The 144,179-nt window shown below is 45.1% G+C and overlaps 3 protein-coding genes and 3 non-coding genes across 6 annotated transcripts; 2 read left to right on the top strand and 4 right to left on the bottom strand.

Moving 5' to 3' along the window:
- Positions 1–18,814: 18,814 nt before the first annotated feature.
- LOC135366560 (speckle-type POZ protein-like) lies at positions 18,815–19,801 on the bottom strand. The gene has a single exon (XM_064599349.1). It carries the CDS (start codon positions 19,799–19,801, stop codon positions 18,815–18,817), a length of 987 nt encoding a protein of 328 aa, XP_064455419.1.
- A 6,469-nt stretch (positions 19,802–26,270) lies between these two features.
- Positions 26,271–27,257, bottom strand: LOC135366487 (speckle-type POZ protein-like). The gene has a single exon (XM_064599233.1). It carries the CDS (start codon positions 27,255–27,257, stop codon positions 26,271–26,273), a length of 987 nt encoding a protein of 328 aa, XP_064455303.1.
- A 43,035-nt stretch (positions 27,258–70,292) lies between these two features.
- LOC135366410 (uncharacterized) lies at positions 70,293–115,421 on the bottom strand. Its single transcript, XM_064599132.1, has 17 exons — positions 115,253–115,421; positions 113,354–113,424; positions 113,069–113,177; positions 108,383–108,471; positions 98,243–98,368; positions 95,549–95,602; positions 93,439–93,492; positions 88,295–88,339; positions 84,758–84,790; positions 83,746–83,775; positions 80,069–80,122; positions 79,344–79,465; positions 72,565–72,600; positions 72,450–72,482; positions 72,340–72,375; positions 72,217–72,252; positions 70,293–70,479 (listed from the first exon to the last, which is right to left on the bottom strand). Exons 1-17 carry the CDS (start codon positions 115,419–115,421, stop codon positions 70,443–70,445), a joined length of 1,134 nt encoding a protein of 377 aa, XP_064455202.1. The 3' UTR covers positions 70,293–70,442.
- Positions 71,159–71,231, top strand: Trnat-agu (transfer RNA threonine (anticodon AGU)). The gene has a single exon. It is a non-coding gene; the product is annotated as a tRNA-Thr (tRNA).
- Trnat-ggu (transfer RNA threonine (anticodon GGU)) lies at positions 71,494–71,566 on the top strand. Its single transcript has one exon. It is a non-coding gene; the product is annotated as a tRNA-Thr (tRNA).
- An 8,833-nt stretch (positions 115,422–124,254) lies between the features above and the next one.
- On the bottom strand, positions 124,255–124,327 carry Trnag-acc (transfer RNA glycine (anticodon ACC)). The gene has a single exon. It is a non-coding gene; the product is annotated as a tRNA-Gly (tRNA).
- Between the last annotated feature and the right edge of the window lie 19,852 nt (positions 124,328–144,179).

Raw genomic sequence — 144,179 nt, 5'->3', positions numbered from 1 at the left:
AGAAGCCATTTTAATCTGTAAGTTTGAGTTTCAAACACGTCTAGCATCATTTACTTATTTTTTTTTTAATGGCTTTTCCCCCTCTTTATAATTCACTGGCTTGCACTGTGGCATTGAGGAGTGCTCAGTCACCCTCCCAGGTGTATATCGCTCGCTGAGTGACCCCTGGTTTGCCAATCCCGAACGATGCGCAGCTACCCAGGGCCGATGAGCCGCAAACACGGCGAAACACGTGTCCTCTGGTGCTGTCGCATCGTTCAATGAGTATCTGTTTCTCTACGTGCAGCCATAGAAGCCATTTTAATCTGTAAGTTTGAGTTTCAAACACGTCTAGCATCATTTACTTATTTTTTTTTAATGGCTTTTCCCCCTCTTTATAATTCACTGGCTTGCACTGTGGCATTGAGGAGTGCTCAGTCACCCTCCCAGGTGTATATCGCTCGCTGAGTGACCCCTGGTTTGCCAATCCCGAACGATGCGCAGCTACCCAGGGCCGATGAGCCGCAAACACGGCGAAACACGTGTCCTCTGGTGCTGTCGCATCGTTCAATGAGTATCTGTTTCTCTACGTGCAGCCATAGAAGCCATTTTAATCTGTAAGTTTGAGTTTCAAACACGTCTAGCATCATTTACTTATTTTTTTAATGGCTTTTCCCCCTCTTTATAATTCACTGGCTTGCACTGTGGCATTGAGGAGTGCTCAGTCACCCTCCCAGGTGTATATCGCTCGCTGAGTGACCCCTGGTTTGCCAATCCCGAACGATGCGCAGCTACCCAGGGCCGATGAGCCGCAAACACGGCGAAACACGTGTCCTCTGGTGCTGTCGCATCGTTCAATGAGTATCTGTTTCTCTACGTGCAGCCATAGAAGCCATTTTAATCTGTAAGTTTGAGTTTCAAACACGTCTAGCATCATTTACTTATTTTTTTTTAATGGCTTTTCCCCCTCTTTATAATTCACTGGCTTGCACTGTGGCATTGAGGAGTGCTCAGTCACCCTCCCAGGTGTATATCGCTCGCTGAGTGACCCCTGGTTTGCCAATCCCGAACGATGCGCAGCTACCCAGGGCCGATGAGCCGCAAACACGGCGAAACACGTGTCCTCTGGTGCTGTCGCATCGTTCAATGAGTATCTGTTTCTCTACGTGCAGCCATAGAAGCCATTTTAATCTGTAAGTTTGAGTTTCAAACACGTCTAGCATCATTTACTTATTTTTTTTAATGGCTTTTCCCCCTCTTTATAATTCACTGGCTTGCACTGTGGCATTGAGGAGTGCTCAGTCACCCTCCCAGGTGTATATCGCTCGCTGAGTGACCCCTGGTTTGCCAATCCCGAACGATGCGCAGCTACCCAGGGCCGATGAGCCGCAAACACGGCGAAACACGTGTCCTCTGGTGCTGTCGCATCGTTCAATGAGTATCTGTTTCTCTACGTGCAGCCATAGAAGCCATTTTAATCTGTAAGTTTGAGTTTCAAACACGTCTAGCATCATTTACTTATTTTTTTTAATGGCTTTTCCCCCTCTTTATAATTCACTGGCTTGCACTGTGGCATTGAGGAGTGCTCAGTCACCCTCCCAGGTGTATATCGCTCGCTGAGTGACCCCTGGTTTGCCAATCCCGAACGATGCGCAGCTACCCAGGGCCGATGAGCCGCAAACACGGCGAAACACGTGTCCTCTGGTGCTGTCGCATCGTTCAATGAGTATCTGTTTCTCTACGTGCAGCCATAGAAGCCATTTTAATCTGTAAGTTTGAGTTTCAAACACGTCTAGCATCATTTACTTATTTTTTTTAATGGCTTTTCCCCCTCTTTATAATTCACTGGCTTGCACTGTGGCATTGAGGAGTGTTCAGTCACCCTCCCAGGTGTATATCGCTCGCTGAGTGACCCCTGGTTTGCCAATCCCGAACGATGCGCAGCTACCCAGGGCCGATGAGCCGCAAACACGGCGAAACACGTGTCCTCTGGTGCTGTCGCATCGTTCAATGAGTATCTGTTTCTCTACGTGCAGCCATAGAAGCCATTTTAATCTGTAAGTTTGAGTTTCAAACACGTCTAGCATCATTTACTTTTTTTTTTTAATGGCTTTTCCCCCTCTTTATAATTCACTGGCTTGCACTGTGGCATTGAGGAGTGCTCAGTCACCCTCCCAGGTGTATATCGCTCGCTGAGTGACCCCTGGTTTGCCAATCCCGAACGATGCGCAGCTACCCAGGGCCGATGAGCCGCAAACACGGCGAAACACGTGTCCTCTGGTGCTGTCGCATCGTTCAATGAGTATCTGTTTCTCTACGTGCAGCCATAGAAGCCATTTTAATCTGTAAGTTTGAGTTTCAAACACGTCTAGCATCATTTACTTATTTTTTTTAATGGCTTTTCCCCCTCTTTATAATTCACTGGCTTGCACTGTGGCATTGAGGAGTGCTCAGTCACCCTCCCAGGTGTATATCGCTCGCTGAGTGACCCCTGGTTTGCCAATCCCGAACGATGCGCAGCTACCCAGGGCCGATGAGCCGCAAACACGGCGAAACACGTGTCCTCTGGTGCTGTCGCATCGTTCAATGAGTATCTGTTTCTCTACGTGCAGCCATAGAAGCCATTTTAATCTGTAAGTTTGAGTTTCAAACACGTCTAGCATCATTTACTTATTTTTTTTTAATGGCTTTTCCCCCTCTTTATAATTCACTGGCTTGCACTGTGGCATTGAGGAGTGCTCAGTCACCCTCCCAGGTGTATATCGCTCGCTGAGTGACCCCTGGTTTGCCAATCCCGAACGATGCGCAGCTACCCAGGGCCGATGAGCCGCAAACACGGCGAAACACGTGTCCTCTGGTGCTGTCGCATCGTTCAATGAGTATCTGTTTCTCTACGTGCAGCCATAGAAGCCATTTTAATCTGTAAGTTTGAGTTTCAAACACGTCTAGCATCATTTACTTATTTTTTTTAATGGCTTTTCCCCCTCTTTATAATTCACTGGCTTGCACTGTGGCATTGAGGAGTGCTCAGTCACCCTCCCAGGTGTATATCGCTCGCTGAGTGACCCCTGGTTTGCCAATCCCGAACGATGCGCAGCTACCCAGGGCCGATGAGCCGCAAACACGGCGAAACACGTGTCCTCTGGTGCTGTCGCATCGTTCAATGAGTATCTGTTTCTCTACGTGCAGCCATAGAAGCCATTTTAATCTGTAAGTTTGAGTTTCAAACACGTCTAGCATCATTTACTTATTTTTTTTTAATGGCTTTTCCCCCTCTTTATATATATACTATATATATACTGACTACTATATACGACTGGCTTTATTAGCTCACTAGAAAACTAGGATTAAGCGACAATGTTGGGATTACAAATAATAAGCGCCAGGATAGCACAAAAGCGGGGAAATTGATAAGTGCTTGTCAACTAATACTAGTTGACAAGCACTTATCAATTGACTCGCTTTTGCGCTAGTTGACAACTAATAACACTGCCAAACGATAAGGCGTTCAATAACAAGGGACAATACTGTGGTCAGGAAAAAGGTTAGTTCCTTTTAGTACAAGTAGTCCGTTCCGGCATCTCACATGTCACCATAGGTGGGCATTTTCCTGCGGCCTCACTCATCCTCACCTCACGAAGCACGGACTTTATCAGCCTCACTCACCCTCACCAAATTTTCCTCACCAGTAACTTAACCTCAGTCGCCCTCACCCTCACATTCCATTTCAAATTTTTCCCTCACGAACCTCACTTCAGGGCATCGGGATCCCGAAAGGCCTCATCATCCTCATCCTCACATGCCTTCACCTCATGAGGCTATTCACAACCCTCACGGCCTCACGTATCTTCACCTCATGAGGGTCCTCATCCTCACTTGTCCTCACTTCATGAGGGCTCTCATGGCCTCAGGAGTCCTCATCCTCACGTGCCCTCACCTCATGAGGGCCCTCATGGCCTCACGTACCTTCACCTCATGAGGACCCACATGGCCTCATGTGTCTTCAAGTCACTAGGAGACACGTACGTGAGCCTCAACTTTCCGTCATGTTCACATGAGACGTCGGCGTTTATCGTCGGCGTTGGTACTAATGATACTGCGCGGCATTAAACTGTTTACAGGGTTTCGTGCTGTGCTTGGATAAATGTGCTGACAGTTGTTACTGTCACAGTGAGGTTTAGCGTTAGTGTTTGGGCTAAGCTAACACGCCTTCCAGCGACTTCCAGGGTGCGTCATCTGAAGGGTCAAACCAGTCACTCTCTCTCACTCATCCTCCTTTCACTCTTACATTTTTGCTCACTTATACGCACATTCATACGACGGGATCGACGCAGGCGGCAACTGTTGAACATGAAAGAACTGATGTTCTGAGGCTGGAACAACATAGAAGGGAACATAGAATTGAGGCCTTGTACGTATCTCTCCCTTCTATGTTGTTCCAGCCTCAGAACATCAGTTCTTTCATGCTCAATTTCAACGTCTGTTTTTCGTCTCTTCCCCAGTCTCGGGTTTTTCATCATAGATCTTTTTGATTGTTATTTGTTTGTTCTGCTTTGTTAGTTCCTTCCTTAGTACTTCCTTCATTATTGCTGTCGCACAGACTTTGGGGAGCCCGGTAAAGGCTGCTTTACATTGAGCTTTATGCTGTTAAGAACAAGAGAAGTCAAAATAAAAAGAAAGCCTCGTTACATTCCCAGCAGCGGTAACATTTGTTTAAAAAGAAAATACAAAAACACCGCACATGGCACCTTTGGCACGACACAGCACGCGTGTGTCCAGTTGCAATCATTCGAAATTAGCGGGGGAAAGCAGCTGCACGGGCTTTCGAAAACGCGGTACAGGGCCTCTCCAAACGAGGCTGCTATTCCAGTAAACAGGCAGAAAAACGAATCCACAAGAGGTAGTGTGGCGCTCAAAACACAACTTCGAAATCGTGTTCCCTATTCTCGGGGTTTTATCTTATGCAACAACATAACGTGACCGCCTAAGAGAGTAATGACTTATCTGTAAGGTCACTAATGAAAAAGTCGCATGCCCCTTTGAAGTGAGATTCTTCATGGTAGCCTTCATACAGGGTGGTCCACCAACCCTGATAGAAATTCATAGTAAAAAACGTAGGCCCTGGAGAGACATGCGGTGAAGGGATTCTTTTCTGCCAGTAACTTTTGTCACATATTCGTAATATTTTTATTGCATTTCAATTGACGGAAAGTTAATTTCTTGAATTGAACTCCGAAATTTCCCAAGGCAATCTAACGTATTCTTTGCGGAAATGGGTTCCCCGTCGTCATTTTACTCGGTACAGGGCATAACCCCACTCGTAATGCAATGGCAACTGCCGAAATAAATTCGCCGAAAATCGTGGAAATGAGAGCCCTTCGCAGCGCCTCTTTTTTGACGGCTCTAAGTTTGAGCACAAAGCTGCGAAGAAAGGAGGTTACATTGACACGCCACACGAGGGGGAAAGGGTGACAAACCCAACCCGCAGCCGCAGAAGAGTTCCGCTGCCAGGTATCAGCTTTGGCCACGTCAGTTTCAGGGTCGCGCTCTTTTTCCTTTATTCGTGTTTTGCTCAGTGTGTTTGTTTGCTTTTGTGTGCGTACGCGGCAGTTTTCACTATGACCGCTGATAGCGGTCTCGTAGTTTTTCTGCACCACCTTATTGTCATGAACCTGTGTATGTGAGAGAGAGAGAGACTTGCGTGCGCGAACGCCTGTCAGCTCTCTTCTTTTTTCAATTCGTTTGTTTCAACATGCTACGGATTTCTTCACATTCAACACACTTCCTGTGTACTTTGATTAGGTTATCATCTGTTCGAAGCGTTCGCCATCTGCTGCAGTGCACAGGTGGGCTCTCCGAATTGTTTAATTAATAATTGGGTTTTTACGTCGCGAGACAACTGAGATCATGAGCGACGCCACAGCGGTCGGTCTGTGGATTGCTTTTGCCCACCTGAGGGTTCTTTAACGTGCAATGAAAGCACATTACACGGCACCCCGTATTTAACGTCCCTCGCGGAAGACGGCGTGTCTAAGCAACTTGTACCCTGCCACCAAGTTGCTGGCGTCCTCGGCCGGGTTCGAACCCGCGATCTCGGGATCAGAAGGCGAACACGCTACCGACTGAGCCACCGAGGCCGGTCTCTCCGAATTGTATCTTCCACGGCCCTTTTTATTTCGGATCTGGAAAGCGACGAGCAGAAAGCAGTGATTTTCCCCTGCTGGTCAGCCGGCCATCGTGGTTCGCTTTTGTATAGTTCGTCTTTGATGCGACCCCAGAGGTAAAAGTCCATCGGTGTTAAGTCGGGAGACCTGGCGGGCCATGACACTGGACGAAATCGGCCAGCCCACTTCTCCCGGAACATGTGACGGAGCAGCTGTACTGCACGCCGCGCGCTGTGAGGGGTAGCCCCATCGTGCTGAAACAACACGCGGGTCTGTTCAGCAAGAGGCAGGTCATCAATAAAGCTGAACACGGCATCTAAAATTTCGCTACAGTAGCGGTTGGCATTTAGGGGTCCCGTGAAAAAGATTGGCCCAATAATGGCTCCGTTATAAATCCCGGCCCATACATTCAATCCCCACTCGTACTGATGCTTGCAGTCCCGTAGCCAGTGTGGGTTTGTTTGGCTCCAATAATGCGCGTTGTGTCGATTCACTTGAGCGCTATGGCAGAAGTGGGCCTCATCAGCCAAAATGACTCTGTTCACAAAGTTTCTGCTTTCCTGGGGGGGGGGGGGCAAATTGTCCCCCCGGAGGCGAAAAGTAGATGCCCGTACTGTGCTCAAGGCCCAATCATTTTACGACTGAAGGTCGACCGACATCGAGCATCACGATGAATTTCACTGCGTGTCACGCACTTGAACGTACACGTACAGGACCGGTTGCACTTGCAACAGGACGCCAAAAGGGTCTTGAATTTCACGCAGCGCATAAGAGTCGGGAATGTGCAGCAGCCAATCGGAACAAAGAACAGCCGCGTTTTCGTTTCCTGCCAGCCTCGATGCTTCCTGGACAAGATAAGGGGAATATCCCCTGTTTAAATTTTGGAAACAGTCGCATCAACAGACGAATGACGTGACGTTGCGGCCCTACCTGTCCCTAACCCCTATACATAAACACACATCAGTCACTTCTTCGGCACCTACTTAAAAAGCCAGCACAAAAAAAGAAAAAAGAACAACTACAAAAGACAAGGTGAAGCGGAAGGAGGGATATGTAAACAAAGGGTGCGTAGAGAGGTTGGTTGCCAACAACGGCATTCCTTTGGTAGGCATCACCATTTGAACGTTGGCTTCACCTAACACTTCAGTGTACTGTGGGCAAGCCCACTTCAACGAACGCTTATTGTTGCGGAATTGTACGTTTGCAAATTTTGCGGAACGTTTCGATTCATTTATTTGTGTTGCGGGAAAGCCAACTTCAACCTGCCATCATAGACATTGTTTAGTAATAAATTAGGTTAGATTAGTGCGGCTGTGGCAGCTTGAATCTCCCCCCCCCCCCACAACCTCATCATCGAAGCAACTTTGGGGGCAAAGCAAGCTGTCATGGCCCTATTAATCTAACCTAACTTCACTAAACTAACCTAAGACATCATGGACGTTGTTTAGTGATCAGTTAGGTTAGATTAGTGCGGCTATGGCAGCTTGCCTCGCCCTCCCAACTGCATTATCGAAGCGGCTTTGGGGGCAAACCAAGCTGCCATGGCCCTATTAAGCTAACCTAACTTCACTAAGCTAACCCAAGACATCATCAACTTGGTTAGTAGCAAAAAATGGAGAAAAATCAGCAAAATCACGGTAAACAGCCAGGATACGAGAAGTTCAGCAACGCTCAGCGTTCCTTGAAGTGAGCTTGCCCGCAATACACGGAAGTGTTAGATGAAACCAACTTTCAAATAGTGACGCCTACCAAAGGAATGCCCAAATGGCTATAGTCGTGTTCAACTTAAGAACGAAAAGAAATCTAGTAGTCCATCAGTTCTCAAAATATTACCGCGCCGCAGATAGAGGGTCTGAAGGGAGTGAGGAGACTCCTTTTTGAGAGTAATTGTACTCTCCAAATGAGGAGTGATATATGTGGCAAGGAAGGGAGTTAAAGTACACCCTCTTTTTTTTTTTTTAGGAGTGTAGCCGAACGTCCCTATAGTATAGGGTGTATATGACGGTATATGGGTGCACGAACGGGCCGTGTGTTTGGGGGGTGCGATACTCGTTTCGCCCCCGGGCTCTGGGAACCCACGTTACGCCGCTGCACAATTTCCATTCGGTAACACTGAATCAATCGACTCGGTAACACTGAAATTCGAAAAAAGTTCTTCACACTCTTAAAAAAAGGGTATACTTTCCTCCTTTCCTTTCCTTGCCACATATATCACTCCCTTTTGGAGAGTAGAATTACTCTCAAAAAGTAGTCTCCTCACTTCCTTTAGGGAGTGGCGTTACGCACTAACTCCCTACTGGAGAGTACTAGTACTATCCGGTAGGGAGTAAGGGAGTAATGTTACTAGATTGTCGAAGTGAGAAGACGCTTTTTTGAGAGTAATTGTACTCTCCAAATGGGGAGTGATATATGTGGCAAGAAAAAGGAAAGGAGGAAAGTACACCCTTTTCTTTAAGAGTGCAGGACAAGGTAGGTTAAGGTAGGTTACCATGCTCCTAATATTCGGCGCTGCGTAGGTGTACATGAATCCAACATTTCTTGAAAGCAGCTTGCAACATGCAGCTTGCTTGGTGTTTCGCGATGCTGATGTATTTGCATGAGGAAGTGTGCATGGTTCTATAGACTTTTTATTTTTGATCGCGTAATCGGAATATCGGCACCTCTCGCGTTGTGACTTACATGTGACCAAACATGGTGCTGTGCCCCTACTAGCGCTTCCTACAAAGACAAAATCAAACACGTGGGAAGGTATAGCGGTATGTTTTTGATTACTCATATACAACGAGAAAATGTATCGTTTTCAGGTTGCTGGCACTGCTCCATGTCCCATGTGCCCGGCAATTATACTGCGTGCATGATTAAACCAACGACGTTGTTCACCACAGCGGAAGTGTTTGGTGCACACATGTTTCACTGCATGAAGCCTGCAGGTAACTTCTGCTGCTTACCCTTCTGACATATTGATTCTGAATTTACGTATTGTAGCTTAGAATAATTCAGAATGCCCAGGATGACACGCGCTTCCAACATTGTGACATCAGTGCAGTGGCATAACCACTAATGTAGTGCCCCAAAAAAAAACGAACGAGGGGGATTCCTCCACCCCACGTAGAGGCCTCATCAAACACCTCCTGAATTATTTTTCTGGCTATGCCAATGCATCATTATTGTCATTGTCACTGTACATAATTTATGTCTTCAATATAAGAAAAAGATATCTGGTTGACAACATATGTCTTATGGTCATCGTCAAACAAGAGCATATATCGTTTTGTACAGCACCTTATGTACTTTTTTTTTTTCAGGTGGACGTAAATTGTGCAACGCAGCTAGTGAGAGAAAATATCATGGTCATAATAGGTCATGTGGGTCCTGGTACACGCCTCTGTGGAGTAACCTTTTCAGGACAGACACAAACAGTTCGCTCACAGAACGAATTAATATAGGACGTTACTCGAACGCCGAGAGAAAATGGCGTAACAAATACAAATATCGTATGACACAGTATGAAAAAAAAAACATTTTTCACGAGGGATGCATAAAACACTGTCGCAGTATTGTGTGCATGAACGATTGTGTGTGACACAAGCAGTGGGCGTACGCCCGCCTCGGAGACACTTTGGGAAGCATAAAACACTGCGTTTGCTAAGATGGTGTATGCTTTTTTTTTTGTTCTTCTTTTTGGCCGTGATGAAACATCTTCTGCCGAAATGAGACTACCTCGGCCGTGATGAGACATTTGGGGATTAAAGGATTTTTGGCAGCAATGAGACTTTGGGAAGCACATACGACACAGCGATTGCTAATATGGTGGATGCTTCTTTTCTTTCTTTTTGGCCGCGTGATCAAACATCTTAGTCCGAAATGAGATTACCTCTAGCCGTAATGAGACGTTTGGAGATGAAAGGATTTTCGGCCGTAATCAAACTTCGGTCGTATTGAGATGTTACCGTAAGGTAAGCCGGAGTGGAGGTCACATCCCAGTTTTGGCGTGGGAGAAGGTAAGACCTGATGGAAAACACGCTTATTTGTGTTGAGAGGCTATCGAATTCGTGAAGAAAAACGATTCCTCCGCTCGGCTAATTTTCGAGTCCAATTATCGAAATGCGTGACACGTGTGCTAACCACCGCAACGTGCGGCAATAAAATGTAGCAGGATTAAATACCGCTGACCGCATATGCTAACGCTGCATACTTTTGTGGTCGGAATTGTGTCAAAGCGTCAGGTTTCTGATCGCAGTGCAGCACACGTGCGACCGGGACTATATGACTAGAGGGTAGACAGGCAATGCCAAACCATAGTGTAATCCGTGATGAAACCCGCTATAACAAAACGTCGTTCAACAAGGGGGTTCTCCAACAGGACAATGCTACGTCTCGTACTGGAATTGGACCATTTCGGTGATCCTCGATTTCTTTGCCTCTCCATAACCTCATATTCACTTTGCGCCGTTGGACTCTACCACATCTTTGCCCCCATCAAGGAGGTGATGATGATGATGATTGGAGTTTTAATGGCGCATTAACTACATAGGTCATAATGCGCCAACACTGTGATTAAAATAACACAAGTAAGAAGTAGGTGCAGTACTTAAAAAGGGAGAAGTAACATCTAAAATACAAGACTAAAACTACACAAGACTTACGATTCCAATGTCTCTTAAAAAATTAAAAATTCTACTGAAAGGGATAGCAGCCTCATCGCCAAGCAAGAGCGCTGGATGAAGAGGCAAAAAATACGTATAAAACTCTGTGAAATGATGTTGACGATGGGTTTCGTGGTGTGGGCAGGTGATAAGAATGTGAATGACAGAGAGGAGTTCGCCACAGTGCTCACACAGTGGCGGCTCTTCTCCACAGAGTAAAAATTTGTGCGTGAGGAAGGTGTGGCCTATCCGCAACCTCGTTCGCAGAACACTCAAGAGACGATTTTCCTGGCGGTCTCCATAACTTTGGATGTGTTGTTTAATCAAGTGTAGCTTGTTTTGTGTCTGAGTGTTCCAGAAGCTCTGCCATTTTGTGTACAGTGATTTCATAAGTGCTGCCCTAATATCTTGCATGGGTATCTCGAAAGGACTGACGTCTTTTGAAGCTGCAGCAGCAGCAGCCCGGTCGACAAACTCATTTCCTTGTATGCTTGTGTGGCTAGGCACCCAGCATAAAATAACCGAATATCCCCTCTTCTGTGCCATACTGATTAAGGACTGTGCACGCTGTATCAAGAAATTCTTTGGTTTGCGTGTGCTACAAATAGCATTAACAGAGCTCAAAGAATCTGTATATATTACTGCTGACCGGATGCAACCTTGAAGAATGTGGTTAAGTGCAAGGATGATGGCATAGATTTCTGCAGTTAAGATAGATGCTATACTGTTTAGACGATATGACCTCACGCATGTGCCACAAGTCATGGCACAGGTCACTCCTGCGCTAGACTTTGATCCGTCCGTGTAAATTTCTGTGTGAGTCCCAAAACTTTCCCTCACGTGTTCAAATTCTTGCTGTAGTACTTGTGTAGAGGTGTTGTGTTTGCTGTACTTAGTCAATGTAGTATCATACCTTGGCGGTGGTTGCCAAGGTGGGACTATTTTACCATATTCTACAACTTGGCAATCATAGGAAGAAAAATTGTGATCCTCAATATCTCGTTCAATTCTCATTGAAAGAGGGGGAACTACTGAAGGTCTGTTAATAAACAGCTGTTTGAAGCGTGTACTTTTAACACAAGTCAGTGCAGGGTGTTGTGGATAACTCCTTATTCTTAGTGCATATGACACCCCAAGATAAAATCGTCTTCTATTCAACGAATATTCATGTGATTCTACATACAGACTTTCAACTGGAGAGGTGCGGAACGCACCAAGGATAAGCCTGAGCCCTTGGTGATGTACAGTGTCCAGGAACTTCAATAGGGATTGGCGGCCTGAGCCGTAGACGATAGAGCCATAATCTATCTTGGACCGAATGCAGGCAGTGTATACACGGCGAAGTGTCTCCTGGTCTGCACCCCAAGATCTGTGAGACAGGATTTTCAGTAGATTCAATGACTTAATACATTTTGCCTTCAGGTTTTGAATATGGGGCTTGAAAGTAAGCTTTGAATCGAACGTGATGCCAAGAAACTTTCATTCGGATTTTACAATGATATCTTGTTTATTAAGTTCCAGCTTAGGAGGCAGAAACATTCCTCTGATTCTCGAGAAATGAACACAGATTGTTTTTTCAGTGGAGAATTTAAACCCGTTACGTGAGGACCATTTTGCCATTTTATTTATACAGAGTTGCATCTGTCGTTCACATCTGGGTAAGTTCGCAGAACAACAAGATATCTGGATGTCATCCACATACAAAGAAAAATATATAGAGGGTGGGATGACACTGGCTATAGAGTTGATTTTGATAAGGAATAACGTGACGCTGAGAACAGATACCTGCGGGACACCATTCTCCTGCTCATACAAATGTGATAAGGTTGTTCCCAGCTGAACTCTAAATGTTCTGTGTTGTAGGAAGTCAGCAATACATTTCAAAAGACGACCCCGTATACCGAACGAATGGAGATCCTGTAGGATACTGTATCGCCACGCAGTGTCATATACTTTTTCCAAGTCGAAGAAAACTGACAAGCAGTGTTGCCTCCTGACAAAAGCTTCACGAATGGTTGTTTCTAGACGAACGAGGTGATCCATTGTGGAGCACCCCGTTCGAAAACCACATTGAAATTCTGATAGACACTTATTCATTTCAAGAAAATCAACCAAACGGTTATTCACCATTCGCTCAAACGTTTTGCCCATGCAGCTTGTGAGAGCGATGGGACGATAACTGGCAGGACAAGAGGCTTCCTTCCCAGGTTTCAGGAGGGGGATTATGGTGGCAATTTTCCACGCAGACGGTAGTGTCCCCTGTATCCAAACATGGTTGAAGAACTGAAGTAACTATTTTTTTGATATGTCAGACAGGTTTTCAAGCATTGAATATGTAATACGGTCTGGGCCTGGCGCAGTCGCTTTTGCTGACAACAAGGAGCGTGACAATTCTACCATGGTGAAGGCCTGGTTATATCTAAAACCGTCTCCACCATTTACTGGAATCTTTTGTTTTTCAGCCCTTTGTTTAATTTTAAGGAATTCACTGCTATAATGGGCAGAACTTGAAATGCTTTGGAAGTGTTCCCCGAGTGCGTTAGCCTGTTCTTCGAGGCTTTCGCATACATGACCGTTACTTCTAAAATAGGGACTGAATGACTGATATGCTCTCCTCTGATTTTACGAAGTCTGTCCCATACGATTTTTGGACGGGGTATTACAAGATAGAGAAGATACAAAAGTTTGCCAAGAGGATCGTTTAGCCTGTTTTCGTGTCCACCTGGCCTTTGCTCTTGCCTTTTTGAAAAGTAAAAGATTTTCTGAGGTGGGGTATCTCCGAAATGTACCCCATGCACGATTTTGAAGTTTGCGAGTTTCCTCGCATTCATTATTCCACCAGGGTTTCGGTCGCTTTGGGAAGCGACCAGAAGTCTGGGGAATGTATTCTGTTGCTGCATCAAGTATGATGTTGCTGAGAAGACAACTAGCTTCTTCTATCGTTATGCTATTAATGGGAATTAAAGACAGGTCACTTCTTTCTGAAAACTGCTTCCAGTCGGCTAGATGGAGTTTCCATCTAGGAGGGCGTGTTGTCAGAGTGTTCACTGGCGTAAGATATTTTAACACCACTGGGAAGTGGTCACTCCCAAGCGGGTTTTCTTCTACAATCCATTCTATCTCCTGAAACAAGGATGGACTGCAAAAAGACAGGTCTAAGGCTGAGAGAGACTGACTTGAAGAATGTATGTATGTAGGTGCCCCTGTGTTCAAAAGACAGATGGATGATGATAATAAAAATTTCTCTAACATTTTCCCTCGAGTGTCAGTTCTTGTACTACCCCAAAGTGGATTGTGAGCATTAAAGTCACCTAGAAGTATAAAAGGACTAGGAAGTTGGCTGCACAAGTTTTCTAATTGTTTTTGTGTAATTGTGCCGGATGGTGGCAAACAGACTGAGCAAATGGTGACTATCCTGTCTAGACACATCTGCACAGCTACAGCTTCCAAGTCTGTAACTAGGTGTACTGCTTTGGTTGGGAGAGATCCTCGCGTGACGATCGCAACACCACCAGATGCTCGGGTGGCGTCAGTTCGATCTCTTCGAAAAATATTGTGTCTACGCAGTGGGTTCTGTGTTTGTGTGTTCAGATATGTTTCTTGAAGACAAAAGCATATGATGTGTTATACTTTTCGAAAAGATCGTTGACATCATCTAAATTTGAGAGTAAGCCACGGCAATTCCATTGGAGCATCGTGTGCTGCATAATGATTGCAGTAAGAAGGAAAACGTGCGTCAGGAACTTTGGCCGACTAGGAAGGGCTTCCATTATCTATTTTTTGTTGGGGGTGTAACCCGTGGCCTTGTGGGTTTTTTCCGCGCAGCTGCAAGCTCCTTGTCAGATATGTCAGGGAGTGATTCACTCCCCGACAGATTAGATCTGTTCTTTTGGGGGGCTTGGGAGCTCGTGCTCGCAAAAGAGCGCTCAGAGCTCGTCTCGTCCTCGCAATCCATGGATGTGACCTCCGTGAACTGTGAGGACAGAAGTGGCGTCGGTGTTAGTGACGCCACTGGAGTTTCGGGGACTGGAGGTGGATGTGCACCTCGTTGAACTTCATTTGTGGTTGTCTCTGTCAGTAATGATTGCTCGGTCTGTGTGTACTGTGTTACTAGTTTCACTTTCTGTTTTACGGCTGTGGCAAAAGATTTTTCGAAAAAGATAGGAGCTACTTTTTTTCTTGCTTGTGGGTAACTGATGTTCTGTGTAACCTTAACGTGCAGGACTTCTTTTTAATATTTCCACTTTGTACAGGACCTCGAGTAGGATGGGTGGTTGGAAGAACAGTTGACACAGCAGTCTGGCCCTTTGCATTCTTTAGTCTCATGGTCAGACTTTCCACATCGTGCACAACAAGCAGAGCCGCGGCACCCGTCTGCAGCATGTCCAAACCTGTTGCACCGAAAACAGCGCAACGGGTTCGGTATGTAAGGTCGGACATCTGCTGACAGGTAGCCTACTTTTAGTTTTGTTGGAAGTGTGGGCCTGTCAAAAGGGTCTGTCTACTATATTTCGTGTGGTGATGTACTCCCCATTTTTACGGATTTTTATTTTGCGTACATCAATGACGTCCTGGTCCCTGAGCTCCATCAAGATTTCTTCAGGTGGCACGTCAACCAACTCAAAAACTGAGATTACGCCCCTGCAAGTGTTTAGTGTTTTATGCATCGAAGCTGCAATCTTCACTCCCATCATTTCATGAGCGTTCAATATACGGTTGCAGTCTTTCTCATTCGTGCATTTTATGAGCAAGTCCCCAGATCTGATACGTTTTATTTCCGTAATATTTTTAGACAGGGACGCCACCGCTTTTTCAATAAAAAATGGTGACATCTTTCCCAGTGGTACGTTTTTCTCTTTTTCGGAGTCTGCACTAGACAGTACTATGTATTTGGAAATGTACTGTTTAGACGTACTTTGTAAAACTTCGGTCCGTGGTCGCTTCGCGGCCACGATCTCAAGAGAAGAAAATTTACCCATACAAGTTTGTTGAAACGAGTATTCCAAGAAGTAGCCCGTACTTCATACTCATACATACGGGAAGGTCCCGGAGTTTTGAAAACCCATCGGTCGGAGCTCAACCAATGCCCCGACCGCCACCGTTCAAGATTTCTACGCTTCGCCTTACATCCCCTCGGCACGGTACGGATAACACCTTGGGACTGGGGGCTGGGGTCCGTGGTGGCGCCACTCACTAAACACCAGCCGAAGCCGGTGCCCCCTGCGGGGCCATCAAGGAGGATCTTGGCGGTCGTAAGCACGCGTTCGACGAACATGTGAAAGAAGCGGTGCACGAACGGCCCGAGAGACTTCTCTGCAGGCACTTCCCAAAGGACGGCGCACCTGCTTCCAAAAGCGGGGGGGTTCTGCGCAGACAACAACTTTATTGTGAGATGATGAATGGGGAGTTTCATTGCCACGGTCAATACACTACACCCATTACTGGTGATGATGCGGGGAGTGAAACAATGAGCCCCTTCACAAAAGGGATCCAAGTCCTATGGTATCCAGAAAGGTAAAGAGGGCTTTGAGGGCAGAGCGTTGGTGTGCTGGATGCGGCCAGGGCTTATGCGCAGAAAAAATAATATTCTTTCTCAGAATACCCATTTTCATATTTTGTCAGCCAATAAGAAGTTGCTTATTGAACCACCGTTCTAATATTATGCAATGTCCATTCGGTAACACAATCAAACTGTGTGAGCAACGACTTGCTGCCCATTTATTTTCGTTTATGGCACGTTCTGACATTGCAGCATGAGGCAGTGTAATAGCTCCAGCTTGTAGCAAAGGTTATAGTTCCATGAAACACAGATATGCTATGGCGAGCTGTTAATCATTTCCCCTTGGAGAGCACAGTAGATACGTTCCAGTTGTGGTTCCTCCTAAACCATCACTTTCCAGCTATCCGTCTTCCTTACGTCGCTACTGTTCAAATTGATGTACCGCACAGCAGCATCTGCCAAATGTGCCCGATTCAACTTGTCGGCCCACCGGAGCACATCGACGACGCTATCCACACTGAAATTCGAAGAAAGTTCTCGCTCGCACAACAGCCTGAGTCTCCCAAAGTCGTACTTGTCCGCCATCAGGATAAGGTGTACATGAATGTCAACATCTCTTCTACGAGTGCGGCATCTGTATCTTCCAGATTCACTTCACTCCCGCGCTTTTCTTTCATATCGTTGGCGAACATGGCCCGAAAGACGGATGACGCGTGAATCTTCTTCCCGCCATGAGCAACGAGAACAACGTCAGAGGACTCATTAGATATTTTCAGTTGACGAAGGTCGTCTTGTATCGTCGGCCCTTCATGCTCAATAGAAGAGCATAAGGTGGTCCGATACGTCTTGTATGTGGTTAATTCGAAACATAGCGTGAGGACGTCATCAGATAAATACCGGTTAAATGCATCGGCTACCGTAGTCTCCATCCGCATGTTGTATGAAGAGGATGATGAATTGCGACGAATTTCGATACTCCTCGTTTCTTCGTCGTTTAAGAACCGAAAGTCGCACTTGGCTTCAATGGGATCATTTCCAAGACGTAATAGGTCGATGGCAGCATCAGAATGTCGCGTAATATTATCGTGATTATCATGAATGTTAAAGGTACTGTAAAGCAGCAGAGATCCAATTTAATTTAGCGTGGCTATTCGATAGTCCAAGCCATCAGTATGAAAACGGCGCAAATTTCATTCCAATAGGCGGTGCAGTTAATTAGAAAATTAAAATTAAAGATTACGGGCAACACTGTAATAGTATTCGGAAGGGATCCGTACTCTCTGCCGAGTACGGCGGCAACCACATTGCATGCGTATAACACTGGGCCCGACCAAACAATCCACCACAGAATCCGCCCCTGCAATCCACACAACGAGCCACATCTGCGGATGAACAAACTTCGTGTTGTGTCTGTCCCTTCGTGTTCCCTAGTCTCGGGATTTTACAAATACTTGTTTCTGCACTCCTACGGAAATATGATACGAAATAATATAGCCACCAAAAGAACAAAATCGTGACAAAATAATGCTGCATACATAATACATATTGGACAGTGTTGCCCGCTGCAAAGGGGGTTGTTCGACACCAGGCGTCGCACCGCTGTACTACGCCAGATTTTTCATGACAAATTAAAAATATTTAGAGAGCGTTGTCGGTCGTATGGTTCCACATATGGGATTTACAGGCAACAGAGTCTCAAGACACGTCGCCAACATATCTTGCTTCTCTACTGCTTTACAGTACCTTTAAAGCACCACTCACTGTCACCAACCTGAAACTAGGGGAGTACATTGCAATTGTAATATTAAAGCCTGGTCTTCACACGATGCCCTTGAACCACTGACGAAGCACGAAAGTAATCGCAGCGCGCGCCACAGACCTAATTATTTTAGCTCTGCCGTCTGTTGCGCACCTTAAGTGATCGCCAAAACAGCGACGGTGACGTCGATTTTGACGATCACTTTCTGTTTACAGCGAGCGGCCGAAGTGAAATACGTAGGTATAGCACGCACTGAGCGCTCCATCAGTGGTTCGAGCGGATCATGTGGTGATCAGGCTTTAATATTGCAATTGCAATGTGCTCCCTAAAGTCAATAAAGAAAGAGTTGATTAAAATATCTGTTAATTAGTCCCCTAATTGAGAAAAAAATTGGTTTCCTAGTAGAAGCCCCGTCGAATAATCCAATGACAAAAGTAGAACCGCCCTAAGGCAACTCCCCTTTTTACGAAAATTTGTTTCAGATTAAAAGGAAACATCCTGTATATGACAGTACATAGGGTACAGTATATGGATGCACGAACGGGCCGTGTGTTTGGGGGTGCGATACTCGTTCCGCCCCCAGGGACCCACGCACGTTACGCCGTTGAAAAATATCCATTCGATAACATTAAATCAATCGTGTGAGCAACGGCTTGCTGCCCATTTATTTTCGTTCACATTCGACATTACAGCACGGGGTAATGTAACAGTTCCATGAGGTACGTACATGACAGCCATTTCCCCTTATTGAGCACGGTGAACACAGTTAACAGAATATACGTTCCAAGAGCCGTGGTTCCTCCTGAACCATCGCTTTCCAGCCATTGGTCTTCCTTACGTCGCTACTGTGCAAATTGATGTACATCACAGCAGCATTTGGCAAATATGTTAGGTTTAACTTGTCAGCCAAACGGAGCACATCGACGACGGTATCCACGCTGAAATTCGAAGAAAGTTCTCGTTCGCACAACAGCCTGAGTCTCCCCAGGTCGTACTTGTCCGCCATCAGGATAAGGTCTGTTGCCATGCTCTTAATATTCGGCGCTGAGTCGGTGTACATGAATGTCAACATCTCTTCTACGAGTGCGGCATCTGTATCTTCCAGAGTCACTTCACTCTCGCGCTTTTCTTTCATATCGTTGGCGAACATGGCCCGAAAGACGGATGACCGCATTGCTAGGACTAGCTTGTGCGCGTGAATCTTCTTCCCGCCATGAGCAACGAGAACAACGTCAGAGGACTCATTAGATATCTTCAGTTGACGAAGGTCGTCTTGTATCGTCGGCCCTTCATGCTCAATAGAAGAGCATAAGGTGGTCCGATACGTCTCGTATGTGGTTAATTCGAAACATAGCGTGAGGACGTCATCAGATAAATACCGGTTAAATGCATCGGCTACCGTAGTCTCCATCCCCATTTTGTATGAAGAGGATGATGAATTGCGACGAATTTCGATACTCCTCGTTTCTTCATCGTTTAAGAACCGAAAGTCGCACTTGGCTTCAATAGGATCATTTCCAAGACGTAATAGGTCGGTGGTAGCATGAGAATGTCGCGTAATATTATCGTGATTATCATGAATTTTAAAGCACCACTCACTGTCACCAACCTGCAACTTTGCACTTTCAATACATTCGTGGCATTGAACACTGAAGTTCTCAATGACCCACGTACCCTTGCACGTTGCTTTTGTCACCTTATTGCCCATGTAATACTCAGTATGATGGCTGCTGTTATTCTCGAAGCTTGCCATTTTCGAATGTTGATCAGTCGTACGAAACCACAGAAACCTACGCACCACACTGTAACTTTCCGAACGCCAACGAGGCTGCTGACTGAACAGCGATCGTAACTACCTCTTTCGTTCGGGACCGTAGCCCTGTCACGTGACGCTGTCGAAGGCGGTGGCGGCGCCACGATGGCGTGGTATCAGATATGATATGATGATATCGCGGAGAGAGCCACGAATGTAATGGTTCCGACGGTGTCAATGCGCTGTAACGCACTTTTGGGACCCTAGTAAGGCCAGAAGGTTATCACAGGATTTTCGTCTCTTTATTTCTTCTTCTTTTTTTTTTTTTTTTTGAGGGGGCGGGGGTCTCGTTGGGGAGGGGCGCCGCCCACATCTGCTGCTTTTGTGCCGTTTTTGGCCTTTCTGACCGGTATTCTTAAGGGTTATAGCGAGAGTTTCTTGACCCCATTATGACCCCAGCAGCGCTCTCGGACATTCCCACCATCACGATCACGTTCAGCATCGCCATCGCCGCTCCGATCATTCCCGTCATGTCTCATCGTCATCACTCATCATTGTCACCACTCATATTAGACCCCCTAGCTACGGGGTATAGCGTTCCACTCCTAGAGTGGAAAACCTCCCCACTTCATCATCATAATATATATGTTGTTGTTCTTGGGCATTAGGGGGTTGCGGGGTGGGTGCTGGGAAAATCCCTGGCCTCGGTGTCTGCGTCGCCGCCGTTCAATTGGGAGATGTAACAGGTTTGGGAAAGATCTAGCAGATTGGAAGGTCACGATAACGGTTCCGAGAATAATGATAACCCAAGCACAATGTTTTTTTGAAGTGACTGACACCACGCAGCTGGTCTTGGATTTGACAGGCTTCATTTGTAGTATAGTGTTCGTCGAGCGCTTCCGAGGTGCTTCTCTTTGATTCCCTGTTAGCGCCACGAAGCAACCATGGGTATATGAGCGACGTATAGACGTGGTCGTGGAGAGGGGGACAATGGGGAGGGGGGGTTGGTGTGCGTCCTGGACCGGCTTCAGGGGGAACTGTAGCCGAGATTTGCCTGGAAAACCTGCCGGAAAACCCAGTGAAACCCTTGGGCAGGATTGGAATCAACCACCTCCTCATCATCTTCCGCACGACCTTGGCTACCAGCACCGAGCGGTTACCCAGTCGGCGATGCCGTCTGCGTGTCACGTGATGTCGTCCACGTCGTCGGGCAATACGAACGCCACGGAGCAAGGACCGACAAAATACGCTAGCACTGCGGACCGGGCTGGGCCCACAAACATGTTTCCCAGTGTCTGGCTCGGCGCCGGGTCACGCAGCTAATTCCACACAATGGAGGACTATTAGTTCGTATCATCACGTGCTTGCGTCATTCCTGTGCACGCAAAAACAAGCAAAGGACACTCTAGGATTCTACCATCTAGAACATTCAAAAACCACGTCACGATGCTCCGGACTCATCACATATATTTCACAACGACGTTCGCAAAGTACGGTGAAAGGGGTAGGGATTGGGAGAAGGAGTTTGTCGACAGCATCCTCTACCTCTGCAAGAACTTTGTAACGATAACGCGCTTGCCCTCGTGCGTTCTGGATTTAATTTGGTCTCGTGCCGTTGCAGTGTTAAACCGACAGTTCTTGTATGTTTGTGGCCGTGTCTTCTCTTATAAATTTACTCATAAATTCGTTCGATAAGCGCTAGAAACGCGTAGGTCACGGCTGTAAATGGTAGGCCGGGCTGTATTCGCTGAGTCAACGGCCCGGGCCGGCCGCATAAAACAGGAAGGCGCGGGCCCAGGTCTGGTCTGCCATTTTTCGATGCGCCTAGGCCGGGTGGGGCCCGGAAACGTCGTCCCGTGTAGAGCTCTTACGGCCACCATAGTCACTCCTGAAGAAGGAGCCGAAGTGGCTCCGAAACATCGGGTGACCCCTCCCTGTCCTGTACCTTGGTTGGAGATTGTGTTCACTATACAGGGTGTCCCAGCTAAATGTGAACATATTTTTTTAAAAATATATATCACTTTTTCCGAGATCAAATCAATCGCAATATAGACTATGCTGAAGGGCACTCCTTAGGAGGGCATGCAGTGATGGCCAGTAGTTAACTACATGTAGTTAAACTATTAGTTAAACTACCTGATTGTAGTTAAAAAGTAGTTATCAACTACTTGCAGAAATGTAGTGGCAACTACTAGTTAAACTACTATTTTAAGTAGTTAACTACAGTAGTTAGGTTACTGAAGGCGCCAACTGCTTCCGATTTTGCCGTAACCTTTACGGCACGATTGTGCTTCCGACTTTTACCTTGAGCTACTTGTTTGATGAGAACGGAGGTGCAGAGCAATTGTGTCGTGCATGTGTACTAAATCTTCACTTTTAATGCTTTAAAACTGGTTGCTTTAAAACAATGTTTAAAACAGGTTGTTGAACGTACACCATAGCTGATCTGTTCTGTTTCCCACCACGGTACTACCGCACATGCTTTATCTGTTGTTTTTTTGTAACGTCCGCAGTTTGATTCCAAAGCGTAAGGATTTGTGTAGTTTGTTGCAATCCTGTGAATGTGACCCTGTTGCACTTACTGAAACTTGGTTAACGCCAGATATAAGAGACAGTGAGCTGTTACCAGAGTGTCCTGGCTTTACCTTCTATCGCTGTGATCGCGTAATTAGACGAGAAGGTGGTGTTTGACTCGCCGTTAAAAACTGTTTTAAATCATATGCTGTTCATTGTACACTTCCTATCGAAGTAACGTGGGTATTGATTGACTGCGTCACGTGTAGATTAGTAGTTGGTGCATGCTATCGACCTCCCTCAAGCAATGCATTCATCCCAGAATTACACAAATCACTACATCATATATTTCCCAAATTCCCAAATTCAAAGGTTATTATTCTTGGTGATTTCAACTACCCCTCATGGCGCATTATGGCCTTCGTTGCTTATGCGCCAAGAAAACCTGAATCATCATCATCATCAACTACCCCTCAATTAATTGGAGATCCACCTCAGCCTCTGGCAGTGAAGAACGTTCTTTCATTGATTTGTGTCACGTGTTTGACCTTCATCAGGTGGTTCATGAACCCACCCGTGTAACCCCACCTCATCAAACATCCTAGACCTAATCCTCATTAACGACCCAGATATAGTAGGTTCTGTATTTTCTCCATGCGCCTTGAGTGATCACAAAGTACTACACTTTACAATACCTGTCCCCAGCGTGCCCCGTCGTTCCTCGTGCAAACGCATAAGATCGATAAGGGTAACTACGACCAAATAAATTCTGAATTATCCAATTACTTGGCTAACTTTCTCGCTAATTTTGAAGTACGGACAGTTGAGGAAAACTGGTATTTATACAAATCCGAGATTAATGCACTTATTGAAGTCTATATACCCTCCATTATCATCAAGACACATTGTCATGCTCCATGGTACAATCATGAAATCAAACTGCTCGCCCGTAAAAAGAAACGTCTGTACAGGCTTGCTAAGCGCTGTAAGTCTGCATCATCACTGCTAATATCAAGAGTGCACCCGGAAATACATCTCATTGGTGACTTCTTCAAAACGCAGGTTCTATAGCGAGGGCCTCGTTAACCTCTTGAAGCACAACCCCAAAGCATTCTACAAAGTTATAAACCCAAAATCTCCATCGCTAAACATCCAACTGAAAGATCGTGATGGTAATTTTGTTAGAGATAACCAATGTTCTCTTATCTTCAATAACGCATTTGCAAGCGTGTTCACCAACGAAGACACAACTCTCCCTGCCGCGCCCCCCACATCCATCTTCAATACATGTCACCGATAGCGATATCTCCTGCTGGCATTGAAAAGATTATCTCTTCCATCAAGGTTTCCTCCTCTGCTGGGTTCGATGGAATAAACAGCAAAATTCTTAAAAGCACAAAGGCTCACTCGAGCAGATTTCTGGCTGCAATATTCCAACAATCACTTAATAGTTCATAGATGGGTAGAAATCCAGCGAACCGGTAGAGATGTAGGAAGGGAGTTGCCTCAGGAGAGAAGCCGCCGATATTTCGAACAGAGACTGTTCTTCTTCTGGGCACCGTCCTCATCATTGGCATGATTTAAAGGGACAATTCGCATGAACCTTTGAATACGTCACACGTAACCCTTTATATACCATGCCAATGATGAGGACGGTGCCCAGAAAAAGAACAGTCTCTGTTCGAAATATCGGCGGCTTCTCTCCTGAGGCAACTCCCTTCCTACTTAATAGTTCAGTTCTGCCAGAAGACTGGCGTCGGGGAATGATAATACCAGTGCATAAAAGTGGTGTCACTCATTCACCGTTGAACTATAGACCAATCTCCATTACCCGTGTCCCCTGCAAAATCATGGAACACATTATATATTCGCAGGTAATCAACTTCCTAGAGTCAAATGCTTACTTTTCCCCCTGCCAGCATGGCTTCCGTAAAAATTTCTCACAACTATATAGCTGGTTTTATCCACGACCTCCACTCAAATATGGACAGTTCTACTCAAACAGATGCCGTGTTCCTGGACTTTGCTAAAGCCTTTGATTCTGTACCGCACGCTAGATTAATGGTTAAACTCTCACAACTAGGCCTTGATGCACATGTTCTCTCCTGGATTAATATGTTCTTAACTGACCGCCTCCAGTCCACTTTCGTGAACAACCATTCCTCGTCCTTTTGTCACGTATCAACTGGTGTCCCCCAGGGTATGGCCTTTGGGGTATGTGAATAAATAAATAAATAATGCTTGTCTAGTGAAGCCTCATTTGCTGTGAAATAATTCTGCAATTTAGTTTATCGCGTAGGCACAAAAAGAATTTCGCCGCAAGCTTTGTGTTTGACGATCGTAGCAATGGCTTGAGCCAAAGTTTATCATTGCTTGTGATTCATATTTAGGTGTCCAAGAACACTACAAGGGATTGGTGAGGATGGACAACGTAAAGTAGTTACAGATGTAGTTAAACTACATTGCAGTAGTTAAAGGAGTAGTTTTAACTACTCCACTGAAAAGTAGTTGAACTACTAGTTAAACTACTCAATCGCAAAGTAGTTAGTAGTTATAGTTAAACTACTGTAGAAGTAGTTAGTGGCCATCACTGGAACTCCTAAGACAATGTCTAAATTAACTTTCAATAATTAACTTTTCAATTATACGAGCTACGAAGTTGTCCCAATGAGAACATCTGTTCCTTTCGGTCACCTGATATCGTAGCCGTTTTCAGAACAGAAATCCGTTCGGTAGATCGTCCGCAAAAAAATTCGTGAAGGAACGCCATTTTTTTCTTTTCCATTTTGTTCATTGCGCATCTTCGGGGACGCGTCTTTCTTTCAGCCCCCAATGTGAGAGGGTGAAGGAGCACAGTGCCGTCTCATGCGTCGAAGATGAGCTTTCTCTTGCGGAAACAAAACAAAAGCACATGTATCGGGTGACGCTATCGGGCTACGCTATGCCCTTATCTTGGGTTGCATTTTCTGTTTTCTTTAAATATTTTTCCAGGACGCAAGAGGCGACAGTGTGCTCTTTCATCCTCTCACATTATTCAGGGAGTCTCCTTTTATCTGCAACCAATTTTCATAAAAAGGAGAGTTCCCTTAGGGCGGTGTTACTTTCGCCATTCGATTACTCGACGTGGCTGCTACTAGGAAACCGTATTTATTCTCATTTAGGGGACTAATTAACAGAGATATTCTAATCAACTTTCTAATTATTGACTTTGGGGAGTACATTGCAATTGTAATATTAAAGCCTGGTCTTCACACGATGCCCTTGAACCACTGGCGAAGCACGAAAGTAATCGCAGCGCGCGCCACAGACCTAATTATTTTAGCTCTGTCGTCTGTTGCGCACCTTAAGTGATCGCCAAAACAGCGACGGTGACGTCGATTTTGACGATCACTTTCTGTTTACAGCGAGCGGCCGAAGTGAAATACGTAGGTATAGCACGCACTGAGCGCTCCATCAGTGGTTCGAGCGGATCATGTGGTGATCAGGCTTTAATATTGCAATTGCAATGTGCTCCCTAAAGTCAATAAAGAAAGAGTTGATTGAAATATCTGTTAATTAGTCCCCTAATTGAGAAAAAAAATTGGTTTTTAGCAGCCCCGTCGAATAATCCAATGACAAAAGTAGAACCGCCCTAAGGCAACTCCTCTTTTTATGAAAATTTGTTTCAGATTAAAAGGAAACATCCTGTATATGACAGTACATAGGGTACAGTATATGGATGCACGAACGGGCCGTGTGTTTGGGGGTGCGATACTCGTTCCGCCCCCAGGGACCCACGCACGTTACGCCGTTGAAAAATATCCATTCGGTAACATTAAATCAATCGTGTGAGCAACGGCTTGCTGCCCATTTATTTTCGTTTGTCACATTCGACATTACAGCACGGGGTAATGTAACAGTTCCATGAGGTACGTACATGATAGCCATTTCCCCTTACTGAGCACGGTGAACACAGTTAACAGAAGATACGTTCCAAGAGCCGTGGTTCCTCCTGAACCATCGCTTTCCAGCCATTGGTCTTCCTTACGTAGCTACTGTGCAAATTGATGTACATCACAGCAGCATTTCGCAAATACGTTAGGTTCAACTTGTCAGCCAAACGGAGCACATCGACGACGGTATCCACGCTGAAATTCGAAGAAAGTTCTCGTTCGCACAACAGCCTGAGTCTTCCCAGGTCGTACTTGTCCGCCATCAGGATAAGGTCTGTTGCCATGCTCTTAATATTCGGCGCTGAGTCGGTGTACATGAATGTCAACATCTCTTCTACGAGTGCGGCATCTGTATCTTCCAGAGTCACTTCACTCTCGCGCTTTTCTTTCATATCGTTGGCGAACATGGCACGAAAGACGGATGACCGCATTGCTAGGACTAGCTTGTGCGCGTGAATCTTCTTCCCGCCATGAGCAACGAGAACAACGTCAGAGGACTCATTAGATATCTTCAGTTGACGAAGGTCGTCTTGTATCGTCGGCCCTTCATGCTCAATAGAAGAGCATAAGGTGGTCCGATACATCTTGTATGTGGTTAATTCGAAACATAGCGTCAGGACATCACCAGATAGATACCGCTTGAATGCATCGGCTACCCTAGTGCCATACCCCATGATGTATGAAGAGGATGATGAATTGCGACTAATTTTGATACTTCTCCTTGCTTCATCGTTTAAGAACCGAAAGTCGCACTTGGCTTCAATGGGATCATTTCCAAGACGCAATAGCTCGGTGCTAGCATAATAATTTCCCGCAGGAACATCGTACGTATAATATATTTTAAAGCACCACTCGCTATCACCAACCTGAAACTTTGCACTTTCAATGCATTCTTCGAATTGAACACTGAAGTTCTCAATCACCCACGTACCCTTGCACGTTGCTTTCGTCACCTTATTGTTCATGTAGTACTCTGTATCAAGGCTGCTATTCTTCAGGAAGCTTGCCATTTTCGAATGTTGATCAGTGGTAAGGAACCACACAAACGCTACGCACCACACCGTAACTTTCCAAACGCCAACGAGGCTGCTGACCACAGGGGTGGCATCCAATGTATTGCTCCCCGTATGCCCCGTAGCCGTAGACTAAAGCGTGCTGGGCAAACACAATGCCTCCTGGACAAGTCCTGGTCGCACGTCACAGCAAGACACACGTGACCTTAAAGATGGCGGGCGGCGCCCGCGGCGCCACAGTTGTTCACAGGCATTCACATTTTTTGTTGTTGTTGTCGTTGTTCGGGGGGGGGGGGGGGGGGCTCGTTGGGGGAACGTTCACATCTGCTGCTTTTGTGGCGTTTTTGGCCTTTCTGGCCGGTATTTTGGGGGGCATTGGGGGGTTGCGGGGTGGGTGCCGGGAAAATCCCTGGCCTTGATGTCCGCGTCGCCGCGGGTTCAGAAGTTGATGTAGAAGGTTTGGGAGAGATTTGCCAGATTGGAAGGCCACGGTAACGGTTCTGAGAATATGATAAGCCAAGCGCCATGTTCTTTTGAAGTGGCTGACACCACGCTGCTGGTCATGGATTTGACAGCTTCATTTGTAGTATAGTTGTCGTAGAGCGCTTCCGATGTGCTTCTCTTGTTCCTATTCAGGTCGGTGACGTACAAATTCTAGACTCTTCCAGAGTGTGCTGTGGCTTTCTCCCATATCTCTTAGGGTCATTTGACAAAACCGGCGAATGGGCATTGAACTTTATAAAAGGTTAATGATGCTGCTTAAGGATGCTACTCAGCAGTCAATAATCTTGAATTCATTTCAGAAGAATGGCGTGATTGAGAAGGGACGTGAAACGGAAAGCAGAGAGGAGACTGAAGTATACTATGACAGCGACGTGTGTTTCACAACACGAAATGTGTTTCAAATACAGCACGTGGACATATGATGCACCACTTTGGTTTAATGTGTATACTGGTGGCAGTACAAAAGCTTGAAGCACCATTGCCGTGCGCTTTATACATCGAACATTTTTAAAATTCGGCCCGTTTTTAGGGGTGCGCGTTATACACCGGAAAGTATGGTAATTCCACACAATGGGGTACTACTACACTCTCAGAAACGAAACGGATAAATTTACGCTTACGTCCAATCTTACCCTTACTAAGCGTAAAGTTCGACAAAATCGCAGACGCCGTATCCGTCAAGCTCTGTTTTATTCCTAGTACCCGTAAACGCGCTCGCTGTAAGCGTAAAGGGCGGAGTTTTATGCGTAAATGGGACGAAGGACATGATTTACTCTATATCCTGACACATACGATTTCGTCTTGACGGATAAACTGAGGCTCTGCGTTGGAGTATTAGGTCTTTACGCCTATATTGACGCTTATTGTTTTTCAATTTTTATACGGGCCCTGCCTTCTGAGAACACGTGCATGGTTCCGTGTGCAAAGCGTCTTTTCTTTCGCTTCGTTAACGGTCACTCTGGCTTCTGGCGTCTCACGGTCTCACATCATGCACGGTCTAGCAAACGTAAGTTCTCACATTTTGCGCTGGGTGTCTGTAGTTTTTTTAATTTCATATTTCATTTGTGTCAAACGAATCACAGGAAGACTATGGCATCGAACGCGACAACGTCGCACGACATAGTGGGCAAGGCACGCGGACGCTGCTTGAACAGTTGTGATTCTCCAAGCTCTATCCGCGCTACAAATTCGTATGCGTACGCCCATTGTCCATCATGCTGGTGCCTTATGCGTGATGGTCATCTACGAGCAGATCATTTTGTTATAGGTGAGACTCTTTTCGTTCTCGTTTTTCTCGGATGTGCGTTTCTCCCCGTTGAAGCATCTGTGTTAACGATTCCTCAATCCGTTCTTCTAATAGAAGTTCGGATGATTATTGCTGATTATAGCGCAGCACGATGTGTTGACATGGAGCAAATCGATTCTCTGACGGTCACGATTTTCGATAACGTGGTGCAGGTGGTAGTTGTGGTGGTGCTGCAAAACACGTGTGGAACGCCACTTCTTAGACAGCTGAAATGAGTTACGCGTCTAACATTATTCAGTTAACTGTTATCATAAAGGACTAGAGTGTTTCCAGTTATAGTAAGTGGTTTTTGAAGTCCATGTTACGTTTATGACTATTTCATGTAAGCGGCCTCTGAGGGGATGGACTCAGGTCTGACAAAGAGCACCTTATCGGCATGATTTATTTCGGCGTTACCATATTTACGATATTAGCTTTTCCATTTAAACGCTAGAAATAGTATCAATTCCGCGATATATACTGCTGCACAGACACGTGCACCCATTTGACAGTACCACAGATCACATCAATGACATGATAAAATGATTTACGGGTCTAACAAAATTCAGTTGAATGCTACTTAAAGGACGAGAAAGATTTCAGAATGCTATGTTTGGCAGCCTGTGACCATTTCATGTGGGAGGTCTCTAGGGATGACCCAGGTCTGGCGAAGAAGACCTTATTTGCATCACGTATTATGACGCTAGCACATTTTCGAGATTTGCTTTCTCATTGAAATGCAATACCATATCTTTGGAATCTACTGTTGAACGGACATGCATAGCCATTTGACAATATCAGCAAGCACATTATTTTGCGCTCATGACAATAAACTTCTATGTCCAGCATCCCAAGGAACAGGACACGACACGCTCTTCGTAGCCATGCTGGACTGCATAATACCACGCATGCACCCTCAGCTGCATTAGGTGGTGCTCCTAAAATTTCTACTGTGCGACACATTCTGGGAAGAAGTACACAAGACTCTACTCCCTCACGCATGTACAACCAGTACAACTCACCTGTAAAGATGACTTGTAAGTTGTGACTGCTTCATGAGTAATGATGCGTTGCTCGATAAATGCAACGTCTGCAATACACTGAATTATATACTTCAGTTATTATACGGTGATTTCATGCCGGATCATGCACGGTGGTTAATTTTTTTCTTTAAAACATATATTAAAACCTCGTCCTTAGGAGGCATATTGGCGCTGAAAGTAGCTGAAAATAATCGGTGGTTCTATTTTAATGAATTATCATTCTGATGTGGACATTTCGACCATTGCGTTTCCTACGCAGTTTGACGCCACGTATCTTCATAACTATTTAACACTTTTTTTACATATTGTCTGGGGTGGGTAGCATTGCATCGTAAGTTGTGAAGATCCTAAGGTTTCCCTTCGAGGAGATAAAAAATCGCAAATTTGCCTCATTTGTAAAATATGGTACGTTTTGGGAACCTCACAACTCGGCTCCCAGTTGAGATACCTGATCTGATACCCGATATCTAAATGACATAATTAACATTGATGTCAATTGTGAATTTATTTCGTATGCGGACGATGCAAGCGTGTTTTCCAGTGGCTCTCATATTGATGTAATAGCCACTACTGCTAACGAGATGCTTTGCAACTTGGAAAAATGGGTTAATTTAAACTCTTCACGCATTAATAGTAGTAAAACTGAAGCAATCATACTTCGACCAAAAACAGGAGTGTTAGTCTAAATAAAGAGATAGTATATCTTAATAGTCCTGTTGATATTGTAAAATGCATCAAATGTTTGAGTGTCATCTTTAACGAACAGTTGCTATGGGATGAACACATTGAATACGTTCGTTACTATAGATAGGCAGGTTGATACATGATCCTTCGATGCATCGAAACAGGAACGAGGACAAACACGAGAGACACGCTACGTTCACATTGAATACGTTCAGAATAAACTGTGCAAAATATTAGGCATGACCGCTAGGCATATAGACACATGTTTCCTTTTCGAATTAAGCTACTACTATACCGTTCACTGTTCATGTCTCACCTAAACTATTGCCATTTAGTCTGGGGTATGACAACTAAGAATAGTCATGATGAATGCTTGCGAGCAAAGTGAACGATGTTACGAGTAGGAATATATGGGATGCGCGGTGTCGAATTTACGCATTTTCCGTAGATATCCCTCACAAAAAGCCTATTGGGGGCGTTGCCCCAATTCACAATACGACGTACTCACTATGCGAAGAAAGGCCATTTCGAGACGAACACAATGATGTAGATTACTTTCGGGTATCACAACTGGGGGACGAGTTGTGAGGTTCCCAAAACGTACCATATTTTACAAATCAGGCAAATTTGCGATTTTTTATCTCCTCGAAGGCAAATCTTAGGATCTTCACAACTTAGGATTCAGTGCTACCCAATAGACGAATAGAATAGTAGACAATACGTGAAAAAAAGAAAAGAAAAAGTAATAAGCTGAGTATGTCAAATAGTTTGAAGATGCGTGGTGTCAAGCTGCGTAGGAAGCTCACATCTGAAAGATAATTCATTAAAATACCCACCAATTATTTTCAACTACTTTCAGCGCCAATATGCCTCCTAGGGCCAAGGCTTTAATATGTGTTTGAAACAAAAAAATTGAAGAGGTCGACCGGACCGCCCTGCCTGATCCGGCGTGGAATCACCCTATATATAATTAGTTTATGACCTGTCTGCTATTGATTTCTTTTTGTATATGTCTGATATTCTGTGTACCTGGATGCCTCATCCTGTGATATAACGCTCATTAAATGTTGTTCCATTATAAACGTAATTTAATCCAATTACTAGCTCATATAGCTAGTCTACAATTTGTGTTTTGTTGTGTTGAAGTGTTGTGAAGATGCACAAATGTCATTTCATAATTCTCTAAAATATTGGAGGCGTTGTAATCTGTTGGTTTATAGCTAGCATGTTGTTCCCATTTTTTTTAAATGTTTGGTCACGTGCGCCTTATGCTACATCATTTTCAGGCCATAGGTGCAATATTCTATAGACACATGCATGTATCTATTATTCTGGGCTCTTTCCTGCAATAAAGTGGATTTATTTGGCGAATTTTTGTTGCATTACAGTTTAGATGCGTGCTACTAACGCTGTGGGAAATACTTCCATGTATTCAGATGTTCTGATTTAAATGAGATAGCAGCGTACGCGGGCTATAGTGAGACGATGAACCCAGTTCAAGTGATGCACTCGTGCTTCTTATTTTTCTTTTGACTGTCGCGAGAACTCTTGTACAGTCGACCCGCGTTTATCCGGACGGCTTCGTTTCCTGTGAAAATGTCCGGATAGCGGGGGATCCGGATAAGTGAAACACGAAAATCGAGACTGATCCTAAAAGGACATCCTTATTGACCATTACACAGATAACTATACATTGTCATCTGTTTCATTCTAATACATGCATCCGGTTCTTGCAAACCTTTGCCAATGGCATTGATTTGCAAAATATTGTTCTGTTGCTCGAAAAATAATAGCGCTGTTCTCAGTGCCGCCCGCGCATTTTCTACCGTCACACCAGGTGCGTCCACGCTTTCATCATCAGATTCTTCTTGAACACTATCGGAAGCGACGACACTGACGATGTCGTCATCTGTGAAAGCAGCGCAGGGGTCGTCGTTGCGGACCTTCTCAGTCTGAAATGGTAACATCTCATTACGGCCGAAGTCTCATTACGGCCGAAAATCCTTTAATCCCCAAGTGTCTCGTTACGGCCAAAGTCTCAATACGGCCGAAGATGTCTCATAACGGCCAAAAAGAAGCATCAACCATATTAGCTCTGTATATACTGTGTTTTATGCTTCCCAAAATGTGTCCGAGGCAGTGTGCCCCCAAGGCTTGTGTCACACACAATGGTTCATGCACACAATATTGCGACAGTGTTTCATGCATCCCTCGCGAAAAATGTTTTTATTGTCATGTGTGTCACACGATATTTGTATGTGTTACGCCATTTTCTCTCAGTATTCAAGCAACATCCTACTTGTTGGTTCTGTGAGCAAACTCTATGTGTGTGTGTGTGTTCTGAAAAGTACTCCGCAAGGGAGCCCACTGGGAGCTCCAGGAGCCACATGACCTATGACCACGATCTTCTCCCCCACTAGCTGCCTTCTACAATTTACGTCCACCTGAAATTTAAAAAAAGTACATAAGGCACTGAACAAAATGACATATGTTCTTGTTTGATGATGACCATAAGACATATGCTGTCAAGCAGACTTTTTTCCATATATTCAAAGCATATTGAAGAATTATGGAGAACAATGACAATTACGTCATAATGATGCAGCTGCATAGCCAGGAGAATATTTCAGGAGATGTTTTATGAGGCTTGACATGGGGTGGAGGAGTCCCCCTCGTCAGTGCTTTATCCAGACCCCCCTAACTTTTTGCCTGTGCACCCCCTATAGGGGGTGCCCTTGCGATTTCAGCTTCAGATACGTCTGTAATGATATGTTAAGCTGTAATGACGTAACTATAATGATGACCTCCCCCCACAATTTTTTCCAACACCCCTCTCGTGCTTGGGATTCTGAATAAACCACTGCCCCTTGTTCATTTTCGTGGGGCACTACATTAGAGCTTATGCCACTGCACTGATGTCACGATGTGATAAGTGTGTGTCACTCTGGGCATTCGGAATTCCTCTAAGCTACAATATGTAAATTCAGAATACCCGAAGGGTAAGCATCATATGTTACCTGCAGGCTTCATGCTGAAACGCGTGTACGCAAAACACTTCCGCCGTGGTCGGCGACGTCGTTAGTGTAATCATACACGCAAGACAATTGCGGGCACATGGAGTAGTGGCAGCAACCTGAAAACGATACATTTTCTTGTTATATATGAGTTATCAAAAATATACATTCCCATATGTTTCGTTTTGTCGTTTGTAGGAAGCGCTAGTAAGGGAACAGCACTTTGTTGGTCACATGCAAGCCACAATGCGAGAGGTGCCGATATTTCGATTACGCGATCAAAAATTAAAAGTCTAGAACCATGCACACTTCCCCATGCAACTACTTCCCCAGCATCGTGAGACATGACACCCATGACATGACACCATGTATTCACGTATAGTGTAATGTGAAATGATATGCAGGAATGAAAAAGATGCCAACATACCTGTAATCCAGTGTCTTATAAGTTTGCTTCGTTTCCTGCAGCTACCATGAAGTGCAATGCACGATTTAAAACATGATTTAAAAGTTTCGTTTCGCCATGATGCTCACAGCACATTGCTGAATATTTCGCAGACGTCACGCAATCCCACGTGACCTCTTTTTGATCAGTGAAAATAACTCGCGTCATGGACACGCATGTTCATCTCAGCGCTAATCACGTTTTGCATGCTATTCGCCTCGAGATCGAACTGTAGGTGGCGCTGCGACGGATGCCCTAGTGGGGATACGGCATGATCGGACGCAGCAGGCTCTGGCTTTTCTACGCAGATATCGCAGTGTTTCTGGATGAAATGTCAACGTCTGCAAATGTTGTACTTATGTGCCTTCGCGCACCATACAAGGCACAAAAGCATATCTGATTAGAATAAATATTTCAAGAGGAAGTAATTCAAATACATTGTTATTTATATAGCTGTTTTTCCATTCCAGGCATGGTATGTGGCTGCACGGAGGATTCCGAAAAAGAAAAACAACAACATGGCTCATAGGATGTTGCTGCCCAGGGAGTCCTGGCCGAAGAGGTGAGCTGTTAAGATCATCATAAGGTTCTGTTGTGAAGTGAGAAATTTTGTAGTAGTGCACGAATGTTAATTCGTGCACTACATTTATAAAAAAGAAACCAGAAATGGAAAGTTATGCATGCATCTTTTCATGAATTGTAATGTATCACTATTTGATATTCACATGTTTCCATTAAGGGAATGAACTACTGAACCTATATTCATATCATGGTCATGCTCTGTGTTTACCTGGAAGTCACATTTTTAAGGCTTGTCATTCTTTTGTCTAGATGAAGATTTATGTTAACCTTGTATGAAATAACAGACACGTATCAACGCGTGTGAAGCTTGTGCACATTAAAACCAGCCATGTAGAGACAAATGCTTGTTTTTTTTTTGTTTTTTTAAGTATTCTAGCCTATTCATGGTTGCTCTTCGCCTCTTGCAGGTTTACTCATTCCAGAAGCAAGAATTGTACCATTGTAAGGCGAATGGAAATAAACTGACATCGACTGAGATAGGTGTTCCTTCTTGGCCAGTGACTGTAGGATGGCTCCAAAAGCATCACAACAAAGCCAATATTCATCTAGCTCTCTACAAGTAGCTAACTCCACATAGTAGCCTGCTTCACAGCAACATCAACACTACCTTGTGGGAGTACACATTACACAATATGTTGCATTGTGCTGTGGTATGATAACATACCGTTTGTCTCTCAATATGAGTATATAAATATGATAAGGGCCCTAAGGGCACAGTGCATGGCTTATACCCTGCTGAATATATATCCATACCTGGCTGCGACATTGCATATCAATGCAGGTTACAATACACATTTTCACATTTGGCCGTTATGAGACATCTTCGGCCGTATTGAGACTTTGGCCGTAATGAGACACTTGGGGATTAAAGGATTATCGGCCGTATTGAGACTTTCGGCCGTATTGAGACATTGGCCGTAATGAGACTTCGGCCGTAATGAGATACAATCGTCTGAAATGACCAGACTGCTCAGTGGATTACTTTTGTGTAACGTGCAAAGTCGGAAAGGGAGAAAAGTCTTCCTAGCAACACCGTCTTTTGTGACAGTAAAAAGGAGGCCATGACCAGGGATCTCGACCTCGCTTGACTAGGTGTGGGCCAAGTGTCATTCCTGGACAATGACCGGATAACTGAAGCCGATTGTTGGGTATTAGTCACTTCTGTTCCATGGAATTCTCGTCCGAGTCCGGAAGCTGAAGTCCGACCAGCTCCGGTGGCGCAGCGGTATAACGCGTGCGCTTGGAGACTGGGAGGTCCGCGGTTCGAATCCGCGGGCCGGCTGTGCCGTCTGGGGTTTTTCCTGGGTTTCCCTCAGATGTGTAATAGGCGTATGCCGGCACAGTTCCCCTGAAGTCGGCCCATGGACGCAGCTATCCTCCTTCCACTTCACCCTTTCCTCTCTTCCTCTCCACCACCTTTCCCTTCCCGAGAAACATGCCGCCTAATCAGGCAGGCAGACCTCTCGGGTTCCTCCCAACGACACTCCTCCTCCTCCTCGCTGAAGTCCGGATAAACGAGGGCGAAATACACGGGGAGGAATCCGTTCCCATGCTTTTTGGTCCGGATAGCAGAGGATCCGGATAAATGAAGTCCGGATAAACGCGGGTCGACTGTATATTGCTTGCCTTGCGCAAGAACGTGCCTTTTATATATGTTATTCACGTGATGGATGCGTTTGTCTGTGTCATAAGATTTTGCAGTGCAGTGAGCCTAGCTATTGCGGCGTACTGTCAATTGCCAAGTCTTTTGGATGAGCAACAAGCTATGCCTATACCATGGATATCTTTTAAGCGATAGCATATAAAAGTGAACGGGCTTCCGTCCGTATACATGCTTCGTGCACCTATGTGGTACTGCTGACTAGTCTCGGATGATAGGAACTGTTTTTTCATGCCCTGTGAGATTCGTATCATCGAGATCCTGTTGTAGCAGCTGTTCTTTTTTTTCCTATGAAACAATTTCGCATGGTATGCCGTCTTTGCACAGAGAATTGCACCGCCAGAATGCCGCACAGTACGCATCATATCTGGGAACCTTAGGCGCCGCGTGATGTCAGCGTCCCTAGGGCACGCAATAGCTGCAATGCAAAATTGACAGGCAATCCGATTTTCCGTCTACTGCTCGGGAAACTTCTTTCTGATGCTTTTGGCAATCGGGAACCACATACCCTTTTCCAGAACAGCCGCCGGAAAACCGCATTGCGGGTCATTTCAGAATTGCAGCCGTTGCCTGTACAAGGACCGTGAGGTCACGTAACGTCTACGGTGCTCAGGTTTGACGCATACTATGTGGTATTTTTAGGTGCAGTAAGCGGTATCACAAGGGTAGCCAAACAGCCCATAGAATAACCGGCATCGAACACCGCTTAAAATATGGGTAAAAAATTTGACGATTTTTTACGCTTACTATCCGTCATACTTTTATGCGTAAGGTGTTGATCCTTAGAATATGGGTCAAAAATTTGACGATTTTTGACCCTTACTATCCGGTTTCTTTGTGAGAGTGTAGTTCATATCATCACGTGCTTGCGTTCATAGGCGCCGACTGCGGGGGGGAGGGGGGGGCCTTGCCCCTCCGGAACATGAACTAGGGGGGGGGGGGCGCCGCCTCCCCCGGGAAGTCCTGCTAAGAGACTGACACCAACCTTTGGGGCTTGGCGCGCCCGGTTCAAAAGAGCGAAGAGGCACCAACCCCCAAAATGCATCTTGCAATTTGTAAAATATGTATCCTCCCACCATACTCATTATCACAGTAGAAGGTGAAGAAACACAGAGGATGACACAACACATAGCCTGAATTTCGCCCAAAGCAATCAGATCAATGCAACGCAGCAGTCGAAAAGGTACCAGCAGCTGCCAGTGAGGTGTTAACGGAACGCATATCCGTTGGGTGCGGGTTCAACTCCCGCTGCTGCATTTCATTGACCATATTCATTATATTACGCGCAGTTCGGGTCAAACACCAAGGATTCAATGCATTTTGTTCCTTTTGCACTCAGTTTTCAAAGGCGTAATGCCTTCAGTTGTGCACATGTTCACTGTTTACGTTCTCCCTGTTTTTTCTTTTTTTTTCTGTTCTTCCTTCCTCTTATTTCTATACCAGTTCTGCATACAACATAGGATCCCGCCAGAGTGTGTGATTCTTCAGCTTTAGTTTTGTGTTCTTCATATTTCTTTTCCTTTTCTTTCCTTCTTTTTGTTTTCTTTTCCTTTCTTCTTTTCTTTGCCTTTTTTGTCTTCCCCCTTTCACTTTTTTTTCAATAACAAGCCGACATCCACCTGGCTTACCTTTCCTTTTTTTTTCTTAATAAACATATCCCCCACCCCCGCCAGAGTACTTACTTCGCGGTGCGCCCTGCACTTTGCGCGAGGCCTATGGCGGGATGGCGGGATGACGCCGAAATAAATCATGTAAAAATTAAACGTTAAAAAATAAATCTCTTAAATATCAAACTTTCAAAATAAACTCTTCAATATAAATCAGAAAATTTTAGAAAGTTTTAGTTTAGTTTATTTCAGAAAATGGATTTTGAAAGGTGGAATTTTAAGCGTGGATTTTTAAATGTTTTATTTTAGAAGATTTATTTCGGCGTACAGCCCCGATGGCAACATATGGTCGGGTGTGTCCTTGCGCCGCACGCAAAGCGTGTACGGTCGCTTCTTCACAGCGTACTTCTACCATTATTTGACAAGGTTACTGAAACACTCTTATGTGGAAGCGAACGAATGACATACAATGTATGACATTCAATTTCACGTGTGACAGGGTTCTTCCCCCATATCCGTATAAAACCCATATTACTACACGCGTTTCCCCGACAGCTTGACATATTTTCGCTCTTTCGCCTACTCTTTCCCTCTGCCATTCGTGGGTGGAACGACTTCCTGGCTACTGCAGTTCGAACGCGGTCGTAATACATTATTATACAATCATGTTCCATTTTGTAACACTGAATCGTGTGAGCAGCGAGTTCCTGTACATTTATTTTCGTTTGTCACATTCTGACATTACAACACAAGGCAATGTAATAGTTCCAGGCTGTTGTGGTTCTTCCTGAACCATCACTTTCCAGCCATCAGTCTTCCTTACGTCGCTACACTGTCGCTTACACTGTAATAGTTCCAGGTTACAGTGAAGGTTATAATTCCGTGAGACACATGCATACTATGGCAAGCTGTTAACCATTTCCCCTTGGAGAGCACAGTAGATACGTTCCAGGAGTTGTGGTTCCTCCTGAACCATCGCTTTCCAGCTATCCGTCTTCCTTACTTCGCTACTGTTCCAATTGATGGACCGCACAGCAGAATCTGCCAAGTCAGTCAGGTTCAACTTGTCAGCCAAACGGAGCACATCGACAACGGTATCCACGCTGAAATTCGATAAAAGTTCTCGTTGGCACATGGACTTGAGTCTCTCCAGTCGTACTTGTCCGCCATCAGGATAAGGTCGGCTGCCATGCTCTTAATATTCGGCGCTGAGTCGGTGTACATAAATGTCAACATCTCTTCTACGAGCATCTGTATCTTCCAGAGTCACTTCACTCTCGCGCTTCTCTTTCATATCGTTGACGAACATGGCCCGAAAGACGGATGAACCCATTGCTAGGACTAGCTTGTGCGCGTGCATCTTCTTCCCGCCAGCAACGAGAACTACGTCCGAGGACTCACTCGATACCTTCAGCTGTCGAAGGTCTTCTTGTATCGTCGACCCTGTAAGCTGGCCCTCTGTGGAACGGCATGAGGTGGGCTTACGGGGCTTGTACACGGTTAATTCAAAACATAGTGTAAGGACGTCAGAAGATAAATATGGCTTAAATCCGGATAGCTTTCCCACGTCATATGAAGCGACCAAAGTCGCACTTGGTTCTGACTGTATCGGACCGCACACACATTAGGTACATTTTGCTTCCACCGCAAATTTCCCAACGCCAATCACTATCACCGACCTCATGCCCAAGAATTAGGGACAAAACGTAAAGCAGGCTTCACCTAAAACGGCTCCCATAGAGCCTGTGTATTCTGGAACGAAAAGCGCGTGCTACATATTCTGCTGACTGCGCTTTGCATTCGTTCTCTAATGGCATCTTGCTCTGCGAGGACAAAACTTTTGAGCAATTTTTTGGGCATGAATAGTGGCATCTTCAAGGTTCCATTCGAGTTCCAAATTTTGAACCTGTAAAGGAGCCTTCAATCGCCCCACGAACGCGTAGCGGCGAAGCCTACGTCCAAGGCCACGCGCAACCACAGCTTTGGGAAATGGCTCGCCGCAGAAGAGACTACAACAGATAAAGAAGACAAACGAGAAATAACAATACGAGGAGCAAAGTTGTGTGTTACTTCACGTGGTAAGGGTACAGGACAAAAAAAAACGAAAAACTTCACAGCTGTTAGGAGAACTAACATCGTTGAGGTTGTAATAAAGAGCAAACGTGTGTACATTATGGCTGTTACGAAGTCTGTTGGTATCTGCTAAACAGTGAGCAATCAAACAAAACATAAAGGTGTGGTCGGAGTGAACGGCACAACAAAAACAACAATAAATGATGACGATGAGATGGGCTGTTTCACTGCGGAGGTGCGTACCCTACCCCATTGCACGTGCAAGATTATGTGAAGATGATGAAGGAAGGATGAAAACACAAGAACGAAAATGAACGGCAGAAAATTGACCAACGACAGCTTAAGACGACATGTACTGCTTTGCACATGAAAATGTGATAACTGAGGTTCTACGATGTGCTAGGGTTGTAAAACCAAGTTTATCGAGGATAGGTTCATAATTATAGACACCACTGTGGCGGTCATAAAGAATGAACACTGACTCCAAGGAATTCAATGTTGTCATTCGGTCAATCTCTTATCTTTGAAAATTAGTGAAGCTAATTCAGTATACCATTTTAGTTAGCCATCGAACACTGATGCGACTGGCTAGGAAAGATATCCGACAGGCCAGTTATGTTAGGTGCCCAAACGGCACGTCCGGGACTCTCATAAGTTTATAATAACTGTGGCACCTAACAAAGGACAGCCTGTATATCCTCATGCGTTTCCATACTGACTCCCGGAAGAATTCGAAGCTCGTTCGAGTAGACCGAATGTACAATCGTATTTATAAAAGAGCGCACAAAAACACAAAAAAACAAAAACAAAATTGACATGGTTGCAAAATTTGAGACATACACAAATAAAAGATTTGACTAAAATTGGCGGGCTAAAGTGTGCCTAGCGAACCAACATTCAGTTTGCTCGTAGAAACAAGGTATTTTGAGGCACGATAGATCTATAAGTTGAGTGAATGTTGGCTTGGATATGTCGCGGTGACGTAGATGGTGTCGTCTAGACGAAAAAAAATGCTGAAGGCTGAAGGCTCGGCAGTGCAGAGAACCTACGGATACGCAAGTAAGATGAGGGAAGTAGGACAACCATGCACGCACGCGCTACTGAACTATAAAACCGATCTATATATTCCGAAACTCCGAGTGGCTGAACACCGTTTGTATAGACTGCGGTTTCGTTTCTTTCTCGCCCTCTCCTTTTTCCTTTTTTTTTTGTGTGTGTGTGGGGGGGGCTTATTAATACCTGAAGACAATTTAGGATACAGCTATAGGATGTCACGCTTCCTCGCTAACGCAGGAGCCTCTCTAGCGAGGAAAGCGCAATTGTAAACGGCGGTCACGTGGTCGGTTTGTATAATAACACATTACTCTGCTCTCTTTTGACCACAATAATGCTCGTTGCCGTGTCAATGTCATCTACATTTTTTAGTTACTGTAGATATGTCGTTCACCTCGAAACTACAAAAAAAGTTAAGAAATCACCACTTTCTGTTGTTTTTGTTTGATTTGCCATTATCTGGCGACTTTCTGTTGTCGTCATCTCTCAAAATCTATCAAAATAAGCACAACTTCAGACAACGAAAAAAAAAGAAAATATCGTTCTGCGTTCCTGTCTTTTATTTTCCATACTCAATACAGCTAACGCCGTAGTGGCTCAAATCTATCCCTACTACAGTTTAATGCCGCGTGCTTTTCGACAGCCGTACTCCTGGCTTTTCTTTTCGTCAGTGGAGAGGGTGCTATCAGGTGTGATGTCTTATCAGCGCAGTTCTTCTGAAGATTTACAATCTTGATCCAGATGTACATGCTCGCGCTTTCAGCAGACTGCTTGGGACTGTGTTGTTCGCTATCGCGTCTTTTTGCATTCGTTCATCTTTGTTTCTGTAGGTGTGAAGAAAAGATTATTGACGGGTTGATAAGCAACTGCGTGCACCACGTAAAAGTCAGTTGTGTAGCATCGATTGCTAGTACGTATGAGTTGAATAAATATGAATTAAGCACGATGAACATTTGATTTACACATGAGAGTTAGTGACGTCTTCATAGTGGGAAAAACTTCGCATGTCTGCATATGCGATCACAATGTCCTCTTTTTAACGTTGAAGCCAAAATAATCGGGGGCACTTCAAACCACTTTACTCGAGTTGTGACGCAACATTTGCCTCAGCTTGCCGTCATCTGGATCTTTGGACGTCGTTCCCGATTTCCGTTCTTAGCTCACCTCGCGTCATAGAGTCCACATCTAACATGCGTGACACGCGCTGGTTGAGTTCGACACTTAAACGTGGCCTCTTTCCTCTTGGATGCCACCTTCTTCCCAGTACGTGACGTCACGTTTCTGATATCTCCTAGCCTGTAGCGCGGATGAATTTTCTTCTATCCTTTAACATATTTTAGCCCATCCCATGCTGCGTCCCATTTGTTTGTTCGCCGATGATGTAGGTTCTCTAAGACACAATTTTTCTTTACTAGTCCTTGGCTAGAACGCCATCCTAATCAGCGCTGCTGCATCTGGCTCACCGCGGCGTGATGCGAAAAAACATGTATATACGGGGTTACGCTCTACTGTCCGTACCCCTTGCATTTGTTTCCTAGATCTAGAAACATAGTTAGGACGTTTAACGTCTCCTGACGCAGATCTTTCCCTGTAGTATCTTGCTCAAAATTTTTTTACCACACGTCTGAAAAGATCCCATAAGTGTACTAGTTTATCTCTGGTGTATGAGGAAAGGACTGGAGTCACAAGGTGTGGTAGATTATCAAGAAGTAAATCGACAACCTTTCCTGTTAATGATGTGAATTTAGCAACTTCCGTTTTGCTGTCAGTGAGCAGTATGACGTTCGCGCCAGTATCCTTTACAATGTCTACCAGTTTTCTCACGGACGTGTTCATATTTGTTTGATTATATTTGTTTGATCATATTTGTTTGAGATTTGTGTGTAAAATAATAATTCCGCGCTTGATGCCCCGGTACGAGTACGTCATGAGCCGTGCAGCAGTGGCCGGTCTGCAACCGCTGTAAGAAAAAAAAAAAAAAAAACAGAGAGAGAGAGAGAGATATGAGAGAAACTTCAGTAGTCGAGTGGCATCGGCGAGTCCCGCAAAAGAAGCTGATTATCGCTCTTATCGCTCTCAAAGCATGTACGCGGAAGGTGGACGGTTGTTTTGCTGTGAGACCTACAGACTCATTTATTTATTTCCCCTGGCGCGGAATTATTATTTTATCTGTATCTTGTTGAGTTGCCCGCTTCATCACGGCTTCTGCATTAACCACATGACAGACAGAAAGGCGAGGGCGATTAAAGCAGCTATCAACGAAACCCGTGCACAAAAGTAACGACCGACTTATTGTTTTGTTTGATTTTAGTGTCTTTTTTTTTTTCTTCCATACTTCATCCAATGAAATCATTCCTTGTTCATCAAGATATCTACTGGACCTGATAGCACTGCGGTCTTGTCTTGAGTAGGAAGTATGCTAGGACTTTGCCAAAGCTTATTCGCTCTGCGCGCGTTCTTGCTATTGTTCTTGTATGCAAGAGCTTTTGTGCCCGTATTTTCTGCGGCTGAGAATTCTGGGAGTCTGCGACGGGAGTGCGAACAGATGGGCCTTCCTATATGTCTTCAGACTGCCTGTACGCCATAGAACGAATAATTGCTAAAACGGTATTCGATAATCTGTATGGGAATATGCAAGGAATATATTACACGTCCATGAGAAAACTGGTGGACATTGTAAAGCAACTTCTTTTGTAACTTCTTTTGACATTGTAAAGGATACTAGCGCGAACGTCATACTGCTCACCGACAGCAAAACGGAAGTTGCTAAATTCACATCATTAACAGGAAAGGATGTCGATTTACTTTTTGATAATCTACCACGCCTTCTGACTCCAGTCCTTTCCTCAGACACCAGAGATAAACTAGTACACTTATGGGATCTTTTCAGACGTGTGGTAAAAGCATTTTGAGCAAGATACTGCAGGGAAAGATCTGCGTCAGGAGACGTTAAACGGTCTAACTATGTTTCTAGATCTGGGAAACAAATGCAAGGGGTACGGACAGTAGAGCGTGACCCCGTTTATACATGTTTTTTCGCACCACGCCGCGGTGAGCCACATGCAGCAGCGCTGACTAGGATGGCCTTCTAGCCAAGGACTAGAAAAGAAAAATTCTGCCTTAGAGAACCTACATCATCGGCGAACAAACAAATGGGACGCAACATTGGATGGGCTAAAATATGTTAAAGCATAGAAGCAAATTCATCTGCGCTACAGGCTAGGGCTAGGAGATATCAGAAACGTGACGTCACGTACTGGGAAGAAGGTGGCATCCAAGAGGCAGTGGCATCCGTGTCACGCATGTTAGATGTGGACTCTATGACGCGAGGTGAGCTAAGAACGGAAATCGGGAACGACGTCCAAAGATCCAGACGACGGCAAACTGAGGCAAATGTTGCGTCACAACTCGAGTAAAGTGGTTTGAAGTGTCCCCGATTATTTTGGCTTCAACGTTAAAAGGAGGACATTGTGATCGCATATGCAGCCATGCAAAGTTTTTCCCAACATGAAGACGTCACTCACTCTTATGTGTAAATCAAATGTTCGTCGTGCTTCATTCATATTTATTCAACTCATACGTACTAGCAATCGATGCTACACAACTGTCTTGTACGTGGTGCACGCAGTTGCTTATCAACTAGTCAATAAACTTTTCTTCACACCTACAGAAACAAAGATGAACGAATGAAAAAAGACGCGATAGCGAACAACACAGTCCCAATCAGTCTGCTGAAAGCACGAGCATGTACGACGGCTGGATCAAGATAGTAAATCTTCAGAAGAAATACGCTGATAAGGCAGCACACCTGCTAGATCCCTCTCCACTGACGAAAAGAAAAGCCAGGAGTACGGCTGTCGAAAAGCACGCGGCATTAGGCTGCAATAGGGATAGATTTGAGCCACTACGGCGTTAGCTGTATTAAGTATGGAAAATAAAGACAGGAACCCAGCATGATATGTTCTTTTTTTTCCGTTGTCTGAAATTGTGCATAAACTTTGATAGATAGATTTTGAGAGATGACGACAACAGAAAGTCGCCACAAAATCGCAAATCAAACTCAAACAATAGAAAGTCGTGACTTCTGAACTTTTTTTGCAGTTTCGACATATCTACAGTATCTAAAAAATGCAGATGACATTGACAAGGCAACGAGCATTATTGCGATCAAAAGAGAGCAGAGTAATGTGTTATAATACAAACGGAACACGTGACCGCCTTTTACAATTGCGCTTTCCTCCCTAGAGAGGCTCCTGCGTTCGCGAGGAAGCCTGACATCCTATAGCTGTATCATAAATTGTCTTCAGGTATCAATAGGCTCCCCACCCCCCACAAAAAAAAAGAAAAAAGAAAAGGAAAAGGAAAAAGGAGAGCGCGAGAAAGAAGAAAGAAAACCGCACTCTATACAAACGGTGTGTTCAGCCACTCGGAGTTTCGGAATATATAGATCGGTTTTATAGTTCAGCGTCATGCGCGCGTGCGTGCATGGTTGTCCTACTTCCCTCATCTTACATGCGTATCCATAGGATCTCTGCACTGCAGAGCCTTCAAGCCTTCAGCATTTTTTTCGTCTAGACGGCACCATCTACGTCACCGCGACATATCCACGCCAACATTCACTCAACTTATAGATCTACCGTGCCTCAGAATACTTTGTTTCTACAAGGAAACTGAATGTTGGTTAATGAGGCACACTTTAGCCCGCCAATTTTAGTCAAATCATTTAGTCATTTGTGTATGTCTCAAATTTTGCAACCATGTCCAATTTTTTTAGTTCTTTTTTTTTTTTTGCGCTATTTCATAAATCCGATTGTACATTCGGTCTACTCGAACGAGCCTCGAATTTTTCCGGGAGTCAGTATGGAAACACATGAGGATATACAGGTTGTCCTTTGTTAGGTGCCACAGTTGCTATTAAAAATTTATGAGAGCCCCGGACGTGCCGTTTGGGCGCCTAACATACTTGTCCTCTCGGATATCTTTCCTAGCCATCGCATCAGTGTTCGATGGCTAACTAAAATGGTATACTTAATTAGCTTCACTAATTTTCAAAGATAAGAGATTGACCGAATGACAGCATCGAATCCATTGGAGTCATTGTACATTCTCTATGACCCACACATTGGTTTCTATAATTATGAACCTATCCTCGATAAACTTGGTTTGACAACCCTAGCACATCGTAGAACCTCAGATATCACATTTTCCTATGCAAAGTAGTACATGTCTTCCTTCATCATCTTCACATAATGTTCCACATGCAATGGGGTAGGGTACGCACCTCCGCAGTGAAACAGCCCATCTCATCGTCATCATTTATTGTTGTTTTTGTTGTGCCGTTCACTCCGACCACACCTTTATGTTTTGTTTGATTGCTCACTGTTTAGCAGATACCAACAGACTTCGTAACAGCCATAATGTACACACGTTTGCTCTTTATTACAACCTCAACGATGTTAGTTCTCCTAACAGCTGTGAAGTTTTTCGTTTTTTTTTTGTCCTGTACCCTTACCACGTGAAGTAACACACAACTTTGCTCCTCGTATTGTTATTTCTTGTTTGTCTTCTTTATCTGTTGTAGTCTCTTCTGCGGCGAGCCATTTCCCAAAGCTGTGGTTGCGCGTGGCCTTGGACGTAGGCTTCGCCGCTACGCGTTCGTGGGGCGATTGAAGGCTCCTTTACAGGTTCAAAATTTGGAACTCGAATGGAACCTTGAAGATGCCACTATTCATGCCCAAAAAATTGCTCAAAAGTTTTGTCCTCGCAGAGCAAGATGCCATTAGAGAACGAATGCAAAGCGCAGTCAGCAGAATATGTAGCACGCGCTTTTCGTTCCAGAATACACAGGCTCTATGGGAGCCGTTTTAGGTGAAGCCTGCTTTACGTTTTGTCCCTAATTCTTGGGCATGTGAAACGTCGCATTCCAAATCGGTTCTCTGATCTGAACGCTGAAGTGTTCAGTCACCCACTTGTTAAAAGTTGTTAACGTGAGCAGTGTAGACTTGCACGTGATTTCAGTCATCTCATTCTTCATGTAGTATTGTGTATGGAAGTTTCTTGCCATTCTGGGATGTCAGTCAACCTTATGAAACCACACAGAAACGCACTACACGGTACAGGACGACGGAACTACGAATCCGAAGATTTCGGTTTGTCTGTTCGTCTAAACAGCGATACAACTCCCTCTTTCTTTAGAGGACTTACTTTTCATGGCCCCACGTGACGCTGCTTGAAGTCGGTGACGTATCGGCGGTACCACATATGGTAGAGCTGCCAATAAACACGTGATCTCTGTGGGCCAGCGGAGCGTCGAAAGTGCTCTGTGACCTTGAGGTCGCAGCAGCAGCATGGCTCTCTGAACAGGTTCCCTACAAAATCCGTACTCCCAAAATAGCCATTCGGACTTGCGTTTCCCCACAAGCCTATTATCCTATCACAAAGGCGAAGGTCAAGTGTTTTCAGGAGGGATGAATTTCTCCGAGGCGGGGGGGGGGGGGGGGTTCGAGATCTATGCAGTGCGAAGGATCAGGGTGCTGCACAGTGAGTCAGTATCACGCCACGCAAAACCAGTAATTTTATCAATTTCTAAAAATAAATTGATAACTGATCTCGACGGATCAGTGATAGGTGCCAAGCAACACGTGATCTCACTGGGCGAGCCCGCTCTGACCTTGAGATGAACGACGCCACAGTGGTCGGTTTTTCACTATATGGTTTTTCAGGCATTCATATGTCAGCAGCTGAGATAATGAAACAATGGAATGGGTGCAGGCTAGCTGGTATAGATCCATGAAGCAGACCGAGAGACACGGACACAGAAGACGACACACGTAGGTTCTCAGACACAGCAATAATTTATTGATGAAAGATGAAAGTCACTGAAAAGGTTAGCCAGCTGTAGGGATCGAACCCACATCTTCTGGATTACCGGTTTAATTTATTGGTTCATCTCAACTTAAAAGCTAAAAATCTTCGAAGGGGTGCGAGAGGGATAAAAGATGTATTACTAACTACGTTTTCCCTAGTGGCAATCTCCAAGGGTTCCCGAAACAGCCTTCCGTGTGCGTAGCGTTCCCACGCAGGCACTGTAGTGTCCTTGAAGCAAGGCTGGCAACCTTTACAATCCCGTAAATGATCTACCAGTTCCGAAGACCCGGCCATTCTTTCAACGTTTGCTGCATGGTAGCGCATGTGGAAGAAAGATCCAACGGGAAAAAAGATCCATCGGGAAAGAACATCCAACGGGGTCACGTGACAGATGGAAAAAAGATCCAAACGAGAAAGAAGATCCATGCGGAAGAAACATCCATAGGGAAAGAAGATCCACACGCGGCAAGAAGGTCAATGGGTGGTTTTCAAGTTGAGAAGTGGCGCTACGCATGCTGGGTCTTCGAACTTCCGGTCCGAAATTGCGCTCAATTGGAGCAAAGCAAAACGTATACCATCTGGCTTAAAAGACAACCAAGATGAGCTTTCCTGGGAATGCCTGCACCTCAGAGAAGTAAGGTACTGTAACAAATACTTCGCACGTACTTTTCTTGCGACAAAGATAATATTTCGTGACACATCGTGCATGTTTCGGTTTCGTTCGGCGTGCGCTTCAAAATCGCAATCTTTTGCTGCGGGAAATGTTCTGTTACAATGCGGTCAATTTGACGAGAGAGTCAAGATAACAGACAGCATTTCAGATATGGCACAACAAAATGTGCAGGCAGTATTTTACGCTGCAATCTTCGGCACTCTGACGATAGTACGCATGTAATCGTTTTCTTTTAGTCTGGGAAGAAGCTGTGGCTTTAGTAATATTCTATTCACATTATGAGTTGATAATCTTATCACAGCCACGCACAATTCAACGTGATAAGTACACAGCACGGCATTTGGTGACAAGTGCCTACACCCCTTAGTTCAATTTTCGTTTACGTTGACAACATTTTTCCAAAGGCGCAGGATTCAAGGGTATGCGATACATTATATGTCCCTTTTCCGCAGAATTAGTGCATTTACGCCCGGAACATTAGGTTGAAAATCGCACTTACTCTATAGGCATGTTCGGCTGGAGTTTCGGGGGGCGACAGCAGCGCTGCTTTTCTCCCCTGGTGGGCCAGTCTCGCAACTCTGCTAAGTACACTCGTATTCGCTTCGGCTACAGTCGCACGTGTTGGTTCAAGTTTTTCGCTTAATCACTACCGTTCGTGCCACAAGCGTTCGTAGGAACAACATTAGTACCTTTATTCTCACTATAAGGGGGGATACACTCTTAAGTGGCTTGTGGGTATCATTCCCAATGGCGTGATTGCGTTTGTTTCTGAGCCCTATGGGGGACGGCACTCAGATTCCCTCATAACAAGGCAGTCTGGTTTTCTCACACATGTTCTGCCTGGTAATGAGCGACAAGGGTTTCCCCGCGATAAAAACTATAATGGGGGAACAGGGAGCTGTTCTCCTGATGCCACTATTCAACACTGGGGGAGGTCAGCTTTCTGTAGAGGACATGAACTCTACACTTGTCATAGCACAAGTAAGAATCCGTGTAGAGCGTGTAATTCAGAGGTTGAAACTGTATAATGTCTTGAACAACGGCGCACCGCTTGCCCTAATTCCCCACATGGGTAAAGTAATGAAAGTGTGTGGGGCCCTTGTCAACCTCCAGGCACCGATCATAAACTCGTACCTATGTTAAATGTCCTACTGCTCTGCAAATGTTACCAAGGCCTGCTAAACTTCCATGGAAGTGGGGTGCCGAGAGACGTGAAATAAAACATTGAGAACATACTGACCTGTGACATATACAGGGTCCGCCAAGATAAACTCCCGGGTTTGTAGTGCTGATAAAATGAATTATGCGGGACACTCAGAGCCAAATCGCATATCAGAGGATGAATAATGCTCTAGAATTTCATCTCATAGCCTTGCTTTTGTTTAATTTGCCGTGGATAATTCGAAAAAAGGAAAAACCGCGGCTCTTTTAACATTTCCTATTGCCTATACGGCGCTAAGCCTACAAAACTACCAGCGGGGCAAGACTGCTATCATGCCGCTAATCCCGCTGCATCCTGCACATTCACATTACAAAACCCTTCCTATGTTGCGTATTGCTTGACGAGTAGCGTCCCTTTCTTGACATTTGCTGGAGAGAAAAAAAAACGTTTTGTTTGTTTGTTTGTCTGTAAGAAAAAAAAAATAAAAAAGGAGAAATTGAACTCTTCTCCTGATTTGTTCTGCTACTCCTAACAAAATTCTCACCCCACCCCACCCCCAAAAACTACTTCTCAGGTGCTCTACTCGCAAGTTCGCCATTCACTATCCACATGTTCACTAGAGAAAAAAAACGAGAAAAAAACGTCAATCCCGCGCACTTCTGAGAACGAGTAAGAGAGCCGAAGCAATCCCAGCCGTACGAAGTACTGTGTGGCTATGCCAAACAGCACACCGTGTACTTAGCAGAGTTGCACAAAACTGCCACAGGCGTCTCTGAAAGCAATGCGCACTCGCGCCCTCTGCCCAGCCGTACAGGCCTATAATGAACAGACTCATAGTTTTTCAGTATGGCTAATGAAAAACCTCGGGTACATTCTGTGAATTGGAGCTCCGTTTATGGGTGCTGCTTTGGTTAAGTTTGCAAAAGGAATATTTACTTATTATAATTATGTATCTTATGGATAGTGCTCATCTTCATTGTATATTGGTTAAACATTTCTGATGACTTTTGCGTGATTTGATTCTCCCCAAATCTTATTGGAATTGTGTGCCGCATGTTATGATGATTAGAATTGTAGACTCCGCTAGCGCATCATGCATGTCCATCACTTGCATCGCGTCATTTGATAATAGATTCCTTTCAATATAGTATTGTCATCTGTCCAATTGTTTGAGAAAATATATACGCTGTGCAATTTAATTCATAAAATAAGCTTTCGCAAAATATTAGTGATCCTCTTTGTAAACAAAGATTGATGTAACATGCCTCTAAATTTCTATTATCGATTCTTCTACAATTCTTTCCTTCGGGTGTCGGTGTTGTATAGAGTGTGGTCGTGTAAACATCTCTTTGATTGCCAGCGCTGATTCCGTGCGAAGATCCTTGTATGTAGTGTCTCCTTAGCAATCTTCAATCTAGTCATAAGCTGTTTTCGTTGCGCTGTGTAGAATACATTACAATAATGACAAAGAATACAATTATTATTTCAATTATACACTTGTTTATTTCGATAAATTACAGTTCTATTCCAAAACTCTGAAGTTTTCGTTTGTTGTCTTGATTGATGAATTCCGAAGACATCAAGTAATTTATTCTGATTATTGGGCGCTTAAATCCAGCGTTGATTAACGCAGGTGATATGTTGTCGCCGTGTTTGTATTGCTTCAACAACTTGCACTTTGTTGCGACGAACTTGCACAGTCTCTTATTGATGCTTCCTTTCTTTGTATGAAGATTCTTGAATGGTGTACAAGAGAGTATTAGATGAAAATCGTCCGGTGGCCCACCGCAATTGATATGTTTGTTGAGTTTCAATAAGTGATGATACATCAGACCTTGCACGACAATATTGAACTTCTGTTCATTCGACATCCTTGACTGGTAGAATAAAATAAATGTATAGAGGTTCTAGGGTGGAATATACCATGTGATAAGATTTTTTATGTACTTTCCATTTCAACCGTTAGGTGTAATTTCAACAAATCCGTAATGAATCGTGCGATATAGACTGCTTGCATATGATAATTTGATCTGATTGCTTTCTTGATTAATGCAATACCCATTGCAATGATTACAATTACGTTTGGTCTAGTGTATTTCAATTCTTCGTTAGCAAACCTCAAAAACTCCACCATCAATCCAAATGGTCCTTCCGATGTTGACGTGCAAATATTTTTATAGCTATTGTAGATTCGACATACAAGTTCTCGCATCTTGAATTCCATAATTTGTGCCATATCTCCGAATACGACCATGTCTAGGACGTATTGAAATGCAGCGATAAATGAATCGTTTCGCGGCTCCTCCTTTTCGAAGCAGCTTTTTATCAGGTCCTCCCATGACGTATGGTAACGAGTACAAAATCCGTCCATCTCTTCAATGTATAGCAATTGTCTGTTCTGTTTTGTAGTGTGCCTCGACATTTAATTAAAAATTTATTATCGCGTTTAGAATGTTCCACCTGCCGTGAGAATTATGAAATTCAATTTACAAAAAGATGTGATGTGTAAGGGAAAAAATGTTTGCTTTCAATGATTCTATGTACAAGACAGCGCTAGAGCCCATCCTTCCCTAACTTGACTTGCTGGAGTCGGTTTATGGCTTTGTATACCAAGACCGTTGTTGGATTCCCCTACTCCCTGCGGGTGTAACCTTAACCCCCCCCCCCCCCCGGAAGGTGTAGGGAACTCAGCTTCCCTCTCTCACTTCGTTTACACTAGTGGGTCCTGAATGAAAAAGACGTGTTTCTGTGATATATATTTGCGCTGCGTGATTACGAAAAATGTTTGCCTAAATTAATTACTGCTTTTGACTTTGTTTGAGATGATCACTCGATTGATATTAATAAAAATATGCTATTAGTTGGGAATGTTGTGTGCGTTGATTATCGCTGTAGCAAACACTATAATTTACATTTCAGATGAGTTGATTGTGGCTTCTGCATGTAGAAATTACTGTTGCAAAGTTATCATAAAAAATATGTAATTAAATTTGTTTCTCGTTTTCGAATTACAGTCGACCCCCGTTTATCCGGACTTCATTTATCCGGATCCCGCGGTATCCGGACAAAAGGCACGGGAACGGATTTTCCTCCATGTATTTTGTTCTCGTTTATCCGGACTTCAGCTTCCGGACTCGGACAAGAATTCCAGAGAACGAAAGTCGAAAATTGTTGTAATCCAGCTTCAGTCATCCGGACTACCGTGAGTAAGAGGAGACGCTGACCCCGCTTCGTGACCCTTTTCGCTGTGTTGGGGTTATTCCCGCCACACGACAGGGACCTACATTCCTCCGTAGGGGAGACAACCGTGCACGATGACCCCCTTTTATATTTCTGTGTGTTGGGTCACGTTGACCAGTCGAGTCATTTGGAAAAATCTCGAGCAACTGTCCGGTTCTAGAGGGGAAAACTCCAACCCTAGGGCCTGCTGCTTACGGCCCGTTGGCCGATGAAGACATTCCCCTAGCTGAGCTGCGATCCCTGATGCAGAGGCTCACTGCGACTGCCGTAGATGATGCTGCTTGCTGCGGTTTCTGACTACGTTGACGTTGACAAGGATGATGACGCGTGTGCGGTGTGTGTGTGGCTTCTGCATGTAGAAATTACTGTTGCAAAGTTATCATAAAAAATATGTAATTAAATTTGTTTCTCGTTTTCGAATTAGTATTGTTTCTATCACTGAATAAACTTGACTTTCACTCGATTGATATTTTGTTTCCACTATTCGGTCCTCAATGAAAAAGACGTGTTTCTGTGATGTATTTGCACACTTGGTTAGGAAAATGTTTGCCTAAATTAATTACTGCTTTGACTATGTTTCAGGTGATCACTCGATTGATATTAATAAAAATATTCTAGTAGATTGGAATGTTGTGTGCGTTGATTTCCGCTATAGCAAACACAATAATTTGCATTTCAGATGAGTTGTTTGTGGCTTCTGCATGTATTGCAAAGTTAACATAAAAAATATGTAATTAAATTTGTTTCTCGTTTTCGAATTAGTATTGTTTCTATCACTGAATAAACTTGACTTTCACTCGATTGATATTTTGTGAGTTGAGAATAATGATTGCCTAATAGTTGTGTCTGATCTGAAATACATTAAATGCAACGTTTCTCGTTGAGTATTGTTTGCACCGATAATATTTTCTCGTTGGCTTAGAAAGTCTATTCTTAGATTTTTTGCATTCAATTGTTTTTGATAGAATTCTTATTGTGTTCTTGAGAGTCGAATAATTCCAATGTCTATTTGGCGATCAATAAAAAAAAATTCGTCTGTGTACACCGAACCTAAGAATATTTCCTTTTGGAGGAAAGAATGTGAAAAAGAGAGAGGATATCCCCACCCCCACAGATTGACAACTGGCTGGCTTTGGGCTGTATAGATGGAGAGAGTGACCCCACCGGGCTGCATAGAGGGAGAGAGTGACCCCGCCGGGTCTCGAGTCTGGTTGTAATTATTGTAAAGCATAGCTGTGGTGCGTGTTTGGATAGCTCTGTCAAGGTAATGTTTATAGTGCCTGAGTAGGATGAAAATTCTATATTGTTAGCTCGCAAGGTTGATTTTATGATAGTTCAAAAGATATATTATTTCAAATTGTAATGTTTGATAGTTTGTTTCGCTATTATTTTCCGGTGTGTTGTTTATACATGTTGGCAGATGCATCGTTCAAATCGTTTCTCTGCTATTCATCCGTGCATGTTTATCGTTTTGATTGATTCTTTTTCAATTATTTTCCTGCATGTGTCTGTTGTTTACCGTTGGTAGATGCACCGTTTAGAGTGTTTCTCTGCTATTCATCCGTGCATGTTTCTTGTTTTGTTAGATTGTTCTTCAACTATTTATCCTTTGTGTACCTCTTGTCTACGTGTTGGATTTTGGCTCTCTTTAGCTGTTGATCTTGTTTCAGTAATATTTTCCTGTCTGTTGTTTACACGTTGGCAGATGCACCGTGTAGAGTGTTTCTCTGCTATTCAGCGTTAGCTCTGTGCTGTATTAAATTATTCATCGTGTGCTGTTCAAAGTGTTTCTCTGCCATTCATCCGTGCATGTTGATCGTTTTGATAGATTCTTTTTCATTTATTTTCCTGCATGTATCTGTTGTTTATGTGATGTGTTTTGGTTCTCTATTAGCTGTTGATCGTTTTTCTCATTATTTCCGTATGTCTATGCTGTTTACTTAATAAGAAATTGATTAATTGTGTAATGTTGGAATAATCTTCCCTATTGTGCTCGAAAATGTTCATAACTGTCAGGTGTACGCCTCTCGTCTTCAACAAATCAGGGCAGATATTATTAGAGCTGATTGTTGGCTAGGAGCGTGCTATGTGTTGATGCTCATTTTTTAATATATTTTCTGTGTTGAATTCATAAAACAAAGTAAGGTTTGTAGTGTCTCTTAGAATGAAAATTGTATGGGGAAGTCACGAGGATGATTTTATGATAGTTAAAATGATAGATTATTCTCCTCCTCTGTTGTTTTGATTAACCAATGCATTGTTATAGATTTTATTTCCTCTCGTGTTCGTGTCTCATGGTCTTCCAGGTTCTCTGCTGTTCACATACATATATCGGCACTGGTGGTCACGTATAATAATGTTAGACTTTTTATAAAAAAACTTTTAATTTTGATTGTAATTATATTGATTAAAAATATATTCTTTGATTAAATGTATCATAATGGAATATTAGCTGTCGCGCATGAAGTTACATATTAGAACTATGTAATTAAAACTCCGCTATGGTTGTCATGTTAGACTTTTTATAATAAAACTTTTAATTTGATAGTAATCGTATTGATTAAAAATATCTTCTTTTATTAAAAATGTGCTACTCCTTCTGCTTAATTGAAAACTTGCGTGATTATCACTAATAAAATACCCCTTCAATGCTATTGCATCAGATTTTTTGACTGAGTTTTTCTCCTTCACACGGAGTCATAACATATAATTCCTGACACGAATGACTTTAATAAATATATTTCCTACAACAATCTTTTCAGCTTACACACCAGTATCGGATGAGAGCGGTAAGTTTTTGATTTGCATTGTAGTTCATTTTCTCATGGCCGTTGTCTTTTTTCAGTATTTAGCTCTAGTCCGTCATTTTTTCAAAACGGTAAGGAATTATAAAGAATATGAAAAAGGTGTTTAAATTTGATTTCATGTTTCAGCTCCAGAGTCACCGCCGCCGATATGTATGTATTATTGTGTTGTGTGTGTTTGTGTATAGTTGATGTTGTTGTGTAGTTGTGTGTGTGTGTGTGTGTGTGTATTATTAATTGATAATATCTTTTCAGCTTACACACCAGTACCAAGACCAACGCCTGAATGTAAGTAAAAGTTATAGCATAATTACAATAATAAATGATGTTCACTTACAGATTACTGGGGTCCGTCGCCACAGTGTATGTATTAATGAAATGTATAAACTGATATTAATTTAGATTCGCTTACAGATTACTGGGGTCTGCCACCACAGCATTGTATGTATTATTGAAATATAAGTGTGGTTTCGCATAATAACAATATCCACTTTTTCAGGTCAGTGCTGTGTCCAACGTGAGTTATCGTGTGGTAAGTAAATGTGACGACGTTAATTTTATGTTTTCTTTCAGGAGCGGAAACAAAAGAGTTTCTAAAAAATGTGATAATAGAGACATTGAATGAAATATTTAGAGAGCAATAAATGTATATATTATTTATTATGTGTATTGTGTTTCTTCTGTTACAGGTCGTGAAGGTTTTTCGGCTGGGTTTTTCTCCTTCACCTGATTGGCATCACAATTGGCACAATTCCCAGCACAATTGGCTTTAATAAATATATCTCAACTTGATTGGCATTACAATTGGCATTAATAAATATATTTTCACTCGTACTTTTTGTGTATGACCCTTCTTTGCATGTCTCTGCATGCAGACTTGTACAAAATACTGCGCAAAAGTATTTAAAATAAGATACTAAATACTCTACGGAAAAAGTATTTAAAATAGAGTACAAAATACTCAAAACTGAAAGTAATTTGAGTAGAGTACTAAATACTCTAAGAAGTATTTAAGATACTCTTTAAAGTACTTTAGTATTAGCAGTAAGTGAAACGCGTATGCTGACCGTGGCCTTACAAATGAAGGGAATAAACGTCATCAGCCATTCATATCTTTCATTTGCAACGTCTTGGTGTCAAGTAATGTTTGGTGAACTTTGGTGAACCCAAGTAAACTTTGTTGATATGTTCTGACCCAAAACTTCGTAATCCCTCCTGTATGTCGGTTCGGGTCTTTCAACCTCTGGCACATGTTTATTGCTTTGATGACCAATGAAATAAATGCCGGGATTATCTTGTACCTAATCCCCTGGTGATTCACCTGGCAACATGAATAGGAACGGTTTTCTGAGGAAGTTGGCTATTGACAAGCAAGGCCAGGCTTGGGATCATCCTATTGTACAAGAGGATAAATGACAGATTCGCGAATTCCCGAAAAAGGAAAAAGAAGAAAAAGGGGGTTAAATTCCAGTGAGCTGAAAATCTCGGCACGGCGGGAAGCGTGCTGGATATGGCTTGACGAGGAAGGAAAGTATTTTGAGTACTGAGTAGCAAATACCGAAAAAAGTATTTTAAATACATTAAAAATACTTGTCGCAAAAAAGTATTGAGTAGAGTACTAAAATACCGGAAAAAGTATTTAAAATACTGTATTTTGAGTACGTACTCAAGATACGTACAAGTCTGTCTGCATGTTATAAGCGCGCGGACAACCCTCCGCACACGCGCTGCGCAGGGAAAAATACGCGACGGTGTCCCAGACGCTGTGGGGTTCGAACCAGACACCTATGGAACGTACTGACATCTGGTCTCCCCCGATACCCCCTATTACTACTAGTATTGCTAGTAGCCTAAAGTGTTTCAGAGTATTTTTGTACTGAAATTAATTAATTAGTGGAAATTAATTTTATAACTTTCTAGTTACGAGGATTACAACGAAAATGTCAGTTGTGAAGTTGTAGGGGCTGCCATGAGGAAACGAATCCAGTGGCTTGCAACACTCTAGTTCTAACGACTCGTTTTTTCCCGGGTCTCCAGAAATGTGCCGGACTTCCGAAACTTGGATGGAGCATGTTTCCGTCACGCCAGAGCGCTCGATCGCAGCGCCCTCCCACGTCCACTTGACGAAAAAGGAGATATGCGATCCATTCCACCTACACTCTTATCTATCATCCTTGCATGGTGCCGTATCTGCTAGACGATTAGATGGCGCAGTGACGATGACAACCACTGATCTCTATGTATAAAGGCTGGATTGCGCATGGGAGAGGGGCTCGTGGGGGAGAGGCGTGCCTTCGGGCCGCCATGTTGGTGGGCCCTAAAGTGTTGTGTGTGCCCATAGAAAACAATGGGAGACAACAGAGATTGTGAGTATTTATTGCGCTGCTAGCATTGATCGTTGTTTGTCATCACACAATTTTGTAAGGTACCAGTATACTGATGTATCCTAACAGTGTTTCACAGGTGTCCTGCCGTTCGATTCTTAATTACGTTATGTTTTGCATTCCGAAACTAGACCGTCACTGCAGTGCAGCGCTGGGGATTGTACTACAGCACGTTTCCCAGCCAATATTTCAATAAGAAACGACTTGAGGTTAACAACAACCATGTATATAATATCCCGTACTGCGTTCTGAACAAAAATTGTTCCATAAAGAACGGTCCGGGAAAAGATATACTCGCATGGCAGAAAGAGATCGTTCTGTAGAATCACAGCCGTCGTTTTAGCCGTGTATGCGTTTAGTATCATTTATATCAAGCATCGCCTTAGAAAGAGACTTTTAGTAAACGACAGCGGTGCTTTGCCTCGCAAATATGGACACACCGAAGCAGCGCAAATAATTACTTCACGCAATTAGATCACACTCGTTAGGACAGTTAATCAGGTAGTGATGTAAGCTTAATCAATTAAGTTACTTAGAAAGTGGTAACACCTCCTTGAGACACAGGACTTATCTCTTTTTGAAGTACAGCCCTTCTATGTTTGTTTGCTTCTTCATTTGTTCTGATTATTTGCAGGCGCGGTTGTGCCAAACTGAATGTCCTTCTCCAGCACTCACATGCTTTTGTTGAATACAACTGCAGCGTGAGAAAAGCTGCTTGGGGACGGGGTCCTGCTATCCAGTGCTGACTTTGTCATGCTTGTTATGTGGAGCATGTTCCAAAAAATGCAGCTCCACATATGGTCTTCAAGTTGCAACAGGACTATTTGGAGCTTGAAACAGTTGTGATTTTGTCATTTTGGCCCTCGTGTACCCAGTCTGTGAAACGCAAACAAAAAAAGTCTAACACGATATGCTTTTGTAATGAAGATCACTGATGACGAGTAAAGAGAATATACGAGTTCAAGTTTATTCAATATTTTATATCGTTCATTATATTATTCAACATTTTATGTCAAGTTTATACAACATCAAGTTTATTCAAGTTCAAGATTTATTTCTTGCACTTATGCGTTTCAGGATACAATGAACGTGCAGGCAGGTCGCAAAAGACTACATTTATTGTTTTGTGACCTTGCTACAATGGCAATATATATTTTAGGAATGACAATGGTCAGGTACGCTCTCTAAATTTGTAGCACTCAATTTTAGGTTGGAATGAGCAATGAATAGCAACTTCCCTCCTGATATTTTCTCATATATGCTAAATTTTAAATTTAATGTGATCGAATATGTGATAATATAATAATAATATATAAGAATATAATATGTGATAAATGAATGTGATCAACAGTAAATGTAAACAACATGAGTAGCCAGAGAAGTGCATTAACAATAAATAATTTTCTTCTTATAGCGTATATGTGCATGCCTATTAACTGAAACAATTATCACAGTTCCCTGACAAGTTTTAATTTCTGAGAGTGTACTGTAGAGGCTGCTTAGATCTACAACAGTTCATACAAGCTTTTATATACTGTGAATGCCTTTAAAAATCCCATGTGACACATATGCCTTTACTTTCTGGAGGTGCTGTGGTAGTCAAAGCTCGTGGGCATTACGCAGGTTCTGCACCGAGTTCTTGAGTATGTCGAGGCAGCTGTGAAGTAACCTGCATTGATGATGATTATTACAATTTTTATGGTGCATCGACAACAAAGGAAATAATACATCAGAACATTGGTTTGGGTGCAACCAGTTAAAAATGAATATGTTGTTTAATAAATGCATTGGACAAATGTTAAAACATCAGTTTAAAACATGGTTTACAATCCCTGTATCTTCTAAAAATTAAAAAGATTAAAAACTATTCTAAAAAGAATATGGGGAACTCTTCTAAAAAGAATTATAATCTCTAATTATTATATTGTTGGGTGAAGGAGCCTAAAGTGTAAGGTGTGTTTCTGATGTGAACATGTAAGAAAATATGCAAAACTGAGAGAGGCTAACCACAGTGCGTGCACTGAGGTTGTTCCTTCTTGTAAAGTAGAAACCAGTGGATGAGGAACGTGATACTTACCTGTACACCCAGCCGTATCACACTGCACAGATTCTTCACTGGGTAGCATGACGAAACCTGTATTGAGAGACCACTTTTGCCTTAAAAACTGCTACAAATAGCACGACACGCTACAGATTATTACTATCGTACCAAGCTGACGATACAGCTCAGACACCATGTCAGACACAAAGGCGGTATTCAAGTCGCGCCACACCACCGTTACGTAGGATTCTTTGTCACAAATCAAACCAAGGCACAAAACAATACCAATACATGAAAAAAGGTGACAATCTTGGTCTCATTATGACGTAATACCGAACTTGTGCGCGAAGGTAATTCAAAGAAATGAATGTGGCACTTGCTTCCGCAGAGAACACCGTGCACCATGCTAGCAATGCATGCAAAAAAGCGCTCGATTGCTTGCACATATATTGATGACAACACTACCTGTGTAGTGTAACATGTTCTTTCAAGCATATTATGCACTCAAACTGTATTTGCCGCCGGGTAAAATGCAAGTGTGCTTGATTGAACGTCGGAAGAGCGATCAAGCAACCTGCATCCAGTGCTCGTTTTGGGCAAAAAAACACTTCATAATGGTCAACTAAATATACAGAATGGACGGCTATTTATTCCTTGATGAAGAGTGACTCACCTGTATAAATTTAGGCCCTGTAACCTTGCCAGTACGGTTGGTACGACCGTAATTGCAAGAAGTTGCCATGATCGCTGCGGCGACTGTTGTGGGTACAGTAAGATGGCGGCCGGTTTCTTCACGCTCGCGCTCCCAATCCGCGATCCAGCCTTTTACAATCGAGATCAGTGATGACAACGCGGCGCTTTCTCTTTTTATTGTTTGTTTGATTCCCTCCTGTTTTTTCTTCTTTCGCCGTGATGCAACTGAAAGCACGGAATGTTTCAACCGAAGCACCTTGATTCTTTGTTCACTTTCGTCTCCGTACACGCAGTCCTTGTTGGATGCTCTGCGGGTCAAATAATGCCCTATTCCAACGAAGAAAGAGCTGACATGGTGCTTGCCCTAGGTGCTGCACAGAGCAATAAGAAAAAGGCAGTGAAGATTTTTCAGATGTGGCATCCCGGCAGGAGACCAAGCCCTGCGACGATTGTTCGTCAGTACGAGACGCTAAAAGAATTTGGCAAGTTTTCCCGAAAGCGTCGAAGGTCATCGACACCTTCAGACGAAGTTCGAACCAACATCCTGGCGTTCTTTGAGGCACACCCTCTAGCCAGCATCCGCGAGGCCAGCAGTCAGAGTGGCGTTCCACTGTCGACGGTGTGGAGGGTAGCAAAAGAGGCCTGCTTCCATCCTTACCACGTTCAGCTGCATCAACAGTTGCAGCAGGAGACTTCGAAAACCGGTTGCACTATGCCAACTGGCTTTTGCGCACTGTCGGTCAGAACCCGCAATTTTTGAGTAACGTCATCTGGACGGACAACGCAAACTTCTCCCGGGACGCGCAGGTGAACCTGCACAACGCTCATTATTGGAGTACCACCAATCCCCATTGGCTTCGCAAGTCCCATCATCAATACAAATGGTCCCTCAACGTCTGGTGCGGCATTTGCGACGGGACCCTCATTGGACCCGTCTTCCTTGATGGGACATTGACCGCGGACAGATACCTAAACGAGGTTCTTCAGGGCCCCGTGGAAGAGTTCTACGCCAACCTCCCACTCGCGCGATAGGGCCAGCTATGGTTTCAGCACGATGGCGCTCCCGCACACAGCTCCAGCCCAGTTCGCGCCTAGCTCGACCACGCATTTCCTAACCAGTGGGTGGGAAGGTTCGGACCAGTGCCATGGCCTGCCAGGTCCCCGGACCTTACGCCTCTGGATTTCTTCTTATGGGGATATGTGAAGGACCGCGTGTACGTCGAGGACACGACCACACCTGATGCCCTCAAGGCGAAGATCACTCAAGTTTGCCGTGAAATCCACGAGGACATGTTGCAGAGGGGCGACCGAGAACACAATCAGGAGATGCCGATTTTGTGTGATGTCGCACGGCGACCTCTTCGAGCACCTGCTCTGAATGTCCGTAATATTGTTTCTGTTATGTTGGAATACATGTGCGAAATGCAGACTCACGTTGTTCTATCTTAAAATAAGTTGCCATTAAAATAAGTTACACCAAGAAAATGCAATTACTTTTATCTTGCTCTTTTCTGTTTTCCCTGTGCAGCACTTAGGGGAAACATCATGCCCGCTGGCTCTTCGCTGGAATAAAGCATTGCTTGTGCCACAAACCATTTTACAAAGAGTGGCTGTAAATGAGTAAATGCGTAAACGTTAAAAGAGCGGCTGAACAAATGCCACCCGCGAGAGCTCTTCCTTGTGTTTTCTGGTTTGCTTGCTTTTTTTTCTTTTTGTAAACACATGCTACAGGTTCAAGGTGCTTCCGTGGGAAAATAACCTTCCCTGTCGCATACTTTCAGTTGCTTCACGGCGAAAGAATGAAAAAAGAGGAGGAAATCAAACAAACAATAAAAAGACAAAGCGCCGCGTTGTCATGGGCAGCGTGCCTTCTGATAGTCTAGCAGATACGGCACCATGCAGGGGTGATAGGTCAGAGTGTAGGTGGAAGGGACCGCATATCTCCTTGTTCGTCAAGTGGGCATGAGAGGGCTCTGCGATGGAGCGCTCTTTTGACGCGACGGAAAGATGCTCCGTCCAAGTTTCGGAAGTTCGGACCCATTTCTGCAGACTGGGGGAAAAAACGAGTTGTTAGAGCTAGAGAGTTGCTACCAACTGGATTCGTTTTCTAATGGCAGAGCCTACAACTTCACAATTGTCATCTTCGTTGTAATCCTCGTAATTAAAAAGTTAGGAAATTAATTTCCACTTATTACTTAGTCAATTGCGGTTCAAAAATACTCTGAAACACTTTAGGCTACTAGTAATACTATGCAGTCGGTTTCGTTGTGATGGAATGAGCCGTTATTTTTTTAAGGTGGGGTTCGAGTTAAATGAAATACCCTTTATATATATATAGTATAGAAAGTAATATATATATGCTATGCTGGAAGAAAGGGGTTCGGGCGACCGCGAAATTAAATAGGTACTAACAAAATCTGAGGCAGACAACGAAGATGTAGGAAGTAGGAAAAGGGGGAGTTATTTATTTACTAGTGGAAAGTTAAGGGGGAAGTCAACTTTGCGGCGGAAGCTCCACCTTCGTCAGGACTAAAGAATGACAGGTGACAAGAATGACTGTATATATATATACACCCCTGGTTTGCCAATTCCGAACGATGCGCAGCTACCCAGAGCTGACGAGCCGCAAACACGGCGAAACACGTGTCCTCTGGTGCTGTCGCATCGTTCCATGAGTATCTGTTTCTCTGCGTGCAGCCATAGAAGCCATCTTAACTGTAATTTTGAATCTCAAACACGTCTAGTGTCATTTACTTGTTTCTTTAATGGCTTTTCCCCCTCATTATATATATATATATATATATATACAGTGGACCCTCGTTATTATGACCATGGACGTTCCCGAAAATTTTGGTCATAATGCGGAACTGTCATATTAACGGGGGATGTTTGCAGAGGCTTCACTGCATTGTTCCCCAGGAGTATGGTCGTAAAGCGCGTATGTCAGATTATCGGGGGTCATATTAACGAGGGTTCACTATATATATATATATATATATATATATATATATAGGTACTAACAAAATATGAGGCAGACAACGAAGATATAGGAAGTAGAAAAAGGGGGAGTTATTTATTTACTAGTGGAAAGTTAAGGGGGGAGTCAACGTTGCGGCGGAAGCTCCGCCTTCGTCAGGACTGAAGAATGACAAATGACACTTGGAGTTTTATACAGTGCTACAATGACGTCACAATCGGGGGGTCCCGCCACCTGGCGGCCGTCAGCAGGTCAAGTACAAGGAAGTGGTTGAGTCATGTCCGGTGAAGAGGTCATAGTCCGGGAGGTGGGATGGAATCCAAGGGCTGTGGACTGTTGTTCTGCAAAGAAAAGGGGGAACAAGCAGCAGTACACTATCTAAGCAGATAAGTTTCTTATTGTTGACAGTACACCGGGGTCCTCGTTTATGATAGATTGGAATTTGTAGATAAGGTAAGATTCGCGCTGTTCTCGGCACCGGTCGGAACTGAAGTTTGTTTGAAGAAGGAAAATTGAAACATCGTTAATTGAATGCCCTGGCTGGCTAAAATGGCGTGAAACTGGAAGATTCGGTTTTTTCGTCACGTCCGATCGGTGATTGTTAAATCTGATTCTGAATGCGGTTTTTGTCTGGCCCACGTACTGTGCTTGGCATGCGTTACATTGAAGGAGCTAGATAACGTTGGACGAATTACAGTCTAGGTTTGCTCTAATTGTCACTCTGAAGTGAGAACTAGTACTTTCGGCTATGGTGGTGTTTTGCATTGATTTGCATATTTGACATCTGCGGCCTTCACATGGGTGACAACCCATTGGTGAATCATTTGGTTCGTTGATTTTAGAATGAACTAAGCTATCTAGCAGATTACGTGCGCGCCTGTAGGTGACACGAGGTGCCTGCGGAAAAATTTCCTTTGTGCGCTCGGATTGCTGAAGTATGCTATAGTGTCGATTCAATATACCCTTAATGTTTGGGATATTTCCAGCAAATGTTACGATCAGGTTGATAGCGTCATCTTTTGTGCTATTTTTTCGCGTACCGAATAGTGACTGGCGCTCTATTTTTCGGGCCCTGTTGAGAGAGTCTTTCACAAGGTTCGGTGGAAAATGGCGGTCAACGAATGTTTGTTGCAACTGATTTAGATTCCTGTCAAGATCGTCATCGTTCGAGCAGATTTTCCTGTACCGAAGGGCTTGGCTGTAAGGGATGGCAAGCTTTGTATGCCGTGGGTGACAGCTATGAAAGGACAAATACTGTTGGGAGTCAGTGGGCTTCCGGAATAGGTCGGTGCTTAGAACTCCGTCTTGTAGTCTTACCTGAACATCTAGGAAGTTAACAGTTGCAGTTGAATACGTGTGGGTGAACTTAATAGTGGGATGAAATTGGTTGAGATCATTTATGAATTCTATGAGGTCCCGTTCTAAATGCGGCCAGATCATCAATATATCATCCAGGTAGCGTTTGTAAGCGTAAGCGTGTAAGCGGTAGCGTTTGTAAGCGTGTAAGCGTTTGTAGCGTATATATATATATATAATTTGATCGTGCACTCCCAGCCGAGTACAGCTGTTTCGTCCTACTTGGGACTCGTCAGCCCGGCGTAGGGAAGTGACACGATCTTGGGTCGGCACTAACAGTGCGTCTCATCGAGACGTCAAAGTTCCACGATGACAGCGCCACCTGTGGAGGCCGCAGTGTAAGCCAGCAAGTACATATACAGAGGGAAAATAGCTAATGCTCTATGGCTGCACGTCGAGCATATGTTTACAATTTGATCGTGCACTCTCAGCCGAGTACAGCTGTTTCGTCCTACTTGGGACTCGTCAGCCCGGCGTAGGCGGCCCGGCGGCGTAGGCGTGTTAGTGCCGACCCAAGATCGTGTCACTTCCCTACGCCGGGCTGACGAGTCCCAAGTAGGACGAAACAGCTGTACTCGGCTGGGAGTGCACGATCAAATTGTAAACATATGCTCGACGTGCAGCCATAGAGCATTAGCTATTTTTCCTCTGTATATATTGACTACTATATACGACTGGCTTTATTAGCTCACTAGAAAACTAGGATTAAGCGACAATGTTGGGATTACAAATAATAAGCGCTAAGCGAGCACAAAAGCGGGGAAATTGATAAGTGATACTAGTTGACAAGCACTTATCAATTGCCTCGCTTTTGCGCTAGTCGACAACTAATAACACTGCCAAACGATAAGGCGTTCAATAACAAGGGACAATACTGTGGTCAGGAAAAAGGTTAGTTCCTTTTAGTACAAGTAGTCCGTTCCGGCATCTCACATGTCACGACCGTTCACAGTGTAGTCCATTTGTAGCTGTAAGTCAGGAAATAGTCACACATGTCATAAATCATGCAGGTAGTCTTCTACTACCCCATTGTAGAGTAACAAGTAGATGTACTCATAAACGGTCAATGTATAGCTGCAAACCAGGAAATAGTCGTAATAGGTCATATGCCACCATGCGTCATATCCCCTGGTGGAAATGGTCTGATATCCAAGTGGTTTATGAAACCTTTTTCACTTTAAACCACTTACGTACAAAGTGGTTCAAAGTGATTTCGAGTAGAAAAGGTTTCATAAACCCACTTGGGATTCCAGACCATTTCCACCAGGGTCACCATACATCACATCATAGGTCACCATGCGTATTATCCCATTGTAGTGGAAAGAGGAAATAAAAAGAGAACCCGAGAATTTAGGATGAAATTCCACGGCATAAAAGTGGCAGCACCAGGATTAAATCCCACGGTGCAAGGACTAAACGTGGCGAACAGTATAAGGATTAAATATTACTGAATAAGCATTAAATATCACGGGAAAACCTCTAGTTTTGAGTGATGGAGTTCCCAGTACTGCAATAGACGAGTTTAGAAAATCCCAGAGTGCTTAGCGCCGCTTTGAACTGTGGGAGTTTACTAATACGAAAGATTAGTAGATATATATTTTTTGTCGGAACTATATAACATCATATATACATATATATATATATATATATATATACATTATATATACATAACTATATAAAAGATTAATAGATAGATATTTTTGTCGGAACTTTGACACACAAGTAATCATAAAAAATGTAATGCACAAGTTAACGTTCACATGGGCATTTTCAAGAGCTCAGAAGAACACTACTTTGTTTTTTGTGGTGATGACAAAACGTGCTATGCGACGTTAGCTCCGACCCTGATGGTTGCAGACCTCTAACTGTATGTCAAAGGCATACGCGAACAATACATATTTGGAAATCCGTGGCACACATGCGTATATCTGACACCTTGTCTTGACTTAACACCATACATGTGCAACTATATTTAACATGCCATATATGCTCTACGGCGAACATCTGAGCGCTGCAAGAGATGCTTTGGCAAAGTGGAGTATTCGTTTTCTGCACTTCTCTTGGTATTCACATACAACGTTTTGTGGTATTTTTATCTTTGCGAGTCATTCGTTGATACGTGTGCGGCACCAGGCAGAAGCTGTCTCTCCCAGAGAACATCCATTATTTAAGGTGATATTGTTTACTTTGCCTGAGGTCTGAAAATGCATACATGTCAACACGACAAAGAAATTCCAGTTCCTCGTTCTGTATTGCGAAGATTAATATTAAGATAAGATAGTGGTGACAGAGTTAAGAATAGGAAACTCGTGCGATGGGTCCACACATGGGGCTTCCGTTCCGTTCTTCTTGATTAGAAAACTATTAGAAGAAAGCGTGGGGTATTCCCACAGGGAGAGAAGAAGAAGAAGTGCAACATTCCTCTTTTCGATTTCGATACAATCTTTCCGGCATTCTGTCCATAAGCCAGAGAAACGTGTACCGCCGTACCACTTCCCTGTCCGCACTGGTCCGCACGCGCGCTCGGACGTCCACTCGCGGCCTTTCGCAATCGCCGCCAGGTGGCCACGGCGTAGACTGGCGCCAGAGTCCTTGGTGACGTCATGTACTGTTGAAGAATCCCAAACTATGGAGTTCTGGGTGAAGCGGGCAATGTACAGTGACGAATTATCCAGCCGGTGTATTTTCGTGACACACCCTGTATACTGCAGCCGACGAAATCGTCCTCAGCTTGTGGAGATATCTACTGCATCTGATAGGTACTGTTGCTTTTTGTTTTTTACTAATCTGCCAATTTTTTCCCTTCCTGGGCTGTGCGCATGCTCTTGCTCCACATTCTGTATGTACGTGAAAATAGACTCCGTAATGTTTACATCTGGGTCGACTGTGGCTATATGTACCTCCTACCCGACACCTTCGCAACTGCGGGAAAAGCTGCATTAGTTTTCTTTAATTCCATGTTAGCGCCGCGAAGCAACTGTGGCTATGAACGGCGTACAGACGTGGACAGATGGAGAGGGGACAGCCGGAAGGAGTGGGGGAGAGGGCGGTTAGTATGCGTCCTGGGCAGACTTCAGGGGGAACTGTGCCTACATTAGTCTGGAGAGTCTTCGGAAAACCCAGGGAAAACCTCAGACAGCACAGCCGGTGACAGGATTGAAACCCGTGTCACCTCCCAGTCTCTGCGTGGAAAGCGATCATCCTAACCACTACGCCACGGGAGTTGGTGACTGCATTAGTAAATAAAGCAAATGAGCACAAAATGAAATTGTTTTCTTTTAATTCTGTATTGCAATTTTGTTCCCAAACTGTTCTCCTACCTTTATTTATTCTACACTGGGGCTTACTATTTCTACCTTTTACTATTTACTTGAAGTGATGTTTCATGGCATGCCCTTTGGATGTGCCCTTGCGAGAACAAACCTCATAGAATATGACTCCTTCGATTGGCGTTAAAATGCCTTTCGCCAAGACTGGGGATAAAAAAAGAGGGCGTTGCGTGAAGGTGTCGTTGTAAGAGATAAGGTTAGTTTCTCGTCGGCGAACTTGTCTGGTGTCGATAAGCGATAAGTGCAGGAGGGCGTGATATCTTCATGTTTACATGGTCTGCAGGATAAATTAATCTGCAGTCGGGTAGTTCCTATCATGGATACAACAAGGCGGTATTTTCGCGTTCCACACCGAACATACAGGACAGTTAGTCATCTGTAGTTTAATAAACGTAATGATAATGTAATAAATTTAATTTCCGTCTTTAATACATGAAACAACAATGCAATAATTTCCAGAGAGCTGGCGCTCAAGAATATTAAATGTTTGTTTGGAATCTGGTAGTGTGTGTGTCACGTTCGAACGAGTGTCCGCGCACTTCCTTGTAAAAAATGTAGTTAAATTAGTTTTAAAAAGTAATGTTACAATATATGCGGGATTTCGTTGCAATAACTCGCGAGAAATGCATGTTTGACCAATATGTGCCCCTTTAAACCATGGGCTATTTCCTGAACAAAAAAAAAGAAAAGAGAGAGAGAGAGAGAGAAAAGCCCGTCAACACACGATTGTATGAATAGCACCCGATGTCACCTCGAATTTCAGTTTGAAAAATAGCACGCGATTTCCCTTCCCCCCTCCGAAATCGGGAAAGGCAGAAAGCAGAAAGGCAGAAAGCAGAAAAAGCCAGAGACTAATTGCTCGTATATTCCAGAGTTAAAAATATCCTAAATAAGCAGCAAGTCATCGCAAGCGACGCTGTCAGCGACCCTATACATCCCTATTACGCAGCCGCGACGACATTCACTCTACGCATAGATGTATTGTGCTGCAAAATTGCTCGATTCTTCATGCTAATTGAAGGGGGTTGTTCGCATGTTCGTACGTTGGGTATGTGCACTTGGCGCATTTTACGAGATCGCGCCTCCAGTAAGACAATTACCAGTTACTCGAGTACACTTCAATTTTGAAAACTTTCCCACTTTATAGAATATTTCAAGAATACTACACAAAATCCCGATTGCTTTTTCACGAACGAGGTGTTTGGAATACATGGCGCATATGATGCTGGTGGGCTACCTCAAAGCTTCAGTGCAGCAAATGAAGCCTTTATTACATGTTGAAAACTTTGGAACCTAAAATTAAATTGCATTAAAAGCTTCGCCGTGCCACAGGCAAAGTGCCACTAGCGAATGAATGCAGAGCGCTGTCAGAATGTGTTGCACGCGCTTTTAGGATCTTAATACATGGACTCTATGAAGAGGGGGGATCTATTGACAGAAAAAAAAAAAAGAAAAAAGGAAAGATATGGGGACATGAACAGGTGATGCCTGCTTCCCGTTTTCTCCCGAATTCTTGGACATGGAGGCGCCACAATAATGCTATAATTGCTATTGCATAAAAAGTAGCACGAGACATTTTCTGTTATTTATCTTTTGTACATAGCACTACAAATACTCGAAAAGCTCTTCCAGTATAAACATATATAACGGCTACTAACGGATCGGGTAATCACATAGTACATTGAACACTAATGGTTGATAAAGCCTCATGCTCTACCAGGTCTTGGTGAGCGCTGTGGAGACCTGCATGAAGAAAAGGAAAACGAGAAAAAAGAACGTTATTGTTTGTTTGTACAGATTCGTTTGCGTCTACTATGGCGGGAAGAAGGTAGTTCTATAGTGAACGATGAAAGATGAAAGTCACTGAAAAGGTTAGCTAGCTGTAGGGATCGAACTCACATCTTCTGGATTACCGGTCCAGGGCTCTACCAATTGAGCTAAGCTAACACGCCTCTCCAGCGACTTTCGGGGTGCGTCATCAGAAGGGACGACAAACCAGCCACTCACTCTCACTCACCCTCCTTTCACTCTTACATTTTTTGCTCACTCATACACACATTCATACGACGGAATCGACGCAAGCGGCACCTGTTGAACAAGAGATAAACTGATGTTCTGAGGCTGGAACAACATAGAAGGGACAGATACAAACAAAGCCTCAAATTGCCTAAGAAATCAACGATGAAAGATGAAAGTCACTGAAAAGGTTAGCTAGCTGTAGGGATCGAACCCACATCTTCTGGATTACCGGTCCAGGGCTCTACCAATTAAGCTAAGCTAACACACCTCTCCACCCACTTTCGGGGTGCGTCATCAGAAGGGACGACAAACCAGCCACTCACTCTCACTCACCCTCCTTTCACTCTTACATTTTTTGCTCACTCATACACACATTCATACGACGGAGTCGCTGGAGAGGCGTGTTAGCTTAGCTCAATTGGTAGAGCCCTGGACCAGTAATCCAGAAGATGTGGGTTCGATCCCTACAGCTAGCTAACCTTTTCAGTGACTTTCATCTTTCATCGTTGATTTCTTAGGCAATTTGAGGCTTTGTTTGTATCTGTCCCTTCTATGTTGTTCCAGCCTCAGAACATCAGTTTATCTCTTGTTCAACAGGTGCCGCTTGCGTCGATTCCGTCGTATGAATGTGTGTATGAGTGAGCAAAAAATGTAAGAGTGAAAGGAGGGTGAGTGAGAGTGAGTGGCTGGTTTGTCGTCCCTTCTGATGACGCACCCCGAAAGTGGCTGGAGAGGTGTGTTAGCTTAGCTCAATTGGTAGAGCCCTGGACCGGTAATCCAGAAGATGTGGGTTCGATCCCTACAGCTAGCTAACCTTTTCAGTGACTTTCATCTTTCATCGTTGATTTCTTAGGCAATTTGAGGCTTTGTTTGTATCTGTCCCTTCTATGTTGTTCCAGCCTCAGAACATCAGTTTATCTCTAGTTCTATAGTCCACGATATACGGGCCAACACATGCAGCCGGTCATACGGTGGCGTAACGGCTGCCATGGTTTCAGCAACAGGTTCTACGGTTCTTGACTTTAAAACCGTCTTTTATAAATGCAATTTTACACCTTCGAACAGAAGAGTGGTTGTGTTCGCATGTGTTTACGCCAACGTTGATTTGGGCTGCCCTGCGGACACTTGGTTGTCGTGGGCGTACCCAGAGTCCTCAACGCGGGCCGCAGGGCCTACGCAGGGCGCCCATGGGCCTACAGGATATCTGCCTTGCTCGCCACCCCTAGCACCGAGGGCCATATACACGCATTCCAGGAACTATATATGTCACTCAATTTGAATCTAAGTTCATGCTTCTAGTTCTAAATTATTTTGGCCACACATAATTTCGCAGCTGCAGATAAATAGTTGCAAAGCTCTGGTTTGAAGCTCTCAAACTAGACGCGCTTCATACTCTCCCAGTGGAATACCAACAAGCACAAAGGTCTACACTCTCGTTGAAAGGATAAGATTGGCAGTTACCGTGCTTGTCCAGGTTGAGCTGAACGCTGCGGGGACCTGTGATCAGACAATAGCTTTAGCACACAAGTACAACATCGAAACAACATTTCCAGTAGTGTCGAATTATAAAAGAGGTCGCATTACTGTGCTGGTCCAGGCTGAAAAGCACGCTGTGGAGTCCTGAAAAAAAAAAAAAATAATAAAGGCGGCAGTTAGAAAAGGTATCAAACTGATTGCAGTTAATAGAATATTACTGTCTTCCAGGACTAGATATGCCTTGTCGGGACCTGCGTATGAAATAAAACGTGGCACACGTGTAAGGTTTGCGACTTTTGATAAACCTACTAGGTAGTAATTGTTAAACATTACTGTGATATTCCGCGCTGGGGCGACGCCTGTGGTGACCTGCATCGGTAAAAAGAATGTACTTCGGATATGTGAAAAAAATAAAAAATCGTAGTACACATATAAGCTCTGCCTTTTACGGGTTAAATGCCTTCCTGCACCGGATTCGGGGTTTGGGGGGGGGGGGGGGTATCATGCACTACTCCAGCCGCCCGCAGTTAAGATGCATATATTGGTCAAACATAGGTATACAGACCTATAGGTGGCGATTTATAGTGACAAGCACCATATGTTGTAACATCAGATGTGGTTCGCATCCTTTATTGTTGCACCCATTTACGGTTTACATCAGACATGCTCACAAATTACTACTGAGAAGTGCACGTGATGCGTCATACAACGCTATACGCGTGATTGGAACTCGGGGAGAAATCAGGTTTAACCCCAATTAGTCTTGAACTGATTCGGGAGTGAATTAACGGGAGGGAGCGGATTTAACCCGAAAACTCAGACCCTATACATAAAGCACTGCTAAAAAAAAGAACAAAAATAGAGCACACTTCTTTCATCATAAAAGAACTATGACAAAAGGTCTTGCACCGCCCATTGTGAGATCAAGATCTGAATCTGCGTTTACGCTTTTCAGCCCAAATCTAAGAAAATCTCTCTCCTGTGGTATGGTATCGAATGATACATTTTCACGGACCGCGGCTCCCACAGAAACAGCGCACATCAGGCCCGAGTCACACGAAGGTGTTTGTCGCCCGTGCGCTGCTCGTATTTTCAACGAATACCACGAGGACGAGAAGAACGATTTTGCGAAACAGCCCTTATTATACCGCATATCGTATAAAATTTATACAAGAAAATAGTAAGCCACAAAAATTCGAAAATTCTTCTCATGGTCCCCGTACGTTATGCAGTAATTCTATGCGGATGTTATTTCGGCATTGTGAGAGTTTTAATGACATCGAAAGCGTTCACGATAACAGTTCCGAAAACATGAATAACCAAATCGGCCTCTTTCTACGAAGTGAGTGACATCACATCCGTCAGCTTCGATTTAATAACTTCATTTGTCGTAGCGTTTTCGTAGAGTTCCTTCTGATGTACTAAAACTCCGTATTAGACCCATTTCACACTACCGTTTTTTTAGTACGTGTTTTCCACGGAGGCAAATCGGAATCTACGGAGCTCGATTGGCCTCCCGGTTCTATTTCTGAAGCATATGGACAAGAAAAACGGTAGTCCTAAATGGGAACCGGTCCACTCGTCACAATCCCACTCGTCACCGGAAGACTCGTCACAGGATAATTGGTCACACCGGCCCTCTGGTACGAGGTCCTTTTGTCACCGGAACACTTGTCAAGGGGGGCGGTTCATCACCGGAACACTGGTTGCAAGGTTACATTCTTGGGCACTAATAAAAATCATTCGTGATTCAGGGTCAATTCATGTAATATGCACCCGTCGAGACTGACCAAGGTTAGGTCAGTAGAGCCTTTTACGTATTTCAGACGTTGGGGAATGGGTCAGTTCATGTAGAATATGCACCCGTCGAGACTGACGAAGGTTAGGTCAAAAGAGCCTTTTACTATTTCACGCGTTGGAGAGTGGGTCAGTTCATGAAGAATATGCACCCGTCGAGACTGACCAAGGTTCGGTCAGGAGACCCTTTTACGTATTTCACACGTTGAGGAGTGGGTCAGTTCATGTAGAATATGCACCCGTCGAGACTGGCCAAGGATAGGTCAGAAGAGCCTTTTACGTATTTCACACGCTGAGGAGTGGGTCAGTTCATGTAGGATATGCACCCGTCGAGACTGACGAAGGTTAGGTCAAAAGAGCCTTTTACTACTTCACACGTTAGAGAGTTGGTCAGTTCATGTACAATATGCACCCGTCGAGACTGGCCAAGGTTAGGTCAGGAGAGCCTTTTACGTATTTCACACGTTGAGGAGTGGGTCAGTTCATGTAGAATATGCACCCGTCGAGACTGACCAAGGTTAGGTAAAAAAAGCCTTTTACTATTTCACACGTTGGAGAGTGGGTCAGTTCATGTAGAATATGCACCCGTCGAGACTGACCAAGGTTAGGTCAGGAGAGCCTTTTACGTATTTCACACGTTGAGGAGTGGGTCAGTTCATGTACAATATGCACCCGTCGAGACTGGCCAAGGATAGGTCAGGAGAGCCTTTTACGTATTTCACACGTTGAGGAGTGGGTCAGTTCATGTAGAATATGCACCCGTCGAGACTGACCAAGGTTAGGTCAAAAGAGCCTTTTACTACTTCACACGTTGGAGAGTTGGTCAGTTCATGTAGAATATGCACCCGTCGAGACTGACCAAGGTTAGGTCAGGAGACCCTTTTACGTATTTCACACGTTGGGGAGTGGGTCAGTTCATGTAGAATATGCACCCGTCGAGACTGACCAAGGTTAGGTCAGGAGACCCTTTTACGTATTTCACACGTTGGGGAGTGGGTCAGTTCATGTATGCACCCGTCGAGACTGACCAAGGTTAGGTCAAAAGAGCCGTTTACTATTTCACACGTTGGAGAGTGGGTCAATTCGTGTACAATATGCACCCGTCGAGACTGGCCAAGGATAGGTCAGGAGAGACTTTTACGTATTTCACACGTTCAGGAGTGGGTCAGTTCATGTAGAATATGCACCCGTCGAGACTGACCAAGGTTAGGTCAAAAGAGCCTTTTACTACTTCACACGTTGGAGAGTTGGTCAGTTCATGTACAATATGCACCCGTCGAGACTGCTCAGGGTTAGGTCAGGAGAGCCTTTTACGTATTTCACACGTTGAGGAGTGGGTCAGTTCATGTACAATATGCACCCGTCGAGACTGGCCAAGGATAGGTCAGGAGAGCCTTTTACGTATTTCACACGTTGAGGAGTGGGTCAGTTCATGTAGAATATGCACCCGTCGAGACTGACCAAGGTTAGGTCAAAAGAGCCTTTCACTACTTCACACGTTGGAGAGTTGGTCAGTTCATGTAGAATATGCACCCGTCGAGACTGACCAAGGTTAGGTCAAAAGAGCCTTTCACTACTTCACACGTTGGAGAGTTGGTCAGTTCATGTACAATATGAACCCGTCGAGACTGACCAAGGTTAGGTCAGGAGAGCCTTTTACGTATTTCACACGCTGAGGAGTGGGTCAGTTCATGTAGAATATGCACCCGTCGAGACTGACCAAGGCTAGGTCAAAAGAGCCTTTTACTATTTCACACGTTGAAGAGTGGGTCAGTTCGTGAAGAATATGCACCCGTCGAGACTGACCAAGGTTAGGTCAAAAGAGCCTTTTACTATTCCACACGTTGGAGAGTGGGTCAGTTCATGTAGAATATGCACCCGTCGAGACTGACCAAGGTTAGGTCAGGAGAGCCTTTTACGTATTTCACACGTTGGGGAGTGGGTCAGTTCATGTAGAATATGCACCCGTCGAGACTGACCAAGGTTAGGTCAGGAGACCCTTTTACGTATTTCACACGTTGGGGAGTGGGTCAGTTCATGTATGCACCCGTCGAGACTGACCAAGGTTAGGTCAAAAGAGCCGTTTACTATTTCACACGTTGGAGAGTGGGTCAATTCGTGTAGAATATGCACCCGTCGAGGCTGACCAAGGTTAGGTCAGGAGAGCCTTTTACTATTTCACACGTTGGAGAGTGGGTCAGTTCATGTAGAATATGCATCCGTCGAGACTGACCAAGGTTGGGTCAGGAGACCCTTTTACGTATTTCACACGTTGGGGAGTGGGTCAGTTCATGTATGCACACGTCGAGACTGACCAAGGTTAGGTCAAAAGAGCCTTTTACTATTTCACACGTTGAGGAGTGGGTCAGTTCATGTAGAATATGCACCCGTCGAGACTGGCCAAGGATAGGTCAGGAGAGCCTTTTACGTATTTCACACGTTGAGGAGTGGGTCAGTTCATGTAGAATATGCACCCGTCGAGACTGACCAAGGTTAGGTAAAAACAGCCTTTTACTATTTCACACGTTGGAGAGTGGGTCAGTTCATGTAGAATATGCACCCGTCGAGACTGACCAAGGTTAGGTCAGGAGAGCCTTTTACATATTTCACACGTTGAGGAGTGGGTCAGTTCATGTACAATATGCACCCGTCGAGACTGGCCAAGGATAGGTCAGGAGAGCCTTTTACGTATTTCACACGTTGAGGAGTGGGTCAGTTCATGTAGAATATGCACCCGTTGAGACTGACCAAGGTTAGGTCAAAAGAGCCTTTTACTACTTCACACGTTGGGGAGTGGGTCAGTTCATGTATGCACACGTCGAGACTGACCAAGGTTAGGTCAAAAGAGCCTTTTACTATGTCACACGTTGGAGAGTGGGTCAGTTCATGTAGAATATGCACCCGTCGAGACTGACCAAGGTTAGGTCAAAAGAGCCTTTTACTATATCACACGTTGGAGAGTGGGTCAGTTCATGTAGAATATGCACCCGTCGACACTGACCAAGGTTAGGTCAAAAGGGCCTTTTACTATTCCACACGTTGGAGAGTGGGTCAGTTCATGTAGAATATGCACCCGTCGAGACTGACCAAGGTTAGGTCAGGAGAGCCTTTTACGTATTTCACACGTTGGGGAGTGGGTCAGTTCATGTAGAATATGCACCCGTCGAGACTGACCAGGTTAGGTCAGGAGACACTTTTACGTATTTCACACGTTGGGGAGTGGGTCAGTTCGTGTAGAATATGCACCCGTCGAGGCTGACCAAGGTTAGGTCAAAAGAGCCTTTTACTATTTCACACGTTGGAGAGTGGGTCAGTTCATGTAGAATATGCACCCGTCGAGACTGACCAAGGTTAGGTCAGGAGAGCCTTTTACGTATTTCACACGTTGGGGAGTGGGTCAGTTCATGTATGCACCCGTCGAGACTGACCAAGGTGTGGTCAAAAGAGCCTTTTACTATTTCACACGTGGGAGAGTGGGTCAGTTCATGCAGAATATGCACCCGTCGAGACTGACCAAGGTTAGGTCAGGAGAGCGCTTCACGTATTTCACACGTTGGGGAGTATACGGTGCGGTGAGCAGGTGGCAAGTTCACTGTGACGATTATTCCGGCGTGGCGGCAGTTCCTCGTACGAGATGCCCTGTGACGAATTGGCCTCCTTGACGAGTTCACCTATGACCAGTTGGCCTGTGACGACCGGGCTTGTGACGAGTTGTCCTAAACCCGTCTTAAATGGGCCTCATGCCGGTTTCACACTATAACGCGATGTTTTTCGCGTCGGGTCAGTTCATGTAAAATATGCACCCGTCGAGACTGACCAAGGTTAGGTCAGGAGAGCCTTTTACGTATTTCACACGTTGGGGAGTGGGTCAGTTCATGTATGCACCCGTCGAGACTGACCAAGGTGTGGTCAAAAGAGCCTTTTACTATTTCACACGTTGGGGAGTGGGTCAGTTCATGTATGCACACGTCGAGACTGACCAAGGTTAGGTCAAAAGAGCCTTTTACTATGTCACACGTTGGAGAGTGGGTCAGTTCATGTAGAATATGCACCCGTCGAGACTGACCAAGGTTAGGTCAAAAGGGCCTTTTACTATTCCACACGTTGGAGAGTGGGTCAGTTCATGTAGAATATGCACCCGTCGAGACTGACCAAGGTTAGGTCAGGAGAGCCTTTTACGTATTTCACACGTGGGAGAGTGGGTCAGTTCATGTAGAATATGCACCCGTCGAGACTGACGAAGGTTAGGTCAAAAGACCCTTTTACTATTACACACGTTGGAGAGTGGGTCAGTTCATGTAGAATATGCACCCGTCGAGACTGACCAAGGTTAGGTCAGGAGACCCTTTTACGTATTTCACACGTTGGGGAGTATACGGTGCGGTGAGCAGGTGGCAAGTTCACTGTGACGATTATTCCGGCGTGGCGGCAGTTCCTCGTACGAGATGCCCTGTGACGAATTGGCCTCCTTGACGAGTTCACCTATGACCAGTTGGCCTGTGACGACCGGGCTTGTGACGAGTTGTCCTAAACCCGTCTTAAATGGGCCTCATGCCGGTTTCACACTATAACGCGATGTTTTTCGCGTCCGTGCAATGCGTCCGTGTTGGGACTGATTTTTCTCTCGGTGATTATCCGTGTGCTAACCGTGTTCGAGACGTTTGTCTGTGTTTTTTTTCCTTTTTAACTTTTCACAGGCTCCACTCGGGTTCATGTAAGCCACACACACAACCGTATTTCATCGCCAGTGGCGTGTTCGCGACGATAAATTTCCCAAAACACCCCATTCTAAGCGAGTTTCACGGAACAAACTTGTTCCGTGCCTTTTGAGGCACGAGTTTTTTCCCCTCCTTCTCATATCGAAATTTGTAGCGGGCAGAAAACGAACCAGCATCGCTCAAGGCTGCCATGTCGCCCTCAGTCAAGAATGATGGCGCTGCAGAGAAGGAAGGTCACTATCGTCGCTATCCGTCCAGGACCTGAGAAGCCCAGTGTCCTTTTTTGCCCGAGGTCGACCTCATAATCTATCGAAGAGTTTGCCGCATTGGACGGAAAACTCCGATGTGTAACGCGCACCGGATTTTTCAAGGCCTATTAGGGAGTTTAGGTACACCGGAAGGTGTTCACGTTAAGGGTTCTGAAAACCTGATAAGCGAATCGCTCTGTTTTTGAAGCGAGTGACATCACATAGCGCTAAGCTTCGATTTGGTAACTTCCTTTATAGTATCGTCTTTGTACAGTTCTTCCGATGCACTAAAAATCGCAATATCCCGCACGTAAACATAGTGGAAATGACCTATAGGAAAAGCCTTTACCCATAGGAGGCGGAGTTCGCTCCAGGTGAAGCTGACGCATAGAATGCTCGCTTTACCTCTATCACTTCGGTGTGGGTTTTCACACGTTGGTAGTACTCCCAAACCAAGTACAGGGCCTCGATCTGAAACATGTCGTAGTACAACACTTCAGAAGGATAACTACCGAACCTAAGCTGTCTAGAGTGTCCCGCGGACCAGTCTCCGGGAGCTGCAGGAGTCTGAATACAGGGCCGCAGACAGCGCTTTGCAAATTTTAGGAGTGGTGGGACGTAGAGCCACTCGTGGGACGCATTTTAACTGAACACACGAGCATTCATCACTCCGAATGTCTCGCTAACCGTTCACAGGACCATCACACGACGAAGTTACAGGGGCTGCGATACGTGCGCTTCATTGCATGATGCACGCTTTGTACTGCACGCAGGAACATTGAGGAAAAACGAATTTCTCTGAGGAAAAAAGAAGAGAAAAGAATACTTGACGAGATACACACGAGGTCTCGTTTAAGAATGGTCGTTCTCGCAATGACTCGGCGCACACTATCCAGAAGTCTATTTAATCACCGCACGTCTTAGATTTGCAAAGTTCGAAATCCGGACGAAAAGTTGGACCCGCAGACAGAAACAACACGGTGGTGGAAGGGGAGATGTGGTATAGGTTGAGGAAGGCTTACAACCAGTGCAGTCTTTTCATGTTTCTCACTGATTCTCCAAATGTATACTTACTTTTGCAATTAGACGAACCATTACATAGAGGAAATGCAAGGCCTGACGAATGTCCTGTTGCAAAATAAAGCAACGTCAACTCACTTGGTAAGTCTCTGCACATTAGAGAAGGAGAGAGAAGTTGCATTTGAGGTTTCCTTTTGGCCGATGCTGGTAACGCTATGGCATGTTTTGTTTTAAATGCTATAGCATTTAAACGCGTTTTAACGCGTGTTTGCGCCTAGGAAGTGTAGCGTCAGTGGAGAGGGACACTTTCACTATCCTGATGCGTAATCTTCCCCTTGTTTGTTTCCTCATTGCACGCCTCGGCTGATAAGAAACGTTTCGGCGGGTGGGGATTTAGCAAATTGGCTTCGGGTAGCGGTCCTTAAAACACGATAAGCCCTTATTTCTTTCAAGTAGTTGACATCATGCTGTGGATCTTTGTTTTGACAGCTTCCTTTATTGTATCGTTTTCGTAGAACGCTTGCGACCTGCTGAAACTCCCTATAGTGACTTCATAACTTCGTCATGTGGTCAATGCCGTCAGACACTACGAAGTTACAGTGTAAACGACGTGATCACGGCAAATGTCGATGTGCACGGCGGCATCGTTAACGGTTCGATGGGGACTCTCAAATTAATTGAGAACGATGGAGTAGGTCGCATCCTTCGTCTATGGCTCCAGTTTGTTGGTGAAGTAACGGGCTGCACCGCTCAAATCAAGGCCGCCTCGCTACGTGCCATCAACCCTTGTCTCATTCCAGACAGGGTTCCCATTAACCTGACGGTCACCACTATGATGTCCAAAAAACGAGTGTCGGCTGCAAACGCGTTCACTTCCCTTTCGTCTAGGCCAACGTCATGACCATTCATAAATTCCAAGGTGCGACCCACAACAAGGTAGTGTACTCCTATAGCAAGTCACAACCGCAACACCTCGTCTATGTTGCCATGTCGCGAGTGACTAGCCTCGAGGGCCTGTACATCACTAATGTGGACGGAGACTTGATGTTCTATCACGCCACGTGCAACGCAGACAAGTATCTACACGACGAGTTTCGAAGACTCGAGCGGCAGAGGCTCGATACCGCTACGCGACGCGCAGATAAGCTTTTCGATCGAATCGGTCGAATATGGCGAAAATAAGCGCTCCTGGCCTGATCGTAACTCTGAGCATTGCCGTAGCGAACGTTCAGATTTTGCGGGCACGCTGAATGGACGTTCAGGGTGGTGCAATTCTTACGAAGGCGGACGTGATCGGGTTGACGGAAACATGGGCTGACGATCCGTGTAGAGATAGGCGTATGCGGGTGCATGTCGTTCTGCATGCACCATAGAGCAGAGCGGCTGGTGTCGCACTTTACGCCAAGCAAGGTAAAAGTGCGGTCACTCCATGGCATCTGCCCATCAAAACGAAGCGAGAAGCTGAGACATGTGCGCAATCGAGAGCACTATCAATGGTCGTAGAACTATCATTGCCGCTGTGTACCTCTCGCCAATCGAAGACATAGAAAAATACCAAAAGACGACATCACACTCTTCCTCACTTGGAATCTCCTTGGAACTCCTAAAACGGAACTGAAGTTTCCTGAGGTAAAAACGGCGCACTGTACCGACGTGCCGCTCATTGTATGCGGAGACTTTAATATTAACGTCAGGGACGGCAACAATGGGTTGGTTATCGATTATATAAAGGAGACGTTCAATTTGGACATCGTGGGTGATGTGAATGTGGCGACCACACGCAACTGCACGATAGACGGTGTGTTCGCGATTAGTGCATGTTAGTGGGCGCTACATGGACTACATATCCTGCTACAGTATCCACAAACACATTATCTACATCGCTGAAACTAAAGATCAGCCAGACGAGGAGACGATAACACTTGGGCTCAGCTGTCTCGCGACGTAAACCCCCCATTATTAATATTATAAAAAGATAACGCTTGGGAAAATATGATAATTCAATCGGCATACATCACGTTCCAGATCTTTGATTTGACAGCTTCCTTTATCGTGTCGTTTCCAGAGTGTGGTGCCGACCTGCTAAAGCTCTCGCAAGTATGCTTCTTTCGCTTCTTTTGCTTTTCGATTGTAAATGCTAGTAATGCTATCACATTTCATAAGCGTTTGGCCGTGCGCCAAAGAGTATAGCCGATTTTTTACTATAAGTAGCACAAATATCCGCGCGCTTTCCAAATATACCGAGGCGAAGCGTGGTACATCTTTTTTTTTTTTTTATTCCGGTGTTAGCGCCGCGAAGCAACTGTATAGTTCTGAGCGGCGTACAGATGGAGTGGGGAGTGCAGGAAGGAGTACAGGGGGGCTAGTATGCGTCTTGGGCCGACGTCAGGGGCAACTGTGTCGTCGTCGATCCCTAGGCACTGGTGCTCTTATGCAAATTCACTGACGTACGGTTATTACCTGACCTCTATCTTATAGATAGAGTTCCGCGTTTTCGGTTTTTATTTTTGGGCGGATTTGGCGTATGCTTTTCGGTGTTTATTGATTTTCACGAAATCGGAGTTTTTCTATGTTTTTCCTGGCGTGTACACGGTTTACCCGACAGTTATCGGCGAACAGAAATTACTATGTAATTTCCGCACGAAGCTCACGAAGCACGAAGACTATTTTTTCAAGGGTATAAGAATGCTGGTTGAAAGGTGTCAAAAGTGTATCGAAGTTAAGGGTGACTATGTCGAAAAGTGATACACTTGTTTCGTCTCTATGACTATTAAAAGTTGGTCGGGCCGGAAACTTATGGAACCACCCTCGTATGTGTACCTATTTGTCATTGTTCAGTGAGATTTGTTATCATTTATATAGGTGTGCCAGCGTTCACGACGTGAATGAAAAGTAAGTTTTTTTTTTGTCTAACTCAAAAGGCGCATGTTTTGTTGCTGTTTTGACCTCGCTTATGCATTATATCTTGCCAGACCTTTATATTCTTTATTTTCACGGCTGCAAATTTTGGGCAATTTTTCCGACGGCGGGGAAAAAAGGAACATTAGACGTAAAACAAACCGGTTTTCCCACCGTGGGAAACCGTTCGTCAACGTCGCAAGGCGGCCGGCGATGTCCGAAGCAAATAACATCGTGCAGAGGTTGAATTTATTGGCTAAGGGAAGGACAGCACCGGCCAGTAATCATGTACGCATCAAAAATGTGTATGGGGAATCGCACCTTCGTACGCGACCGTCAAAAGCTGCGTAGCCTCGTTTTAAACGGGCACTACAGTGGAAAAATCTTTCCTCGCGGAATGAAAGATTCCGTTACGTTGACACCAACACAAAAGGAACGGGATTCATAGGTTGAGTCTTTCCTCATTTATGAGCGAAAGAACGTGTAATTTACGCTTTCCCTCTGTCTTTCGTTCAAGAAGGGCGACAATGCGGAGAGGCCTCTGACTGGTCTCCTCCAACGATCTCCCGCGATGATTGGACAAATCGTTTGTGGGGACCAATGAGAGTCCGCTCCGTACTGTCTGCCTTCTTCAGAAGGAGAGGGAGGGAAGCCTAAATGGCGTTTTCTTTTCCTCAAAAATGACAAACCGACACAACCGATGAATCCCGTTGCTTTTGTATCCCCGTCAAGGTAACGCCATCTTTTATTCTGCAAGGAGAAATTGTACTTTGTACTTACCCGTGAATGAATAATATGTTGTCATGAAATGAAATATGTTCTGGAACACTTACATCAGCAACCGCAAACTGAATCTTCTTTTTCTGCGTGTAGGAGTAAAAAAACGTGGCGTTAAGCGTTCAGGAAGGAAGACAATCACTTCACGGTCGCTTTGTACTCTAAAGAGCTCGCTTAACTGCCAGTCATTGTCATCCAAAGAGCCGCGGCATTTAAGAGGAGCGTTGCTACCGACCGAAAACACGACATAATCAATCGCAGTGCACCCTCAGAAGCTTCACCCCAGAGGAGTAACCGCTAGGGTGTACCTCGAAATAAAGTGATCAAAATCCCCGCTGCAAAATAAATTATACTGAAAACAAACGTTATTTGGCTGTAAAATGCACAGTAGCGCGCGGGAAACTGCCAACAGCGAACTTAGACTAACCGGGACATCAAAATGCAAACATCGAACTTGGAGTAACCTAATAATAAACTAACCAACGTGGTGTTTCCTCGTGTCTGCCACGCTAAGCCGGCCGCTAAAATTTGCTTTCGTTCGCTAAAACGGCTTGGACAGATATCGAAAACAAAGCCGTGAATTTGGGTAGTTAAATAGTGATACCGTGGTTTTAAACACGGCATACCATCTTGCGAAGCAATCGAGCATTCTCCTTGATTTTCCTTGTTTCGAGAACGGGAATTTGCAGATCGGGGAGTTCGCAATCGGGAATGTCCAGGTCCACCCTAACTGCAAGATAACGAGTTGCTCCGTGATGTTATTAGTTGAGGGAAGCTGGTCTGTATTGTAGCGTAACAGAGGAATTAGCAAGGAGGTCTTATAGTGGACTACAAAGGTCTAAAATATGCCAGTCGCTGAAACAGCGGTGGGACTCGAACCCGCACTTCTTGAGTGCCGGTCAAGTGCGCTACACATTATGCCTCACTGGTACAACTCTCAGGACAAATGCTGAGGACTTCGTTGAGGGCTGCAGAATGAGAGAGACCCTTGGTGCTTCGTCGGGAGGTTCAGTACCGTGGACACGCCAGGGGTGTGGAGTAACAGCCATGGGTTGTGAACATACGTACTGGAATGGCTGCCACCATATAGTCGACGCCAGCCTGCCAAGAGAAAAAGGATATCAGTTTGGTTCCGAGTAGGGGTTGTGCAAATACTCAGATTTTTTTTCTTTTTTTCGGACACCGAAGCTGTATAACTGTATATTCGACACAAGTTTGGAAACCAATAGTGAATTGTACAGGGCGTTTTTCTACCATTTTCAGAATTTTTATAATAAAATTACGAGAGCTACCTACGAGCGGTTTTCACGGGTGGGCTATGCGGCCAAGTGGACTTCCTATCGGAAAGCGTACGTAACTACACTCTTAAAAATGAACTTCACCACACAGCATGCTCCTAGCCAACCATAATCCCGAATGACAACGTTCTCGCGCCTGACTTGTTGAAAACGGGAGGCGGAGCCTATTTTGTACCATTATGTACGGCATAATTGGTAAAAAAATGGCGTACGCCTCCAATTTTCTTCAACTCAAGGGAAGAAAGTCGTCATTCGGGATGATGGTTGGCAAGGGGCATGCTATATGGTGAAGTCCATTTTTAAGAGTGTACTGAACGACTAATTACCGAAAATTTATTAATTATCTTATTAATTAGATATCTTCGAGGAGATAGCAGAATTGGGGGCGACCCGTATTTAAATCCACCATCTTTCTCAAAAATCCTGAAACGAGCACGTACTTTGAGATATAAATAGCCAAACTGTGGTATGCAAATGAGGCGAAACCGAAACCACGCACTCCACGAGCGCAAAGGGAGCGACGGGCGTTCGCGTCGGGGGGGGGGGGGGGTCACGTGTTTTGTAGCGATGAAGCCAATTGGAGTAGGCACTGATCTGATGGCCAGATAGATTTTTTTCCGGCCCAGGTAACACGAATGCAGTGTTGGCCACAGTACCAGGAAACGTATTTCAGGTAAAGTATCAAGTATCGTTGCAAAAATATGTACTTAAATCAGGGTGTCGAACCACAAAAAATACGGGTTCTGTTCGGGTTCGGGTTCACGGTGGTTGCATTTTGTTCCGGTTCAGTTCTTGTTCGGCCACGCCAAAAGTTGAACCGGTTCGCGAACCGGTTCAACGCTTCCATTTTGTATCTCCCATAAAACTGCTTTTATCAGGAAATGCGTGGGTAGTAGCTTGCTGCTGCGGTCCGCATTCACGTTTTTAGTGACCAGGTACCCTTTAGTGAGAGAAAGGAGAAATGTATGAACGCTTGCAAACAGCGTCCACGCTGATGAAGCGGTGTAGTCCTGCTACTTTCTGTTCCCGAAATCTTTTTTCACACGCACGGTGCCGGCAAGATACACTTAAAGGAAGTCTAATAAGAGGGACAGCGTTTTGACAACGGTAGTTGGCGGCACACTGCATTCGCAGGGTGAATCGATCTGAAACCGTACGGAAGCATGTCGAAAATAAACCTGCCAGCCTTGCTCTGTCCGAGCTCACAGCTGTGTACCAGATAATCCACAACACAAAGGCAATGTGTCACGACCAGTAAGCAGAACTACATTTACTTTTCAAGCCACGACCAATCAAACAGGCACCGTTCTGCGTACGCTCCTTCTCCACTTCTCATGTTTCTGACTTGTTTAATTTGTACTGCTCACGTGTACAGGGAAATGTTGGGCGCTTGCTTAATCATATATTCGTCCTATAGAGCTAACACAACTGGCCTATACTCCATTCCTGCTTCATTCGTCCGCGTGGCGCTAACCGCGGCGCTCAGAAGTACGACTGCGCTTCAACGTGTTAAAAAAGATGCTGAAAGCACCTCGTTTGACTGCTAGGTGAAAATTTGCAAAATCCATGATATGAAGACCAGTGTGTACTCGTTCGGGGGTTGAGAGACACTTGAACTCTTATGCTGACTTTGATATCCGAACCGTTTCCTTGCGAACCGGTTACCGCTATTATTTTTTCCGGTTCTGCTTCGGTTCGGGTTCAACAGTGTCATGAAAATGTCGGTTTGGGTTCGGTTTCGGCAAAAATAACGGTTCGGGTGGGGTTTCGGTTCGGGTTCGGTTCGACACCCTGACTTAAATACAGTAAAAAGTTCTGCCAGGGCTAGATACTTTGACTAAAGCATAAGGTAGCGAGGAATGTACTTGAAGTACTTATTAAGTACCCTCAAATAAAACGTGCGTCATGCCACGCCGTTTAGCTCATTACTGAGACTAATATGCACATACATACGTTCAAATGCAATCCCTTAGACAAAGCACATACGGACGCAAAACACATGAACAAACAACGCGGAAGAGCATGTTGAGTCGTGCCAATGTATCGGTTCCGATTGGATTGCGAACTGGCTAAAATGGGCCGAAGCGCAGTGCTGTACACACTACAGTGAACACCACGGTGGAAGACCGGATGTGGTACAGCGAGCTAGCAAGGCTCACAGAAGGATACTTGAAGTACCTCTACAGAAAGTACAGCAAAATATACTTGAAGTAAAGTAGAAAGTATTGTTCAGCAGGATTACTAAAGGTATCCCAAAGAGTACTTTAAGTAGTACTACTTAAGTACCGAGTACTTGAAGTACTGCCCATTACTGCACAAGGTCATGTCGTTTCTGCGTTCGAGAAGTGAGTAGTTTCAGTTTCGCCTGATTTGCGGATCAAAATTTGGCGATTTATATCTGAAAGTACGTTTCGAATTTCGAATTCGTACGTTACGTACGAATTCGAAGGATTTGGATTCGAAGGATTCGTTAGGATTAGGATTCGTTTAGGTTTAGGATTTCTTAAAAAAAGAGGGTGGATTCAAATAATGATTGCCTCCAATTCTGCTGTCTCGCATTTTCCCAAAAACATCTATTTAAAAAGTTCGTTAATCAATTTTAGGTAATTAGTCGTCGAGTAGTCACATGCGAATTGTACATAACACAGGGTGTTCCACGAGAGGATGTCACTAAATTCCTAAAAATAGGTCTCATTTCAGAAAGATACTTCGAGTACACCCATACGGACTTGTACCACAGATTGAGGCCGTTCGCATTCATGGTACGCATTAATCAAGCTAATTTGCATAATTAAACTCGAAACTAAGCGCGACACGGCCCTCGATCGGAATAAAAAAATGTGTCGCTCTTTCCACTTCGCCGCAAACGCAAATTTCACCGAGTATACTCCGCCCAGCGACGGATTTTTGGCAATTTTTTGTAGAAGTCTTGTGAAATAAACACGCGATTTTGATTGATATAGTGTGTTATGGTAATATGCTTCCGAATTCAGGAAGAAAAATGCTGCCTTTCCTCGACAATTTTTAGAGTTTAATTATGCAAATTAGTTTAATTAATACATGAAACGCATGCAAACGGCCTCAATCTATGGCAAAAGTATGTATGAGTGTATTCCAAGTAGTTTTATCATTTTTTGAAGTAAAACCTATTTTTAGGAATTTAGTGACATACTCTCGTGGAGTACCCTGTTGTCATATGTGTTCGGTTCAATATATAATTATTCGCTTCGTATGGGCTTCAGTTTTAAAATTAATATTCGCGCAGCCCTGCCTACTAACCCTAGAGTGTTATACGAGATATCCTCACCTCCCGTTGCTTCGTTCGTATAGACGGTACATGCACGAAGAAATCCTGTAAAAAGTTTGCACGAAAAGTCATGGCGGAGGAAGCGTGCAGAATATTACGTGCAGGTGCAGCACTGTAACACTATGCGTAAACACGAAAATAAAACCTCACGCATGATTGAACGATTGGCTACTACGATAATGGTATATTAGACATATGACTTTATTCTCAATACACAATCAGAATAGGTTTAGAAGAAAATAGTCGAGCTGTCTCAACAGTGGGCAACGAGAAGTTTCTTCGCAGCCGCTGCATTGATAGAATGATCGTATCTTCTCTGAAAGGCGCATAGCAGTGCCAGTTGTTCGGGTTGCCCACCAATCCTTCACAGCACAGTGTACAGAAAAACGAGGAGGAAGGGGAACGGACGGCAGTAGAATTGATCCATCAGATATTTTTTTTTTCTCTACATAACTCGCGATATGCGGTAAGCCAGCAATCGGCGATCTCACTTGGTCCATTTAAATTCTCCACTTTTACTTACTTGAAGTTTCACACAAAACTCAACTTCGAAAATAGAACTTCATCACATAACACGCCAAAATCTAACAATTACAATCCAGACCAGCTAGCTGGCATCAGTACACTTACAATCGTTTTCCAAGACAGCTCGACGACTAGGCGAATTCGTCACTTGCTGATCACAGTACACTTCCAGCAAACGGCCTCGTTAAAAATGGTGGGGACACAATTTTGTGACGCATGCATGTCACTGATGAAAGGAATATAAAACAAGCCAGCTGTTTGCTGGATATACAGGGTGTTACCCTATAAAAGTCTACCCGTGCCGCCATGCCGTACTTGCCAATTACTCAATGCAGGTGGCACATTGTGCGATCTTCATATAAAGCTCATAAGGACATTTAATCTTGGTAAATTTCGAAGTGATTGAGCGCCGCAGCACGAAGTTATAACTGAAAACGTGCAATTCCCGGAGTCAAAACAATCAAGATGGCGGTGTTGAGAAGATCAGGTTGACATGCTGCTCCCCAGACGGCGACGTGTCGCATATCCTGCCAGCCGGATGGAACTGCAGTTTTCATTTCGCTTTCGTGTAACTGTCGTATTTTGCCCAGAAGTAAGCAACGTGAGGAACAAAAATGCCGACGTACTCAGCAGACGACACCCAAAAGGGATGTCGTCTGCTTACTAAAAGGCAGTGAAATAACATAACGCGGGGACGTCTGTGCCTGGATGGACGGATGGATGGATTGCCAGAGCGACACGTCGCCGTCTGGGGAACTGTGTCACAACTGCGATTCACAACACCGCCATCTTGGCTGTTTTGACTATGGGAACCTCACGTTTTGCGCTATAACTTTGCGTTACGGTGCTCAATCACTTCGATATTTACCATGATGGAATGTCCTTATGAGTTTTATACGTAGGCAACACATCGTACCACCTGCATTGAGTAATTGGCGAGCACGGCATGCCGGCGCGGGTAGACTTTTATAGGGTAACACCCTGTACAAACATGTCCCTGAGTTTGGGGAAGAATACCAGAAGTATACCAGAACCGTATATTAAAAGGGAGTCAGGCCATTAGTGGGTCATGCCTATACCTGAAGCGCCACCCACTTTTTCAGCTTCCTGATCAATGACGTCTTGAAATATGGGGCACTATCAATTAACCTATCCAACATGGGCAGCGCCATTCTGAGTGGCAAGTGGATTGCATGGATTGGATGGGATTGAAATGGATACCTCTTGCAATCTGCAAAACTCGTGGATTTTTGGTGCAATTTGATGAACGCCACCTAGGCGTCGCAATTCGCGTCGGGAATTGTCGTCTGCTTCCGTTGTCGTACCGCTGCAGGTAGAACCATTTGCTGGTACACATCCAGTTGTCGGTACATTAAAAAAAACAACAACAAAACAACATGACTAGTTGGAATCGAAAGGCAAGAATGTTTGTATCCGTAAAATTGAGTAATTAAGTTCGAAATTATATAGTGCAGTGCCCGTTTTATTATTATTTCGTTGTTTCCGCCGTCTTCACTAACTAACGCGACAAAAAGCGTACTATTTTGGTGAGATATCAATAGCGGAGCATAAGTTGGAACTGATTTTCGAGAAACTTATACGAGGATATACATGTACAGCGTAAAATCAGAGTAGTTTGTAATTTTTTTTTTTTGTCGCGAAATTTCTGTTTCACCGTAGGTCCATTCTTTTCGGCTGCACTGCCTGCACTTCCTGAACTAGTTCAAGGAGTACAACTCTATCGTATTCTTTTCGTCATAGACACCGCATGTACTTAAGAACTGGTGCATCACTGATGCAACACGAGTGGAGCACTTTTCTTTCGAAAGAATGGACATAGTTTGGACCTGGAATGTTTGCTCTCGTCGCCATTTTGGGTGGCAGTCGAGTGTCATGGCGGCCTCCGTGGTAATAAACAAACCAATGAGAGGCGCGCAACTGTGATTGACAGGTCGAGCCTCTTTTTTAGGCTCCTCCCAGTGGCCAGACTCCCTTTTAATACACGGCTCTGCATTGAACCAGTGCCGTGTATGCCAAAGGGAGTCTGGCCATTAATGGAACCTGCCTATACCTGAGGCTCCACCCACTTTTTAAGTTATCTAGCCAATGACAGGTCAAAATACAGTTGTCTATTATTACATCCATCCAGTACTTATAGCTCACCCTTATTTACTGGGTGCCACCATTTTGGAAAAACTCGATTGATTCGGATTGAAACGGATACCACCGGTGACAGACCAAAACAACGGATTTTGCGCCCACTTTTATCAACGGCATCACAGGCATGTTGGGAAGGCTCAGAAATGCAGGAACTGCTGCTGGCAGAAGTAACTGGCCAGGAAAGCGGTACAACCGCTTCTTCGTAGCAGACGACTGCCGCTCTGAGCTTTTAAATCACGTAATGTAGGTAGATCGAATAAAAAATGAGCAAATATGTATGTATAAATAAAATGCAATTATATAATGCAAAATCTTACGTATAAGGGTCGTCCTTCTTGCTATTTACTTGGTGTCACGGTCTTAACTAGGCCTAACGTTAGCGCCGAAACATCCTATTTTCGTGTAAATAATGATGGCAGAGCGAAAGTTGAAGCTGATTTTGCAGATGCATATATGAGGATATATACTCACGGTATGAAATTACTTCACGGAAATTGTGAAGTAGCCTGTGAAAATTTTTTGTCACGAAATCTCCGCTTCGCCGTTCCAAGCACTATCCTCCATCTTGGAGAAAATTTGGTGTCATGGAAGCTCCCATGGAAAACAGTAACCAATGAAATGCGCCTAAGTTTGATTGACAGGTCGAGCCTCTTTTTTAGGCTCCTCCTAATGGCCAGACCGCCTTTGGCATACACGGCACTGCATTGAACATGCGCCTAGCGCCACCAACCACGTAACGTGTCAACTTCTCAAAGAGCATTGGGTCTATTGCTCTTGGAGAAGTTGACACGTTTCACGCTTGGTGGCGGTACGTGTGCATGTTCAGTGGTTCAATGCAGTGGCGTGTATAAACAAAGGGAGTTCCACCTGGAGCTCTACCCACGTTTTGAGCTATCTGGCCAATCAGGAGCCCAAATAGAGTTCGTTATTAATCGCAGGCTATCCAAGCTATATTTCACCTGTATTCCCCCGGGTGCTGGGAAACTGGATTGGATTGAATAGGATATTCCCTACCGACCTACCGACATAATGGGTTTTGCGGCCACTTTTATCAGCGCCATCTGGATGGAGAGGGGCATGTCGGGAAGACGCAGAACACAGAACCGCCAGCTAGCAGAACTGATTCGCTGGCAGAACCGCTTGCTGGAACAGACTGCCGATATTATACGTATTTAACTATGAAACATAACAATATTTAATCAAGAACGGGCAAAGGTGTGTATATGTATAAAAGTATGTCATAAAAGGCAAATTTTTGGGCATCCGTAGCGTTTTTCTTGCTATTTGCTTGCAATCGCTGTCTTTACTACGCCTAACAAGGACGAAACATATTCTTTTCATGTAAACATCGACACTGGAGCGAAATTTAATGGTTATTTGCAAGATAATTGCAAAAGAATATACACCTACGGAATAAAATTAGTTCTTTGTGAAAATAATTTGTTGGGAAATTATCGCTTCGCCGTTCCAAGCTACACTGCCATTTTCGGAAAAATTTTGGTGTCATGGCGGCCCGCATATGAAACAGTAGCCAATGAAAAACGTTCAATTTGATTGACAGGTCCAGCCTCTTTTTTAGGCTCCTTCTAACGGCCAGTCTTTCTTTTAATATACGGGACTGCATTGAACTAGAGCCGTTTATTAGGAGAGTTTGGCCATTGAGAGGAGCCTGTCTCTAAGCGCACCGCTTTACGTCACACGACGGGCGGCGCCAAGGCACCATTTTGGATCACAGCTATCGCCTTGAAATATCCCATTCCGCTATTTTGGAGCAGAGGAACAGCCTTGAAATGCCCCGTGCTGCCGCAGCTCGCCTTCCATCCCGACCAAGTAGGCGGAGCGATGACGGCTCTGACGTCACTTGCGGCTCCCCACTTCCGGGCGGCAAAAGATCACAGAATGGCCAAACTGTCCTCATAAACGGCTCTGCATTGAACATGCGCGTAGTGCCACCAAGCGTGTAACGTGTCAACATCTCAAAGAGCATTGAATCTGTTGCTCTTTCAGAAGTTGACAGTTGCACACTTGGTGGCGCTACGTGCATGTTCAATGGCCATATTGGTTTATTGATCCAATGATCATTGGATCATTGAAGACTGCCCGTGTGGCAGGACTACAAGTGTACCGATGCCAGCTAGATGGGTTGGATTATAGCTTGTCGTGGCGAAGGAGAACAAGCAAGACGAAACAAACGCCACGGAGAAGGACTTCCTGTGGATATTTCATACAATTGCATCTATTACGCCTGCCGTCACATCGTGTTTGGTTTGCACCGTTAGTTCTTTCTGAACTGTACGGGGACGGCTTTTTCGTTTTTTTTTGCGGGCGGTGCTTTTAATTGTTATACCCCGGTAGAACATGAGGACTTCACGACTCCCATATTTCAGTCATAGCCTCTTCCAATAGTCTGCAAGTCTGTTCGATTTTATCGGTGAAACGGCAAGAAAATGCATACTCACGGCGTACGACAGCGAAAGATAGTCGTCGAATTCTTCACCCGCGGTCACCGCGGCCTGAAACGAAAGCAACTACTAGAGTTCTGGGTTCTCGGAGCTTATGGGTTTTTTGGCATATCTGGAAGGTGATGCATTCCACTCCAAAATCCAGCAATGCTTCTCGACCATCGCCGATTGTCACGAACAAAATCAGAGTTCATTGTGGCGGTGGACATATACCAAATCCCAAATATTAGCACCAAACACCGCCGTGTTCTGGCGCTAGAGGGCTCTAAAGTTTGCGCTGCGAGCAAAAACCATACTTCCTATGGAAGCGTGTCGTGAGCGTCCTACTGCACCGAATAAGCTCAAAATTTAAACGTGTTTTCTAGAAAGACCTGCCACCTGCTGACCGAGTCTCAGTAGTCTGTAGCAAAATTTAGGATTTGGGGAATTCTGAGAAACACTTCAACATTTGCCCAACTTTCACATTTTTTCTAAACATAACTACACGCCTCTAACAAACCCAAATTTTCCAGATATAACGTCCATCAGGACTACCTTGTAATAAAAAATTCGGAACTCTTTTCTCTGTAATTTAGGTGTAGTAAAAAACTCGTAAAATCACGGAGATCCTTGAAAAGCGCATATTTCAGTGAGAAAAGTGTGAAAATTTTCAACCGCGATACCCAGCTAGAAAGACGTGCTCTATATAGTAGAACTGTAGAACATCCAGTTTGCGCGTGGAGAAAAAAAGTAGAAAAGTACTTTTTGTTAAATTGAGATTTTTTTTTCCGGCAGCATATACTTGCGACGTAGGCTTCGTAGCGCGGCCACCGAGTATGAGCGCACCTTGCTGCTGCTCACAACGAAAAACGTAGTGTAAAACTGAAATTATTGCGAAGGGATGTTTAAGAGAATTTTTTACTGCGGCTTACATTGCACCGATGGGGTTGGATTTTTTGTGTTGAAAGCACAACACCAGGGCTATATGGCAAAAAATTTTGAAGAAAATGAAAATGAAATTTATATTGCGAAAAAATGGGTAAACTTGCACAAACTTTGCAAATTTCGTGCACGCCAAAGCGTCGAGCCCGTCGCGTGCAATGGTGAAAATTGCTTACATACGGTAAAATGAACTCTCCCCTATCAAATAAGAAGCTTTTTAACATGCTCCGTGCCTTATGTGGGCCGTAATGCCTGCTTAAAGTGACATAGGTTTTCGCCAAGCACTGCATCTTTGAGGGGCTCTGCACCCTATAAATTTCAATTTCGTTAGAAAAGACCAATGGTCTGTTGCTTTCCGAGTCATAAGGAACCACCAAAAAAAAATTCACATAAATTCTAGGGGGGCGGGGGGTCGAGCTGCACCTCTGGATCACTTGGCGTGGAATGGCCCAAGTATGGTAGCGTTCTGGTAGTTTGGTATAGTAGTTTTGTAGTTTTCCAATGTATGTTGCGCCATAGTGGCTGTTGTTCCACAATGGCACTCTCGGGTGCCGTGCATGGGGGAGTGTTTAAAGCAGGATATTCCCATATTTTGATTCGGGGGGTTCGGTAGGGGGTGTGATGCCCTTATCTCACAATAGGAACAATGCGGGGTAGTTGGTATAAGTTCATGATGACGAATGGCAGCAAGAAGACAAGACTCAGATTTCAGTTGAGAGTCTGCAGTTGTCCTGTCTACTTCTACCCTGTCCTTGTCTTCTTGCTGCTATTCGTCATCATGAACTTATACCAACTACCCCGCATTGTTCCATATCTGTTTGCTTCTGTGGCGTTTCTGGCATTTCTAGCCGTTTTTCTTTTGGGAGGGGGGGGAGAGGTGGGGTCTGAGATTTTTGGGAGGTGTCAGGGAGGTGCTGGGAAAATCCTTGGCTCAGAGTCACATTCCAGGGAGTCCGATCGCATAAAAGTCTTCCCGCCTTCTCCCGAAGCTTAAGGCAGGGCGTTCAAACCAATAGGCCCCTAGATACGAGCCCTAGGACGGATGAACTCTTTTGTTATACGGTTGTGCCGGGAGACTAGAGTAGACAGATGATGACTTGATGACCGTATCGTGTACCATGTAAGTTCAAAGACCGAGTCGAATCATTGAATTAGCTACGACAGGGACATGTATCTATGTACTTACCCGTCTGACATCATCTTGTTCATCCGTAGCGGTTTTATTCTCAGTTATTTCGTCCTAAACAGAAAATACGTCGTTTTCATGACGTAAAACTATAAGACATAGGAGAAATGTAGAACCTGTCTTCAACGCTCATTTTAAAATGGTTCGAATAAGTCTGGAAGAGGGCTCCAACATTACATTAGCTCCACGAGAGAGAAAAAAGAACTCCGAGTAGCTGGGCAAACTTTGGTACTCGTAGCTGAAATACAGCAACAGCTGTGTCGCTACGCATTGTGGGCAGACTTTAACGGGATTCTTTCCCTGTGTTTGAAAGCATTGCAACTCTAACACTGCTCCGATATTTAGGAATCTTTACAATCGTTTCTCAACGACTTCGGATTGCAAGTGCTCAAGACAAGGGGGGCGGGGTACAACCGTTGATCAGACGAGTGTCAATTGCGCCTTGTGATAACCGTAGTATGTAGCCACGGCACGTAGCCATGTGCGTGGCCCGTTCACGTTTCGGGCCAAAACGTAACCGATACAAGAGCCCGTCCTGCATGTTGGTTGTGTGATTGAAGAGACAACACTAAAGCGCTAACCGCATACGACGAATTCTCGACGGAAAAACGGCCACCGTCACCGTTTTTCCGGTGAGCCGACGCGAGCAATGGGAACTTCACCGATTTCTCGACGACAGCGGTGGACAGAAAAATTCGGCGAAGAGAGGAAGCGGCCGCTCGACGGCAGCCAATAGGACCGCTCCACGCGCTGTCGTTCCACGAGCGGATGTGCCGGACCAGTGGCGGGTATTTCGGATGCCCATATGGCTAACCTGGGAAGTGGGAAGGATGCTGTCGTCTGCTCGCTGCTGTCTGAGGGCGCTTTTGTAGCGCTTGCTTCGAGAATATGCATTGATCGCAAGAACTCTTCTGTGTGCCACTATAACTTTTCTATGTGTAGCAAAATATTTATCAATTAAGTTGAAGTCAAAATTTAACACGGAGTAACGAAACGCCCGCTAGGACGCCACCATCCGCCGCAGTAGAAATCTGTGCATGCGGTTCATCCCGCCGTTTTTCCGTCGAGTAGTCATGCCGGTGGGGAAGCTGGCCGTTTTTTCGTGAAGAAATCGTCGTATGCGGTTACCGCTTAAAGGGCGAAACGCATTGGACGTTTTCTCAGCGTCGAAACGTCGCGCGTACGCCATGGCCTTGCACACGCGGCGAAGAAACGCCAGCGAGGCGACCACCCGAAACGCATGGGACGTGTACGGAGCGAGTGACGCGCGCCACTGTTGCTATGTTCGTCGACCACAAATATCTGTTAGAACGTGCAGATGCTCTTCTTTCCTGTAGTTCCTGCGTTCCTTCATTCCAGATACCATTAAAATGTTCACGTAAATTTAGTGTGATGGATAATGTCCCAAAAATTTATGCGAGCTGCTCATACGCCACCTTGTGTGCCGCACGACGGCCACGGTTCTGTCTACTTCTCGGAAAACGCGCCCAGACACGCGCGATTCCAGCGTACGCCCTCCGCGCGCGTTGAAAAACTGGTTTTTACGAGGTTACACGCACGCCGAGCGCGAGCGCGTCCTGAAAACGTCGGAAAAACGCTCCATGCGTTTAGCCCTTAAGTCAATTTTTTTCGCAACCCACTGCGTCTTGTGCTTTCCACTCTCGCTCCATCACCACAATTCACATGATCCCCAAGGTCGTATCACGCCGCCTTCGCAGCACGCTGCTTGCGTGGCTCACCGCGCCGCGATATCTGGGACGGACAGCGCACGCACGCTGTATCAGCTGCTGAACACCGCATATACACCCAAGCAGCACAATGTACTGAAAGTCGAGTGCAATAGGGTAGGTGGAAGGCCTTATTTATTTATTTCCATTGCCTCAAGGGATCGAGGGCAGTGCTGGAATTACCTTGAACAGAGTCTTGAAAATAAAGAGCATTCATAAGACACATACCGTCCACCCCTATTGCACTCGACTTTCAGTACATTATGCTGCTTGGGCAGCTATCGCTGTAAAACCCATAGCTCGGCATTTCGGGCCTTCGACGATCACGATCATCTGATAGGGCGCAAGTTCGGGCATTGCTACGAGCTCACGTGAAAATCCACATGGCTCGATCACGCCGCATATTAGTGCACTCGCCAGATCACATCACATCTGCTCTGTTTACAAGTGCGGTGCTATCCGGTGAGTGCACTAATATGCGGCTGAGGCATGATCCAGCCATGTCGACCTTCACGTGAGCTCGTAGCAAGGCCCGACCTCGCGCCTTATCAGATGATTGTGATCGTGAGTTTCGAAGGCACGAAATGCCTAGCTATGCGCGACGGTGCTGTAAGGAGGATGTGCAAAAAGATGAGCATGCTTCATTGCTCGGCCATTATGACTTATGAGACGTTTGACTACAGTGCGACGATACGGCAGTAGTGATTCCTTTGCCAGACATTTGCATCTCTGAGAGGGAACTGTCCCGTAAGGGGTGCGTGACACCCATATCTGCTGTTTTTCGGACTTTTTTTTTTTTGGCCTGGCAGGTATCTTGGGGGGGGGGGGGGGCTGTTGCAAGAACTTTGAGAGTTAGGAACATCCCTGTTCTGGGCCATTCTTCTCTCAATAGCAAGTTTCCTCACTGTCTATAAACGGGCGCCATATTCCAGGCGAGGGTTCCTACAAATCAGTGGTGATGGCTTACCTCGCCGAGGATTACTTTAATATACCCGGGCTTGGAATAGTTTGCAGACATAAGTCCGATGACAGTGTCAGCCACTAGGTCGACGGAACCCCAGAGCACCGGAGCGGGAAGTAGCCAACTTGCTTCCTAAGAATCGAGTGCGAAATATCCCTTTAGCATGCAAACGTACATGCGGAACTTGCGCTTTGTATGAGTACGATGACTATGACCCAGCACTTCTTGTGAAAGAAGTAACACCCGTAAGTCTGAGGAAAAGCGACATATCTTGTAACAAAAATGGCTTCAAGTTCGCTTTTTTTAGTAAACAATTCGTGCACAACAGCCGAATACACAGACTCCCGGATTTCGTACAGGCTGAGTCCCAGGTAACACCTTGTTTCACCAGAACTAAGTATTTTCGAATGACTAAGAAAGTATATATCATATGATAGTTTATTGGGGCGAAGAAGACCCACAGGGGCCCTGGTATTGGCGCGCACTGTCAAAGGTACAGCATACTGTACAGGTACTGTACATAGAACACACAACATTTCATCAAATATACAGGGTGAACTTAGCAAAGGCTACACGTTTCGATCGGGTCGTAAAAATGCAAGATAACGTCTCTGGTATTTCAAACCTTGCAGACTGATAGTCATTTGCCTGACGTTTTATCGATATTTTCCAAATGCTATCAGTTTGTATCAAAAAAGTTAGAAGCAAAGCAAATTCCCACCCCATGCATTTTCTGTGGCCTACCTAGCCCCGCAGGCCACCATTTTTTCCTGTGTCTGCTTCACGTTCGCATCACCTCGTGTGGGTGGCGCTGCCTGCAGACGAAGCAAAACCAGAACTTATGGAACAACCAACAACCAGATGGACCAGATGCATGGTTTCGAGGCAGCGCCCCCTGTTCATGGGAATGTGGATGTGAAGCAGACAGAGGAAAACATGGCAGTTTGCGGGCAGTATATAGGTAATAGGAAATGCATGAGGTGGAAATTTGCTTTGCTTGTGACTTTTTTGTACAAAGTGATAGCATTTAAAAAAATGTCAATAAAAGTTCAGGCAAACACTATCAATCTGCAAAAACATTCGCTAAATTCACCCTGTATACTACAACAAACACAAGTACTAAGATAAACAAGTAATACACAAAACATATAACAGCTGGTGAACAACAACAACTTTATTTTCGGTCTTGGAGAGTGGGGAGTTTCATCGCAACAGGCGATACTCTACCCCAGTGCTTGGTGGAATGGGGGGAATAAAATAACGAGCCCCTTTACAATAACGATCGAAGTCCGATGGTGTCCAGAAATGTCAGAAGAGCTTTGAGCGCAGAGCGTTGCTGGGCTGGATTGGGCCAGGGACCAAGCAATTTCGGTAGGGAGAGAGGGCGAGAGTCCAGCTGACGAAGAGACTCGGAGAGTGTGGTTCGGGAAGGTTCGTAGTGAGGGCAATGAAGAAGAATGTGCTCCAGATCCTCAAGAGCACCACAGTGGCAGCAGGTGGGAGAATCAATTTGTCTCAAGCGGTAACGCCACTGAGCTGTAAAGGCCACATCGAGGCGCATGCGGTGGATTAATGCAGCATCCTGACGAGATGTGTTTCGTGGCATGCGGAAAGCGAGCGTGGGATCAACTCTGTTCAACATAGAGGGGGGAAGAATGTCGGTTGTCCGTTGGCGGGTAGCCAGGGGTATCACTAGACGTCGCAGAATTGAACGGCAGTCTCCTCTGAGCAGAACAATACGGGTCCGGTTCCGAGACGAGAGTGCTGCTTCTGCGGCGCTGTCGGCCTGCTCGTTCCCCACGACACCACAATGGGCTGGAACCCACTGGAGAACTAGCCTGTGGCCTGCGGCGTAGATAGTGTGGTAAGCCATTAACACGTCTGTGACTAGGGGTGCGGATGGGCCTCGTATGCCGGAAGTTTCAATTGCTTGAAGTGCAGATTTGGAGTCTGTAAAGACTGCCCATTCCCGGGGTGGAAAATCAGCGATGTGTTGTAGAAAGAAAAGGATGGCATAGAGTTCCGCAGCTGTGGAGGAGGTTGGATGTGAAAGGCGTCTTCCGTGCACGACGCCTTCGGATGGAATGACGAAGGCTGAGGCCGACTTGTTGTTTCGGGATGCGCCATCAGTATATGCTGCCGTAAACGTAGAAAACTTCTCGTCTACCAGAGCATGAAAATGGGCTCGGAGGACTTGAGGGGGGACCTGATCTCTTCTTTGCAGAAGGTTTGGGAGGCGTACAAAAGTGGGCGGTACCGGTAGAGACCAGTGGGCTTCCGGCGGTATAGTGTCCTTAGTTATGAAGCCAGTGAGAGTCTGGCGTGTCCTCTGCGCTACTCGATAGAAGTCGCTTCCAGGGCGGTATCGAATTTTCCTGAGTAGCGTGTGGCGGGGAATGTGAGCACGCAAACGGAGGTAGTGCCGAGCCGTTTCCCGTTCACAGAGAACTTCAATCGGGAGCTCACCAGCTTCAGCCAGTACTTGTCGTGTTTCAGCCATTCTTGGAACTCCGAGGCATCGACGAAGGCTTCGAGCAAACAGGGACCGAAGCGTATTTAATGAAGTTGTTGATATCCTGTGCAGAATAGGAAGGCTGTAAAGCACAGTTGCCCTCACGAATGCCGCGTGAACCGCGAGCAGGGAACGCTGATCACAGCCCCATCCTGGGCCAGGAAGATGTTGGATTGCGGGGAGCCATTGCTGCACTTTAGTTTCAAGGTGTTTAATGTGCCGAGCCCAGCGCAAGTCCGAGTCGATTACCACGCCAAGGAAGCGGTGAAAGCGTACTGGTTCTAGCTTCTTTAAACCAAGCCAAAGTGGGAAATTGGCCATAGCTTTACGCGTGAAAGGGAGCTCGACACACTTTTCGGGTGAAAGGTCCATCCCGAGGTGCGTCAGGTACGTATGGATATTGTTTAAAGCGAGCTGCAGGCGGCGCTGGAGAGCCGGGCGTGATTTTCCTACTGTCCAAAGGGCGACGTCATCTGCATACACGGAGAACGACACTTTGCGAGGAATTACTGATTGTAGGCCGGCCATCACCACGTTAAAGAGTGTCGGGCTGAGAATGCTTCCTTGGGGGACTCCTTGGGGAACAGGATGCTGGGGGCTTTGGCCTTGGGACGTACGGACAGCGACAGTTCGGTCCGTAAGGAAGTCTTGGAGCCAGATGAAGAGCCGACCGGATACTCCAAACGAGCGCAAGGCATGCAGCACACAAATGTGCGAGACGGTATCATAGGCGCGCTTGATGTCGAGGAAGACCGATCGGACGATCCGTCGATGGGCTCGAGCATGTTGAACTGTAGAGACTAGGTCGAGAACTGGATCCATGGAGCTTCGGTGGCGACGAAATCCAGCCATTTCGTGAGGGAACGCACGTCGTTTTTCGAGCCACCAGTCGAGGCGATGCAAAACCATTCTCTCCATCAGTTTCCCCACACAGCTTGTCAGGCTCACCGGGCGAAAGGAGGATAGGGCATTTGGGGGCTTGCCTGGTTTCAGGATGGGAACAACCAAGGCCTCCTTCCATGTATGTGGTAAAGATCCTTGTTGCCAAGACGTATTATAGACATGAAGGAGAGCTTGGAGTGACCGCCCGTCAAGGTTTCGTAGGGCGGCATAGGTGATTTTATCGGGCCCAGGGGACGAGCTGGCGTTCACAAGCTTCAACGCTGCCTTTAGCTCGATTAGTGTGAAGTCGCGGTCCATAACTTCCGGGGGACGGGGCCAGTCGTGGTGAAGTTCAGCCGTCAAACTGTGGACAAAACTGCGGTGTAGGGGCGTGGTCGAGGCAGCCGCCGGGGTCGTCAGTACCACACAGAAGTCCGTCGCAAGCGTGTTCTCGTCTACACGCTGAACGATAGCCAAGGCCGCGAGAGGATTCTTTTGAGGGGGCGCCTCCTTCAGAGATCGGATTGTCCGCCAGATCTTCGTGGCCAGATCGAACGGTGAAAGGTGGTGGCAAAACTTACGCCAACGCTTCCTGTCCTCGTTTTTAAGTTCTCGTGTTACTTTAGCTTTCATCCGGCGGTATTCCACAATGTCCGTAAGTTGCCCTGTCCGACGAGCCGTTCTTTCTGCTCGGCGACGTAATGCTCTAAGGTGATTAATAGCGGGGGAATGGTCGATATGGCCTGTTACCCTTTTAGACATGACCACCGCGTCCTGAATACCGCGGGTAATTGCTTGAGAGAGAGCCTCTGTGGACATACCGGTGTGCACAGATGTTCTGAGGCCCGCACGAAAACGTCTCCAGTTTGTGAAAGAGATCAGTCCAGCAGTTGCTGAGAGGGGCAGTCTGTCGTGCGAAATATATAGAGGAAAATGATCGCTACCTCTAGTGTCGACGTCCGTAGCGCACGACAAGTGGCGAATTATGTCGGTGGAGGACCACGAGAGGTCCAGTACATCAAGTGACATTGGGGATCGCATGTAAGTGGGCTCGCGGTTGTTCAGCAGGCACATGTTATTATTCTCCATTGCCTCTAACAACCTCCTTCCCCTACTGTCCGTCCTTCGGCTTCCCCAGGCCGACTGATGTGCATTGAAGTCCCCTAGCACAAGCGCCGGGGCTTCCAGAGAACCAAGTAAGCGTTCGAGGTCACTCCACGGGACCTGTACCGCGGGACGGATATAGATACTGACGACCGTTAACAGCATGGGGCCAAGGCGGATCCTGCATGTGACGTAATCATAAGAGCGATGACAAACTGAGCCGATGGGTGCAGCAACGAGGTCATTGCGAACGTATAGCGCTGCTCTACTCTCAGGGGAATGATGAGAGCGATAGATTGTGTATCCACTAACACGATGTGTACAATCCATGCCGTGTTCGCATATAGCTATGAAAGGGAACTTGTACTGTTGGAGATGTAATTTAAAATCTGGGAGCTTGTTACGCAGGCTTCGAGGATTCCACTGCATGGCCAGGGCGTTTTTATACAATTCCGTCATGCTGATGCGAAGATAATGCCTCCAGTGCCAGAAGCGCTTGAACCTCGGGCAGTTGCGACGCACCAGGAAAAGCAGAGACAATGGCCTTAAGGGCAGCGAGTACCGCTGAGAAGAGTCCCAGAGGAGGCATATATTGGGGGGCTGATGAGGTTGCTGGTTCCGTCGCACTGGCGTAAGTGTTTGTAATCTGTCTTGATGGACGAGGAGGCGGTGCGCTTGTGATAGGCGTAGCCGCGACTGTGTTCAGCGACCCTCGTTTACCTGGTGCAGATCGAGGGGGTAGTGCAGGAAATTCTTGTGCATTTGTACGAGACGGGAGTGTGGCACTAGCATCCCTAGGAGCGTCAGACGGAAGTCGTAGGGTTCGGTCTTGGTGCCTCTTGGTGGCGGCGGTCTTGACAGGACATAAAGAAAATGATGCGGGATGGCTGGATTTGCAGTTAGCACACTTTGGCTCTCTTTTATTGTTGCAGTCTGATCTCCGGTGAGGTCCGGCGCAGATGCCACACCGTGTAGAACCTCGGCAATTTCGTGCAATATGGCCAAATCGTTGGCAGTTATAACACTGTATGGGGCCTTCTATGTACTCTTGGACTGTGAAGGTCTGAAACCCAAGGGCAATTCGAGGAGGAAGACGGATTGTAGGTTCAAAAGTCAGGATAACGCTCCGTAACGGGGTGAACACATCACTGCCATCTTCTGCTAGGGAATGCCGAACCTGTCGCCGTGCTGATAAAACCCCTGCGTCTTTAAGGTAGAGCACGACGTCGTCGTTCGAATACTCTCTTGGAACATCATATATCTTGCCCATATTTTTGGCGTACGATTGGGGTATGGCTGGTATCACCGGAATGCCAGCTAAGCACTTAGCAGACAAAAGGTTGCGGGCGGCTGCTTCGGACCGTACGGAGACGAAGAGAGAACCATCTCGGTGGAAACGGTGGTGCATAACCTGTTGTTGGGTTAGCAGGCGTATCTCACTAGCGACCGCATTAGGATTCACCTTCCAGAAGGAGTAGTCAGTAGTTGCTGGTCGAAACAGTATGGGAATACCGCCGGCTCGGTTCTTCTTGTAGGTGACAGTGGTGAACGGGTCATGAAGTGAAGTGGCAAGGTTGCTATCGTTCATCGCATCTGTCTGCTGAGGAGCTGGCGGTGCCAAAGTGTCCATGGTGTTATCGGGAACATTCACGATCTGTGGAATGTTGGGATCACCAGAGGAAGGGCTCCCTACCCGTTGGCGTTTGGCAGGGCTGACGGGGACCTGTTGACCTGTGGTAAGTGTCATAGAGACGTTGGACCTCCCGTCCAGATTACGGCGGGAGGTCCGTGATGGTTCGATTTCTTTTTCAACGGCTCTGAAAAAGCCTAAAGGCTAAAGGCTGTTCCACTTCACAACTGGTGAAAATTTGTACATTACAACATAAAAGCGGTTTTGAATGAGTGAAAGCTATCAAAAGCAAGAAATAACGTTTCTCTTGAAGGTAGTGTAAGGAAGAAAAACATCTCAAGAAAAAGATAGAGTGTCTAACAGCATTTGACAATGTGTGACCGGATCGACGAAATTACCGTACATGGAAGGACCAGGGATTGCGGAGGGTTCCGCTAGAACAGCAGAAGTCTAGGCGAATTGGTAAGGGTGGGGAATCGATCCATGAATCCATAAATCCAACAGACAGCAGATTGACTTCTTGGACGTCCCATGGGAACCCATTCTTAGCAGCGCTAAGCTCTGGCTTGAATGCAGAGTCTTGCTAGAATTAATATGTTTTCCCACGGACGTCTTGACTCAGGTGAGTTAGTGTCGTCACCAGCGTTCAGCCCTGATGGACCCCTAGTCCGCCTCCATAATCTTTGTAGTGCTTCCTGCACGTGCCCAATACGTTACCAAGGCTATAGAGAGGGCCCCTCGAAGCTCAGAGCAGAGCTCTCGGAGCAGAGCCAGAATAATGCGGTCAAGAGTGTATGAGACAACGATAGGGAGACGAATCACGCACGATTTTTGCCCCTTTCATAGTGCACCATAGAAGCTCGCTGCAGTTGCGGAGTAGAGATCTCAGGGACAACTTTCTAGTTTAACTCACTGATGCATTTCTAATAATGCAGGAAATTTCAAAAACTTTTTCCGCTGCTGACTACCAAACAGTATTACGTCTAAGTAGGTCATACGGCGATGCAGCGCAGTTTTCGAAGGAAAAATGATCCATGAATTTAGGAAACTTTTGGCCCTCTTCTCAAAAAGTGCCCTGTACATACTACATAGCTCTTTCAGTACTATCATAATACCCCTGTCACACGATAAACCGAATGGCATTCTCAGCGAATGACAGTCGCACCGAATGTCATTCGTTTGTCTTGCATCGAGCTACACGAAGAAACAAAATGTCATTCGCAAATGACGTCAGTGGCGATAATAAGACACCAGGGCCGAACATGTAAATAAATAATACAGGTACATTAGCTATATTTCTATTTCTTTTGCTCGTAACTAGCAAAACATTAGATTATTTCACAAATTTACACAAATATTTCGTTGTTTTTTCAACGACGCTTAATTGGCTAAGTACCACCAGCAAAGACAACTAAGAAGCCTATCTGCACCGCACTTGCCAACGTGGCGACTGGGAACGAGGGTAGTTCGCCGAAAAACAGTGCTTAGCCTTCCTTCCTTCGTGCCGAAAGTTATCAAATTCGTGATAAAATATTGGAGTACAACTTTTCATTCGTCTTTCATTTCTTCAAACGGTTTATCGCTGTTGTTTTTGCTGCCTCTCTACTGCGAGGATACGCTGTCGGTGCAAGAGGGAAAAGCGAATGAGTTCCCCGAACTATCATTCGCATGTATTGCCATTTGATTTCACCGTGTGACACGAAACCAATGTCATTCAGTGCGAAGGTCATTCGCTGGGAATGAAATTCAATATGCCGTGTGACAAGGGTGTAACTTTTGGTGTAAGGGTGTAAGTTTGATCATCATGCCCATAGCACATTATTTTTATTCGATACAGAATTTTTATTTAAAAAACACTAGCAGAACAGAATATATGCCGTTTTTGCAGTTGTGTTCTACGGTCTAGCTGACATCCCCTCGAAGAAAGTATGCAACTACAAGATGACTAATTGCCTAAAATTCGTTAGCTAACCCTTTAATTAGGGGATTTCGGGCAAAAGCGGGAGATCAGAATGAGAGATCATCGTAGTTGAAAGCCATTCCACGTTTAAATATTCAGGAGCACGCACCTGCGTTAAGATATCCATCCCCGTATTTTGATATGCAAATGAGCCGAAACGGAAAAAGCGCGCCTGAGAAGCGCATCACCTTCGCCGACGAAGACTTATCTGGGCGGGAAAGCGGTTTATCTGGCCCGCAGGTCGGCACCTACTCCAATCATCTCCATCGCTTCAAACCACGTGGTCCTCTGACGTGAAATGAGGGCTGTACCCCCTGCGTGCCAGGTCGCCGCGGTTTCGGCTCATTTGCATATCAAAATTCGGGGGTGGAGATCTTCACGCGCGTGCGTGTTTCAGGATTCTTTAAACGTGGAATGACTTTCAACTAGGATGGTCTCTCATTCTGATCTTCTGCTTTTGCCCGAAATCCCCTAATTACAGAGTTAATTAACGAATTTTCGGTAATTAGTCATCTTGTAGTTGGATGAGACAAGGATGTCTCATGGGAATGTTCGAGGGGACGTCAGCGTGGCCGTAGAACTCAACTGCAAAAACGGCACCTAGTTTGTTCTGCTAGTTTTTCAATAAAAATTCTGTAACGAATAAAAATAAACACCCTGTATAGACCCGTGCGAATAGTGGTTTGAAAATCGAAGCGAATACGAAGCGAATAGTTGCAAATGGAACGGTTTGCACGCATGGGCGGAGCGGAAATAAAGTGCAAACGTGCAAGAAACGTAAACAGAGAACACATATATTTTAATTGCAGCGGTTTACAAGAGCCAAATCTCTGTCAGTGTGCATTCAGTGTTGCCGTGCAGAAACACTAGCTGCTCTACGTGATCCGGCAGAAGTCTCTGCCTTCTGGATGTCACGATAAAGCCACAGACGGAGAATATAGTCGTTCGCTCGCGACTTAGGCGGCCGGAATACAAAGATATTTCCATGCCCCGTTGGCTTGCTTGCACAGCTGGCACACTGTAGTGCGCCACCATGGTAGTGGACATTCTGTGCGCTTTCAACAAAGCGGGGCGGAGTGCCCCAAGAGAAAACGAAGACGAAGTAGGACGAAGCACAGTGCTGCACCACCGGCGGTTTCGTTGTAGATTAATTGTGCGTCGTTCCGTGGCTTTTTGCGCGGCAACTATTCCCATATATTCGGTATGGAAGAGGCATTCGATTCGATTCGCAATTCGAAAACTGAAATTCATATTCGGTTCGGAATTCGAAATGAACATATAAGTATTCGCTTCTATATTGGAAAAATTCGAATATTCGCACGGCACTATGACCCATCTAACATATCACATTATAAAACTTCAGTAAGTTCGAGATGATAAATCTAGAGCTTTTAATTCAAAATGCGTTCCCACTTCTTTTAATTATTAGTATATTATACGTATATATGCAGATCTGTGAAAACAAATACAGTTACATTATAGCTCCCCATATGACGAGACTATTCCAAAACCCATAAATCATTAGCCATGGCTCTGCACGAGGACATGAAACTAAACAGTCAAAGCTCCGACTTTCAAGCAGTCAGTATAGTCCGACATGTGTCTCGGTAAAAGGTCTAAAAAAGGGCCTATTTGTTGAAAACATCTTCGCACATCGAGTATTACCGCGATATTTCTTGTACTTAGTTTTTAGGTTTATTAATTCATAAACGACCTAGTCTCTCTCTATGGGACCTCTGCCTGTATACAATCTTGATCTGTACTACTCTGGAAACATGAAATAAAATAATATGAAAAGAAATGAAAAATAAGCGAACAACTTAGGATTGCATTTGGCGATCATTCGCATTGAAAGAGAAACATTTCCAGGGAGCGCGTCATTTAACCTAGCTTAGTCAGTGCCGACCACGATGGTGCCGACTGCTTCGCTTATGGAGTCGATATTGCCTCGGGCCAAATCCTCCCACAAAAATATCGATTGTACCTCTACCGTCTACAACGTGGCTGCTCTTCAGAACAAAGAAAACAAAGAAGAAACAAAACAAAACGGTAAATTACCAACGTGGCCCCGACGATCACCATCAAGTCGAAAGGAATGCTGACGGTACCCAGGCCAACTTGAATATTATCTGACATCGACTGACCAGCTGCATGGAAAAACACAAATACACGTCGTGCAAGCTGTTACCTTTATACGGACGGGAAACTGCAGGATGACTAGACAGTGCAGCAGTAGCGTAACCACAACAGTACATCGGGAAGATATTTTACGGGAAGTTTACATGGGTAAAGGATTTTACTAAAGATACGATTTGGGGGGGGGGGGGCAAACATCGTCATGTCTCGGCCTCAAACGTCCATGTAACCTCGAAGACGATAATTTCCCCCAACTAAATTGTCGGCCGCCCGCCGGTGGAACTCGGAAATGGTTCATTAGAAGTCCGCCAATCACGACCGTGCTTTCGGCAACCGTAGCTATGCAGACGAGCCGTCATCAGCCGCGTGGCAGCCACATGTTAATCACAAAAAGACTCTGCTTGAAATGGTCCGCGACGATTGCCTGTCATCTTAGCTTTGTATGTCTACGTGCGAAGTAGTGAGAGGAAGCATTCAGCAGGCCTCCTGCGTCTAGGTGACGTCAGCTGTACATGGACAGAAGCGTATACCTCTGATGACGAGGGCGATGCTGTTATTGAGCGCGTACAAAGTTCAGTCCCGTCCACGCCGCTGCTATTCGCCTCTCCAACTACCTGTAGAGGCGCTGACGTCGTCTTCAAGATGGCGGAGAAAAGAATGATTGCTGACGAATAAATCAACCTGCTTCAAGCCTTCTTCCACGAGACAAGCTTCAGAAATCTGTCTTTTCCGAAAGAGCTGGCGCCACCGCGCGGCTGATCCGCAAAATAAAGTGGTAGGCATGAGCGTATCGCGTGAGCAATGTTCTCGTGAGCATCCACCACGATGGACATGGAAAGGTATTTTGGTTCTAATATCAAGACCGCGGAGCCCCAGGAAGCAACCATCGTCTTATTAGGACACTCATTCTTTCATCACAAGCTCGAGGAAGATCGTAAGCAGTTTTCTGTGCCGCAGCAGCGATCAAATACACGACTCCTTGCGTTTGCCGGATCTGCTACGTTCATGTCAAGCGAAGAAGCGATTTGTACTTACGAAAGGAGGAATACGGTTGCAACATTGATGTCAGCGAGTTGAGAAATAACAGTCTTGTACGACTTTTTGAAGCACTGCGCTTTTTATGCCTGTCACAGATGAGGAACTGCATAAACCGAACGTTGCCATTCAGATGTGAAGCAATGACGTAGATGGTGCACGACGATTTTAACGGTGCTGCTAGGATACAATTAACTACACGGTTTATCAGCGTTGGGGGGCAAGAAATGCTATTCGACCTTGTGCAGTTTTGCATGATTGTAGTTGTGCCCGGCAATTTTCAATCCCGAGAAAAAAGGGACGGAGCAGCAGGTAAAGAAAGTCTCGTATGTTCCGTATCAGTAGAGGAGAAAATGTTATTTCGTCTATTTTAATGTTATATCATCCGAGGTATCATAATATGCGTGTACCGTCACGAAATCGAAGTGAAAAAGTCCGTACTGCGTTTGTGTTGCTGAATTAATGCAGGTGAGTCAGGTACCACGGAAGTCGAACAAGATCTGTTGACAAAGCTGTTACACGCGTAAAACTTGTGCACCAGACTGCGGATCAAAAATATGCAAGAAAGAGTTGCGGCCAAAGTTGAGGACACGTGTCCTAGGTCTAGACCGGAGCCTAGTCTGCGCCCAAAGGCAGAAGAACTGGGATCATGCAGAATCCAGTCTGCAGGCTCCCCGGTTTTCTGGTTTTGGGAAACGTTCCCAAGACTTAAAACAGAAGAAAAGAAACAGTACCTGACCATTGATTTTCAGGCCAGTGCTGTCCGCTGCAGCGCTCTGCTGGCCGTACTTCGAATGCAGCTTCTGCTTCACGTGCCTAACCGGCCACACCGGCAAAACAGCTGCTCCGTGCCTACCAGATCGTTTGTGAGTGAGTGAGCGAGCGAGTTGCACCTACACTCTAAAAAATAAAACTCCTTTTTAGGTGTAATTGGGGTGTAATTGGGGTGTATCAATTGCTTTACTCCCTTATCACACCCTCAAGAAAAAGAATACACCCTGTTTTTGGTCTGCAATGGGTGTAATATGTGTATGTCCCGCTCTGCAGGATGTAATTTCGATAATTGGTTTGAAAAAGGTGTTATTGGCCATCAAATTTTTAATGCTTCGCTACGACAGGTCTGGCACCAGTGTGCTGTTTGCTCTGTGTTCTCCACCCATGGCGGTTGGAGTTAGTTATGGTAGTTTTCGTGTTCTTTGGGGAGGTCGTTTGGTGAACTACAGGTCATTTGACCATCTGAGTTTAGTATGACACTGCAAGGATTATGGTTCCGGGTCTCGAACGGATGCAAGCAACAGATGCGCCGTGCCCATCGGATCGAGTAACTTGTCCGAGCGTCTCGCTGCAGCGTGCTGTTTGGTAAGTGTTGTCGGTGTATTTTGTCTTGTCTGGTTGATTGAGGTGCCTTTGAAGCGGGTATTTTGAGATTATGGTTGAACCTTAAGTGGAATGCACGGATTAGATCAGAGAACAGTGCGCGTCGAGTTGTAACGGTCACATGTGGCCGTTAGGCAAAGTCAATGGGTATACGTAACAAACGAAGTTGGTGCAATTTGTGGTAGCAAGTAAAACAGCTGGCAAGAGTCAACAACTCAAGAGGCAAGAGGTAGCGGGCAATGAAACCACAAGGCCACAACCCTCTGATTTCCGGTCAGATGTGCTGAGTCAATGGCTGTGCGCTTCTTCTGAACAAGGCCCTGGCAAGTTTGTGTGTTGGCGATGTCAGAATCGTGTAATTGGCCAGAGAGGTGTGGGTTCGGGTCTCGCTACCGACACTTCGCTGACCCTTAACCGATTGCAGCTTTGTATGGACATTTGTCTTTTAACTACACTATGATTGTGTGCTTCTTAATTTCTACATTATTTTAGTAAAATCGTATGATTTTTAACTAGTCACAATATTACCATGGTTTTGGCGTATTATAGCTTGAGTTGCTTTTGCGCCAATAAAATTCAATTATCATCATCATTTATCGATTGCCTTACTTTCTACCTTGAGCTGCTTGCATGTTGACGACGGCTGTGTTTGTGTATACTCTTAATTCTTCTCTAGCCTCAGCCATCTGCGTAACTATCATGTAATTTGTGGTTCGCCCTTAATTTGATTAAGGCATTTCACAGTTCATTTTTTCTTTCACTACAGAGGCAGGACTTCTCTTGGCCTCACCGTAATACCTTCATCTTGGTTGACATGTTGGTGGACACTTTTATGTTTTGTATTGTGCGGTGCGGTGACTATGTAATTCTTATTGCAGTGCATGCAGTGTATTATAGGTAATCCAAATAAAGAATATATATGTAAACATACACCAAAAAGGGAGTCAGGGTACCGCTAGATTACACCAAAAGAGGTGTTCAGAGAACACCCTTTCTGAGGGGTGTAGTTTTGCCAGAGGGTGTACATATACACCAAAAAGGGAGTCAGGGTATCCTCAAATTACACCCAAAAATAGTTATATTTTTTAGAGTGTAGTCCTTTTTGATTCAGGGCAGACTGCCTTGCAACGGAGTCACAGGTGCAGCCTTGCCGGGAACGGGGGTTCCCAGTAAGTGCGAAATAATATTAAGGCGTACTGTCATTTTTCGATTTCTTGAGTAGTTCTATAGTACTTCCCATTTCACCAGGCGGCGCTGCACCCGCTTGTACTTTGACCCGGCTGGTTCTATCGATGATCTTTCGGTTTCAGTTTTCTAGCTCCACAGCAGTTCATCTATGGTTTCGTCTGCAGCGTCTGTTTCTTGAAGTGTCATGGCCGCTTGGAGTACGACGCATTCACACAGGAAAGTCTCCGCTGTACAGATCGCAGGTAGGATCCACGTACTCGAAGATATCGCCTCGTCTGGAATTTGTCAGCCGGCAGCCCGTTCGCGCCTGGAAAAGCAATGCACTATCCCTGTCTCCTCCGTATTCGGGGCAAGGTTCCAGACAAGGCATTCTGCCATGCGGTGCTCAGTGGTCTTGCGCATGCGCTGAACACAATTTTGGAAAAGGCGGATTGTACAAATAACACGACTCGCGTGTCGTTTCCCGCTGTCTTCGTTGTTTTCGTTCACGCAACTCCCGTGATGGTACCTTTTTCCTCTTCCCCTCCTTCAATATTGAATATTCTTCTCCGCAATATTTTTGCACTGCGTAAGTGAGCAATGCTCTTGCTGTTTGAGTTCTGCAAGTCGGGAAACTCCATCGCACACGAAGGGAAGTTGCGGCAGTTTCGGGCCAGCGCGATACATACCGGTCCTGTGCTGTTACTATCATTCATTGAGGGTTTCTGCTGGGTTCCGCTGGGTTCCGCTAGGTGGCGAGCAGCCAGTTCGAGAGACGAATCCCGGGAAAACAGGAGCTAATCCACTGCCGGTACGGTCGTATTTAAAACGATGTTTTAGGGGTCGTAAACCGTTGGCGAACATCTTGATTGCTGTAAGTGACGCTCGACGGGTTCCATATGGGGGCCCAGGACTATCACTAGTTTCTCATGATCCTAGATTAGTCGTTCCGAGAAGTAAGCCGCGATTCATGATTCAATGATCGAAAAAAGAACATGGACGCAGCACAAAAAAGAGCATTTTACTCACTCAAGGATGAGATGTTGTGAACGTCCGGAATATACTTGGAAAAGGGTAGTTGGCTGATATTCGATCGCCAACTGTAGTGAATAATCAAGACGTTGGAACTGTTCATCACCTGTAAAACCCGAAAATAGGTCCAGACTACTCTGAGAAAAAAACACCCTGCCAATAAGGCTTTTTGGCCTGACGCATCAACAAAAAGGAATCTATCGCAGCGAATGCTTTCTGGGCTATACTCCTAGGCAACTCAAGAGTCGAAACGGCATAAAAATAGAAACGCTCCTGTCTTACTGCGCAAATGCATCCGATGGTAATGATTAAGGCTCGCACGTTAACACTGCACATAGTCCACCACGGGGAAACTAAAAAGGATAGAGACACTCCGATTACACAGCAGGAATTACGTGTTGCTACGCAGTCGTCTACCCACTAAACAGATAAACCCCATGCTATGCTGGGGACCCATATCCGTTACTTGAGCAGAAAAAGTGTAACTGATGGTAGATAAGCAGCCTATAGCAACAAGGATGGTCTGATTGCTTTTGTTGCTGTCGCGGTACGGTGCATTTGCATTCAGGATACGGGAGAATAACTGATGGCGAGAGTATGTTGCACAAGATGTGTTGATTCTAATTCTATAATACCCAATCGAATATCAATTGTCAATAGACCTCTCCCTGTTTGTAAACAAATGACGTCATAGTGTTCGACAGCGCCACCAATTCGGTTCAGTTGAACTATGCTCGAAGCTGAGGGCGAACAAGGTCGCACCCGAGAGCCACGGTCTTGAGGGGAATACGATGGTCGCTGAAAGGGACGCGACCTTTGGTCCTACTTTTCTTGCAATAGGAGGCAGCGAACAAGTGCCCATTCCTGGAACCCTGCCCCCTCCTCCCGATTTGTTTCGGTTTCTGACTGAACGTCAAGATGACGTTTCTCCAGTAGAGGTCTATAGTACTAATTTCTGTTGGTCAGTTTCTGGGTTAGAACACGTACAAGTAGGTGTCATGCAAACTTGACTCAAGATAAAGTTCATCTGCTATATAGTTCTCGTGTTGTATTACTATGAGACGTGAGAACAATGACAGGAGGGCTGCACCACAGGGCTGCTTCTTAGCTGCAGTTTTGCTGCTGAGCAAAGGGCATTGGAGCCCGTTGATAGACTAAAAGGAGCTGTTACAGCTTTTCCAGGACGTCAAGCGTCCTGGAACAGCTGGTCGCACCAGTGCGACCTACGTTTCCATGTTTTTCTCTCTATTTCTATTCTATTCTCTAGACTAAAAGCATGTCTAAAACGTCGACCGCTTTTACCTTTTTCTGATGCAGAATGAAAGAGTCTTGGTATGTCAACAAGAACGCGGCAATGTTGTGCATTGCGCACTTACAAAAGGTTTCTTGAGAGAAGCGGAGCACATCGAACACAGACCCTCTTCTTTTTCAGCCAATGCGAAATGTGGGCTTGCACTGCTTGCATAAACCAACAATGGTGCGAAGGCACGTGGAAAGCTTTCGTAGTCACCAGAACTTCACGGCATATAAGGAAAATTGGAATTGGAGATTATGAGACTGCAGATATTGTTAGTTCAATGTGAGTACAGTGTGCAATAGACGACATATTCCATCGGGTTACGGGAATGGTGCAACGTTGTCGCAAGGAACGGGAACGATAAGACTCAGCTGCCAGAAGAGCCACCGCAAAATGGGTCCCCAAGCAGCACAATGTACTGAAAGTCGAGTGCAATAGGGGTGGACGGTATGTGTCTTATCAATGTTCTTTAGTTTCATCAGTCTGTTCAAGGCCTTCTACCTACCCGTCCACCCCTATTGCACTCGACTTTCAGTACATTTTGCTGCTTGGGTCAGTCCTTGTAGCACAGCAAGGTCGTCATTCGAATCTAAGGAATTTCGCATTTCCGGGACGTTTACTGTGGGTTGTGGACAGGTGGGCTCGTGGTAAGAGCATTATCTGAGAGTGAGAGAGCCATTTACACCGCGCCTTCTACAATGAACCTACCCAAGCAGCAAAATGTACTGAAAGTCGAGCGCAATAGGGGTGGACGGGTAGGTGGAAGGCCTTGAACAGACTCGTGAAACTAAAGAACATTGATAAGACACATACCGTCCACCCCTATTGCACTCGACTTTCAGTACATTGTGCTGCTTGGGTACATGCCGCGCTTATCGCGTTACCTGTGACGCGATAGATAAGGCGTTTGCCCCTTTGCAGAAGTTCCAGGCTTTCGTGAAGTGGCTGCCTCCCTGAGCCGGTTGTGATGATGAGTGTCCGACTTTGTCGTCGTTGTGCCTGACCCGTCAGGGTCAGCCACGCTGACACAAATCTGAAATGGCGAGGGGGCATGGTCTCACCGCTTTGTCTACCTTGACACAACTGAGAGCCGTACCGGTACTTCGAAAGTACAGGAAGCTCGTTTACAACTAAAGAACTACAGTAGATACACTGTCGATTGGTATGTGAGATAGTTGGAACGGTAATCATCATACACAACTAGTTTACCTTATAGCAGTGGTTCTCAACCTTTTTTGTTGCTTTTTTTTTCTCGTTTATCAAAGCGTTACCCCTCCCCCCACCCCCATATTAACTCCAGAGCAATACACGCATAACAGGTTGAGGTATTTCATAGCTTCTTCCAAGTTTCTTGACGATATTGTTCTGGCTAGCGACCTTATACGGCTAGATAGCCCTTGCGGTACTGTGCACGCCCAAGAGCCTTGACGACATACCGTCCAGGCGTTTGTGGCGAGGCAGATGTCTTGTGAATGCTATACTACTCAGGGCGCGCGCAAAGGCCGATTGGAGGGGAATGTTACATGGTGTCATTCCCCCTTGACATTCCCAGATTCCCCCAGGAGATATTCCCCACCGGTTGAGAATCCCTGCCTTATTGGCTGCAAGTGCTACGTCCTTGCACTCCATGGAGGAAGGAAACACAGGAGCGGCACCTCCGGCAGTTTTCCATCGGGACGAGCGTAGCCGCCTTCGCATTGCATTCTGGGATGCTCCTATCTACCACGTGACCGCTTACGTGACCCTCACTGGCCTCTAGACAGCACGGCGCCACCAAAGCAGACGACGCGAGCAGTAGTTCAGATGGCAGTATTATGTTGAACGCGTGCTTGCACTTTTATTTCTGTATGTTCGGATCTTTACTCTTATTAGAAGACCAGTCACAGTGTGCAGAACGCAAAAGGAGTACGCGGGATTGGAAACATCACGTGTGGCAACGATGACTTCAAACGTATGTACGTTTCTTGATCAAAGGGACCAGGAAAAGATATTTGACAAGCCCCATTTTTAATCTGCTCCCCTGTACTAAAGCATTCACTCTGTGAAATATGAAGTTGAAAATCGTTCAAATAGCAAAGATATTCTACATTAACCACGGGCGTGAACGGCAGCTGCTACGGCGGCCTCCGAGGCGAACTGGCCGTGACATCATACAGAGAACATGTCGCCGATTCGTGGACGGGGTTTTGCGAACAAACTGCAAAATTTGCAAACAAGATTGCATACTTCGCCATGAAATATGTTTTAATTTCACCTGGAGACAAGATTGTCTAACCGTTGACACAGAATTCTACGAAAAATGTAATATAGCCGTTGACTGTCAGGATGGTTACCGGAGCACGTTTTCCTCACTGATCTCTATAGTATAGGCTGGATCGCGCATAGGGTGCTCCACAGCGTGGTCACCGGCCGTCATATTGGTGGGCCCAGCGCATTCTGTCGTCTGCATTTAGTTCAAGCGGGGCTGCCCGTATGTTTTAAAATTTATACTTTAAACTAAAGGGCATGTCATGCCAGTTTGTTGCAGCTTTGAGTACACTTCACACGGACAGAGAAAGAGGGATAATTTTTCACAGGTAAGCTCTTTATTTTGAGGAAAAATCTGTTTATTCGTATCGCATGCATCTAACAACTCGGACTTGTTTGCATTGCTACTTCGCTGGTGCCATTACGTACTAAGAAAGTATGTTAGGCTGTTCCTATAAATCTCAAAACCATGTATTTTCTATCAACAATGCGCTTGCGCTTGCAGGTTCCCGTCACAGTCGCTCAGCTGTGCCGAAGAAGCGGGTGCAGGACCTGCGCCAATATACCAATTTGTTCCACTGTTCTTTTAATTTGTAAGGTAGGGTGGAAGTAAATAAACTGCTGTGTTAACCTCGTATGTGCAGTCGCTCCTACAGCGTGTGAAGTGATGCATGTGCATGCTCTTCGTGCAAAGCGCTTCGAATTTCTGTAATGAATACGCTGACAGCTGAACAACTGCAACGCACTCGTGACAATAACGTTATTTTAAGATGAGGAATGGGGAGTTTCATCGCCAGGGTCTATACTCCACTCCACTGCTGGTGGTGAGCCCCTTCAGAATAAGGATCGAGGTCTTATTGTAGAACACACACAGAGACACTCGTAGAACATAATACGATAACGGAAAAAGTCAAACGAGACCCAAACCACATAATAAAGAACGAGAACCACGGAACACCACACGAAAACCGAACAACAAACGAAAACAAACAAAAAATATAAAAACGGAAGTACCTTACAATAACAAACAGTGTAAAACCCCTCTGAGCAAAAATAATTAATTTTATAAGTTGACATTCACCAAATTCACCTTCATGCGTGTGCGCCTTGTGCACGACAGTTACGACCCCCTATTCGGAATACAGGCAGCGGAGAAGAAAAAGAAGGCAATTAGCATTAAAAACTACAGGAACACGGCTGAAGCACGTTTGGAATACATCAGCACACTGATTCCTAAGAAAAATGCGTGCTAATCAGCAATGAGGAGCGTTCAAAGCGCAATAAATACTCCAAATCAAATCGCTTCCCATTGTTTCCTATGGGAGCAGCCGGCGCCAGTGGGCCCTCCAACATGGCGGCCGGTTGCCGCACCTCTCTCCCACTCGCCCCTCTCCTATGCGCGATCCAGCCTTTATACATCGAGTACATAGAGATCAGTGGTTTTCCTCTTTGAACTTCTTCGTCAGAACATGACGGTGACATTTTACTAGCTGCTGAGTACCGAACGATCCATAGACGTTGTGTGTGTCGCTTAATCTCTTCCTCCATTGCTGACAATTTGCCTTTCGCCATATTTCAAGTGATTTCGACGGCAGATATACGACATCGTTGTTGCTCAAACCGAAACCATGCATGGCCCCGCGGGGTGTGTCCTCCTCCTCGTTCACAGTTGGTAAACATTGCTTCCAGCACCGTGTGTCGGATATTTCCGGCGCACGTCAAAAGAACCCCAGGTGGTCCAAATTATCCGCAGTCCTACCCTGCGGCACGTGCAACATGTTGCCACACTGCGCAGACAAACCTTACGTGTAACATCACGGTACCATTACCATTACTACCCGCTTCGAAGGCAGATATCCAGCGGTCACGTCCCGCTATATTTGTCTGATAACTGCGCCCCCGTTGTACTGAATACGGTTCAAAGTCGATGTGTGTACGATAGTGAGGGATCATGAGAACGGTTTCCTGCAGAGTACTCGGAATTCGCGAACATGATTTCATGGTCCCTTTAAGTGGTAAAGAATGCTGTACCCAGGACACCATCAATCAGATTTGTACAACAACAGATGATATGAAATGAATCTGCGGCACAGTGCCAGTTCCCAAACGAACGATTCAAGATGACTCAAACACACACAGGCGGCTAAAACAACGGATCGTGTACGTAGGAAGGGAGTTGCCTCAGGACAGAAGCCGCCGATATTTCGAACAGAGACTGTTCTTCTTCTGGGCACCGTCCTCATCATTGGCATGGTATTTAAAGGGTTAGGTGTAACTGCGTTTACATGGACTGATAAATCGATTGAAAGCCCCAGTCGACTAATCGTCAAGGTCGGATGGCGAGGGTGTACATGACAATCGGCTGGGACTCCCAAGGTCGCACAGCGCTCGACTGAAGCTTAGGGGAACCTGCTGGATAAGTTGCATGACCGGTTTCAGTCGACGGCTGTCGTCTGAACCACCCCATCGTAGCGACTTCCTTCCTGTGTGTCGACTTCCCTTTTAAGTCGATGTACGCCGGTTTATATGCAGAGGGCAATCGACTTGTCTTGTCCAGTCGACTTTTATCGCCGAATTGTGGGTCAACAGCCCGGAGGGAAGAAAGGTTCCGTACGGGCTTTTACGGCCGGAGTGAATGGCTGCTTTGTTAGAGTGTGGAGGGGATTATGGTGAACGTAGTGATCTAGGCTACAGACCGGTTACAGAAAAATGGAAGGTTCACGAACACGTGGACGAAACGGGACAACAGGCAAGAATTGGCAAGCATAGCGAAAGATAAGGAGGTTAGTGGTTACGTGGAGAAAATTCCAGAACCAGCAAAGGTTTTTCTTTTTTTTTTTGAATATTTGTAATGCAAAGTTGTGGCATGCAATAAAGAAAGTAGAAAGCAGTGGCCATGCAGAACATAACAGATGATAATGGAGGTAGAAGGGAAAAGCATATTTTATTTGTGAAGTGTTTCTAGGGTGCCTTGTGATTTGTTGATACCGGACGGGTGAAGAGCGTTGAACTTGTATATGAGATAAGACTCCCTATCACGTCTGTCACGTCTGTCACGGCTTCTGTCCCGAGGCAACTCCCTTCTACCGGTTCGCTGGATTTCTACCATCTACGGATCGTGTACGTGTTCGACAGCTGCTTTCCGTTCAACGCGAGACCCGCAGCCGGGACAGGAACACATTACCATACGTAATTTCTACGATGGTGCTCACATTTTCACAATAAATGACTTTCGAAAAGCAAAATCACACGGAGAGCAGCGCGAGAGACAAAGCCTTGCAAAACCGAAACTTTAGAGAGGAACACGTGGTGGACACGACGTGATGGCAACCGCTAGAGAGTGGCTACGCTAGTCTGGAGCAGGCCGGGTATGCCAAACGGAGTCTGCCCATTAGGAGGAGCCTAAAAAGAAGCTCGACCTGTCAATCAAATTGAGCGTTTTTCATTGCCTGCTGTGCTGTTTCCTATGCGGGCCGCCATGACACTAAAACTTTCCCGAAAATGGCGGCGGAGCTTAGAATGGCGAAGAGAGGATTTAATAAAAAAAATGTTTTCACAAATTAGTTCAATTTTATTCCGTAAGTGTACATTCTGTTGCAATTATTTTGCAAATCACCTTTAATTTACAATCCAGTGTGGATGTTTACCTGAAAATAATATGTTTCGTCGTCCTTGTTAGGCCTAGTAAAGACAGCGATCACAGGCAAATAGCAAGAAAAACGCTACGGATGGCCAAAAATTTGCCTTTTATGACATACTTTTACTCATATACACACCTTTGCTCGTACAATCTTATGTTTCGTGGGTAAAATACCTATAATACCGAACGTCTGTTCCAACAAGCGGTTCTGCCGGCCAATCAGTTCTGCTACCAAGTACACTATACTTCTGTCACTTCTGCTACTTCTGCCCTTCTGCGTCTTCCCGACATCTCCTCTCCATCCAGATGGCGCCTCTAAAAGTGGACGCAAAATCCATTATGTGGTAGGCCCGTCAGGGAATACCAAGTTCAATTTCATCCAATCCAGTTTCCCGAAAATGTCGGCACCCAGTGAATACAGGATACGAGGGTGGTTCCATAAGTTTCCGGCCTGCCCAACTTTTAATAGTCATAGAGACGAAACAAGTGTATCACTTCAACCAGCATTCTTATACCCTTGAAAAAATAGTCTGAAGTTTTGTCCGCAAAATGCTGGAAAACTGCCTCTTGCACCTCACTATCGTTTTGAAATCTCCGTCCTCTGAGATCCCTCTTCAAGTTTGAGAACAGGAAGTAGTCACTCGGTGCCAAGTCTGGACTGTAGGGTGGGTGGTGGATTTCTTCGAACTCCTTCAGTGCAGCCTTGGTAACAGAAGCCGTGTGGACAGGGGCATTGCCCTGGAGCAACCGGACACCTTGACTCAACCTGCCGCGCCTCTTTTCCTTGATGGCGTCTCGCAGTCGGTACAGGAGTGAAGCATAATAAGTCGCATTCACTGTGGTGTTCCTCTCTTTGAAATCGATGAGGAGGATCCCGTGACAATCCCAAAATATTGTTGCCATGATCTTCTTTGTGGATTGTGTGACCTTGGCTTTTCTTGGGGGTGCTTCTCCTGGTTTGCGCAATTTCATCGACTCCTTTTTCGAAAGGGGATCATAGTAGAGCACCATAGTCTCATCCCCTGTGACAATTGATTTCAATATTTCTTCTTCGTTCTCTTGACAGAGCTCCAAAAACTCTTTGGCACAGACGACGCGCTGTTGCTTTTGAACTGAGGAGAGAAGTCGTGGCACCCATCTCGCACTGACCTCTTTCACGTGAAGGCCCTCGTCGATGACGCGAAAAACCCCTCGCTCACCGAATCAGAAGCGGTAACCCTATGTAGCAGGTAGAACTTTGCAACCTTTTAGGCACAACATATGCGACAACTATTGGGTCCCAAAAGGTGTAACTGCTCCACCCTTTTTTCTAAGAGTGTGGGGATACTTGGGCCTGCGGGATGTCTTCCGATACACGTCTCCTTTCAAGTAATCCAAATATGGACCTGTTTATGTTCTGCAACTTCAATTTGGTTCAACAACAACAACTTTATTTGGAGATGATGCATGGGGAGTTTCGTCGCCAGGGGCGATACTCTACCCCAGTGCCGGCTTGCTGAGCTGAAGATCGCGGGTTCGATCCCGGCCGAGGACGGTAGTAATGCAGGGGAGGTATAGACTCCCAGCAACATGTGTCGGAGATTTTCGGCGCACGTCAAAAGAACCCCAGGTGGTGGAAATTATCCGCAGTACTACCCACGTGCAACATGTCGCCATGAATACAGGCAGACAAACCTTACGTGTAACATGACGACACCACTATTGTTGGTGATGTGGGGGAATCAAATAATGAGCCTCTTCACAATAAGGATGGAAGTCCTATGGTGTTAAAATTTTTTCCAATTTTCCAATTTGGTGAATTTGGTTCAATGAACAACTGTGCAATGCAAACCAAGGTTCGGATGTTTATTTTCAGGTTAAACTATGGCAAGAAAGTAAAAGCTTGATGTCAAGACATGGTTGCCTGGAACATCAAGTGGGAGGCTGTAGCTTCGTCCGCAGGCGACACTGTTGCTGCGTTTGCTTGAGTCAGGCTGAAAGGGATTAGTCGTATTCTGACCCGATGGCAATGCTCAACTCATCTCCAATGATGAGTGTCTTCTGGTGCCACAGGTTGGAATCCACCACAACTGTTGAGAACAAGAAACGATATTTTGATCGGTCTTCGAAATTTGTTTTGCAATAACGACGGGTCAATGTCAAGGAACCTTCGTTCACACATTCGTTCGTTCATCCATTCTATGTGTTCGCGCTCTCCATTGTGTGTGGAATATTCTTTTTTTTTTTCTCTCACCCGCATCGGACGCGCCAGTAGTATAAGGTCAGTAGTACACGTATTCATGAGTGACATTCGCATGTATGGGGTCATTTAACTGCGTCAATTCTTAGAAGAAAGGGTGGAGCAGTTACACCTTTTAGGAGGCAATAGTTGTAGCATATGTTGTGCCTAAAAGTTGCAAAGTTCTACCTGTGACATACGAATGATAGGGTTACCGCTTCTTATCGCTTCTGATTCGGTGAGCGAGGGGGGCGTACGCCTTTTTGTAGCAATTTGGATACATGATAATTGCTTTTACCACCCTTTTACACCCTTTATCAGACGCTATGTTGACCTAGATGGTAATTGGTAACTAGAGAAGTTACCACCTTTCACACCCTTTTTCTTAGAGTGTAGTGTACTAGTTCACAACTGCCCTCGCCCGTGCAGCCTCATCTCAGATTAACATTTTTCCAAAATAGTTTTCTCTCTCCCATAAGAAACACCTTGGCCCCTCAAACGATTAGACGGTTGGCCATCTTTCAAATTACTAATTATTTTCATCTTTCAAAATCACTTCTAGGCAACATGCCTATATCGTCATGGAAACCCTAGGTAGAACGGTACTGTCGTCTGTGGGGCCACGCTGAGTCGTCACTGGGGTTTGCTATAGGCGGCGACAATTCGCCAACAGGCATCGGACGATGCCTCTCGCACCATGTATACCGTTCGCGATACATTATGGAATGTTGTGTCACATATAGCCTCACATTTTGCGATGCTCCTCGGTTACCCACCAACGGCGCAGTTATGAGGGACACGCGTCCTCACCAACCATGGCAACCTGTTGTAGACTGTCCCGCGGATTTTCATGTCACCAGCTGGCCTTTTGCACGGCTCTAGGACATTTCGGTACAGGACGTTCTTGTACAGGACGTTCCGGTACGGACATTTCGGTGCACGGCCATTTCGGTACAAGGACGTTTCGCTAGGGCTGTCGTTGTCACGTTGTCACGTCGCTTCCGTGGTAGTGGTAAATTGATAAGATGCTATCGCCTCTTCGGAGCCTATATTTTATATACTATATATATACTCAACAATATTGGCAGTTAGTGGGTTAGTGGGATGAATAATGCATTGGTATATCATCGTGAGCAGCATCTGTGTGATGACACCACTATAAGAGGGTGTTTTTTTTCAAGCGGTACAGAATTAATGATAAAGCTACGCGATCCGTACTTGGATGCGGTTTTCGCATGCCCTGGCGGAAATCCCACGCCTTGTGATTGCGTGACCGTGTGTGTGACTTTTCAGTTTTAGTTTTGTGTTCTTCCTTTCCTTTTCTTTTCCTTTCTTCTCTTCTCTTCTTTGTTTTCCCCTTTCCTTTTCTTCTATTTTTTTCCTTTTCTTTTCTTCCCCATTTTCCATTTTTTTGGAATAGCAAGCCGACCTCCGTCTGGCTGACCTTTCCTTTCTTTTCTCTTAATAAACATATTCCACCAACAAGTTTTTTTTTGTTCTAATTCGAATACTAATTGATTATAATTTATCAGTCGACTTCTTTATCAAAGCTTTTGATGACAAAAAAAATAAAATTTCAGAAAGCAGGCGATCCTTTTTTTTTTTATGTCCACACGCTTTCCTCGAAATCTTCAACGCCCGGCATAAGGTTTAAATTATTCATCTCCCAAATTTTTTTACCGTGGCCCCGCTCACGTTGTTTTCGAATCTGATTTGTTAAAACCATGTGATATAGCGCGGAAGATATATAATGATGAAAGATGGAAGTCACTGAATAGGTTAGCCAGCTGTAGGGCTCGAACCCACATCTTCTGGATTGGTGGTCCAGGGCTCTACCAATTGAGCTAAGCTAACACACCTCCCTAGCCACTTCCAAGGGTGCGTCAACTGAAGGGACAAACCAACCACTCTCTCACTCATCCCCCTTCGACTCTTACATTTTTCTCACACATACACACAATCATACGACGGGATCGACGCAAGCAGCAAATGTTGAACATGAGAGAACTGATGTTCTGAGGCTGATCGTCGATCCCGTCGTATGATTGTGTGTATGTGTGAGAAAAATGTAAGAGTAAAAGGGGTAGAGTGAGAGAGTGGTTGGTTTGTCCCTTCAGTTGACGCACCCTTGGAAGTGGCTAGGGAGGTGTGTTAGCTTAGCTCAATTGGTAGAGCCCTGGACCGACAATCCAGAAGATGTGGGTTCGAGTCCTACAGCTGGTTAACCTTTTCAGTGATGTGATGTGATGTGATGTGATGTGAATAAAGAAAAAAATGGGGATGTAAGTTTCGACGAAGTCAAACTGGCTACCCCAATACACAGTGACTTCCATCTTTCATCGTTAATTTCTTAGGCAATTTGAGGCTTTGTATGTATTTGTCCTTTCTATGTTGTTCCAGCCTCAGAACATCAGTTCTCTCATGATAAATAATGAGATTGCCCACTTAAATGTCCATTGTTCATGAATTGTCCGCTCTACTTTGGGTAGAATGGTGGCACATTACACGTATATTTACCTGCTGATTTTTCTGTCTCGGAGTTCACACACTAAAACATTTTGCGGATGAATGTTCTCGCAAAGTAAATTGCTGTGTAATGACAGAAAAAGTGTGGTGTATTGATTGAATGAGGCTCGTCTGTCTTGCTGGATTTCTTTCTGCTTATTTGTATTCTTTCTCTTTTGCTACATTTTCTTCTCGATTCTTTCCTTTTCTTTGGAACAGCAAGCCGTTTGTAGTGGCTGATATTTCCACCTTTTTTTCTTTTCTTTATGTCATTGAACTTATCTGCCCTCATGAACCAGCACACTTTCGCCAGTCCGTGACCACAGAATGCAGCGATTCCTCCAAGAAAAGGCGAACTGTAACAGTGGTACAAAAACATCGACAAGCGTAGTAGGTCTGAATGTTGCCGGCGACTTTTACCGAAGCGTCCGAAGAGGCGATAGCATCTCATCAATTTATCACTACCACGGAAGCGACGAGACAACGTGCAGACAGCCCTAGCGAAACGTCCGTGCACCGAAATGTCCGTGTACCGAAATGTCCGTGCACCGAAATGTCAATGTACCGAAATGTCCGTACCGAAACGTCCTGTACCGAAAGGTCCTGCGTACTGTAACGTCCGCATACCCTTTAGCACAGCTCGCACTCGCACATATCTTCCACACGGCCTTTCGTATCAGTCTCAATCTTTCGATTCAGGCAGCAGCCATTCAACTTTGGATTCGCTCATGAGACATCAGGATCACTATCCTTCTGGAGACAGACAGGGAGACAAGGCGAGATCAATTCCTGGCCTTCTGTCGCCTCGACTTCATTGCTGCTGTAGGCCTGTTTCACGTCAGTTCAGGCAGGGGGGTCCCATCGACCTCCTGGATTTTCATATTTTTTTTTATATATTTAGAAGCTCATCGTACATGATGACCAACAGCGGTAAAATGAATAATTTCTACGGAATAGTTTTCGCGCAAAAAAATCGAGAAATCTGGTCCTGAATTCGAGTGTTTCAGTTTTGCCGTGTTTGCACGCGTATATCTCCCGAGTCTTAAAATATACTGCAGTAAAACTTTTTTATGCTTTAATATGCTCTGTGATATAAAAAATGGCGAACATGCTCTCTCGTGCAGTTTTGTTCCAACTTCGACGCGTGATATCTCTGACTGTAGATATTCCTCACTGTCATATTTGATATCACTTCACTCAGATTTTAATGCTCTTTCATCTGATATATATATCGCGCGTATACCCCCTACGGGTATCTGCTGAAACAGGCAAATGTTAAGGTATATTTCGAAAATAAACAAGGATTTTGAGCGTCCGTTTCTCGAAAAAGCCCCTTTTTATTTCATTTATATTTTGCCAGGACATGGCCCGATGTTAGACCTTTCATGTTACGTAAACAAATTATGCTTCAAAAGGCGTGCACTGGCGATTAGCGCGTTAAAACACGGCCCTGGTCTGTGTGCGTACGTGTCGGAGCCCTGCTGCCGGTACCGCGGGATGGCGGACCTCCTGCCGATGTCGTACAAGAAGGGGACAACTTTGTGTAATTAAAAGTGGTAGTTTATGTCGATATATTTAGAAGACTGCGAAAAAGGATTTCACTCACTTTCTATGAAAACGTCACTCTTCTGCATTCACTGTCCACGGTACTAGCTATGAATGTTTCTCGGCCTCGACTTTCCGATGTCTTGCTTTGCCACGCATGCGAACCTTGTATGCCACTTTGATGCGGTATACGTTTACCCATTCCTTTTTCTTTTGCATTCCAAAAGAAGCCACGTCCTCAGCCCGTACATGGAGTAAATGGACGCGCGTTAGGTGTTTTGGCCAGCAGGTTATCATATCTTATGACTCTACGATGACGTATGGTGGACTAGAAAGACTGGTGTGCCGTTCGCCGGTTGTCATATGTACCCGCCGATGTTCCTGCCGAGAGATGGCGCCAAGCGTATCTCGGCGCTATGCGATCTGATCCCCTCTTGTGGTTGATTTCAGTTCTACTCATCACGTGATTACTCACATGCCGTTAACCCATGAGCGTGCCTTTTCTTTGCTCTGCATGCAAAATGCCCCTGGAGTGTCTCCTGCAGCAGCAAACGAATGGTACACCTAGATATCGGTCCTGATACAGGCTCCAACAGCTCCGCATAGAGCCCATAGTTTCAGATAATTCACACAACACTGGGCACACGACCAATGACAGTGCAACGTTGTAGAAATTATGCAATGCCAGTCGGCCAATCAGGAGCCTTAACTTTGGCTGACCTTTCGGCCGGTTCTGGCTACCATCGACTTCTGCCGGATTTCACGCCTACTGCCGTTACTCGATATTCAAAATAGCTGAAGCTTCTTTTGGCTAAAAGAAATATTTATTTGACACAAAGCACTGATTCAAAGATCTGATGCATGGGTACACTGTGAATACAAAGTCCACTGCGTTGTTGACACACTGTAACCAAGTTCGAACTTGAAGCAAAACGAACACACCGTTATCATTTCTTAATACCGAGGCAGTTTTATGAGTGCGTACCATTTTATGATGAGTATATCTTCTTTCGCTGCTTGCAGAGCGGAAAGCGCTTGTGTGACACGTAATCCTGTCTTTGTTGTCAGCCCTCGAAATCAGACGGCGCCCGAACGCGTTCTTCACTCTCCAACCGTTCCAACTCACGAAGCATTCTAGTTCCGTAGTTGATAGACTGTTCGTGAGATAATAGTCGTGTCCAGGAAGGGAGAGGTTCTTCGCAGTAGCTTCCAGAAGGGGAGCCGTCTTTACTGACCTAACCGGCGGCACAGTCTCACGCCCGCACCGCCTAGTGCGTGCCTGGGTCTGGGTGGGGGTGGGGGCGCCCCCCAGACCCCCCAATCTGTGAAACCCAAACTGACCTAACCTCACTAAAGTGAGATGAGCCCCTTCTGGAAGCTACTGCAAAAAACCAATCCCATCCAGGAACAGCATAACACGCGTAGAATCACAAACTATTCTGCCGATTGGCACCACCGAAACACGGAACACACTGAGGACGGACGCTGTTCCAGCCGATGCGTGCTATTTCTAAACTATGCTGAAACTGCTGAAACGGCCGCCGGGACGCTGCACGCACATGCGCGCGTACAAAACATTATCGACCAATCGGAGCGCGCACACAGTCTGGACCAATGAGCTTGCAACGTTGTAGATTGGCGCAGTGGTACATATTCTACAGACGCATCCTCGGTTACCTGAAGTACCTGAAGAGGACTGCATGATATTCGTCGGCGTGTCTGCATCAGCCCTCGCATCTGGGACATCTGTACTGCGATGACGATAAAGATGTGTTCGAGCAGCCGGTTTGGACATTGTGTAGTGATATTGGTGATATGTGCTCATCCTTCCCTTCATTTGAGGTACCATTACGTTGTAGGTTACGAGGTCCGGCAATTCTGGCAATTAAGATAGAAATGTTTTGGGCTACGAGCGTGAGATATACGTATGTTAATTGCAGCTAACTAAGGGAAGCGACAGAATTGCTGATTACAGTCTACGTATGAGCAGTCTGTCGAAAGAAGATATCTGGAAGACAAAAAGGACAACATGAAGATATAACAATTTATTTATTTGTTTCAAAATACTGCTGGTCCCAGAAGGGATCCTGGAAGGAGTAGGGAAGGTACGTTAATTATAATATGTACACATAATACACTCATAAGGTGGCGACAATTCGAAAGAAACTCGCAAATGAGTCGCGGTAAAGAGGCCCCAGGTTACCTTTGTGTTCGTGACGATGGGTAACGCGAGTGTTCTATATACCGATGTTCAACATCATTTGTAATTTGTAATACCCCTCGTTGATGTGTTCTAAACTGCTGTGCAAAGGTGCGCAATACGTATATGAGATGGGCAAGGTGAGCTATAAGCAAAGCACACCGACAAAAAAAAAAAGAAAAAAAAAAGATCGGCATATTGAGGACGCACGTTTAGATGTCCCTATATTTTTCGGAATATATCGCGCGAGATATTATGCAGTAATCAGCGAATAAACATGCGCTACAATTAATGTTACTTAGCATATCATTTATACAAACAAGAAAAGCAAAAGTCTCAAGACTAACTCGTGTGGTATACCACAGATGTGGTGCCCAGTCTTCGTAGGCTGACTTAAAGAACTACAGAGAGTAATCTAAAAAAAAAATCAGATTCAGACGTCTGATGAAAGTGTGTGTGTCATTTTACAGAATAGCGTGGGTTTTGATGTATCCCATTTGTTTCCCAGAAAAAAACTCACATAAACATAGTTCCGCGCGTTCACCCTTAACTCGCCACCCCGGGTATAACGAGAAGTATGATGCGACGTCACCGATGGGTTACAGGGGCAACTCGTTCGACCACAGAGGGAGTCCCGGAGGCAAAACATGATCTTGGTATTAGGTGTCATATTTCTATAGGGTACGTACACGGTCAAATGCTTTGGAGAGATGCAAAAACAAAATGTCCATTTGTAGGTTATTATCTAAAGCTAATGCCAAGTCGTGGATGAAATCAGACGGGGCCGTGACAGCGGAGTAATCCCCACGAAATCGATGCTGCAAGGGGGTTAGTAATGCGTTCTCTTCCAGGAATGATGTTACTTGGTCATGATGTTGCTTGTTTGGAAAAGATGTGCTCTTACAATTCACAGCAGCTGGAACGCAAAAAAAATTTCTAAAGCAAAGACGAGGCTCCTGCCTTACGTATCGGTTTTACACCTTCATCCAGCGACATCTGGAAAATAATTATGAGGAATTGCGCAACCCACTCGGCGACACATTTCTATATTGTCTGTTCTCTGCTGTTGTCCATTATGTTCCTGTTCTGCTCGATACTTAGAGTAATCATACGCCAAATTTTCTGGGGGACGCAAAGACTTGTCTATCATATTTCTTTTCAGCCTCACTTAATTTCCTCCTTTAGAACCTTCGTCAAACCTGAAACCACGGTCAGTTTACATCGCATCTAATTTTGGTTATGCGACGTTTAGGATGCTAAACGTCACATGTTACGTATGATCTTCGAGTGTAAACCTTGCGAGACTTCCTGGGCACGAACTTTGTTATGCATATGTGTACAGTGGCCTTGAAAAAATTTCAAGCAATTTTAAAATTTCTCGTGGTGCCACAGATATGATTAAAATTGTACAAGGATCTGCCTAGGAAAATCGTAGAATGTCTCGATTTTACGTTTATCATGCTTGAATTTTATATGGTGCATCTTAAAAGAACCACTTTGTGATCTGAAAGTCCACCAAATATTTCGAAGTCCCATGTCCAGTCAAAGGTGTTAGACACCAGGAACAGATCAAGTATCGAAGCAGAAGGTTCTTGAATTCTAGTGTAGCTCTTGACGACCTGAAATAGATCATATCAAAAGGCAATATCCAGTAGTGCATTTCCATTCCTGAAGTCCCCAACTCCGGTTAAGATTTCCTAATTTACACCAGCAATCAACCGCAAGGATAACTCTTTGATGACGTATTACTGTTCGAAATCATGTAACCATATCATGTGTTCAAGAAAGAAGGCATGTAACTGTTGCCCTAGTCGGCCACGCTTAGGCAAGCAACGTCAGGCAACGTCGACCTATCGCATGGTGGGACTATATATATTCAACAATCATGACATTACATCCTTAACCGTATACAATGTCTATAGGTTCCATTTGTAACTATGTTATACCCTTTTTAATATAACCTGATGATGGTGCTGATGAGGTAAGAGAAGAAGATGGGGAAGTGAGCCGCGACAGAGTCGGACTGGCTACCACAGGACCCACACAAGCGGTGAAAATGCGAACAGGGGCACATATGGTGAAGGGGTTAACGTGCAAAGTGCAGGACAAAGGTTTCAGAGAGAGTGAGGCTAGTATGATAAAAGTAATATAAAGGGAGGGGTGCACACCAAGCACACACTTAGCAGGTCATGGGGCGCACCTATATTAGGTTACTGAATCTGAGTTGTCGTTAGCTGGCCACAACCCAGGTGTCGAATTTCTCCATTTTTCGTCACTGGCAGTGTATTTGTTGTTGTTGTATAATGTCACGCTAACAGCGCTCTTAGGCCGCTCAAACGGAGGATATGTAACATGGTGTTCTAGGAACCTTTGTTTCCGTATCAAATCCATTCACTCATTTTCGGTTAACAATACAAGTGTGACACTTTTTTTTTGTATATTTGACTCCGTTGTTCTATTGATCAACAGTAAAACCGTGCGTGCAGAGAGAATACTATACTGCGGTGCTATAGACAGCGGGAAGATTCTCCACGCATGTCTTGTACACGCGAATGTGGCTGCAACGCCTGTGTACAATTTTCTGTTTTATCGCCGATACGATGTTCCATTATAGCTATAGATAAGGAGCAAAAGAATTACATAACAAATAAGATGTGCGGCGAGGTACACTGTACAGAATGCGCCATAGTTTAGCTAAATGACAATTTAGTTGAACAATCCACCATCGGCTTATGTTCCGAGACAAAATGTTTCCAGCTTCCTGTACACAGCAACTCGATAAGTAGGTTGAAAACAGAGTGAACAGAAAGAACCAAGGAGGCGAGCTCTCGGAAGCGGTAATCACTCTTTATTTTGTTTTTACCATGTCTGTCATCACCCAACGAAGATAAGACATGCGGCCACGTGCTTCGCAACATTCCGATATCTTTCGCTTGCAGGGACCGTCGGCTAGGCAGACGTGACGATAGGAAATGTCACGTAATTTTGTTACAAATAACTGCGGATGTTAGTAGACGGTTAGTACGTAAACCAACCTAGTGCTGGTCCAAATATATTCACTACGCCGGAGCTGAGGAGCTTGGCTTCAAAAGAGGGGCATCGCGCATTCCATGTATTGAATAGGGCGGTAAGCACACCAGTCCTTCTAGTTCACCATACCTATAGGCCGAAACCGGGGCTGTCGAAAAACCACCTGGTGGCGCATCCCAGAAAGCACTGCACTAATGCGCATGGACCCGGTTCAGAAGTATGCAGTGCTTAAAAAACGCGCGTCTGAAGTGCAAGGCACCATCGACAGGGCTAAACCGCCCTGGTCATGTATTCGGTGCAAGCGGGATCTTGCGAGTCACTCTACCGACCCGCCCCAAAGAAAACGGAATGGTGTGTCTTGTGATGACAGCACGGATTAATGGCGACAGCATGGCAATGGCTCCTAGGAACCACAACCGATTGTATTGTAACTAACAGGTGCGCCCGAAAAGTGATGCGTGAATCAACGGTCCTCAGCTGCAACGTTGCGAGGGGTAAACGCACGAGGTCAGTTTCGATATCCCAGTACAATTGAAATTTACACAAAGGATTTTTATATCGGACCTCACTGGAACGCGGAAAGGTGCCTCGCAAGAACGCTGGACGTTCAAAAACAGTGCTGCACTTTTTGATCTCTTCAGTCTTGCCACTGAAACAGCTTCGTAGTCTTCAAATGGCTTCAAGAGAGGCCCTATATGCAACACTCTCGCGACAGGATCAAAGAGATATCGTCCACGAACGCAAACAGAGGTGGAGGGCATCTATTGGGTAGTGCCAAAGTAAGAGGTAGCGAGCACAGTCTCTTGAGGAGAGGAATGATGGCGATAACGTATAATGCCGGAGGCAGAGGACATCCTTGACAGACGCCACAAGTTAGCCAAAAGGGTGACAACAGCCGCCAGCGGCAAAGGCAACGCTTCTTGCGCTTCTATCTACAGCGTTTCCGCAAAGCTTGCCCATACAATGGCGAACCCGTATGCCCTCAGAGGACAGAACAGGTATGCGTGTCGCACACGATCAAACGCCTAGGATTGATCGAAGGACGCCACCACCACAGGGGCATGGTCATTGACAATTCTACTGCCAATGGTGTAACACCTTCTCCAGGGGACGCAACGAGGCAACAGAAGTATTGGCATTGCAAACCGTATATAGCATGGAACAAGCGCAATGCTTACTACACTCTAAAATCGGTACCTTATAACGTAACTTATATCGAGCTGTACCTGGTAAATATCAGGTACATCAGTGCTTTTCCGCAGTTGCTTTAAGAGGTACTGGGCGAGACAAAGGATCTCGCTTTGTATGTATGAGGTACAAGCATATTTATGGGGTACACGGTCAGTTTATGAGGTACCGTGTCTTGTACCGTATAAAGCAGTACCTCTTGCGCAAAATCTTATTGTGTTTTCCACTGCTTTCAGCCCTTCTTGCGTTCAACACTCTGAGAAAAAAATGAGTCGAACGGGAGTATTAGGCAATTTTACACCCCTTGATGCAGTTTAACTCTCACCAAACACCATTGCAACTCCCTGTTTCTGCGTTTCTATGTTTTCATGCTCTAATAACTCCATTCAACCAGCGCTTTACTCCGTGGTAAGAGTTGAGCGCGAGGCGTCTTCATATTCTTGGACCGTTTTCGTTCTTTTCATTGCGTAGTGTAGCAACACTGACATCGCGCGGGCGTTTAGCGGTTGGCCGTGGTCGTGCGGGAACTTGAAACTGTATCTATTAACGATATTCTCAAAGCTGAATAAGATTATCTTCGAAGAACAACGTCGGCGTGCTGAAGTACAATGAATGCCACAACTACAAATCATGTGTCTGAGTGTCGTCCTGTATGTACTTCAGGTAAGTATGCGTCCTGTGTTACGTACACCAATTATGAAAATGTGGTAGCTGTTCACAGTTATGCTTCTTCAAGAGAGTTTCTTTTCGTAAGTGGACCTTTGTATCCTAAGAAGTCTAACTTCTTTGAAGAACAGGAACTTCAAATTGACGATAAGTGAAATCGTATTTTGGATAGGACGCTTTGTTATAATTAATGTTAACAGCATTGCAGAATAGTCTGGCTTTGATGGAACGCACTGCAGATGACGAAGGTGGCAAGTTACCTAAAGGCTAGCATCACTCGTCATGGCTCTGGAATGAGAAGTCAACTGTGCAGGTTGTGGTAAGGAGGTACCCTGCACTGGTAAGTTTCAATGTGGTAGGTTTTACCGCCGTTCTGTATTATCATTCACGTGTATCCTGCCGACGACAAGTGGTGTCAGTGCAGGGGCGGATCCAGTCCGTGTCGCTTTTGATGTTGTTGTTGTTTGGGTGGGAGGGGGGGGGGGGCGGTTTGTTTGTCGAAGCCCCTAAGTGGGTAGGGGAGTGAGGGACACCGCTGCTAAACCTACTGTTTTGAGCGGGGGGGGGGGCGATCGCCCAACCGTCCCTCCCCCCGGATCCGCCACTGCATCAGTGTTGAGTTCTAATGCTGTTGTTACTGTTTCAGATTTACGAGTCGTTTGCACGGCACATTGGGCAGACAGAGAAAAGAAAGTGCTGCTCCACCTCCACGAAGGATGGATGCACATTGCAAGGAAGAGAAAGGGACTAGTTAGAGTAATGATCAGCTCATAAATGAGAATATTATTGATGAACAAGATAGTAAGTAACCGACATAGCACCAATCACTTTTTGCACGCACAGACATGATTCAAACCATTCATTTTCCTAGCATAGTTTGTTTGGCACAAGGAATTGTTAGTTATGAAAGTATTTGACTTATGATAACGTAACATATCGCCACTGCTCGGACTCAATTACATATATTTATGTTGCAGGTTATTACCCAGCATGAGTAATTCATGCCCTTGCTCATCTGCTGAAGGCAGGTCCCCCAAGGTCGCCATTTTCCCATGTATTTGTTCCTATCCCGATGCGTGCAATGCCGGAGGCCGCCCTTAGATACCCCATTGTTACCAGACGTTGGCTTGCGTTTGATTGTAGCGCGCTAAAGATCCAGTTGAAGCACAGTCCAAGCCAGGCCAAGTCACCGAAGGAGAAATGGACGACTGCGCCTGCGGCGCCAGTGGCGGCGCCTGGTACGACAGGTACGCTATGTGATGCACGCAGCCGTGCACTAGATCCTTCCGATCGCTCAACACGTTTAAAAACGGGACCAAAAAGTGAAACACGACACAGAAAGTTGTTATACGCGTTTTATTTGGACATATAAAGGCTAGATTCATTCGCAGAAACAACAAAAACATTTTGCCACTAAACTTAGCGCGCTGAAGTGATCCGGAACGGCAACGGTGGGGTATCTAGTGGCGGCCTTCTTAGTTGCACGCTTTTCCGAGGTGAGTTTGGGGGACCTGGCTGAAGGAGGTGCATCTGACCTTTTCACGACTATCCTTGACTTTGCTGACCAAGAGCGACGGAGGCTCCGCCCCCAAATGGCGCGCCAATAGGAGGACTCGGGAGGCGGAGCGCTGCGGCCTCTGCTCTTGCCTAATAGATGGCGCATCGGTAGCGCTCGGCTCGGGATATGTGAGCCACTGTCGTCTGCTTCTTCCGGTAGAGCTACGAACTTGGAACCTCTGCTCTCGCGTAAGAGATGGCGCAACATTGGTTCTCGGTAAGGGCACGTGTGGTCGCCCTAATTTTGAGCCTCGACCTTGAGACTGGCCAGTAACCTAAATTCCGATGACGCGGCGGTAGTAAACCATAGTGCGTAGTTCTGACGATTATGCTTCATGGATGTGTCATTACATTACCAAATTTGTGGTCAGTTCGACGTTTCGCTCCGCTCTTTTGCGTAAACATTGTCACAGCTCATGAAAAATGAAAGAAATATTTGTTCTACTCCTCTCACTGAAATAAATCATTTAAAATAATTGTACTGTGTGTTTCTTTTTTTTTTTTTCTTTTTGTAAGTAGTTACGCAAGTGTGTAAAAAGGAAAGAAACGTTGCTGCTTGTTCTACTCCTCGCACTGAAATAAATCATTTACAATTGTACTGTTTGTGAGTCTTTTTCTTTCTTTTTGTTAGTAGTTACGCAAGTATACTGCGTAGTTTTGACGATTATGCTTCATGGATGTGTCATTACATTACCAAATTTTTTGGCCAGTTCGACGTTTCGTTCCGCTCTTATGCGTGAACATTGCCTCAGCTCATGAAAAAGGAAAGAAATGTTGCTACTTTTGTTCTACTCCTCGCATTGAAATAAATCATTTAAAATAATTGTACTGTATGTTTCTTTTTTTTCTTTTTGTAAGTAGTTACGCAAGTGTGTAAAAAGGAAAGAAACGTTGCTGCTTGTTCTACTCCTCGCACTGAAATAAGGTGTCCGCCCATTTGGTCGAACGCCATTTGGTCGAACGCCGTTTGATCGAAGGCGTTTGATCAAACGCCGCTTGGTCGAAAGCCGTTTGATCGAAAGCCGGTTGATCTACGCCGTTTGTTCGAAAGACGTTTGTTCGAAGGGAATTCAAAGCCGCATGTACTGTGTTGTCCGCACCACTTTTTCTGTAACTTTTGACTCGAACATACGGAGCAGGCAATCAGTGTCCTCTGCTTTTTTTTTTATTTCTTCTTTTTCTTTTTTTGCTTTTTGCAGTCGAAGAGGGGAGACCACTGGTTAGTTGCAGGCGTTTGTCATTTGCGAATCAGTAGGACACATATTGAAGAAAGCTGCCCCATGTTGAGAGCAGCCGATAGTCTATCCTTGTTCTGGGCACCCTTCTTATTGCTGGCGACATATTTAAGGGGAACGGTCTGAAACGGGATAGTCATATGTGCAAAGCCACTCGAAGTCTGTGGGTGCTAAGAACGAAATTTCGCCATCGTACAACGAGAGATATTAAATTAACAGCATGTAAAACCTTAGTTCGACCTTAGAGTATGCATCTGCAGCCTCGAATCACTACACATGCACGATATCCGAAGAAATAGAGAAAGTACAAAGATCTGCTGCCCTATAATCTTGTCTAAGTTTCGAAGGACTTCTTCGGTTACATGTCTGTTGCAAGAACTAAATTTAGGTTCACTTGCACATAGGCGAAAAGTAAATAAACTGAAACTGCTCTTTCTCCTATACAGTGGTCAGTTGATTACAAACAATAATCCACTGTTAAAATTTGTTCACATTCGACGGGAGTAAATAATCAAAAATGTCATTTACTTATTTTTTAATTCATTTGCCAAAATGTTTAATACTTGATATCTATTATTATTTCACAAAGGGTTGGGGGACAGCATGTTTAGTCATTATGTGTCACAGCGGAAAAACCTATTCGGTTGTCCAACGGGTTAACGGTGAACAACCCTGGCCCTTGTACTGCTTTTTGGCCACTAAAAAGTGGGTTAGCATGAGGAATGTGTTTACGAGGAAGCAGATTACACAAAGTTAAATGTTCCTTAGGATAACTGCATTTAGAACTGCAGATTTTTTTATATCCTTGTCTTTTTTTTTTACATTTTGGACACTCCAAGTGAACCAATTAAAAATCGATCAAACGACCACTGCCGTTTCGATCAAACGGCGTTCGAACAAATGGTTTTTGACCAAATGTCCTGCGTTCGATCAAACGGCTTTCGACCAAACGGCGTTCGATCAAATGTCCCGGAACCCTGAAATAAATCATTTACAATTGTACTGTTTATGTGTCTTTTTCTTTCTTTTTGTAAGTAGTTACGCAAGTACCGTATTTTCACGCGTATTAGCCGCACCGCAGATAAGCCGCAGGACTCGTTTTTAGATACATTTTGAAAATGTTTTTGCAGATAAGCCGCACTCGCAGATAAGCCGCGGGTAATACGACGCGACTGCTTTGTGCGCTAAACCAGTGATGCACATACAAAATCAACAGAGACGCTCAACGCTTGTCAGCGCCGTACTCCCTGCCAGCTGCCCTGTTCCCGTACTTGTCCGCGAAGTCGACGACTTTTACTTTGAAGACGCTGTCGTGGCTGTGCCTCAGCGTTGGAGCCATGCCTCACCTCAAACTGCCGTGCCCGTGTCCACGAATGTTGCTGCTCTCGTCAAATGAGAACTGACGCTTAGCTGACCACGTTTTATCCCGATGTCAGGTGTATTGAACCCTTCCTGTGGGTCTGCCGACAAAGGAGACCGTAGGGAAGGCCATAAACCCTGTCCACATTCCGGTGTCGGCATGATGTGTAACAAAGGAGGTCAGTTCTAGTGTTCTACTAAGATCGGATTGTGCCCTTGTTGCGTGTTTTTCGAGGATTGACGGGTTCGTCCACTCGAATGTGGAGTGGTCCCGCCCCTGTTCGGTATTGTTCGTGCACTGGCAGGGCGGTCCTGTTCCGAAAAACATGAGGCACTGTCGGCCCTTTCGTTTAACCCGGGGTATGGGGAAAGTACCAGGGAAAAATAGTCACCAGATAAGCCGCACCCACGGATAAGCCGCAGAGCGTCCGCGAAAAAAATAAATTGCGCATAAGCCGCGGCTAATACGCGTGAAAATACGGTATACTGCGTAGTTTTGACGATTATGCTTCATGAATGTGTCATTACATTACCAATTTTTTTGGCCAGTTCGACGTTTCGCTCCGCTCTTATGCGTGAACATTGCCTCAGCTCATGAAAAAGGAAAGAAATGTTGCTGCTTTTGTCCTACTCCTTGCACTGAAATAAATCATTTAAAATAATTGTACTGTGTGTCTCTTTTTTTTTTGTAAGTAGTTACGCAACTATGTAAAAAGAAATGTTGCTGCTTGTTCTACTCCTCGCACTGAAATAAATCCTTTGAAATAATTATACGCTGTTTCTGTTTCCCTTTTTGTAAGTAGTTACGGCAGAAAATAATTGTACTGTGTGTGTGTGTGTGTTTTGTTTTTGTAAGTACAGAAGTACGTAAAAAGGAAGGAAATGTTGTTGATTGTTCTACTTTTTGCACTGAAATAAATCATTTGAAATAATTGTACTGTGTGTGTCTTTTTCGTTTTGTAAGTAGTTACGGAAGAAACTGTTTCGTTTTTGTAAGGGATTCTGGGACATTAGGACGAAGGCCATTTGATCGAACACCGTTTGATCGAAACGGTAGCGGTCATGAAACAGAGCACACAGACAACGTGAGAAGATTAAGAAACAATTCCCCAAGGCCCTGATACCTTCTGCATATTTCCTGCAGATATGTTGGAAAGACGCAGCGAACCACATGCCTCACGTTAGCGTGGGCGTAGGAAAAAATTGTCCCAGTTTGCGGAGCATTTTACCAAATGAAATGTTTGGGCGTACTTTTAGCAATACGCTGAGACAGTATCAGCCACGAAGACATGAGAGTGGAGCTAAACGTCTAATTTTACTTTCCAAGCTCCTGCAAACGCAGTTTCAGCAAATGCAAATAAATAGCGAAAAAAAAAGCACATCATCGGATCGGCTTCTGGATGCGAAAAAGTGGATTAGGATGAGGAATGTGCTTATGGGCGAGCGGATGGCACAGAGTGAAATATTCTTTGGGATAACAGCATTTAGAACTGAAGCGTTCTTTTGTTGTTTTCTTCTTTTTTGTTTCATCAACGCTCCACGCGAACGAATAAAAGAATCGATCAAACGACAGCTGCCGTCTCGATCAAACAGTGTTTGATCAAATGCCTTTCGGCCAAATGTGCCGCGTTCGATCAAAGAGCTTTCGACCAAACGACGTTCGATCAAATGTCCCGGAACCTTTACAAAAAGGAAACACACACACAGTACAATTATTTTCTTCGGTATCTACTTACAAAAAGGGAAAAAAAGAAACAGAGTATAATTATTCCAAAGGAGTTAGTTCAGTGTGAGGAGTAGAACAAGCAGCGACATTTCTTTCCTTTTTACAGACTTCCGTAACTACTTACAAAAAGAAAGAAAAAGACACACAAACAGTACAATTGTAAATGATTCATTTCAGTGCGAGGAGTAGAACAAGCAGCAACATTTCTTTCCTTTTTACAAACTTGCGTAACTACTTACAAAAAGAAAAAAAAAGAGACACACAGTACAATTATTTTAAATTATTTATTTCAATGCGAGGAGTAGAACAAAAGTAGCAACATTTCTTTCCTTTTTCATGAGCTGAGGCAATGTTCACGCATAAGAGCGGAACGAAACGTCGAACTGGCCAAAAAATTTGGTAATGTAATGACACATCCATGAAGCATAATCGTCAAAACTACGCAGTATACTTGCGTAACTACTTACAAAAAGAAAGAAAAAGACTCACAAACAGTACAATTGTAAATGATTTATTTCAGTGCGAGGAGTAGAACAAGCAGCTACATTTCTTTCCTTTTTACATACTTGCATAACTACTTATAAAAATAAAAAAGAAACACACAGTACAATTATTTTAAATGATTCATTTCAGTGTGAGGAGTAGAACAAATATTTCTTTCATTTTTCATGGGCTGAGACAATGTTTACGCAAAAGAGCGGAGCGAAACGTCGAACTGACCACAAATTTGGTAATGTAATGACACATCCATGAAGCATAATCGTCAAAACTACGCACTATAGGCCTGTACGGCTGGCCAGAGGGCGCGAGTGCGCATTGCTTTCAGAGACGCCTGTGGCAGTTTTGTGCAACTCTGCTAAGTACACGGTGTGCTGTTTGGCATAGCCACACAGTACTTCGTACGGCTGGGATATGCTTCGGCTCTCTTACTCGTTCTATGAAGTGCGCGGGATTGACGTTTTTTTCTAGTTTTTTTTCTCTAGTGAACATGTGGATAGTGAATGGCGAACTTGCGAGTAGAGCACCTGAGAAGTCGTTTTGGGGGGTGTGGTGGGGTGAGAATTTTGTTAGGAGTAGCAGAACAAATCGGGAGAAGAGTTCAATTTCTCCTTGTTTTTTTTTTTTCTTACAGACAAACAAACAAATAAAACGTTTTTTTTTCTCTCCAGCAAATGTCAAGAAAGGGACGCTACTCGTCAAGCAATACGCAACATAGGAAGGGTTTTGTAATGTGAATATGCAGGATGCAGCGGGATTAGCGGCATGATAGCAGTCTTGCCCCGCTGGTAGTTTTATAGGCTTAGCGCCGTATAGGCAATAGGAAATGTTAAAAGAGCCGCGGTTTTTCCTTTTTTCGAATTATCCACGGCAAATTAAACAAAAGCAAGGCTATGAGATGAAATTCTAGAGCATTATTCATCCTCTGATATGCGATTTGGCTCTGAGTGTCCCGCATAATTCATTTTATCAGCACTACAAACCCGGGAGTTTATCTTGGCGGACACTGTATATGTCACAAGTCAGTATGTTCTCAATGTTTTATTTCACGTCTCTCGGCACCCCACTTCCATGGAAGTTTAGCAGGCCTTGGTAACATTTGCAGAGCAGTAGGACATTTAACATAGGTACGATTTTATGATCGGTGCCTGGAGGTTGACAAGGGCCCCACACACTTTCATTACTTTACCCATGTGGGGAATTAGGGCAAGCGGTGCGCCGTTGTTCAAGACATTATACAGTTTCAACCTCTGAATTACACGCTCTACATGGATTCTTACTTGTGCTATGACAAGTGTAGAGTTCATGTCCTCTACAGAAAGCTGACCTCCCCCAGTGTTGAATGGTGGCATCAGGAGAACAGCTCCCTGTTCCCCCATTATAGTTTTTATCGCGGGGAAACCCTTGTCGCTCATTACCAGGCAGAACATGTGTGAGAAAACCAGACTGCCTTGTTATGAGGGAATTTGAGTGCCGTCCCCCATAGGGCTCAGAAACAAACGCAATCACGCCATTGGGAATGATACCTGCAAGCCACTTAAGAGTGTATCCCCCTTATAGTGAGAATAAAGGTACTAATGTTGTTCCTACGAACGCTTGTGGCACGAACGGTAGTGATTAAGCGAAAAACTTGAACCAACACGTGCGACTGTAGCCGAAGCGAATACGAGTGTACTTAGCAGAGTTGCGAGACTGGCCCACCAGGGGAGAAAAGCGGCGCTGCTGTCGCCCCCCGAAACTCCAGCCGAACATGCCTATGGTTTGCTATCGCCGCGTCATCGGAATTTAGGTTACTGGCCAGTCTCAAGGTCGAGGCTCAAAATTAGGGCGACCACACGTGCCCTTACCGAGAACCAATGTTGCGCCATCTCTTACGCGAGAGCAGAGGCTCCAAGTTCGTAGCTCTACCGGAAGAAGCAGACGACAGCGGCTCACATATCCCGAGCCGAGCGCTACCGATGCGCCATCTATTAGGCAAGAGCAGAGGCCGCAGCGCTCCGCCTCCCGAGTCCTCCTATTGGCGCGCCATTTGGGGGCGGAGCCTCCCTCGCTCTTGGTCAGCAAAGTCAAGATGCACTTCAAAAGGCGCGTCTCCCCCTGCTTTCTCATGAAAAAGCAGAAAAGTGGGCGCCGATATGCCAAATTCCTATGCACTGATATGTTAATGTATAGTGACAGATGAACTTCGAATAACTGTTTTGTTTCCTGTTTGTAGGAGTTGGAAGTATATGCCAGGTGATAGTTGCATTGGGTGTGTGGCAACCTTATGATGCAAGAATGTACTTGTACCTGTGGCATCTTACCAGTTGTTTTTATAGGATCATATTAACCACTGAAAGCTTCCTTTTTCTGTTCTTGCCAATTTGTATCAGAGACACAATAAATGCTTCTTATTTAGAGATACTGTTTTGCAACACTTATTTGCATGATCTTCAAGGTGAGGAGACGACTGGAGTAATGTGCACTCCAGGTGAAGGGCATAACTTTTATGCCTTACGTAGCATAACAAGAACTCACCAGTGGAGTTACGCTAGCCTCATGAACGAAGTTACTTTTACACCCGATATGCTGGAGTAAATGGGGAACTGTATGGGAGTAACTTTTACTCTGTACCATAGGAGTAAACTTTACTCCGTAGTTCCCGGAGTTGCAGATACTCTTCAAAATGGGTGTTATTTTGCACCCCGGAGCTAGGACGTTTGACCCCCGTAAAGGAGTCGGTACGACTCCTTTTTTTTCAGAGTGAAGTAACGCCCCAAAGGGTTCGATGCAGTCAGATAATGCATGTACATCACACGGACTTGTAGATAAAGATTGATTTACAACTATGATTGTTTCATTCACGGCAGATGATAAAACGTTCCTGTCTGTGTCGTCAGCTAAAGAGCCTCAACCGTGGTACTTTTGTTTAAATTGTCTGCGCCTGTTTCAAGTATATTAGGAACACAGGCTAGACAGTGAGGAAGGAAAATGCCGTTCTGTATAGGCGTGGTTTATTGCTTATTGGGTATTTACATCGATAAAACAGAAAGAGATTGAACTCTCTCCGTGTGTTCGTGAAGGAGGCAGGTTTTCTTTTGGCCAACATGAAAACTAAAAGAAAAAGAACATTCCGGAACAGATAAGCTGTCCACGAACCGACAAGCCACACCTTCCAGTGGTTTCATGAGGTCAGGCGGGTCAGTTTCTTCTTATTATTATTTTTTTTTATCTTGCCTCATACCTAGCGAATCGAACTTTTGATACACACGGAAGAAACATGCGTTATAAGTGCAGCCGCGTCCGCGTGTGAAGGTTATTTGTGATCAGGAAGCCGCCGTTTTCGCACGGTTAAGTTGACCGGTTAAGGGACATGGAGAGGTCGGGAAGGTGCACCTGATGGTAAGTTGCTCTTTAACGTTGTTCATTTTCGCTGCAACTACGTGCATGTGGGGTGAGCTTTGTGAACGTTAGCTTGCCAGAGTGCGTATGCGATTGCATTGGGGGTTCTAACAACTTAGAAGCGTTCCACGTCAATGTATTATTTCAGTCTTGTCTAGCGCTGCAGGTTATCGTCCCAGTTGTAGCTCTGAAATATTTTCCGATGTAGATACAGTGGCGCGTACACTTGCCTTAACCAGCGGAGCGCGTGTCATCGGGCGCTGATGGACAGCTGGAAACGAGATCAGGATTATCTACAATCCCGTTGAAGGGAGGGTCGGTACGCACAACGGAGATGCCGAAACGCGACCTCATCCGTTGTGCGTATCAACCTCCGTTCAAGGGGATAGTGGATCATCCCAACCTCGCTTTCAGCTGCGTCTCAGCGTCCAATGACACGCGCTCCACTGGTTAAGACAAGTCTGCGCGCCAATGTACCTCCCGTCAGTATAACGAACACTACTACCCCGTGGCATGGCCACCTTTTCGAATCCAGCTCCCCGAGTAAGGAATAAAATTATAATTCTATACTGAAGGGAAATCTGATCACCTTTATACATTACTTTGCTGGAAGGTGAGGCACTAGCAAGAGTAGCCAGTCAGCAAAACACCCATGGGTCAGAATGATGTCTTCACTTAACGGCGTAGCGATGTAGTTTGTCAACACTAATTATTCATACGATCGAAATAAATCAAGCGAAGTGATCGGTTTTGTTATTCTGTTACTGCTCAAGCTGACAGTGTAGTTTTATCTGTAATATCTAAACTTCATTTGTT

This window comes from Ornithodoros turicata, chromosome 1, assembly GCF_037126465.1.
Source record: "Ornithodoros turicata isolate Travis chromosome 1, ASM3712646v1, whole genome shotgun sequence".
In the NCBI taxonomy this organism is placed as follows: Eukaryota; Metazoa; Arthropoda; class Arachnida; order Ixodida; family Argasidae; genus Ornithodoros; species Ornithodoros turicata.
This window is presented reverse-complemented; position numbering and strand designations above follow the sequence as displayed.

Excerpts from the sequence above, each read along its gene's own strand:
- LOC135366560 (XM_064599349.1), bottom strand. The coding sequence starts at position 19,801 with ATGGCAAGCTTCGAGAATAACAGCAGCCATCATACTGAGTATTACATG.
- LOC135366487 (XM_064599233.1), bottom strand. The coding sequence starts at position 27,257 with ATGGCAAGCTTCCTGAAGAATAGCAGCCTTGATACAGAGTACTACATG.
- LOC135366410 (XM_064599132.1), bottom strand. The coding sequence starts at position 115,421 with ATGCCCCCTCGCCATTTCAGATTTGTGTCAGCGTGGCTGACCCTGACG. Across the intron at positions 80,123-83,745 it reads TTCAGTTTGCGGTTGCTGAT|GACATTCGTCAGGCCTTGCA; the intron begins GTAAGTGTTCCA and ends ATTTTGCAACAG. Across the intron at positions 79,466-80,068 it reads TGGTTCGTCTAATTGCAAAA|ATCGAGGCCCTGTACTTGGT; the intron begins GTAAGTATACAT and ends GACATGTTTCAG.